This window comes from Salmo salar, chromosome 15 (genome assembly GCF_965601325.2).
Source record: "Salmo salar chromosome 15, fSalSal1, whole genome shotgun sequence".
NCBI classification, from domain to species: domain Eukaryota; kingdom Metazoa; phylum Chordata; class Actinopteri; order Salmoniformes; family Salmonidae; genus Salmo; species Salmo salar.
Genome location: NC_138305.1, coordinates 92015341 through 92159519, shown reverse-complemented (window position 1 = coordinate 92159519; position 144179 = coordinate 92015341). Strand labels below are relative to the sequence as shown.

Here is a 144179-nt window from a genome sequence, read left to right as displayed (position 1 = left end):
TTTAGCTGGTGTGCTGTTACAGTTACAAAGTGGCGGTGGGTTTGGCAGTTTTGATGTGCTGCGAATTTTACAATGGCTTTTCTCCAGTTCCTAAATCCTGCACTAATAAAGGCAGCATCCGCCCTTTGGCCAAAAGATGGCTTGCTTGAAAACCCTTGGCTACAGTGAGCCATGTAGCCAGGGGAAATCGCGAAAACATTTCTCTTAAAACATCAACACACTGTTGGCAAGCGTTTGCGGTACTATAAATTGTGGGTGTGGCTGATATGGTTTTGTGCTGTCACTGAGGTAACTGGACAATGCTGTGCCACTGTCCCATATAGTGGTGCTGCTGGCAACAAGGTTGATACCTGGTCCTGACGTGGCTGTGACACTGTCATCTGAAGTCTCTCACTGGCTCTTTTCCTTTCACCACCCTCACTTACTTAGTCTGTCTCCTGGAAAATAAATAAGGTCTTTGCCATACTCCTAACTACCGGTACCCAAAACTACACAATTAATCACAACATCAATACCATTGCCTTAAACAAATATTGGTTCAGTCACCAGTTTAAGTTGAGAGTGGGGGTATCTATGGCATTTTCCACTTATGTCCCTATTTTACAAGTTTAAAAAAAGAGAGAACCTTTCATAATGTTGCCAAACAAAGACTCAACAAACTTCCCTGAGACTCCCTGTCTCTGCCAGTCTGTCCCTCACTGTCTGTCCCCAGCTCTGCTGTGTGTGCCATCTGTTGCCTGCTCTGCCTACTGACATCATTATGAAACATTTCCATTAGGATTTCACCTCTTTCTTATTAACATTTTATCAACTAGTCTTAGGCTACTAGGGTTCTTACTTTGCGTTTTGGTGTACTGAAAAATGCTCTGATATCCGTCTTTTTTCTACCTGGCTGGCCACACGCGCACACACACAGTGTGCAGTTATTTACAGTAGAAGATGGGCTTCGATCTACCAGGTTGCTAGCTAGTCAGCTAGCAAATGTGAAACTGATTGCAGTGTCAATGGTTGACAGCTGTATGATTCACCATTTAAACAATGTAAGCCGCAACCTTTTGTAATTTTATATAGTTTGTTTTATATTGGCTGGCTTCCCACAATAGCTGAATTTGCAAAGTTTCTGTGGTGTTTTCTATAATCTTTGCTATCGTCAGTTTACTCCAAGATAGCCACACAGGTGCGTCAAAGTCCCCTAGCGACAATTTAGCTTTTGCAACGAGAGCATTAAATATATTTAAGACAATGGTAGAAGAGAATGTAGTTATGTTCAGTTTGGAGTTCAGTTTATCGCTAACATTATCACAGGGACTTCGAAGCACTACAGCTGCATGCTGATCTTGGAATAAACTGACGATAGCAAAGATTCCATCTTTGACGACGCCACATAAATGGAATAGGTGCTAGCTAGCTTATGTTTGCTGCATCGGTTTGCTCGCTAACTCTGCAAATTCAGCTATTGTGTGTATGAACCCTGCCAACATAAAACAAAATCGCTATGGTGCGATTGACTGGATTAACCTCACGTGCATTAAGTGCCTTTCAGACGGTAGACACGAACACCCTTGTCACCTTGCCAGCTAAGGAACACTACATTGCATTGCTAGTTTCTCTCTGACTCGAATTCAAACAGCTGCAAACACTGGTTGATGTTACTGTAGCTAGCTAGCAAAAGTCAGCTAACCGCTAGCTAACAAAGAGTTACCTGTAATTCAATGCAAGACTGGTGACGGCAAAGGCAAAGGGTGGGGGTCGCTATCTTTTGAAACTTAAAAACGCGCGATTAAGTGTCTATAAAATCAGCACAAGTGCTTTCATTGAATATTATTAATAATTGTGAAATTACATAGTTATGGTTACAGTGATATATTGGGGGGGACCAATCATATTTTTCTCTATATGGGGGCGGAGGGGGGATCCCCCTGGGATTTCCGCATATGCCCCTACCTACATTGACTAAACTGTAACCTGCACATTGATTCGGTACCGGTACCCCTGTATAGCCTCATTATTGTTATTTTATGGTGTTACTTTTTACATGCTTTACTTTTGTTTATTTAGTAAATATTTTCTTAAAACTGCATTGTTGGTTAAGGGCTTATAAGTGAACATTTCACGATAAGGTTAGGGTTAAGGTTGTATTCGGAGCATGTAACAAATAAAATTTGATTTGATATCGGTCTCATTGTTCCATCTGTGGCAGAGTGCTTATGGTCATGGCTAGAAGTGATCCAGCATGTCAAATTAACGTCAACAATATATTGTTTTAGCTAACCATAACCTAATTATCCTAACGTGTTACGAAAAGTCAAATCTGACGTTAATTTGACAAAAGTTGGATCCCGTCTAGCCATGACCAGTGCTTATGAATAATGAGGCTGGCCGCGGGTTTCCACTAGTTACCACAGACCAGCCCACAGTCAACATTGGCAAGATCGTAAAAATTCATGAAAACCAACATTTACTTTTTGGTCTTCATTTAATGTTAGCAGTGTGGTTATATTATATCTATAAAGCATGTTTAACGGTAATGTTTTGAAGTAAAACTATATATTTATTTGATTGTGTATACTTAGCCTTAAGCGCTATGGCAGCCTGCTAAGCTTTTTTTAGCTATATTTACTTAACGTTACCTAGCTAGTTTTGCAAACGTCAACTTAGTTAGCGTCTAGCCAGTGTATGCGATAGAAAAATGGCCGTAACAACGAAGACTGACGATTACATTTTGTTTTACCGGAGAATTACTTTTGATGCAACCGTAACAAATGTGTTTTTCTAGCTAGCTCCTTGTTCTATCTTTGCCCATAATGTACAGCAACTGCCATTACTGCAGTAGCGGGAAACAGTAATTTTCAGAAGGTCCTGCTGTTTGACCCCGCGCAAGAGAAAGAAAAGCCCATTGGACAAATTCAGGTAGGTCCCTCCCCGTTTTGTTCAGTTTCCTTCCGTTTAGTTCTTAAACAGTACGTGTGTTCCGTTGTGAGACTTGAATACACCGATGGTTCAGCCACTTGGTAGGTCGCTATCGTTAATCAAATGAAGCAAAATTATGTAGTGCAGTCTGTAAAGTATAAACTCACCATAGTCATGTCGGTGAAGAAGTTTGAATGAGGTCCCAGGCGAGGATTCTCGGGTGAACGTGTACGCGTATCGGACGGTCAACTTTGACGTATAGCACCACCCACCTAGTGAATGTGGGCTGAATCATTTTGCATGGCCTGGTGCCCCGGATGAGCAGAGTCTGGTATTTAGAACATTCCATTGGTCCTTAAGCGAAATCTCCGAACACCTCGGGCACTGGGCCATGTGGCTCAGTTGGTAGAGCATGGTGTTTGCAACGCCAGGGTTGTAGGTTCGATTCCCACGGGGGACCAGTACGGGGGAAAATGTATGCATCACTCACTACTGTAAGTCGCTATGGATAAGAGCGTCTGCTAAATGACTAAAATTGTAAAATGAAATGTACAAAATGCAAAACGAACTATCAGTAAGGATGACGTCACTTCCTGTCATTCCTGCCAACGGAAGTAATTAATTGAGGAAAATGGCAACCCCGTATGTTGAAGATCAATCTGGTAAGGCTGGTTCAAGTCAGACATCCAGTTAAATAGTGGTGAAGTTTGAGAATGAACACACAGTTTAGCATGAATAACCCCCCAGAAAATAACCCCACGACGTTCGTTTTGTGGAGTAAACTAATTGTTCCAGCGCGACGTATTCTGCGCTGGCTAACCAGTTACTAGCTAAAACACGGCACACTACACTAGCGCTAGTTATCTAGCTTATTAGCTAATGTACTAGCTAATATTTCTACTAGTTCGATGTGACACCTGATTATTTTGGCTAGCCAAGCTAGGGGCAAAATGTGTTTGTTAAATAACTAATTAGTAGTACCAGCAGCAAGTGGCTAATTTAAAATACATTAGCTAGCAAAGACGCTAGGTAGCTAGTTTACGCTTATAAATTATGGGTAATTCCATGGTAACAGAGTGATGCCGAAACTCATATTTTTCTTTAAAATGTATGTCAAACAAACCAATGGTTGCCAATTTAATGAAATCACATCTATGCACAAGGACTACTTTGAAAAATGTCCCCTTTTTTACAAAAACACCTTTAACGTTACTTGAAGAACCGTGCAGATGCTAAGTTTGTTAACAGTATGAAGGCACAAACCGTACAAACCGTTATTCTTATCAAACTTTTGATATGCACTGTTCAAGTAAATGTGTTTTGGTAAAATCTATGGTGGAAATGTTTAAAAGTAGGCCTTGTGCATAGAGTTGTATGGTTTGTTTAACTTTGGTTTTTGATAGAAGTATTCCTTGTGCATAGACCTCTTAAATCGGCCCCTTTTTTATTTATTTTTTGCCTAAAATTACATACCCAAATCAAACTGCCTGTAGCTCAGGCCCTGAAGCAAGGGTATGCATATTCTTGGTACCATTTGAAAGGAAACACTGACGTTTTTAAAATGTGAAAGGAATGTAGGAGAATATAACACATTAGATCTGGTAAAAGATAATACAAAGAAAAAAACAACTTTTTTTGTATTTTTTTGTACCATTTTTGAAATGCAAGAGAAAGGAAATATTGTATTATTCCAGTCCAGGTGCAATTTAGATTTTGGTCACTAGATGGCAGCAGTGTATGTGCAAAGTTTCGGACTGTTTCAATGAACCATTGCATTTCTGTTCAAAATTCTGTATCAAGACTGCCCAAATGTGCCTAATTTGTTTATTTATAACTTTAAATGTTCAAAATGGTGTACTCTCCTCAAACAATGGCATGGTATTATTTCACTGTAATAGCTACTGTAAATTGGACAGTGCCGTTAGATTAACAAGAATTTAAGCTTTCTGCCAATATCAGACATGTCTATGTCCTGGGAAATGTTCCTGTTACTTACAACTTCATGCTAATTGCATTAGCCTACGTTAGCTCAACCGTTCCGCAGTGGACCCACCAATCCTGAAGACGTTTTAAACAAACCATACAACATTGCAGTCATTGTATTATTGTTTGGGTGAAAAGATCTGTCTCAGCATCACTCTGTTACTGTGGAATTGCCCCCTATTAACATACAGTAGCTAGATAGCTTGACAAATGTACACCGGCTAGCTAGCTAACGTTAGCTATTTAATAACGACTATAAAACATACATTTCTATTAAATTGTTCTCGGTACTGTTCATGCTACTGCCGATGCAAATCGAGAGCTTTGGACTATAAGGTTCTATCTGCAAAAAGATAATTGAGATAATTGGCTTCAAAGTTCTGGACCCTCATTGGTTTGAATGGTGTCAGTTATCAGTGAACTTAACAACGTGAATTGGGGTATTTAGACTACTATATAGGTAGAGAACATTGAACAGAACAAGGCTATGTCATTAACAAAATTTTGACAAATGCAGAATGAACCTTATAGTCTCTAACTCTCAAAATGCACTGTAGTATAGTGAGCAGTGTATTGTTGTAACAAACACACAGAGCAATGTTTTAGCGGAACAAAACATTGGTTCAAGATAAATGCATTGTTTTCAGTGAATTTATAATATTTGCTCATGTTTGCTCCTCCTGTTATAGGGAAATACATTGCTGCTACACAGCGACCTGATGGAACCTGGAGGAAGCCTCGTAGAGTGAAGGATGGTTATACCCCTCAGGAAGAGGTCCCTGTGTAAGTAATGCTTCCTAACAAAGTTAAAGTACCAGTCAAAAGTCTGGACACGCCTACTCATTCAAGGTTTCTTCTTTATTTTTACTATTTTCTACATTGTAGAATAATAGTGAAGACATAAAAACTATGAAATAACACATGGAATCATATAGTAACCAAAAAAGTGTTAAAACAAAACAAAAAAAATGTATATTTGAAATTCTTCAAAGTAGCCACCCTTTGCCTTGATGACAACTGTCGTGACGTGACTTTCAGTAATGTGATAACTGTTATTTATCGAATAAACTAACTGTGTTTAATTGTCACCCGATTTAAATGAATTATGTAACAATTAACTCATTAGGAATTTGGGGCACCACAGGAAAAGTTGTTTAACGAGTTACCATCTCCCGGATTAAACTCTAAAGATATATACAGTTGAAGTCGGAAGTTTACATACACTTAGGTTGGAGGCATTAAAACTCGTATTTCAACCACTGCACAAATTTCTTGTTAACAAACTATAGTTTTGGCAAGTCGGTTAGGACATCTACTTTGTGCATGACGCAAGTAATTTTTCAACAATTGTTTACAGACAGATTATTTCACTTATTATTCACTGTATCACAATTCCAGTGGGTCAGACGTTTACATACACTAAGTTGACTGTGCCTTTAAACAGCTTGGAAAATTCCAGAAAATGATGTCATGGCTTTAGAAGCTTCTGATTGACTAAAATGATGTCAATTAGCCTATTGGGGGTGTACCTGTGGATGTATTTCAAGGCCTACCTTCAAACTCAGTGCCTCTTTGCTTGACATCATGGGAAAATCTAAAGAAATCAGCCAAGACCTCTGAAAAAAATTGTAGACCTCCACAAGTCTGGTTCATCCTTGGGAGCAATTTCCAAATGCCTGAAGGTATCACGTTCATCTGTACAAACAATCGTACGCAAGTATAAACACCATGGGACCACGTAGCCATCATACCACTCAGGAAGGAGACGCGTTCTGTCTCCTAGAGATGAACGTACTTTGGTGTGAAAAGTGCAAATCAATCCCAGATCAACAGCAAAGGACCATGTGAAGATGCTGGAGGAAATGGGTACAAAAGTATCTATACTTTTTGGAGAAATTTCCTCTGTTCTGATGAAACAAAAATAGAACTGTTTGGCCATAATGTAAAGAACACCATCCCAACCGTGAAGCACGGGGGTGGCAGCATCATGTTGTGGGGGTGCTTTGCTGCAGGAGGGACTGGTGCTCTTCACAAAATAAATGGCATCATGATGTTGGAAAATTATGTGGATATATTGAAGCAACATCTCAAGACATCAGTCAAGAAGTTAAAGCTTGGTCGCAAATGGGTCTTCCAAATGGACAATGACCCCAAGCATAGTTCCAAAGTTGTGGCAAAATGGCTTAAGGACAACAAAGTCAAGGTATTGGAGTGGCCATCACAACGCCCTGACCTCAATCCTATAGAACATTTGTGGGCAGAACTGAAAAAGCATGTGCAAGCAAGGAGGTCTACAAACTTGACTCAGTTACACCAGCTCTGTCAGGAGGAATGGGCCAAATTTCACCCAACTTATTGTGGGAAGCTTGTGGAAGGCTACCCGAAACGTTTGACCCAAGTGAAACAATTTAAAAAGGCAGTGCTACCAAATACTAATTGAGTGCATGTAAACTTCTGACCCACTGGGAATGTGATGAAAGAAATAAAAGCTGAAATAAATCATTCTCTCTACTATTATACTGACATTTCACATTCTTAAAATAAAGTGGTGATCCTAACTGACCTAAGACAGGGAATTTTTACTAGGATTAAATGTCAGGAATTGTGAAAAACTGAGTTTAAATGTATTTGGCAAAGGTGTATGTAAACGTCCGACTTCAACTGTAGATAACTATTACATCAATAAGTCACTTATTAATCATTATCTCATATCAGTCTCGTTCTGAACGTCGCAGACCTCTTGAATCCAAGCCTTTCTCATTTTTCAGTTCTACACAAATTGATGTAATTATTTATTTACTAACTAACTAAATAATAACATTTTAGTCATTTAGCAGACGCTCTTATCCAGAGCGACTTACAGTAGTGAATGCATACATTTCATACATTTTTTCCCCCCCGTACTGGTCCCCCGTGGGAATCGAACCCACAACCCTGGCGTTGCAAACACCATGCTCTACCAACTGAGCCACACGGGACCACATAGACTGAATACACAACACCGAATACACATAGACTTACATCAGACAAATGTCCCTAGTGGACTGACAAGATATGACGGCTTGTTACACATATGGAGAGGGAGGGGTAGATAAAGAGAGGGAGAGTCAAACTTATCGTACATTTAGGAACTACCCTCAAAGTAATGATTATGCTTTGCTCATGAACTGCCGCCCGTTTGGGTAATAAATGCAATGTAATTACGTGTCTTTGTTCGTCTCTCTGTTGGAACCAACCAATCCTTCTATGAGGAAGGGGCTGGATGGGTGTAAGGCTCTGGTTGTCCACCAGAGGTCACAATCTGCTTAGTAGTTCTGGCTTGTAGTGGTTGTTTTAGATGCACCAATGATTGCCTGAGATGGGGTGTAATCCTTCCTTTCTCGGGTAGATAGTCAAGTTCTAGATCCCTTTACATGTACAGCTGCAGACTGTCAAATGTTCTGGTCTAGTCTTTATCTTCACTTGTTTCAGAGTTTCTAACCATTTCAACGTGTGGCCAACTCTCCACGCTTTTCTGGTCTTCCTTCTTAAGTTACAGTATTTGTTTCATACTGTTTTTAATAACATCACAAAATAATAAGCAATATGACAGGATTAATATTCTTTAGATCCCCACGGACCATTCTTAACATTACTATCTAATAAATATTGTTCCAAAGTTCACACTTTGGGTGTTATATTTTTGGGTGGCAAAATGTCTCTGTAACAAAGGAATTCCTTTCCCAATACTGAGGAGCAAAGGGAGAGATTCCCCTCCTGCCTAATTTACGACCGAGTGATAAGATGTCAAAACCGGCACCCCCTCTTCTGTGGGTAAGAGGGTCTGGTTGTGGTCAGCTATTTACCAAGCTGATCTGAGGCCTTTGATCCTCGACCAGGAGAGTCATGACACAGCTTTGCACACTCTTGGGATTCTCTCAACCAGCTTCACCTGGAATGCTTTTCCAACAGTCTTGAAGGAGTTCCCACATATGCTGAGCACTTGTTGGCTACTTTTCCTTTACTCTGCAGTCCAACTCATCCCAAACCATCTCAATTGGGTTGAGGTCAGGTGATTGTGGAGGCCAGGTCATCTGATGCAGCAAACCAGATGGGATGGCATATCGCTGCAGAATGCTGTGGTAGCCATGCTGGTTAAGTGTGCCTTGAATTCTAAATAAATCACTGATAATGTCACCAGCAAAGCACCATCACACCACCTCCTCACTTAACGGAGGGAACCACACATCCGTTCATCTACTCTGCGTCTCACAAAGCCACAGCAGTTGGAACCAAAAATCTCAAATTAGGTCTCATCATACCAAAGGACAGATTTCCACCAGTCTAATGTCCATTGCTCGTGTTTTTTGGCCCAAGCAAGTATCTTCTTCTTATTGGTGTTCTTTAGTAGTGGTTTCTTTGCAGCAATTCAACCATGAAGGCCTGATTCACGCAGTCTCTCCTGAACAGTTGATGTGGAGATGTCTGTTGCTTGAACTTTGTGAAGCATTTACATGGGCTGCAATTTCTGAGGCTGGTAACTCTAATGAACTTATTCTCTGCAGCAGCAAAGGGAAGCACAGCCGTGAGCTGCCTAGTGACACGAGCCTACCAAACGAGCTACATCACTTCTATGCTCGCTTCAAGGCAAGCAACACTGAGGCATGCATGAGAGTATCAGCTCTTCCGGACGACTGTGTGATCGCGCTCTCCGTAGCCGACGTGAGTAAGACCTTTTAAACAGGTCAACATTCACAAGGCTGCGGGGCCATGAATGGCTTTGAAAGGCTGGTAATGGCTCACATCAACACCATTGTCCCAGAAACCCTAGACCCACTCCAATTTGCATAACGCCCAAACAGATCCACAGATTATGCAATCTCTATTGCACTCCACACTGCCCTTTCCCACCTGGACAAAAAGAACACCTACGTGAGAATGCTATTCATTGACTACAGTTCAGCGTTCAACACCATAGTACCCTCAAAGCTCATCACTAAGCTAAAGATCCTGGTACTAAACACCTCCCTCTACAACTGGATCCTGGACTTCCTGACGGGCCGCCCCCAGGTGGTGAGGGTAGGTAGCAACACGTCTGCCACGCTGATCCTCAACACAGGGGCCCCTCATGGGTGCGTGCTCAGTCCACTCCTGTACTCCCTGTTCACCCACGACTGCATGGCCAGGCACGACTCCAACACCATCATTAAGTTTGCAGACAACACAACCGTGGTAAGCCTGATCACCGACAACGACGAGATAGCCTATAGGGAGAAGTTCAGAGACCTGGCTGGGTGGTGCCAGAATAACAACCTCTCCCTCAAAGTAACCAAGACTAAGGAGATGATTGTGGACTACAGGAAAAGGAGGACCGAGCACGCCCCCATTCTCATCGACGGGGCTGTAGTGGAGCAGGTTGAGAGCTTCAAGTTCCTTGGTGTCCACATCACCAACAAACTAAAATGGTCCAAACACACCAAGACAGTCGTGAAGAGGGCACGACAAAGCCTATTCCCCCTCAGGAAACTAAAAAGATTTGGCATGTGTCCTCAGATCCTCAAAAGGTTCTGTTCTCTCTACTACCGCATGGCAAGCGGTACCAGAGTGCCAAGTCTAGGACTAATAGGCTTCTAAATAGTTTTTACCCCCAAGCCATAAGACTCCTGAGCAGGTAATCAAATGGCTACCCGGACTATTTGCATTGGGTGCCCCCCAACCCCTCTTTTACACTGCTGCTACTCTCTGTTTATCATATATGCATAGTCACTTTAACCATATCTACATGTACGTACTACCTCAATCAGCCCGACTAACCAGTGCCTGTATATAGCCTCGCTACTGTTATTTTTCACTGTCTTTTTTTACTGTTGTTTTTATTTCTTTACTTACCTATTGTTCACCTAATACCTTTTTTGCACTGTTGGTTAGGTAAGTAAGCATTTCACTGAACAACACCTGTTGTATTCGGCCCATGTGACAAATAAGCTTTGATTTGAAATTCCACAAATTAACTTTTAGCAAGGCACACCTGTTAATTGCAATGCATTCCAGGTGACTACCTCATGAAGCTGGTTGAGAGAATGCCAAGAGTGTGCAAAGCTGTCATCAAGGCAATGGGTGGCTACTTTGAAGAATCTCAAATGTAAAATATATTTTGATTTGTTTAACACTTTTTTGGTTACTACATGATTCCGTATGTGTTATTTCATAGTTTTGATGTCTTCACTGTTATTCTGCAATGTAGAAAATAGTACAAATAAAGAAAAACCCTTGAATGAGTAGGTGTGTCCAAACTTTTGACTGGTTCTGTACCTCTGTCAAGTCAACCTTTTAATATGGATTTTGTTAGAAGTCTCTGCTGTAGATTGGTTATTTCCTCTTTGCTTTCAGCTACGAGAATAAATTTGTGAAGTTCTTCAAGGGCAAGCCCGATCTTCCACCAGGTATGAGCCCCGGCAATGCGGCCCAGGCAAGGCAGCAGCAGGGGATCCCCGGCATTGCAGAGAATGAGATAGCTGGGCTCTCCAAGACAGCCAAGCGAAACATGAAACGCAAGGAAAAGCGCAAGCAGCAAGGCCCAGATAGCAATGTGGAATTACTAACAAATGCTGTTGAGACTATGACGTTTGCAGAGGACGGTGACAATGTGACGCCTGCATCTAACCCAGCTGGAGCTACTTATGACCCTTCATCTGCAATAGCAGAAAAGGCCAAGAAGATCAAGAACATAAAAAAGAAGCTGAGGCAGGTTGAGGAGCTGCAGCAGAAACTGGACTCTGGGGAAATCAAGCAAGCTACAAAAGAGCAGCAGGAGAAGCTTGGAAGGGCCAAGGCCTTACAGGGCGAGTTACTGCAGCTTGAGGAGGATTCATGAGATTGAAAATGTTGTAAAAAGGGCAGCAGACCATTTGTGGAAGTTAGACTGTTCAAAAATACAAACACCCAGTTCTAAAAGAAATTGACATTTACAGCTGTGTTGATGAGCTTCCCTTGAACATTTTCTGGATATTTGTTGTTATCAGACAGCCAATGAACATGAACTTTGGCTTTTGGAATGCCAAGTGTACATAAACCCAACACTTCACGTGTTATGCTGTTGACAATAAGTGATCATGCTTTTCCCACAATTTGTCTAAAACCAATTACCGAACAACAATGAGCCAGCCAGGTTTTTTGTCTTCATAAAACAGTTGAACTGATTCGCTATGCTTGGCTATGAACTTTTTGGCCATTCAATTATAGTTGTAATAGCATTTATTTGTGTACTTAGTATGTTTGTGCATTTCGTATCTTCGTTTTTTTTTTATCTTTATCTGTCAAGAACAGCATAACATTTTATATATTAGTTAGTTGCATTAAAGATGCAAAAATCCCCTATTGAAAAGAATACCTGTTTGTTGACCCATCTCTGTGTACTGAAATGATACAAATTTTCCCAATGATTGGATGACTTCAAATACAGTTTGAATTTGTTTACATAATGAAGAGGTTCATGGTTTACAACATTGTAAACAACTAATAATGTAAATCCCCGTGATTGCAGGGGATAGAGAGGATTGTGCTGTTTTTTAATCTGATTTCGGCAATCAGATAGGATTAAATGTTAGAATGTGATTCTGGTCCTCCATGTAGGGTTTTGGTTATCCAATCTGACCTTTTAATCAAGATTAAATGTCGTTTTTCAAAGGCGATTAGGATAGTTTTGATGTAAAAAATCTGGATTATCTTGACCTCACTGGAAGGGTGGTTTTAGAAAGGTGAATGGCACTACAACCAAGCCATTTTAATGTAAACTGAACAAAAAATATAAATGCAACATGTAAAGTGCTGGTCCCATGTTTCTTGAGCTGAAATAAAACATCTCAGAAGTTTTCCATATGCACAAAAAGCTAATTTCGCTCTAATTTTGTGTACACATTTGTTTACATCCCTGTTAGTGAGCGTTTTGTCTTCTGTCAAGATAATCCATCCACCTGACAGATGTGGCATATCAAGAAGCTGATTAAACAGCATGACCATTACGCAGGTCCACCTTGTGCTGGGGACAATGACAGGCCACTAAAATGTGCAGTTTTGTCACACAACACAATGCCGGAGATGTCTGAAGTTTTGAGGGAGCGTGCAATTGGCATGGTGACTGCATGGAATGTCCACCAGAGCTGTTGCCTGAGAATTGAATGTTGATTTCTCGACCAATGTTGTTTTAGAGAATTTGGCAGTATGTCCAACCAGCCTCACAACCGCAGAACACGTGTAACCACGTCAGCCCAGGACCTCCACATCCGGCTTCTTCACCTGCGGGATCATCAGAGGGGGTGCTGAGGAGTATTTCTGTCGGTAATAAAGCCCTTTTCTGGGGAAAAACTCATTCTGATTGGCTGGGCCTTGCTCCCCAGTGGGTGGGCCTGGCTCCCAAGCTGATGGGCCTATGCCCACCCATAGATGTGCCCCTGCCCAGTCATGTGAAATCCATAGATTAGGGCCTAATTAAATTATTTAAATTGACTGATTTCCTTATATGAACTGTAACTCAACAAAATCTTTGAAATTGTTGCGTTTATATTTTTGTTCAATATAACTAAAGTGACAAGGTTTAAAAAGCTATTTTGCATCTGAAAACCAAAGGTAATGTTAAATTGGTTGCAGTAAAGTTATGTGGTCAGTTGTTATATTGAGAAGTGTCAAATAAATGCATGTACTTATGTGATATGCAGACAATTTTTAATCTAGGTACCTTTTATTAATGTAGTTTACTCCGGTTGGGATAAATGTGGAAGACACATTTCAGTTGAATGCATTCAGTAGCTGACTAGCTATCCCACTTTCCCTTACTCATATCTGTTTCAGTATGACAGTGTTGAAGTAGTACCATAGCCTGTCCAGTATATGGCAAGGTGTAGGCCTGAAATGCCGGATTCTGTGATCTTGATATTGTGTTATCTGAATCAGAATGATCCTATCTGGTTATTTGCTGAAAAGCCGTCTCAAAAACAACTAGATCAATCTGATCATTAATTGCAAAAAAGAGGATTACAGAATCCAGATAATTCTGAACCAGATTAAACGATTTGAAAAACTGGGCCCTGGTGACATCAAGAGGCAAAAATGTGACATTGACGTGTTAAATTCATGGATCTTATATATAAGCATACTAATTAACGGTTGTCTCAGAACGGAAATGTGGTTAGTTGTTTTTCTCTCATAGGACAGTTGTAAAACTTCACTGGAGGATGAGGTTTTTATCTCACAGACTACATTATATTTATCTAGAGAAATGTAGAAAGAAACACAAATCTTGATTGAGCAACTTCAGTGATACATTTAGTAAATCCTTCACTGTCTTTCCCTAGTAGTGAATCACTGTTTCATTGTTCATTAATTATGCGATATAAGATGCATTGAATACACCATCTGTATTGTAACCCTGCCTGTCATTTAAACTGACCAAAAATAGACCTTTAAAAGTTATTGTTAGTTATATTGACTTAATTATTTTGTGTTCCTCTGACGTGATCTAGGGTATTTAGAGGCAATTTAATTATTTGAAAGGGGATAGCTTTTGGGATAGTTGTAAGTGGGCTGTGTACTTTATGAGTTGCTGTCGGTGTCTAGAGTATTTATTTGCTCTAAACTAATCCCAGAATGCATTCCTCTAATGATTTATTATGTGGTTGGAAACAGGTCCCAGTGGGCAGACAATGGTATAAAACTATGTGAAACCATAAACTACAGAGTTCCATAGAACATTATGAGACTGGGACCAACAGAATGAAAATTATAAACTAGGCTTGGAAGACTCCTCTAAATGGATAAAATGTACCTGAAATATTGGATCTTATTTTATTGGATATAGTTCTTAGTTTATTTTCATCACACGGTATCTCGCTGAAGAAATAAGAAATAGAAAAATAGATACAGTACTTGAAAACATCAATATCTTAAAACAGATTATTAGATGGAGTACAGTCGTGGCCAAAAGTTTTGAGAATGACACAAATATTAATTTTCACAAAGTTTGCTGCTTCAGTGTCTTTAGATATTTTTGTCAGATGTTACTATGGAATACTGAAGTATAATTACAAGCATTTCATAAGTGTCAAAGGCTTTTATTGACAATTACATGAAGTTGATGCAACGAGTCAATATTTGCAGTGTTGACCCTTCTTTTTCATGACCTCTGCAATCCATCCTGGCATGCTGTCAATTAACTTCTGGGCCACATCCTGACTGATGGCAGCCCATTCTTGCATACTCAATGCTTGGAGTTTGTCAGAATTTGTGGGTTTTTGTTTGTCCACCCACCTCTTGAGGACTGTCCACAAGTTCTCAATGGGATTAAGGTCTGGGGAGTTTCCTGGCCATGGACCCAAAATATCGATGTTTTGTTCCCCGAGCCACTTAGTTATCACGTTTGCCTTATGGCAAGGTGCTCCATCATGCTGGAAAAGGCATTGTTTGTCACCAAACTGTTCCTGGATGGTTGGGAGAAGTTGCTCTCGGAGGATGTGTTGGTACCATTCTTTATTCATGGCTGTGTTCTTAGCCAAAATTGTGAGTGAGCCCACTCCCTTGGCTGAGAAGCAACCCTACACATGAATGGTCTCAGGATGCTTTACTGTTGGCATGACACAGGACTGATGGTAGCGCTCACCGTGTCTTCTCCGGACAAGCTTTTTTCCGGATGCCCCAAACAATCGGAAAGGGGATTCATCAGAGAAAATGACTTTACCCCAGTCCTCAGCAGTCCAATCCCTGTACCTTTTGCAGAATATCAGTCTGTCCCTGATGTTTTTCCTGGAGAGAAGTGGCTTCTTTGCTGCCCTTCTTGACACCAGGCCATCCTCCAAAAGTCTTCGCCTCACTGTGCGTGCAGATGCACACACACCTGCCTGCTGCCATTCCTGAGCAAGCTCTGTACTGGTGGTGCCCCGATCCTGCAGCTGAATCAACTTTAGGAGACGGTCCTGGCGCTTGCTGGACTTTCTTGGGCGCCCTGAAGCCTTCTTCACAACAATTTAACCGCTCTCCTTGAAGTTCTTGATGATCCGATAAATGGTTGATTTAGGTGCAATCTTACTGGCATCAATATCCTTGCCTGTGAAGCCCTTTTTGTGCAAAGCAATGATGACGGCACGTGTTTCCTTGCAGGTAACCATGGTTGACAGAGGAAGAACCATGATTCCAAGCACCACCCTCCTTTTGAAGCTTCCAGTGTGTTATTCGAACTCAATCAGCATGACAGAGTGATCTCCAGCCTTGTCCTCGTTAACACTCACACCTGTGTTAACGAGAGAATCACTGACATGATGTCAGCTGGTCCTTTTGTGGCAGGGCTGAAATGCAGTGGAAATGTTTTTGGGGGATTCAGTTCATTTGCATGGCAAAGAGGGACTTTGCAATTAATTGCAATTCATCTGATCACTCTTCATAACATTCTGGAGTATATGCAAATTGCCATCATACAAACTGAGGCAGCAGACTTTGTGAAAATTCATATTTGTGTCATTCTCAAAACATTTGGCCATGACTGTACATGCTGTTTCTTGTCTTGCTGACAATAGTGTCATCCATTGCCTTGAACAGGGAGGAACTCATGGAAGCCATGGTAAGAATATCCCATATAATAGATTATCAAGGAGAACTGCTGCAATTCATTATTTACTAAACAGCCTGGTCTGAGCTTTAGCCAACTCCTCTCTGTTCGTTTGTTGTCATGCCAAACATGTACCTACTAATACTGTTAATGTTAGTATGTCTGCCAGTGCCATATCTCCTTAGGTCTATTTAAGGATCTATGGCTACCTGCACATCCCACTGAACAATAGTATGAGCCAAGTTGATCAGACTTAGGAAATGACATTGGCACTGAGGTAACCACCAAAAACCACACTTCGTAGCATGTTCTCTCTTCTCTTGTGCTTTAGGCTGTCCTTCAGCTTGGCAGTCTTTGGACCCTTCCAGAAGGCAACTAACTTAGCCATCTCAGCAACACTTAATAAGGCCACATTGGCATTGATGAAACAACCTTTGAGGACTCCTTCAATGACAAATCCCTCAAATATCAAGTCATGGGTGGGTCACTTTATTTATTCTCTTCCGGATTCATTGTTAGATAATCTTGACTTGGTGTGAGGCAAAAATATGCCCACACAATCAGCTAAGGGTAAAAACAAAGCCTTGCCATAAATGTTTTAGATTTACAACTATTTTTGACTGCTATATTTAACTAATGCCCATTTCCACAGGTTCTACTTTGTGTACGATAATGCTGACCTACTGCATCTGTAGCTACACCCCAGATTTGGGCCTGGCAAAAACATGTGCGGCTGTCACGTCCTGACCAGTAAAGGGGTTATTTGTTATATTAGTTTGGTCAGGACGTGGCAGGGGGTATTTGTTTAGAGTGTTTCGGGGTTTGTTGGGCTATGTGTTTTGTAGAGGGGTGTTTGATTAGAGTGTTCCGGGGTTTTGGTTTATGTTCTATGTTAGTATATATTCTATGTTCTAGTCTTTCTAGTTCTATGTTTAGTTTATTGATTTGGCCTTCAATTGGAGGTAGCTGTTCCTCGTTGCCTCTGATTGAAGGTCCTATGTATAGGGGTGTTTTGGTAATGGGAATTGTGGGTAGTTATTTCCTGTTTAGTGTATGTAGCACCTGACGGGACTGTTTAGTGGCATTCGTTCGTTTTTGTATACCTGTTTCTTTAGTTTTTTTCTTCTTTTATAATAAATAAGAAGATGAGTATACATTTTCCCGCTGCACCTTGGTCTACTTCATACGACGGCCGTTACAGAACTACCCACCACAAACGGACCAAGCAGCGGGGTAAGGAGCTGGAGAGGAATTATGACGCAGCGAGAGTCGCTCTACAGTCCGGAGTCGACGCAGCGAGAGTCGCTCTACAGTCCGGAGTCGACGCAGCGAGAGTCGCTCTACAGTCCGGAGTCGACGCAGCGAGAGTCGCTCTACAGTCCGGAGTCGACGCAGCGAGAGTCGCTCTACAGTCCGGAGTCGACGCAGCGAGAGTCGCTCTACAGTCCGGAGTCGACGCAGCGAGAGTCGCTCTACAGTCCGGAGTCGACGCAGCGAGAGTCGCTCTACAGTCCGGAGTCGACGCAGCGAGAGTCGCTCTACAGTCCGGAGTCGACGCAGCGAGAGTCGCTCTACAGTCCGGAGTCGACGCAGCGAGAGTCGCTCTACAGTCCGGAGTCGACGCAGCGAGAGTTACCCTTCAGCCTGAGGTCTCCAGCGACGCGCATCAGCCTGAGATCTCCAGCGACGCGCATCAGCCTGAGGTCTCCAGCGACGCGCTGTAGCCCAGAGACTTTGGGAAGGGTAACAATTAACAAATATTTAGCGGGGGTGGACAGGTTAGGTTGGGGAGTAAGGCCGGAGCCTGAGCCACCTCCATAGTAGGTGGGTTGGGGGGGGGGGGGGGGGTGTAGCACAAGAACCGTCGGTGACCACCCTCCCTTCCCTCCCTTTAGTTGGGATTATTTTTTTGGGGGGGGGTTATTTTTGTGTGAGGTGCATCCGGGGTCTGCACCTTTGGGGGGGGGGTACTGTCCTGACCAGTAAAGGGGTTATTTTTTATATTACTTTGGTCAGGACGTGGCAGGGGGTATTTGTTTAGAGTGTTTCGGGGTTTGTTGGGCTATGTGTTTTGTTGAGGGGTGTTTGATTAGAGTGTTCCAGGTTTAAGTTCTATGTTAGCATATTTCTATGTTCTAGTCTATGTTTAGTTTATTGATTTGGCCTTCAATTGGAGGTAGCTGTTCCTCGTTGCCTCTGATTGAAGGTCCTATGTATAGGGGTGTTTTGGTAATGGGAATTGTGGGTAGTTATTTCCTCTTTAGTGTATGTAGCAACCCGATGGGACTGTTTAGTGTCATTTGTTTTTGTATACGTGTTTCTTTTGGTTTTTCCTTCTTTTATAATAAATAACAAGATGAGTATACATTTTCCCGCTGCACCTTGGTCTACTTCATACAACGGCCGCTACAGTGGCCCTGCGGTCTGCGTTTAGGTACTGAAGTAAGATGTCACACCTGAATTTCTGGGAGGTGTTGTTTCTGTGAAGAGCAGACATCAAAATCGTGTTTCATAACAATGATCTTGTCCAGTGCCCTTCGACAGACCAGGTGAGAGTCAGAGTGCTCCATAGGCGTACAACTGTCACTGCAGTTTGGATGTGTGAAAGAAGGCTTTTCAGATCTCAACTGAAGTGACATGACATGAGTCTGATGTAGACGATCTGCTGTATATGCATCTGAACGTGATATCACCTGTATTTTCACCTGTCTGAAACAATCCTCTGTCATTAGGGGGAGTCAGGCATTGTGCATTTTGACAAAGACAAGTAGTCGACAGAGGGGAAGTCTTCTGGCCGTGAACTGATTGTAGCAGCCCATGAGATTGGTCATGTCCTTGGCCTGGGTCACTCTCAGCACCACAAGGCTCTAATGGGACCCGTTTACCCTGGTTACCGTGCCAACATCAAACTATATCCTGATGGCATCTCAGCTCTCTGTGTTTAGGGCTGGTTGATTATTTATTTTATTTGGTTAATACAGATTATATGATCAATATCTGATAAGACATCAAATAATTCCGTAGTAAGACTTTGATTTCCTGTGGATGTTGTATGTACAGTTGAAGTCAGAAGTTTACGTACCTTAGCCAAATACATTTAAACTCAGTTTTTCACAATTCCTGACATTCAATCCTAGTAAAAATTCTCTGTCTTCGGTCAGTTAGGATCACCACTTTATTTTAAGAATGTGAAATGTCAGTATAATAGTAGAGTGATTTTATTTCAGCTTTTAATTCTTTCATCACATTCCCAGTGGGTCAGAAGTTTACATACACTCAATTAGTATTTGGTAGCATTGCCTTTAAATTGTTTAACTTGGGTCAAATGTTTTGGGTAGCCTTCCACAAGCTTCCCACAATAAATTGGGTGAATTTTGGCCCATTCCTCCTGACAAAGCTGGTGTAACTGAGTCAGGTTTGTAGGCCTCCTTGCTCGCACACAATTTTTCAGTTCTGCCCACAAATTTTCTATAGGATTGAGGTCAGGCATTCTGATGGCCACTCCAATACCTTGACTTTGTTGTCCTTAAGCCATTTTGCCACAACTTTGGAACTATGCTTGGGGTCCTTGTCCAGTTGGAAGACCCATTTGCGACCAAGCTTTCACTTCCTGACTGATGTCTTGAGATGTTGCTTCAATATATCCACATAATTTTCCATCCTCATGATGCCATCTATTTTGTGAAGTGCACCAGTCCCTCCTGCAGCAAAGCACCCCTACAACATGATGCTGCCACCCCCGTGCTTCACGGTTGGGATGGTGTTCTTTGGCTTGCAAGCCTACCCTTTTTCCTCCAAACATAATGATGGTCATTATGGCCAAACAGGTCTATTTCTGTTTCATCAGACCAGAAGACATTTCTCTGAAAAGTACGATCTTTGTCCCCATGTGCAGTTGCAAACCGTAGTCTGGCTTTTTTATGGCGGTTTTGGAGCAGTGGCTTCTTCCTTGCTGAACGGCCTTTCAGGTTATGTCGATATGGGACTGATTTTACTGTGGATATAGATACTTTTGTACCTGTTTCCTCCAGCATCTTCACATGGTCCTTTTCTGTTCTGGGATTGATTTGCACTTTTCGCACCAAAGTACGTTCATCTCTAGGAGACAGAACACATCTCCTTCCTGAGCGGTATGACGGCTGCGTGGTCCCATGGTGTTTATACTTGCGTACCATTGTTTGTAGAGATGAACATGGTGCCTTAAGGCGTTTGGAAATTGCTCCCAAGGATGAACCAGATTTGTGGGGGTCTACAATTGTTTTTCTGAGGTCTTGGCTGATTTCTTTTGATTTTCCCATGATGTCAAGCAAAGATGCACTGAGTTTGAAGGTAGGCATTGAAATACATCCACAGGTACACCTCCAATTGACTCAAATTATGTCAATTAGCCTATCAGAAGCTTCTAAAGCCATGACATACTTTTCTGGAATTTTCCAAGCTGTTTAAAGGCACAGTCAACTTAGTGTATGTAAACTTCTGACCCACTGAAATTGTGATACAGTGAAATAAACTGTCTGTAAACAATTGTTCGAAAAATTACTTGTCATGCACAAAGTAGATGTCCTAACCGACTAGCCAAAACTATTGTTTGTTAACAAGAAATTTGTGGAGTGGTTGAAAAACAAGTGTTAATGACTCCAACGTAAGTATGTAAACTTCCGACTTAAACTGTAGATGATAAAAACCGTTTCAAGACGTTATGCGTTTGAACCTTTTCCTTTTCTGTTCTCCTTTAGGGAAGCCAGCCAATCGTCCCACAGTATCCAGAAAGCCAAATCATCCAATTCTAGAGGCAGGTCCTCCACATTCTTACAAGGGTACCATGGAGGCAATTATGTTAGGTCGGTACCGTAAAGATTTTATCACCAATGTCTGTCCTACAAAACACAATGTAAACTCTATGTGAAACTGCAAAATAGCACAGCGCTTTCCTTTGGATATACAGTATTTACAGGTGTTTGTCTGATATTTATCCACCTCCCAGGTCTTTTTTGCAAGACAGATCTTCAGCGGTTAGTATGTGTGGACAGTGTCTGACACTACTGGGTACAACACACCCATCCTGATCTCTGTGCTGTGGAAGGATCTACCAGGGAGCCTCAATGCAGCTGTTTACTCTTAGAGGACCAACAAGTCCTACTTCCTTAAAGGTATACCTTTTTGCCCTGACTCACACTATTTCTAGCCTAGTCCCAAATCAGTTTGTGCTGTCTTGCCAACTTCGTTGTCATTACCAAACATTGTTCTACCTATACATAGGAGTCGGCAAAACATACAGATCTTGGACCAGGCTACACTGTCCCTGTTTAATTTCTGGAATTTCTCTCAGAATTGTAGTTTTCATGTGTCACTGTCATGTTCTTTACTCAGGAGACAAAGTGTGGTGATATACAAGATTGAAACTCGACATTGGCTTTCCCAAACACTTGGCCAGCATTCCTTCTAATGTCAATTCAGCCTTGTACTTTAACTGGAATAACAAAGTGATATTATTCAAGGTAAGGAGCAAATAAACAAACAAACAATGTTTTGGGGATAATATGTGAACATGTAATATACCCACTAATCGAAACCATTTAAGAATGAGTGGGATGTAGCGACCAGATAATAGTTAACTTTTATTCTATTCCTTAGAGTTCTCAGTATTGGCAGTGGGCTGAAGCTGGGGAAACGGACTCCAGCACGCATCCCAAAACGATCTCACATCTCTTCTCTGGGGTATCCTACAACCCGAATGCTGCCTTCACATGGACAAAGAGCCATCTATAAGTTTTCAAAGGTAACTAGTACTGGCGCATCAACAATAACCAAGTTGTGGATAACGGCTACCCTCTCAGAACTTGTGAAAAATGGTTACAATGTGATCTATAGGCTGTTAGAGGTCAGTGGTGTTTCATTTGTACAGTAAGACATCAACCTCCAGAACCAGACTGTCACTGTAATGACGCTATAGCCTAGCCAGTATATCACCTAACCCTATGAGGTGAAATCTACAGTGAGGGAAAAAAGTATTTGATCCCCTGCTGATTTTGTACGTTTGCCCACTGACAAAGAAATGATCAGCCTATAATTTTAATGGTAGGTTTATTTGAACAGTGAGAGACAGAATAACAATTAGAAAATCCAGAAAAACGCATGTCAAAAATGTTATAAATTGATTTGCATTTTAATGAGGGAAATAAGTATTTGACCCCCTCTCAATCAGAAAGATTTCTGGCTCCCAGGTGTCTTTTATACAGGTAACGAGCTGAGATTAGGAGCACACTCTTAAAGGGAGTACTCCTAATCTCAGTTTGTTACCTGTATAAAAAAACACCTGTCCACAGAAGCAATCAATCAATCAGATTCCAAACTCTCCACCATGGCCAAGACCAAAGAGCTCTCCAAGGATGTCAGGGACAAGATTGTAGACCTACACAAGGCTGGAATGGACTACAAGACCATTGCCAAGCAGCTTTCGGCCTGGGGCTCCATGCAAGATCTCACCTCGTGGAGTTGCAATGATCATGAGAACGGTGAGGCATCAGCCCAAAACTACACAGGAGGATCTTGTCAATGATCTCAAGGCAGCTGGGACCATAATCACCAAGAAAACAATTGGTAACACACTACGCCGTGAAGGACTGAAATCCTGCAGTGCCCGCAAGGTCCCCCTGTACAAGAAAGCACATATACATGCCCGTCTGAAGTTTGCCAATGAACGTCTGAATGATTCAAAGGACAACTGGTGAAAGTGTTGTGGTCAGATGAGACCAAAATGGAGCTCTTTGGCATCAACTCAACTCACTGTGTTTGGAGGAGGAGGAATGCTGCCTATGACCCCAAGAACACCATCCCCACCGTCAAACATGGAGGTGGAAACATTTTGCTTTGGGGGTGTTTTTCTGCTAAGGGGACAGGACAACTTCACCGCATCAAAGGGACGATGGACAGGTCCCGTGTGGCTCAGTTGGTAGAGCGTGGTGTTTGCAATGCCAGGGTTGTGGGTTCGATTCCCACGGGGGACCAGTACAGAGAAAACATTTATGAAATGTATGCATTCACTACTGTAAGTCGCTCTGGATAAGAGCGTCTGCTAAATGACTAAAATGTCATGTACCGTCAAATCTTGGGTGAGAACCTCCTTTCCTCAGCCAGGGCATTGAAAATGGGTCGTGGATGGGTATTCCAGCATGACAATGACCCAAAACACACGGCCAAGGCAACAAAAGTAGTGGCTCAAGAAGAAGAACATTAAGGTCCTGGAGTGGCCTAGCCAGTCTCCAGACCTTAATCCCATAGAAAATCTGTGGAGGGAGCTGAAGGTTCGAGTTGCCAAACGTCAGCCTCGAAACCATAATGACTTGGAGAAGATCTGCAAAGAGGAGTGGGACAAAATCCCTCCTGAGATGTGTGCAAACCTGGTGGCCAACTACACGAAACGTCTGACCTCTGTGATTGCCAACAAGGGTTTTGCCACCAAGTACTAAGTCATGTTTTGCAGAGGGGTCAAATACTTATTTCCCTCATTAAAATTTAAATGCAAATCAATTTATAACATTTTTGACATGCGTTTTTCTGGATTTTTTTGTTGTTATTCTGTCTTTCACTGTTCAAATGAACCTACCATTAAAATTATAGACTGATCATTTCTTTGTCAGTTGGCAAACGTACAAAATCAGCAGGGGATCAAATACTTTTTCCCCTCACTGTAGTAACATTTAAGGATGTTTATTTATTTTGACAATAGAACGACAAAAATGTTTTATATAGTATATCTCTTGTGCATGGCATATACAATGTACCTAAATCCCCCACATTATATTTCACCCTCTTGTACACTGTGCATAAAACTGTGTTGGATTCTGGGTAAACTTTGAGCATTGCTATACTAGATACATGATAGATCAGAAGTATGGTATCTGAGGGATGGTAGAGAATGGTTTTTACATCAGAAGTTAATGGTTATCTGTAGGAGTTAGATGGCTTGGGGAATGTTTTTAGGGGAGCCGGGTGGAGATCTTAGAACCTAACAATTAACAATGTCACTGAGGGAGAGAGGGTGATGTAAACTCTGCAAAAAAAGAAACTTCCTCTCACTGTCAACTGCATTTATTTTCAGCAAACTTAACATGTGTAAATATTTGTTGAACATAACAAGATTCAACAACTGAGACATAAACTGAACAAGTTCCACAGACATGTGACTAACAGAAATGGAATAATGTGTCCCTGAACAAAGGGGGGGTCAAAATCAAAAGTAACAGTCAGTATCTGGTGTGGCCACCAGCTGCATTAAGTAAAGCGGTGCATCTCCTCCTCATGGACTGCGCCAGATTTGCCAGTTATTTCTGTGAAATGTTACCCCACTCTTCCACCAAGGCCCCTGCAAGTTCCCGGACATTTCTGGGGGGAATGGCCCTAGCCCTCACCCTCTGATCCAACAGGTCCCAGACGTGCTCAATGGGATTGAGATCCGGGCTCTTTGCTGGCCATGGCAAAACACTGACATTCCTGTCTTGCAGGAAATCATGCACAGAACGAGCAGTATGGCTGTTGGCATTGTCAGGGTCATGTCAGGATGAGCCTGGAGGGTCATGTCAGGATGAGCCTGCAGGAAGGGTACCACATGAGGGAGGAGGATCTCTTCCCTGTAACGCACAGATTGCCTGCAATGACAACAAGCTCAGTCTGATGATGCTGTGACACACTTCCCCAGACCATGACGGACCCTCCACCTCCGAATTGATCCCGCTCCAGAGTACAGGCCTCGGTGTAATGCTCATTCCTTCAATGATTAACACGAATCCGACCATCACCCCTGATGAGACAAAACCGTGACTCGTCAGTGAAGAGCCCTTTTTGCCAGTCCTGTCTGGTCCAGCGACGGTGGGTTTGTGCCCATAGGCAACGTTGTTGCCGGTGATGTCTGGTGAGGACCTGCCTTACAACAGGCCTACAAGCCCTCAGTCCAGCCTCTCTCAGCCTATTGCGGACAGTCTGAGCACTGATGGAGGGATTGTGCGTTCCTGGTGTAACTCGGGCAGTTGTTGTTGCCATCCTGTACCTGTCCCGCAAGTGTGATGTTCGGATGTACCAATCCTGTGTAGGTGTTGTTACACGTGTTCTGCCACTGTGAGGACGATCAGCTGTCCGTCCTGTCTCCCTGTAGCACTGTCTTAGGCGTGTCACAGTATGGACATTGCAATTTATTGCCCATGCCACATCTGCAGTCCTCATGCCTCCTTGCAGCATGCCTAAGGCACATTCACGCAGATGAGCAGGGACCCTGGGCATCTTTCTTTTGGGGTTTTTCAGAGTCAGTAGAAATGCCTCTTTAGTGTCCTAAGTTTTCATGACATTGACCTTAATTGCCTACCGTCTGTAAGCTGTTAGTGTCTTAACGACCGTTCCACAGGTGGTTCTTCATTAATTAATTATGGTTCAATGAACAAGCATGGGAAACAGTGTTTAAACCCTTTACAATGACGATCTGTGAAGTTATTTAGATTTCTACGAATTATCTTTGAAAGACAGGGTCCTGAAAAAGGGACGTTTCTTTTTTTGATGAGTTTATAACGTTTACATTGTCAGGATATGTTATTGTTAGGCATCAGGGATCCTCTGGGAGGAGAAGAGACACAGTCTGGTATCAATAACCATGACGGCCTTGAGTTGGGAAGTGAGAGCTTTGGGGTAGAGGTGAGGTTAGATGAAATGAAGAAGAATAGATATCACTAAGCTTCTGTCTAGCAACAGAGATGCGTTGGCTGTTCAGTTGTGGAGTAGGAGACTCAGCCTAGGAGACAGGTTTAAATATTAGTACTTGTGTGAAATGTTTTTTTGTCTGAATTACAGCTGTAACGACCCTTTGGGATGAATTAAACTTGGTTAAGCTTCTCTAGTGTCCGTCAGTTATTTACTCAAAATTGGAACCTAACAACTGTAACAATGGTGATCTTCACAAAAATGATCAATGGTTATATTACTGTCTGATACCTTAGAAAGACATAGAATAATAAACAAAACAACAAGGTGAATTAGTTGACTGAATCTCTTGTCTCAGGAATCAGTGTGTTGTAAAAAGAAAAACAGTCTATGAATTGTCTGCTGGAGAGAGGTGTTGGGCACCTTAGTGGAACTGGGAGGTGATGCCTACTATTTGGTGTTCGTCCCTCAGACCCTGTAGACTAGGGACGAGGCATTCAGGGGAACCATGAAGCCTGTCTCAAAGTCAAAGTCTATCATGGTGTGGTTGACTGTGCTGTTGCTGATGATGCTGCTGCTAGAGGAGCCTGTACCCATCTGGCGGTCACGAAGGCTCTGGATGTAACTCTGTAAGGTAAAGTGGTAAAGAAAAAACATTGTTGCATTGATCCTCTATGTCTAGGATGATAGAAAAAATGCAATGTTTTAAAACATGACATGCAACTAATTGTCTATTAGCTACGTGCATAACATTTTTCAAAAGTGTTTGAATCAAGCTCATTCATGCCCATTAGTAACTGAAGTAACTCACTGGGGCCAGGACGTCTCCAGCATAACGCTTTAGAATTAGAGGCTTGCGATGGCGGTAAGTGCCCAGCTGGGGTCGTCTCTGGGCATCTCTCTGTCTGATTCGCATCAGTTGGACCTGTCTTTGTCGTCCACTGACAGGTACTGGAGGGCATTCAGTGTAAATTAGCATGGGACAGAAAAACAGAATTGTGTTGTAACCAGTCAGTTTAAACTAAGTATTGAATGAAGTGGTAATGACATTGAGGAATAAGCGTTCCATATTTTTTGTGAAACTGTGCCACTCACCTTCTGTGTGGGACACTCCTTTGGCAGTGAGCATCCATTGCACCGTTACCCCCATCAGACTAAATAGAGGAAACACGCCTGTTATAACCCAGCTGTACCAGCAGAGGGGCCGAGGGGGAACCTGAGACAGGATGTCGTACGCATGGCCAGCCAGCAGAGACGTCTCTACAAAGTAGTCCACGCACGCCATCACCACAGCGGCTCCGACTGCAGCCGTGGAGAGCACAGTGAATAGTTTCTGCCACTGCAGTGTGAGAGTGGCACAAAAGGTGCTTGTGGCCAGGAGTGCACCGAGAGGCGCCCATAGTGGGCTAAGGCTGTAAAACTGTCTGACAACCAGTAGGTTGGCAAGGGTGAGCAGACACCCCAGCTCTAGGCCAGTAATGATGAGCCCCACAGTCTGTACCAGCACAGTCACCAGGCCACAGAGTACAGACACTCCCAGGAGGATGCCTGCTTTGGTCTCCATAGTCAACTGGGTATCCAGCACAGGCTCCTTATGGTACAACAGGCAGACTAGTGCAGATCCAAACATGAAGCCTGACAGGAACATGACCATCTTAAAGCAGCGGTATCCTAAAGAAAGAGAGACAAGTGGAGGGATGATAAGTAACAAGATGGAGAAGGAAACAAAATGTACTAAAGTGAACAAGGTTTGACTGAGTAGGGATTGTTTTTTATTAAAATAAATGTTTAGATGGTATACTGTACAGTTTACAGAATATTAGAGAGAAAGTTTACATCACATGATGCATAGTCTGCTTAAGAAAAACTAAGCGTTTCATATCAGACATCAACATTTAATGGATTTGGACCAGGCCAGGAAGCTGCCTGCATCATCCCAGGTGGCTGTTTTCTGACTCTCTCTCAGAGGAATGCAACAGAACCAGGTGACCCATCTACCGCTCTCCTAGCTTGGAGCTTATCCATTATAACCCTGGCTAGCCTAGGTCAGACATCTGGCCCTCCTGTTTTTACTATAAGGCTTAGAGTGAGCTGAGGAAATCATTTCAGTAAGTATGATGAGGTTAAATGTAAACTGGGAATTAAATAATGATGTATCTACAGTGGAGCATTAGTGTTGTGGAAATACTGTAATTGAATTGCAGATATGCCTATCGTGTCTTTAATGTGTAAGTCTTGAGAGTACACATGTGGAAGTTCCAACTGTCCTCTATTACAGGTCAGGAACTTACCAAAAAAGCAGTAGATTAGGCCTAACAAAAGGCATACTGAGCAGACGATGGATGGGATGAGGTCATACTTCCTAGTGAACCCCAACTCACATGCATCCACTTCAGCCAAGCCAGAGAGGATATATTGATCCACTTCAGCCTGGCTCAGCACTGCCCCATCAGTGACCAAGAGTGAGCTGGGGTCTGCCATCTTGGAGCAGCCGTTCAACAAGTCTGGATAATGACTGTGCTTTTATTTAGCAATTAAGGCCATCCGTGTAACCGTGTTGTTTTCCTGGTTTAATCTCATTTGGGAGCATACGTCAACAGTCAACACCAAGCCAGTATATTGTCAGTATTCCATTGGGACAGGACTTTGCTTCATTAATTCAATGAAAGAATGTGACGAATGCTTCATGTTGTTAGAATGTAAGTGCTGAGGAAACAGGAAGGTCCTGTGAGAAGTGTGTGATTCAGACCATTTCCTGCCCTGCACCTGCAACAAGAGGAGAGGAGAATCAAATACAGACAGATAAAATTATATGACATCTGTAATAGGCAGACTATAAATGATCAAACTGGACTCTCATATCTAGACTTCACATTTACATCTAAGGTAGATAATAGATTGAATACGATGTATTTCAAGAAAAATCCCTCTGTACTCCACAACCCTATCCCCAGGAACCAGAAAAGGAAACTGAGATTTTATCTGGGTCTCACACTTTTTTTCTTGACCCTTTGTTAAAATAGAGGATGCAGATGAGGAAACGAGGGGTGGCTTGATGCCGACTGAGTCATTGGCCCTCTTTGTTTTGAACATATGGTAAAGTTTTCCAGTCACAGAACAATGCTAAGAAAACAAACACCCCAACAGTAGGACATACCGTTCCAAAACCCCAAAAAGGCATTGTATATTTTTGAATACACAATGTCGCTTGCAGGTGGGCAAAAGCTGGAAAAAATATTGAAAACTGTGTAACACAATTAAACAAAACAAAGAAATCTGGACAAAAAAGCAATACCTTCAGCATTCAAACCATTACTTTCAATGTGCACATGTACCTTGTTGATCGCATACTTACCTCTGCACACAAGGATAAATTGGGTTGCCTTAATCTGTCTAGCAACAGAGTATACTCTATGTTAAAGGACCTTATAAGCTTTCAGGCAGATCCCCAGATAATTGAATTAGAGGCCTATTAGTGGATTCTAGTGAGGCTCATGTCCTTCTGTCCTGACATCTGCTTGTAAGTCACACAGAAAACACTATCACTTTCTATGGCACCAATCAAGTGATTTCCGCTATTAGAATATAATTAAGATGTCAGGATGATAAACTTTACATTTTTGATAACAAATTAAAACTGGACACTGAGCCATTTGCCAAAAAGAGACTCCCTGTGAAAATATATATTTATATAGTCAGACACATGAACACCTCATTGTCAGTTAATTACTAAATAGTCATACACAACAGGCATTACATGAGTTATATAGCAACTTCCACTTTGATAATTAATAGCTGGAATCACGTATTTTGATCAGACATAACAGACATATGCCTACCAGAGAGTATTTGTGATCATGAGTTTACAAATACTGTTTGCATGAATTGTTTTAAGAGTCTGAAAATAAGTAATCTTACCAAACATGAGGCATATCCTTGTCAGAATTACAATCTGTGATGAGAAGGAATAAAACTGCTACTCATTTGTCACTTTGTGTGGTATTCTAGGTGGAGGAGCTATATCTGTTCCCTCTGTCTTTGCTGTGTTGCGGACATCCTACTCATGCGTGCGTTCGTCTCATCTGTGGACACTGGACGGCTGACAGCATCAGTGCAAGAAGTGACCATCTGTCCCAAGCTTGTTGTGCAGATCAGAGGTGAGGGAATACTGTTGTTGTCCACATGATGTCTCTCTAGTCATACAGATTTACAACAAAGGAAAATGTGAGATTGTTTGAACCCATTGCCAGACATGTTTCGTCATGAGTCAAGCATGATGTAAGTTAACATGTCAGGGATGGAATATGGAAGTTTAAGTTCTAGGAAAAGTGAGTGGTCCAGAAAAGAGGTGAGATTCTGGATGTGATGAGCCAACAGTTCATCCATTAAATACACATTAAATAAACTTATGTAGTCTCATATCTCAGTGAATATGCAAATTACCAATCAATGTTTAGTAAGAACAGAGAAAAATCAACTCACAAGATTGATAAATTAAATGTTGTTTCATGATGACATTATCAACCACTGATGTTTATTTTTAGATCATACACATACTGTACCATATGTATATATTAGACTGACAGTTTATAGTTTCATAAATAAACTATCTCACATAATGTACAGATAGAGATTTACTGACACACGATTTACATTACCCACTGGAATATTTTGATGTACTGTTCACTGAGCCATTATCATTTCCAGATGATTACCAGATTGAATAAACATATCTGGCGAGATTGAATAAACAACATAATATATAAAAAATCTGACAAAGGAGCCTTGGGATTTATACTGTAGGTTCAAGATTGTTTATGGAATATGCATATACAGTCACATCCGAAATTATTGCCACCCTTGAAAAAGATGAGCATAAAAGACTGTATAGAATAAATAATAAAAAATACTGAGCTAGGTTGTATGCTCAAATAATTATAATATTTTATGGGAATACACATGCTCAGAGAAAAATATTTTGTTTTACAAGTTTAAAAAGGTATATATATTGGCACCCCTTTTTTTAGTACTTAGTGCACCCTCCCATTGTGAGGATAACGGAACTTAGCCTTTTTTTCTATAATGTTTAATGAGTTTGAAGAACACATTGGGAGGGATCTTAGACCATTCCTCCATACAGAATCTTTCCAGATCCTTGATATCCTTCAGTCTGTGCTGATGGACTGCCCTCTTCAATTCAAACCACAGGTTTTAAATGGGGTTCAAGTCCGGAGACTGAATGTTGATTTTGTGGTTAATTAACCATTTCTTTGTGGATTTTGGTGTTTGCTTGGGGTCATTGTCTTGCTGGAAGATCCACTTGCGGCCAAGTTTCAACCTCCTGGCAGAGGCAACCAGGTTATTGGCTAAATTGTCCTGCATGATACTTGGTAGAGTTCATGATGCTGTTGACCTTAACAAGGGCCCCAGAACCAGTGGAAACAAAACAGCTTCATAACATCGAAGAGCCGCCTCCATATTTTGCAGTAGGTATGACGTTATTTTCTGCATATGCATCCTTCTTTCAAGGCCAAACCCATCACTCATGTCCGTGGCCAAAGAGCTCTATTTTCGTCTCATCTAACCATAGCACCTGGTTCCAATCCAAGAGCCAATGCTGTTTAGCAAACTCCAGGCGTTTACTTTTGTTGGTTGCTCTCAATAAAGCTTTTTTTATGGCAACTTTTCCAAATAGCCCATTGGTTTGGTGGCGTCTAATTGTAGATTTGGAGACTTGGTGACCCCAAGATGCGACCAAGTTTTGGAATTCTCCAACTGTGGCCCTTGGAATTTTCTTTGCCCCCTGAACCACCTTCCTTACTGTGCATGGGGACAAGACACACTTGGGCCCTCTACCAGGCAAGTTTACCGCTGTTCCAGTGTACCCATTGCCTGATTTATGAAAGTCAACAACGATTTGTCTCTTTTCATTTGTGAGCTCTTTGCCTTTCCCCATGGTGATGGATGACAAATGGATTTTACATGTCTGTTACCTAATTATTATACCCCAGTGAAACAGGAAGCCATTAAAGGCTACAATGCCATTTGTTAAACTGAGATAAACCAAAAAAAGTTGAATGTTAATGCAGATTAAAATAATCGTTAGGTATCAAAATTATTGGCACCCCTATCTTTTTGAGTAATAATAAAAAAGTATTCAATTAAATATTTCTCTCTGAGCAACTGAATGAGTAAAAAATAATATAATTTACAAAAAATGTAGCACACAATATAGCTCGGTATTTGTATTAATTATTTTATACTATATTTTTTGCTCATCTTTATCAAGGGTGTCAATAATTTTGGATGTGACCGTACCAGAGGCAACCCCTCCCATTTGAACGATAGATAAAGTTATGATTCTAGACACTTCTTAAAGAGACGGAATCTTGATGCTCCTTAAAGAGAACTGAAGAATTTCAATTAAATGTTGGTCTTTTTTCGCTATCTAATCATGGCAGATATACATTTGTTAAAAATGTATCACTTGATGGTTTCATTTCAGAGAGACAAATAATCATGTTTTTTGCTAAATTTTATACACTGAGTGTACAAAACATTAGGAACACCTGCTCTTTCCATGTCATAGACTGACCAGGTGAATCCAACTGAGAGCTTTGATCCCTTATTGATGTCACTTAAATCCACTTCAATCAGTGTAGATGAGTAGGAGGGGACAGGTTAAAGAAGGATTTTAAGCATTGAAACAATTGAGACATGAATTGTGTTTGTGTGCCATTCAGAGGGTGAATGGCCAAGACAAAATATGTGCCTTTGAATGGGGTATGGTAGTAGGTGCTAGGCGCACCGGTTTGAGTGTGTCAAGAACTGCAACACTGCTGGGTTTTTCACGCTCAACAGTTTCCCGTGTGTATCAACAATGGTCCACCACCCAAAGGACATCCAGCCAACTTGACACAATTGTGGGAAGCATTGCAGTTAACATGGGCCAGCGTCCCTGTGGAACGCTTTCGACACCTTGTAGAGTCCATGCCCTGACGAATTGAGGCTGTTCCGAGGGAAAAAGGGGGGTGCAACTCAATATTAGGAACGTGTTCCAGATGTTTTGTACAACTCAGTGTATATCTGCCTTACTCTTAGATAAATAATTAGTACATTTACATTTACATTTAAGTCATTTAGCAGATGCTCTTATCCAGAGCGACTTACAAATTGGTGCATTCACCTTATGATATCCAGTGGAACAACCACTTTACAATAGTGCATCTAAATCTTTTAGGGGGGGGGGGGGGGTTAGAAGGATTACTTTATCCTATCCTAGGTATTCCTTAAAGAGGTGGGGTTTCAGGTGTCTCCGGAAGGTGGTGATTGACTCCGCTGTCCTGGCGTCGTGAGGGAGTTTGTTCCACCATTGGGGTGCCAGAGCAGCGAACAGTTTTGACTGGGCTGAGCGGGAACTGTACTTCCTCAGAGGTAGGGAGGCGAGCAGGCCAGAGGTGGATGAACGCAGTGCCCTTGTTTGGGTGTAGGGCCTGATCAGAGCCTGAAGGTACGGAGGTGCCGTTCCCCTCACAGCTCCGTAGGCAAGCACCATGGTCTTGTAGCGGATGCGAGCTTCAACTGGAAGCCAGTGGAGAGAGCGGAGGAGCGGGGTGACGTGAGAGAACTTGGGAAGGTTGAACACCAGGCGGGCTGCGGCGTTCTGGATGAGTTGTAGGGGTTTAATGGCACAGGCAGGGAGCCCAGCCAACAGCGAGTTGCAGTAATCCAGACGGGAGATGACAAGTGCCTGGATTAGGACCTGCGCCGCTTCCTGTGTGAGGCAGGGTCGTACTCTGCGAATGTTGTAGAGCATGAACCTACAGGAACGGGTCACCGCCTTGATGTTAGTTGAGAACGACAGGGTGTTGTCCAGGATCACGCCAAGGTTCTTAGCACTCTGGGAGGAGGACACAATGGAGTTGTCAACCGTGATGGCGAGATCATGGAACGGGCAGTCCTTCCCCGGGAGGAAGAGCAGCTCCGTCTTGCCGAGGTTCAGCTTGAGGTGGTGATCCGTCATCCACACTGATATGTCTGCCAGACATGCAGAGATGCGATTCGCCACCTGGTTATGAGAAGGGGGAAAGGAGAAGATTAATTGTGTGTCGTCTGCATAGCAATGATAGGAGAGACCATGTGAGGATATGACAGAGCCAAGTATAGCGAGAATAGGAGAGGGCCTAGAACAGAGCCCTGGGGGACACCAGTGGTGAGAGCACGTGGTGCAGAGACAGATTCTCGCCACGCCACCTGGTAGGAGCGACCTGTCAGGTAGGACGCAATCCAAGCGTGGGCCGCGCCGGAGATGCCCAACTCGGAGAGGGTGGAGAGGAGGATCTGATGGTTCACAGTATCAAAGGCAGCCGATAGGTCTAGAAGGATGAGAGCAGAGGAGAGAGAGTTAGATTTAGCAGTGCGGAGCGCCTCCGTGACACAGAGAAGAGCAGTCTCAGTTGAATGACTAGTCTTGAAACCTGACTAATTTGGATCAAGAAGGTCATTCTGAGAGAGATAGCAGGAGAGCTGGCCAAGGACGGCATACTCAAGAGTACTGCTAGGTTTTACACAGTCAAATGTAACAAATAACAAATAAATGTATAAAGAAATGTACAAATGATTCATTTGTGATATCAATATTTAAATAAATAATAATAATTCAATACAGTAATATGAGATCTGTATGTAAAACTTTCACATTTTACATTTTAGTCGTTTAGCTGATGCTCTTATCCAGAGCGACTTATAGTAAGGGCATTCATCTTAAGATAGCTAGGTGAGACAACGACATATCAGTCAGATATACAGGATACGAAGAATCCATTCCAGCTAAACAATGGATATATAGCATTTAGCAAAATATATGAATATATTTAATATATAGAACAATCATATTTTACACACCATGAAGGTACCCATAAGCAATCATTTCTGATGGACAAAAAGCAAGTATGAAATTGGTAGATATAGCGTTTTGGAAATAAACTCTTTAACTGTTTAAGGCCACCATGACATTTATAAGACTCATATATATCCCTCAAAAGTAATGCCAGGATAAGAATATTGGGTTTAAAAGACAACAAAGGGAAGTCTCCTCAGAGGGTTGACACTGTAGAGATTAATCTGACTGGATAACTCAGACCTGCTCTCAAAAGGGAAATCTCTTACTGTCCTTTTTGCACCCCTTGATGTATAGTGGGTATATTTCACTACTCATTACAAATCACATATAGTGAGACCCCATAATGGAGTTATGTGAGGGTTATGGACTATACAGAAAACTAAGGTTGACACCACATTTTGTTACGTTACAGCCTTATTCTAAAATGGATTAAATGAATACAAATCCTCAGCAATCTACACACAATACCCCATAATGACAAAGTGAAAACAGGTTTTTAGACATGTTTGCAAATTTATAAAAAATAAAAAACAGAATTACCTTATTTACATAAGTATTCAGACCCTTTGTTATGAGACTCGAAATTGAGCTCAGGTGCATCCTGTTTCCATTGATCATCCTTGACATGTTTCTACAACTTGATTGGAGTCCACCTGTGGTAAATTTAATTGATTGGACATGATTTGGAAAGGCACACACCTGTCTATATAAGGTCCCACAGTTCACAGCATGTCAGAGCAAAAACCAAGCCATGAAATCGAAGGAATTGTTCGTGGAGCACCGAGACAGGATTGTGTCGAGGAACAGATCTGGGGAAGGGTAGCAAAACAGCATTGAAGGTCGCTAAGAACACAGTGGCCTCCATCATTCTTAAATGGAAGAAGTTTGAAACCACCAAGACTCTTCCTAGAGCTGGCCGCCCGGCTAAACTGAGCAATCGGGGGAGAAGGGCCTTGGTCAGGGAGGTGACCAAGAACCTGATGGTCACTCTGACAGAGCTTTAGAGTTATTCTGTGGAGATGGGAGAACCTTCCAAAGGGACAACCATCTTTACAGCACTCCACCAATCAGGCATTTATGGTATAGGGGCCAGGTGGAAGCCACTCCTCAATAAAAGGCATATGACAGCCCCCTTGGAGTTTGCCAAAAGGCACCTAAAGACTCTCAGACCATGAAAAACAAGATTCTCTGGTCTGATTAAACCAAGATTGAACTCTTTGGCCTGAATGCCAAACGTCAAGTTTGTAGGAAACCTAGCACCATTCCTACAGTGAAGCATGTTGGTGGCAGCGTCATGATGTGGGGATGTTTTTCAGCGGCAGGGACTGGAAGACTAGTCAGGATTGAGGGAAAGATGAATGGAGCAAAGTACAGAGAGATCCTTGATGAAAACCTGCTCCAGAGTGTTCAGGAACACAGACTGGGGCGAAGGTTTACCTTCCAACAGGACAACGACCCCAAGCACACAACCAAGACAATGCAGGAGTGGTTTCGGGACAAGTCTCTGAATGTCCTTGAGTGGCCTAGCCAGTGCCCGTACTTGAACCCGATCGAACATCTTTGGAGAAACCTGAAAAAACTGTGCAGCAAAGCTCCCCATCCAACCTGACAGAGCTTGAGAGGATCTTCAGAGAAGAATGGGAGAAACTCCCCAAATACAGGTGTGCCAACTTAGCGTCATACCCAAGAAGACTCGATGCTGTAACTGCTGCCAAAGGTGCTTCAACAAAGTACAGATTAAATGGTCTGAATACTTATGTAAATGTGATATTTCATTTTTTATTTTTTTATTTTATACATTTGCAAAAAAATCTAAAAACCTGTTTTTGCTTTGGCATTATGGGGTGTTGTGTGTAGATTGATGAGGGGAAAAAACTATTTAATACATTTTAGAGTAAGGCTATAACCTAACAAAATGTGGAAAAAGTCAAGGTGTCTAAATACTTTCCGAAGGCACTGTATGTGCTGACGAGGTCCATTTGTCTGTTGTACTGTTTAAAAAAGCTATGCTCAAATCTCCAAGAAATTTCTAACTGAATGCAGTTTAATGAAGTCACCAGACTCACCACAGCTGAAGATGATCATTTAAAAAAAATTGAACTGCCTTAATCCGTATTTCACAGGGCAGGGGTGTCATAACCTCAGTAGAGAGTTATGAACAGGTGTCAAACTGCAGGATTGTATTTATGATAAAGATAGATTTTGGTACATTATGCATTCTCTTTTATTGCTCAGTATTATAACTGAGTGCACAGTTTCTGCTTGTGTGGAATTACTCAGATAGGAGATCATGCCTATTTAACAAGGTGTAAAAATACTTTTTTTGCATGTTGAGATGACATAGACAGAGCTTATATTCTGCTTCTGCTGTCTCCTCCTGTTGTGATACCATCACCCTCTTGGCCTCAAGCAGCTATACATAAACAGATGTCCAAAATATTGAAATACATTTAAATAAACATTTGGTATTCTTTAAAACACTTTTGGACTATGGATTTTATTAGTTGTCCCAATTGACTTTTTCTGCCACCTAGCCATGTCAAATATGACCACCTCACGTGTAGCAAAAGATTTTCCTCACCAGGGAAAAATATGCAGAATATATTTTATACCTACGGGCACTGTTGCTCACTGACGTATCAAACTGCAAGTTTAATCAATTCTCAAGACCTTTCTACGTGGGATTCTTTATTGCACTGCTGATTGGATAGAAGAGAGTGTATTGATTGAGTGATCATTTCACCTCCATAAATGGAAGGTATTTTTCACTTCAATGGTCCAGTGGTACACCGTCCAGCCGAGGAACAGTGGCATTGACTCCATGAATTTAAAATGGCTGTAGCATGGGCAAAGTCAACAGAGAATAAATTCAGTCTGATGTTTCAGATGACTCATCTAGCCAAAGTTTGGGAAACAGACATAGAAATAGATTTAGTTGTACACACTCAAGGAGCAGAATTTGCACTATTTTAAGACAGAACCTGTGAAATCCCCAGAAGTACAGTACGCAGAAGATTTGAGGTGACAATTTTTATGGACCGAGCAGTTTTCATATACAGTATGTAATAAAGAACAGATTGTACTGTTTTCTTGTGAATATACTGCATGTCAAAGAGAGTATCTTAACTTGTTGACTATACTCTACCCTTGGGAAATCTATGAGAAAATCTATTGAGTTCCACTTGTTGCATCACTCGCAGTTTCAATAATGGCAAAGAAACAATAGGTGCTTTTCAATCATGGCATTGTGTTTTTCATGAGAATGAATTGAAGACGATAGAATGTTCAGTTCATAGGCCTGATCTAGAAAATAAATCAAATAAAATCTTATTGGTCACATACACATATTTAGCAGATGTTATTGTGGGTGTAGCGAAATGCTTGTATACCTAAATCCAACAGTACAGTAGTATCTAACAATTCACAACAATACACAAATCTAAAAGTAAAAGAATGGAATTAAGAAACACATAAATATTAGGCTAAACAATGTCAGAGTGGCATTGACTAAAATACAGTAGAATAGAATACAGTACATACATATAAGATGAGTAAAGCAGAATGTAAACAATATTAAAGTGACCAGTGTCCCATTATTAAAGTGACCAGTGATTCCATGTCTATGTATATAAGGCAGGTGCAGGTTTGAGTAAGCGGGTGATAGCCAGCTAGTGATGGCTATTTAACAGTCTGATAGCCTTGAGATTGAAGCTGTTTTTCAGTCTCTCGGTCCCAGCTTTGATGCACCTGTAGTGACCTTGTCTTCTGGATGATCTTTTTGGACTTCCTGTGACATCGGGTGCTGTAGGTATCCTGGAGGGCAGACAGTGTGCCCCCAGTGATGCGCTGGGCAGACTGCACCGCCCCGGTCTCTGGATAGCCCTGCGGTTGTGGGCAGTGCAGTTGCCGTACCAGACGGTGATATAGCCCGACAGGATGCTCTTAATTGTGCATCTGTAAAAGTTTGTGAGGTTCTTAAGGGCCAAGCCAAATTTCTTCAGCCTCCTGAGGTTGAATAGGCACTGTTGCACCTTCTTCACCACACTGACTGTGTGGTGGACCATTTCAGAGTGTCCGTGATGTGTACGCTGAGGAACTTGAAGGTTTCTACCATCTCCAATGCGGTCCTGCCGATGTGGATATGGGCGTGCTCCCTTTGCTGTTTCCTGAAGTCCACGATCAGCTCTTTTCTTTTGTTGACATTGAGGGAGAGGTTATTTTCCTGGCACCACTCTACCAGGGCTCTCACCTTCTCCCTGTAGGCTGTCTCGTCATTGTTGGTAATCAGGCCTACTACTGTTGTGTCGTCTACAAACTTGATGATTGAGTTGGAGGCTTGTGTTGCCACGCAGTCATGGGTGAACAGGGAGTGAGCTTGGAGGGTACTGTGGTGTTGAAGGCTGAGCTATAGTCAATGAAAAGCATTCTTACGTAGGTATCCCTCTGGTCCAGATGGGATAGGGCAGTGTGCAGTGTGATGGCGATTGCATCGTCTGTGGATCTATTGGGGCAGTAAGCAAATTGAAGTGGGTCGAGGGTGTCAGGTAAGGTAGATGTGATATGATCCTTAACTAGCCTCTCAAAGCACTTCATGTTGACAGAACTGAGTGCTACGGGGCGATAGTCATTTAGTTCAGTTACCTTTGCTTTCTTGGGTACAGGAACAATGGTGGACATCTTGAAGCAAGTGGGGACAGCAGACTGGGATAGGGAGAGATTGAATATGTCCGTAAACACTCCAATCAATCTTGTGACACTGTATATCAAATACATTTCCATAACATCTACTAGGCCTACACCATACTACAGCCATTAGATGCCTGTAGAACAAAAATGTTATCATATCGCTGAACGGTTTAATGAAGTTTGAGATGTATATAGTTTGTTATGAAGCAGCAACCCAACAATAACCTTGGGATCTCTGTATGCTCTACTTGTATTGTCAAGAAATGGCCACAGAAATTACTAGTAAAATGGAAGTGTACTGATGTATTTCTTATGTGTACAGCCTTTGCAGTCTCAGATGTACTGTTCATTTCATAACATTGTCTGTCTTCTTTTGAAAGTCTTTCATTCCTCCATCTGTCAAATATTTCCCTCATTAAAATGCAAATAATTTTATAACATTTTTGACATGCGTTTTTCTGGATATTTTTGTTGTTATTCTGTCTCTCACTGTTCAAATAAACCTACCATTAAAATTATAGACTGATCATTTCTTTGTCAGTGGGCAAACGTACAAAATCAGCAGGGGATCAAAATACTTTTTTCCCTCGCTGTATGTTGGATTTGCCCCAAACATAATGCTTTGTATTCAGGATAAAAAGTGAATTTCTTTGCCATATGTTTTTGCAGTTTTACTTTAGTGCCTCATTGCAAAAAGGATGCATGTTTATATTCATATATTTATATATATATTATTCTGTACAAGCTTCCTTCTTTTCATTCTGTCATTTAGGTTAGTATTGTGGAGTAACTATAATGTTGTTGATCCATCCTTAGATTTCTCCTATCACAGCAATTTAACTCTGTAACTGGTTTAAAATCACCATTGGCCAATCCCTGAGCGGTTTTCTTCCTCTAAGTTAGGAAGGATGCCTGTATCTTTGTAGTGACTGGGTGTATTGATACACCATCCAAAGTGTAATTAATGACTTCCCTATTCTCAAAGGGATAATCAATATCTGCTTTTTGTTGTTTTTCCCATCTACCAATAGGTGCCCTTCTTTGCGTGGCATTGGAAATCCTCCCTGGTCTTTGTCATTTAATCTGTGTATCTAATTGTCACGTCCTGACCATAATATGTTGTTATTTTCTATAGTAGAGTGGTCAGGGCGTGACGGGGTGTTTTGGGTGGTTGTGCTATGTTTTCTATTTCTATGTTTAAGTTCTAGTTTTTCTATTTCTATGTTGGGATTGTTTGGGTTGATATCTAATTGGAGGCAGCTGATCCTCGTTGCCTCTGATTAGAGATCATATTTAAGTAGGGTTTTTTTCTCTTCTGTTTTGTGGGTTATTATTTTTTGAGTAGTGTGTTTTCCTCTCTGCGTCACGGTTTGTTGTTTTTGTATATTCAAGTATTTAAGTGTATTGCATTCAGTTTCACGTTTAATAAATATGTGGAACTACGAACACGCTGCATTTTGGTCCGCTCCTTCGAACAGCCGTGACAGAATAACCCAACACCAAAGGACCAAGCAGCGTGGAATGGAGCAGCAGGAGAAATGGATTTGGGAGGACATTTTGGACGGGGAAGGACCCTGGAGTCAGGCTGGGGAGTATCGACGCCCGAAGGAGGAAATCGAAGCAGCAAAAAGGGAGTGACGATACTACGAGGCTCGATATGCACCGAGAGACAAGGCTGAGAGGCAGCCCCAAAATCATTTTGTTGGGGGGCACACGGCAAGTTTGGCAGAGTCAGTGTGGAGACCTGAGCCAACTCCCCGTGCTTATCGTGGGGAACGAGTGACAGGGCAAGCACCGTATTATGCGGTGATGCGCACTGTGTCGTCAGGGCGCATTCACAGGCCGGTGCGATCTGTGCCCGCGCCCTGCATTAGTCGAGCTAGGTTGAGCATCCAGCCAGAACGGGTTGTGCCAGCTCTACGCTCGAGATCTCCAGTGCGCCTCCATGGCCCAGTATATCCTGTTCCTGCTTCCCACACTCGCCCTGAGGTGCATGTTACCAGTCTGGCGCCCCCTAGGCCAGTCCCACGCATCAGACCTCCAGTGCGCATGCCCAGTCCGGAGTGTCCTGTTCCTGCTCCCCGCACTCGCCCTGAGGTGCGTGTTACCAGTCTGGCGCCACCCATGCCAGTACCACGCATCAGGATTCCGGCGACAGTCCCCAGTCCAGAGCTTCAGGCGACAGTCCCCAGTCCAGAGCTTCCGGTGACAGTTCCCCGTCCAGAGCTTCCGGCAACAGTTCCCCGTCCAGAGCTTCCTGCGACAGTTCCCAGTCCAGAGCTTCCGGCGACGTTTTTCAGTCCGGAACCTACAGAGACGGCCTACAGTCCGGAACCTACTGAGACGGCCTACAGTCCGGAACCTACTGAGACGGCCTACAGTCCGGAACCTACTGAGACGGCCTACAGTCCGGAACCTACTGAGACGGCCTACAGTCCGGAACCTACTGAGACGGCCTACAGTCCGGAACCTACTGAGACGGCCTACAGTCCGGAACCTACTGAGACGGCCTACAGTCCGGAACCTACTGAGACGGCCTACAGTCCGGAACCTACTGAGACGGCCTACAGTCCGGAACCTATTGAGAAGAATCCGAGTCCGGAGCCTCCAGCGGCGGTCCGCAGCCCGGAGCCTCCAGCGGCGGTCCGCAGCCCGGAGCCTCCAGCGGCGGCCCGCAGCCCGGAGCCTACAGCCCAGAACCTCTAGCAATGATCTACAGTCCGGTTCTTTCGACGACGATCCACAGTCAGGTGGTAAAGAAGCAGAGGGATCAGTGGGTGGAGTAGGGGTTATGCCCCGAACCCGAGCCGCCTACATGGGGGGAGGCGCTAGATAAGAAGGTTCTGGGTACTGCATATGAGCCGCCATAGACATTAGTCGCCCACCCTACCCTCCTTTTGTGTTTTGTTGTTGGGGGAGGGGTATGTTGTGTGGGGGGGTTTGTTGTTGGGGGGGTTTGTTGTTTTTTTTGTTTTTTAGGTATAGTCGGAGTCCGCACCTTTGGGGGGGTACTGTCACGTCCTGACCATAGTATGTTGTTATTTTCTATAGTAGAGTGGTCAGGGCGTGACAGGGGGTGTTTTGGGTGGTTGTTTTCTATTTCTATGTTTAAGTTCTAGTTTTTCTATTTCTATGTTGGGATTGTTTGGGTTGATCTCTAATTGGAGGCAGCTGATCCTTGTTGCCTCTGATTAGAGATCATATTTAAGTAGGGATTTTTTCTCTTCTTGTTTTGTGAGTTATTATCTTTTGAGGAGTGTGTTTTCCTCTCTGCGTCACAGTTTGTTGTTTTTGTATATTCAAGTATTTAAGTGTATTGCATTCAGTTTCACGTTTAATAAATATGTGAACTACGAACACGCTGCATTTTGGTCCGCTCCTTCGAACAGCCGTGACAGGAATTCACTGCTAGAGTGAGAGACCTTACAGATAATTGGATGTGTGGGGTACAGAGATGGGGTAATTTATCATGTTTAACACCATTATTGCACACAGAGTTAGTCCATGAAACTTATCTGACTTGTTCAGCAAACTTTTACCCCGGAAGTTATTTAGGCTTGCCATAACAAAGGGGTTGAATAATTATTTACTCAAGACATTTCAGCTTTTCTAAATACATAATTCCACTTTGACAGGATGGGGTATTGTGTGTAGATCAGTGACACAAAATCAACATTTCATCCATTTTAAATTCAGGCTGTAACACAAAAAAATGTGGAAAAAGTCAATCTGGCGCCCTCTCTGGTGCTCAAGGGTGCCAGGGAGACAAATCTGTGAGGACAGACGCTGGGAGACGAGAAGCAAGTACAGGGAGTGAAGATTTAATGGATAAATGGACATGAAACAAAACAAGAACAGCGTCTGGACAGGGGGAACAAAATGACATTAATGCAGACACGGGGATGAAACTGAGGAAGTGACAAACTGAGGGAGGCAATCAATAAGGTAATAGAGTCCAGGTGAGTCCCATGAAGCGCTGATGCGCGTAATGATGGTGACAGATGTGAGTAATGATGGGTCGCCTGGCGCCCTCGAGCGCCAGAGAGGGGGAGCGGGAGCAGACGTGACAGGTGTGAAAACTGTACGAAGGCACTATATATTAATTTTGTCATCTGGACAGTGTTGCTATGAATTGTATTGGTTCCATTATTTTGCTTCTAATGTCTTGAATATTTTGTAGTCTTAAGCCATTCAAATTCTCTGTTAATAAGTATCCAAGAAAAGGTAGATGAATGCATCTGTATTTATGAGATCTCATTTCACAGTTTACCCATACATCCAGAACATTCATTTGTAGCCAGTGATGTTTTAATAAGACTTTAATGTGGAAAGAATCACAAAATGTAAATCACCAGTCAGACTTTTCTCCCAGGTAAATGCATATATTTATTGTATAGCACCGATGTGTGGTCAGGTTTCTAATCAGGAAGGGAAAGAGAATACATGACCACTTTGGACAGAAATGTGGGCATGACTGATTTAGCTGTATTGCAAATGACTTTGTTGTACCCACTTACACATTCCTTTGCCTTCAGGCTCTTTGGCTGTAATAAGTGTTAGTGCTAGAATAAAGAATAGTGTAACATTGTATTTAGGACATTTTGTCATAACAGATTTATATAACAGTGTATAACTTTTATATCACCTATGCATATCACTGTGGTTGATCACTAACAATATATATCGATGCAATGGGACAATGTGCAATCCATTAAAATAGTCACCTCAGATGTCTTCAGACTGTATCTTCATTTTATCCCTGAGGATTTCAAAATATAAGTGCAGATTCCAGGCATACAGTACAACTTTTAAGCTATTTTTGTAAGCCTTGGCTGACAAGGCTTCAGAGCGTCAGAGGAGTGTCTGATTTCCAGAGGTAGAAAGTTAGAAATATCAGTCTGGAAATTGCTTGAAATCCATTGAAATCCACAGAACTGATGGAATTGATGAATTATTTTGTGAAATCGACAGATTGAAGGATAGATCATTATAGGAGATGAATCATAGAAATAGACAGAGCATCTACCGCTCGAAAGAACATGACTAACATCACTAACAACAAAACCAAACATGTAACCCTATGGAAAGGTCAGGGTACAGTGTGATGGCCACAAATCGATCGTCAATATTTGCTATAGGTTTATGACTTTGAGTAGAAGCATCAGACAGCTGTTATGGCATTTGCTCTTGTGCAAATGGACGTATTAAAGGATGACTCATGTTTTTATTCCATCTCCACATTGTGACTGACGGTGTCTATAATTGTCTTAACTGGGGTTTATGTAATGTGAATGCTGACAAGGGAAAACATAGTCATCCACCTCTAAAAACAACCATAGCCACTGATTGATTAACAAATCAATAATTGTGTTAACTCCAAAATGATAATTGTTTATTGTTTTTGCTTCCTCTTACAGACGTCACACCATCCCCTCAGTCACAATTAAAGGTAACAAAGCATCTACTTGACTGACACTTCATCAATTATTTAAATAATATTCCAATATGGCTAAGACATCTGCTTAAAACAAGAACTGTGCAGCAAAAGGCTAGTCTGTGTACTAGTATGTGTACTGTAGCTTACAAGGCAGTCATACAAAAATAGAAGTCCACAGGAAATTGTTTTTTGCAGGAGACTTTCTTTGAGGCTCCAATCCCAGATGCTGTAGTTCAACAGCACTTCACTGCAATATTCCTGGTGCTGGTGGTCTTTTACAAGACACTTGAAGTTGAATCTGTGAATACATTTAAGTTTGCAGTCCGCAGGCACCAAACATGCCTTGGTTAGATTACACATTGTATGTTTACTTGTAATAACTATATTATACATTGTAATTACAAAGGAAAAACATACAAATATCACACAACATACTTTACACTAACCCCAACATTTTATGAATTCTTCCTGTTTGATGTGCTGTTAGGAAAGGTGTTTTAGATGACATCTTGATCCATTGTTGATTGAGTAGGCCTTCTTTCCTAGAAAAAGGCTTGCCACTTTCTGAGATCAAGAGGAAGTATCTGGATCTGGAAAAGGCATTCCAGCTTGGAGCGCGTTATGCTTCTGAAATCTTTACAACTTCCAAAAGGCTGAGCACAGCCTGAAACTTGTGGTCCAGATTAATATGGTCAAACTTCCATCCCGACACTGGCAGTGACAAAATGTGACTGGTGTTCAATAAATCTGGGTGGCAATGATAACACAGGACTGAAATATTAATAAGATGGATGACAACCATTTTCGTCCAGAATTGGTGTAAGATTTTCTCTGTTGATTGATAGAAAGAGGCAACCTCTGAGCCACATGCTTAGGGAGAACGGGTGGAACGGTAGACAGATCACCCAAGCCACACGCACCGTTACTTTACTGGGTGACGGGATAAAAGCAGAGGCCCAGCACTATGTCAACCTCAGGCTGTCTCATGACAACCACTCGTTTTACTCCCACATCAAAAAGCACTGTAATGCTAATAAACCCTAGAAAATAAATGTCCTGGTAATAGAAATATATCAATCTTGAGACACTAGAGAAGTAAAACATTGGTAATTGTTTCTAAAGAGCTTAATTATACATGCTACAGCTTGTTACACTCACAACATTGGCCATGATATCATACCAAAGCATACTATACTGTGTGTCTACCTCTTCAACTTGATCGTGCTTGTTGACGCTTTCAAATAACTCCGGTTGCTGTTGCATGGCAATATGCATATGGCATTTATTGTTAAATGTATTCTATTCATGATCCAATGATTTGTCATCTCTGGGCTTGAATAGGTTACCTGTCCTGGTCTGTGAGCCAGCCTTGTTTGAAAACCCATTCCATTATTCGATATGGAACGGAAAGGAACAATTTGGCCAACTTGGTCAATACCTATTGACTTAGGCAAGTAATCACTGTTTATTTCTCCTCAATGGCATTGGGGAGTACACCACATCTGTCATTGGCTTCATCAATAAGTGCATCGATGACGTCGTCCCCACAGTGACCGTACGTACATACCCCAACCAGAAGCCATGGATTACAGTCAGCATCCGCACTGAGCTAAAGGCTAGAGCTGCCGCTTTCAAGGAGTGGGACTCTAACCCGGAAGCTTATAAGAAATCCTGCAATGCCCTCCAACAAACCATCAAACAGGCAAAGCGTCAATACAGGCCTAAGATCGAGTTGTACTACACCGCCTCTGGCGCTCGTCGGATGTGGCAGGGCCTGCAAACCATTACAGCCTACAAAGGGAAGCACAGCCGAGAGCTGCCCAGTGACACAAGCCTACCGGACGAGCTAAACTACTTCTATGCTCGCTTCGAGGCAAATAACACTGAAACATGCATGAGAGCACCAGCTGTACCGGAAGACTGTGTGATCACGCTCTCCGCAGCCGATGTGAGTAAGACCTTTAGACAGGTCAACATTCACAAGGCCGCAGGGCCAGACGGATTCCCAGGATGTGTCCTGCGAGCATGCGCTTACCAACTAGCAAGTGTCTTCACTGACATTTTCAACCTCTCCCTGTCCAAGTCTGTAATACAAACATGTTTTAAGCAGACCACCATAGTGCTTATGCCCAAGAACACTAAGGTAACCTGCCTAAATGACTACCGACCTGTAGCACTCACGTCTGTAGCCATGAAGTGCTTTGAAAGGCTGGTCATGGCTCATATCAAGACCATCATCCCAGAAACCCTAGACCCCCTCCAATTTGCCTGCCACCCCAACAGATCCACAGATGATGCAGTCTCTATTGCACTCCTCACTGCCCTTTCTCACCTGGACAAATGGAACACCTATGTGAGAATGCTATTCATTGACTACAGCTCAGCGTTCAACACCATAGTGCCCTCAATGCTCATCAATAAGCTAAGGACCCTGGGACTAAACACCCTCCCTCCCTCTGCAACTGGATCCTGGACTTCCTGACGGGCTGTCCCTAGGTGGCAAGGGTAGGTAACAACACATCTGCAAAGCTGATCCTCAACACGGGGGCCCCTCAGGGGTGTGTGCTCTGTCCCCTCCTGTACTCCCTGTTCACTCATGACTGCACGGCCAGGCACAACTCCAACACCATCATTAAATTTGCCGATGACACAACAGTGGTAGGCCTGATCACGAAAACAACGAGACAGCCTATAAGGTGGAGGTCATAGACCTGGCCGTGTGGTGCCAGGACAACAACCTCTCCCTCAACGGGATCAAGACAAAGGAGATGATTGTGGACTACAGAAAAAAGAGGACCGAACACGCCCCCATTCTCATCGACGGGGCTGCAGTGGAGCAGATTGAGAGCTTCAAGTTCCTTGGTGTCCACATCACCAACAAACTAACATGGTGCAAGCACACCATGACAGTTGTGAAGCGGGCATGACAAAACTTAGTCCCCGTCAGGAGGCTGAAAAGATTTGGCATGGGTCTTCAGATCCTCAAAAGGTTCTACAACTGCACCATCGAGAGCATCCTGACTGGTTGCATTACTGCCTGGTATGGCAACAGCTCGGCCTTCCTACCGCAAGGTACTACAGAGGGTAGTACCAGTACATCACTGGGGCCAAGCTTCCTGCCATCCAGGACCTCTATACCAAGCGGTGTCAGAGGAAGGCCCTAAAAATTGTCAAAGACTCCAGCCACCATAGTCATAGACTGTTCTCTCTGCTACCACATGGCAAGCGGTACCTGAGCACCAAGTCTAGGTCCAAGAGGCTTCTAAACAGCTTCTACCCCCAAGCCATAAGACTCCTGAACATCGAGTCAAATGGCTACCCAGACTATTTGCATTACCCCCCCTCTCCACTCCACTACCACTCTCTGTTGTCATCTATGCATAGTCACTTTAATGAACTCTTCCTACATGTACATACTACCTCAACTAACCAGTGCCCCCACACGTTGACTCTGTCCCACACCCCCTGTATATATTGTTATTTTTTACTGCTCCTCTTTAATTACTTGTTACTTTTTTCTCTTATTCTTATCCATATTTTTTTAGACTGCACTGTTGGTTAGGGGCTCGTAAGTAAGCATTTAACTGTAAGGTGTTGTATTCGGTGCATGTGACTAATAAAATTGTATTTGATTTGATATACGCTTCAGTTGTCTCTAAGCCAATGACATTTGTGCCTCTTTTTTTGCCAGTCATCTGAAAGATACACATAGCCTATACCAATAATTAAATGTTCAGTTTAGTTGGGAGATGAGACCATTTAAAATATTTGGACTATTCCTTATTCATATGCACCCCAGAGCATACTGAACGGAGAGGTAAATAAATTCAATGTGATTAGATACTCTCTTTAATTAGGGGTAATCAGCAAAACTGTGAAACCTATTGTTATTCTGTGAAATTGTATTATTTACTTTTCCTTGGTCAAATAACTTAAGTATAGATAGTTATTTTTTTTTTTTTTTTGGCATACAGAAACTGTAAGCCATGAGTAACTTGTTAAAAAATAATGGCACCAATTGGCCTATAGAGGGCGCTGTTACAAGCAGTCTCACTTAAACCCTCATATCCATCGCTCCTTTTGACCTAGATACTTAAAGCTTGGTATGTAGGTGTATTTCCTCATGCAGAACAGATTTGCCTCAAGGATCAATAACGTCTGTCAGGGTAGATTTTCCTCCATCTTTTTTGAAAGCCATTTTTGATAACATTTGACGTCCAAAGAACACTACATTCGATTTTAAGTGTCCATTTAAACCACTGTAAATCCACCGTGTTCTGTCAATTTGAGTCGTTTCATCGCTATCATGGATGGGTCTAAGATGAACCACACTGAATTTGGTATTGATATTTCAAAAAACAAGGAAACGATTAACATTTAATTCTTTGCGTATATAACACTAATGCTCAAAATCATCTGCAATTATCCTGATGAACCATAAATCATATTCAATCCAGATTTTGCATATAGACTCATTACATCAGTCTTTAATGGTTTTGAGATAGAAAATAGTTGCTGCATTCAAATATGGCCGCACTGTACCTATGGATATACATTAGCACATATGCTACTGCTAAAATTACTTTAGAAATCTTCTTCTCATGAACCACAAGTCAGATTGACTCCAGATTTGGTATATAGACTCAATGAATTAGCATCTAATACATTTCAGAATGATTACTTGCTGCATTCAAAGTCGGCTATGCTACACCACTAGATGGCACCAATCAATCAAGCAATCAATTAATCAAATGTATTTATAAAGCCCTTTTTACATCAGCATATGTCACAAAGTGCTATACAGAAACCCAGCCTAAAATCCCAAACAGCAAGCAATACAGCTGTAGAAGCACAGTGGCTAGGGAAAAACTCCCAAGAAAGGCAGGAACCTAGGAAGAAACCTAGAGAGGAACCAGACTCTGAGGGGTGGCCAGTCATCTTCTGGCTGTGCTGGGTGGAGATTATAAGAGTACATGGCCATTAAGGCCAGAGTGTTCTTCAAGATGTTCAGATGTTCAAACCATATTACACCAGGTCTATAAGAATTTTACCGATGGACATGGGGCCATGACATTTGGTATATACAGTTGAAGTAGGAAGTTTACATACACCTTAGCCAAATACATTTAAACTCAGTTTTTCACAATTCCTGACATTTAATCTCAGTAAAAATTCCCTGTTTTAGGTCAGTTAGGATCACCACTTTACTTTAAGAATGTGAAATGTCAGAATAATAGTAGAGAGAATGATTTATTTCAGCTTTTATTTCTTTCATCACATTCCCAGTGGGTCATAAGTTTACATACACTCAATTAGTATTCGGTAGCATTGCCTTCAAATTGTTTAACTTGGGTCAAACATTTCGGGTAGCCTTCCACAAGCTTCCCACAATATTTTTTTTTTTTTTTTGGGCCCATTCCTCCTGACAGAGCTGGTGTAACTGAGTCAGGTTTGTAGGCCTCCTTGCTCCCACACTATTTTTCAGTTCTGCCCACAAATTTTCTATAGGATTGAGGTCAGGGCTTTGTGATGGCCACTCCAATACCTTGACTTTGTTGTAAACTTCCGACTTCAACTATAAAGCTTATGTATACAGTTGAAGTCGGAAATAAACATACACTTAGGTTAGAGTCATTAAAAGTCATTTTTCAACCACTCCACACATTTCTTGTTAACAAACTATAGTTTTGGTGAGTCGGTTAGGACATCTACTTTGTGCATGACACAAGTCATTTTTCCAACAATTGTTTACAGACAGATTATTTCACTTCTAATTCACTGTATCACAATTCCAGTGGGTCAGAAGTTGAGAAGAATATGCTGAGTTGACTGTGCCTTTAAACAGCTTGGAAAATTCCAGAAAATTATGTCATGGCTTTAGAAGTTTTTGATAGGCTAATTGACATAATTTGAGTCAATTGGAGGTGTACCTGTGTATGTATTTCAAGGCCTACCTTCAAACTCAGTCCCTCTTTGCTTGACATCTTGGGAAAATCAAAAGAAATCAGCCACGACCTCAGAAAACAAATTGTAGACCTCTGCAAGTTTGGTTAATCCTTGGGAGCAATTTCCAAAGGCCTGAAGGTACCACATTCGTCTGTACAAATAATAGTACGCAAGTATAAACACCATGGGACCAACCAGCCGTCATACCTCTGAGGAAGGAGACACGTTCTGTCTCCTAGAGATGAAGGTACTTTGGTGCGAAAAGTGCAAATCAATCCCAGAACAACAGCAAAGGACCTTGTGAAGATGCTGGAGGAAACAGGTACAAAAGTATATATATCCACAGTAAAACGAGTCCTATATCGAAATAACCTGAAAGGCCGCTCAACAAGGAAGAAGCCACTGCTCCAAAACCGCCATAAAAAAGCCAGACTACGGTTTGCAACTGCACATGGGGACAAAGATCGTACTTTTTGGAGAAATGTCCTCTGGTCTGATGAAACAAAAATAGAACTGCTACCAAATACTAATTGAGTGTATGTAAACTTATGACCCACTGGGAATGTGATGAAAGAAATAAAAGCTGAAATAAATAGTTCTCTCTACTATTATTCTGACATTTCACATTCTTAAAATGAAGTGGTGATCCTAACTGATCTAAGACAGGGAATCTTTACTCTGATTAAATGTCAGGAATTGTGAAAAACTAAGTTTAAATGTATTTGGCTAAGGTGTATATAAACTTCCAACTTCAACTGTATATACTAGGCGGTGTCAGAGGAATGCCCAAAAAATGTACTCCAGTCACCCAAGTCGTAGACTGTTCTCTCTGCTACTGCACGGCAAGTGGTACCGGAGCGCCAAGTCTAGATCCAAAAGGCTCCTTATCAGCTTCTACCCCCAAGCCATAAGACTGCTGAACAATTAATCAAATGGCCACCCAGACTTTTTACACCCCCTCCATCCCTGTCATAATGAGGCCATGTGAAAAGCATGATACATAGTTGCTAGAGCGGCTTTGTATAACTGCATTATACATGTTACACTACACCTGCAGTCTGAATGGTCTGATACTCAGATTATACATGACAATGGATGGGTATGAGTGTCTACCCTGCAATCTATATTTAAATAATATGATTCCTTTGGCCTAGACACCATCCACCAAAATAACATGTTCTTATCATTGTGGATCAATGATGCATTACTCACATTATATTGCATTATGTGAAGAAACGGTCTACATTAAAGTCGAAAGGTTTGCGACTCAAACCTCTTGCAGACAGAATGTCCTCCTTTTCATTTCTACCTCTCTATTTTAATCTCACCTGGTAATTTTCTGCAGGCATTTTAAGTGAAATTCATAAATGTGAGCTATGTAGCAAATCTCATCTGATGCAAATCTTTAGAAAGAATGTTTCAGCAGTACTCCCCAGTGTGAAACATACTAAACTTAATTGAGCAAATCTTTAAAGGTTCCACTTTAATAAACCAGTCACTTTAATAATGCCACTTTAATAATGTTTACATATCTTGCATTACTCATCTCATAAAACAGTTGAAGTCGGAAGTTTCCATACACTTAGGTTGGAGTCATTAAAACTCATTTTTCAACCACTCCACACATGTCTTGTTAACAAACTATAGTTTTGGGAAGTTGGTTAGGACATCTACTTTGTGCATGACACAAGTAATTGTTCCAACAATTGTTTAAAGACAGATTATTTCACTTATAATTCACTGTATCACAATTCCAGTGGGTCAGAAGTTTACATACACTAAGTTGACTGTGCCTTTAAACAGCTTGGAAAATTCCAGAAAATTATGTCATGGCTTTAGAAGCTTCTGATAGGCTAACTGACATCATTTGAGTCAATTGGAGGTGCACCTGTGGATGTATTTCAAGGCCTACCTTTAACCTCAGTGCCTTTTTGCTTGACATCATGGGAAAATCAAAATAAATCAGTCAAGACCTCAGAAATAAAATTGTAGACCTCCACAAGTCTGGTTCATCCTTGGGAGCAATTTCCAAACGCCTGAAGGTACCAAGTTCATCTGTACAAACAATAGTCCGCAAGTATAAACACCATGGGACCACGCAGCCTTCATACTGCTCAGGAAGGAGACAAACCGTACTGTCTCCTAGAGATTAAGGTACTTTGGTGCGAAAAGTTCAAATCAATCCCAGAACAACAGCAAAGGACCTTGTGAAGATGCTGGAGGAAACAGGTACAAAAGTATATATATCCACAGTAAAACGAGTCCTATATTGGCATAACCTGAAAGGCCGCTCAGCAAGGAAGAAGCCACTGCTCCAAAACCGCCATAAAAAAGCCAGACTACGGTTTGCAACTGCACATGGGGACAAAGATCGTACTTTTTGGAGAAATGTCCTCTGGTCTGATGAAACAAAAATAGAATTGTTTGGCCATATTGACCATCATTATGTTTGGAGGAAAAAGGGGGAGGCTTGCAAGCCAAAGAACACCATCCCAACCGTGAAGCACGGGGGTGGCAGCATCATGTTGTGGGGGTGCTTTGCTGCAGGAGGGTCTGGTGCACTTCACAAAATAGATGGCATCATGAGGATGGGAAATTATGTGGATATATTGAAGCAACATCTCAAGAAATCAGTCAGGAAGTTAAAGCTTGGTCACAAATGGGTCTTCCAAATGGACAATGACCCCATGCATACTTCCAAAGTTGTGGCAAAATGGCTTAAGGACAACAAAGTCAAGGTATTGGAGTGGCCATCAGAAAGCCCTGACCTCAATCCTATAGAAAATTTGTGGGCAGAACTGAAAAATAGTTGCGAGCAAGGAGGCCTACAAACCTGACTCAGTTACACCAGCTCTGTCAGGAGGAATGGGCCAAAATTCACCCAACTAATTGTGGGAAGCTTGTGGAAGGCTACCCGAAACATTTGACCCAAGTTAAACAATTTGAAGGCAATGCTACCAAATACTAATTGAGTGTATGTAAACTTCTGACCCACTGGGAATTTGATGAAAGAAATAAAAGCTGAAATAAATAATTCTCTCTACTATTATTCTGACATTTCACATTCTTAAAATAAAGTGGTGATCCTAACTGACCTAAGACAGGGAATTTTTACTAGGATTAAATGTCAGGAATTGTGAAAAATTTGTATTTGTCTAAGGTGTATGTAAACTTCCGACTTCAACTGTATATCTGTTTATACTGTATTCTATACTATCTATTGCATCTTAGCCTATGCCGCTCTGACATTGCTCATCCATATATTTATATTTAGATATTCTTATTCCATTCCTTTACTTCAATTTGTGTGTATTAGGTATTTGTTGTGGAATTGTTAGATATTACTTTTTAGATACTGCTGCACTGTCGGAACTAGAAGCACAGGCATGTCGCTATACTCACAAAAACATCTGATAACCATGTGTATGTGACCAATAAAATTGTATTTTATTTAAGACCTTGAGGTAGGCATCTTGGTTTCAAAGAAAGCAGCTCATAGCACAAGGGGGGATAAAAAGAGATAATGAACAGTAGAAATTAACGCTCTCTGGCTCTAAATGTAAAGCTTGATGAGAAAGAAGAAGGAAGATTGGAAGAAATCTCTTCAGCCCCTAATCCAGAATCCTGTGAAAAAATATCTAAAGGCAGATTTGTATTTTATTTTTAGAAAACAGGATAGGGTGGACATACTGTAACAATAAATATTCATTAGGTTCAGCAGAACACAATGTAAATGAATGTTTGTTGTAGTGTGGATACACCTCCATTGTTTATAAATGACTATGATCATCACTGACGCTGTGTGAGAAAACGGCGGTGCTTGTAGTTGGACCTGTCACCTCATTGGCTGGCAAGCATCTGGAGCACTGTTGGGAGCACAGCAGATCTGACAGTTCCACTATTTACCAAGCACAGCATTACTGTCAAACTAACAGACTCTGGTGAAGGGAAGGGGGGGCATCACGATGCAAACTAAAAGGGAATGTTTCTCTGATAAATGTATTATTTTCTAACACCATACCCAGCCATCACCAACTTCTTGTTGTTGTTTTTCCACAAGAAATATTGGACAAAATCATGTTGGTTGGTCACCTTTAATTCAGTTAATTACTATAATTAATCACAAAAATCAAGTCCCCAAAGAGCTATGATTGTTATGACATTGTTACACACAGTATGAGAAAATGCTGTATTTGAAAATGCTAAAAAGTTATATGGAGTATATTTACAATACATTGAATCATAAACACTTTCACATTTTACACATAAATTGACATGCTTCAACATATACAGACCAAAACAGATACTGTACAGTACAATAGTTTCAGTGGTGTCAAGTGGCCAACAAGCCAATATCAAACGGACCCACAATCTACATTGTTTTGTGACAATATAAGTCATGTGACATTCAAGCTGACATTCAAGTCTATTCTTTTCAGAAATGACTCCATAATAGCAATCCATAACACAGAGACCGCAGTCTCAAGTGTTTCTCCCTAGTTCTTAATTGATCAATTATTCTAGTCCATCCACCTGCTGTTCTTACACTGTAAAAAAAATCTAGTTGCTTCAACCAATTGATATTAAGTAACTGGTTCCATTTTTGGGGGGTTACTCAACTTACTCAACTATTCTAAGTGTTACCTGAACAAAAAACAGTAGTTGGCCCAAACTAGTAGTTGGCCCAAGCTTAACATGTCACATAATAAGTTGCATGGACTAACTCTGTGTAAAATAATAGTGTTTAACATGCTTGTTTTATGACTACCTCTTCTCTGTACCCCACACATACAATTATCTGTAAGGTCTCTCAGTCAAGCAGTGAATTTCAAGCACAGATTCAATCACAAAGATTAGGGAGGTTTTCCAATGCCTCGCAAAGATGGGCACCTATTGGTAGATGGGTAATGAGCATGGTGAAGTTATTAATTACACTTTGGATGGTGTATCAATACACACAGTCACTACTAAGATACAGGCATCCTTCCTAACACAGTTGCCAGGGAGGAAGGAAAACGCTCAGGGATTTCACCATGAGGCCAATGGTGACTTTAAAACAGTTACAGATTTTAATGGCTGTGATAGGAGAAAACTGAGGATGGATCAACAAAATTGTAGTTACTCCACAATACTAACCTAAATGGCAGAATGAAAAGAAGGAAGCCTGTACAGAAACAAATATTCCCAAACATGCATCCTGTTTGCAATAAGGCACAAAAGTAATACTGCAAAAAATGTAGCAAAGAAATAAACTTTTTGTCCTGAATACAAAGCATTATGTTTTGGGAAAATCCAACACAGCACATCACTGAGTACCACTCATCATATTTTCAAGCATGGTGGTGGCTGCATCATGTTATGGGCATGCTTGTCATCGACAAGGACTAGGGAGTTTATTAGGATAAAAATACACGGAATAGAGCTACAGTAAGCACAGGTAAAATCCTAGAGGAAAACCTGGTTCAGCCTGCTTTCTAACAGACACTGGTAGACAAATTCACCTTTCAGCAGGACAATAAGAGTTGCTTACCAAGACGACATGAGTGGCCTAGTTACAGTTTTGACTTAAATCGGATTGAAAATCTATTGCAAGACTTGTAAATGGCTGTCTAGCAATGATCAACAACCACCTTGACAGAGCTTGAAAAATTATTTTAAGAATAATGTGCAAATATTGTCCAATCCAGGTGTGCAAAGCTCTTAGAGACTTATCCAAAAAGACTCACAGCTGTAATCACGGCATAAGGTGATTCTAACATGTATTGACTCAGGGGTGTGAATGCTTATGGAAATGAGATATTTCTGTATTTCATTTACAAGAAATGTGCAACAATCTCTAAAAACATGTTTTCACTTTGTAATTATGGGGTATTTATGTATATGGGTGAGAGAAGAAAAATCAACAATTTAATACATTTTGAATTTAGGCTGTATGTAACGCAACAACATGTGGAATAAATCAGGGGGTATTCATACTTTCTGATGACACTGTAGAATCCCTATTAATTCAATAGGCTCTGTGTGGGCCTAGAAATAAAGATGTATCATTTAACTTTTAAAATATATTACCTTTTATTGTGGCATTAACTCAACCAGTCATAATGTTTTCCTCTGATTCTCAAACAGTCACTGCAAAGGGCTCCTTTACTAGGCTACCCGTGCACGTTCATCCACTCGCAACATATTTCTAGCCTCCAAACAGTGGTGAATGGAAAGAGACCTCTGTTACACCAAACACCAAAAAGTGTAATGACATTTGGCGATTGTCATTAGGCCAGAATTGATGTGTCCACTGCTGTCTGCACGGGTGTCAGTTTCGGCCAGTCTACTCAACGCAATTTGGAGTGCAGGCTTCTTCTATACCACCAGTTATCAAGTCCATTCGCTCATTATTCACATCACATTTTGGAGTGCAGGCTGATATACCACCAGTTTTCAAGTCCATTCGCTAATTTTTCATGCCTTTGACATGTGGTAATGAAAAATAATGGTGTAATAGCTTACAGTTTTTTTGTCATTTTGTTTTAGTTATGGTGATAGGCACATATTTTACCAGTAAGGTGTGCCCCCACTATTTATTTAGCGGAGACGCCGGACCGTATAGCCTTACCTAAAAATGACTGTGGAACTAGTTACACACACACACACACACACACACACACACACACACACACACACACACACACACACACACACTGCATTTAACATACAATGTTTTCAACTTACATATTTGACACACTTTGACATACATGATGTCATTGTGCATGTTCATTGATACAGTAATTCTTATTCAACATGTCCTCACCTGGGATTTGAACTCACAAGTAAACTCTTGGTTCAGTGCATTCCGATCTTCCTCTTATACCACCAAGTCTGTGCAAATGATCAGTTTATCTGACTATTCTCTCATCATTGGTTTGATTTACTTATTTCAGCAATTTTTGTTTTTTCTGTATAGTTGTCTTATGCTGGTGAGGCATATTACTCTGTTTTAATGCTACTCCTTAATCATTATGATAAGTACAATAGTTTTCCTTGAGTGTACTTAAAAGTACACAGAACTGAGATTTACTTTGAATTGCAAAGTGTAGTAATAGAGGTGAAGTCAGTCATTGACACAGACATGGTTGTGACTACATAGCAGGAAGATAGGAATGCTGTGAAGCAAGATGTTATGAGTTCAAATCCCATGTTGAATATAAATTACAGCATAAATGAACATGCGCAATGTAATCATGTATATCAAAATGTAAAATATGTAAGTTGAAAACATTGTATGTTAAAAGCTCTGTTTGTTTGTCACAACTAATTCCACAGCGTTTTTTTAGGTAAGATGACCAAACAATCATTTCTAGTTGACAGAATTTTTGCCTACGTTTTCTCAAGTTGGAGCTAAGTTTGGGCCAACACATTTTTAAATAGTAGTTCAGGTAACACTTGGACCGAAAAGTTGAGTAAACAAATTTTTTTTTTTTGCGGAAGCAGTTACTGAATAAGAATGAGTTGAAACAATGTAGTCTTAAAGTGTTTCTGATACATGCGAAGATTAAACCCAGGATAGTCTCCAAGGAACCCTCAAGGAGTTCTACAGCCAATCTTTTAGATTGTTAGGGTGACTTATTGTCTTTTAAGAAGCAGGTAATGGGTTTTTAATTAGAAATTCTGAGGTTTGGGCTGTGCTATAAGATTACACAATATAGTAGATGGTCAATAAATTCCAGCAGTAAATACAAGTAAATTACAAAAAAGTCTAGTAGCCTACTGACTTTTGACACAGGCAAAAATAATTACATCACATTCACTTTATAAAACCTCACTTTACACAAATAACGTATTTCTATTTTGTCCGTCTATCAGGCAACGCTGAACATAGTGCCGGTGTTCCCACACTTATCTGTGAAGTTGACCCTCTTACCACCAGTGTCCCCATAACTGCTGACATCCTCCTGTTCTGTCTGCTCAGGGCTCTCATGGGAAGAGTCCTTCATGACACTGTAATACACTGGCACATTGTACTTGGTAACCTTCTCTGGGTCTTGTCCGTTGCCCTTGCAAAGCTTTTTGAAGGAGGCCCGGAACTTCTGAGACATCAGGTTGTAGATGATAGGGTTGATGGCACTGTTGGTGTAGATGCAGAAGCGGCAGAAGAGCAGGAACCATGTGTTTAGGTAGGGTGGGTCCATGAAAGAGTTTACCACCACCAGTGTCCGGTATGGCATCCAGAGCAGGGCGAAAATAATCACCACCACTGCAAGCATCTTAGTAACCTAAATTATGGGGCACAGGGCAAACAAAACCAAAAATGCACGGTGCGATAATTGACTCAAATGTTACTGGTAGTTTTTTTATTATTATTATATATTTTCTTTGGACTGATGAAAGGCACTTTATGCCTGCAAATCAAATTGCAAAACAGTGTTTTTCTGGTGTAGTGTAGAACAGTCTAATGATGGTAAACAGAGGTGATAATAACAGAATTCCATGGACTTTGAAACCATTACTATGAGCCTGCTGGGATGTATCCTCCCTCTCTTGAATTACAATCCAAGTAGTACGCCCACATGATGTGTCCAGTTAGGATTGTTGTAAGGATTGTTGTAATCCTATACTACATTGATAAACTGCCAAATGCTGTAGCCTAAATTATTACTGTGAACACATTTTGTACACTATTGTCAATTTAGAAGCCTTTATGAAGCATTTATGACTATCCTCCTGATCTGATGAGCCTACCTGTTTTCTTGACGTCACTGCACCCTTGTTTGATTTGCCCAACACCTTGACTGTGCTGCTGGAGCATCCCTGGTGTATAGAACCTTCACTATTGCTGTTGAGATTGGTTGACAAGGGGCTCATGGATAAAATCCTTGCGATGAGACCGTACAGCACAACAGCCACAATCAGAGGGAGGACATAAAACAAAGATAAGTCTAGAAAGTAAATTGGCATGTAGAGGTTTCTGGAGACACGGTAGCCACAGCTGACCAACACCCCATTGGCGTAGACAGTTTTGTTCGTGTCCACTAAAAATAACCACATCATGCAGTAAAGCGAGGTGAAAATCCACACAAAAGAAATGATCCTCTTCGCCCGAGACACAGTGCAAATAAATTGCGCCTTGATGGAGTGGCAGATAGCAATGTAGCGCTCAATGGTGAAGGCTGTGATGGAGCAGGATGATACATTGATACCCAGGTATTGCAGGTATGTGATGCAAAGGCACCCAGCATAGCCGTATATCCAAGAGTCGACTACTTCAGAAATATTAGGTAAACCTGCCGCTAAAAGGACAATAAGGTCCGCAATAGCCAGACTGACAAGATAACAGTTAGTAGGGGTCATCATGTGCTTGGTGCGCAGCACAACCAACACCACCATTATATTACCTGCTATCCCAACTCCGCATATTAGAAGTGCGAGAACAATTGTTATAACTTGTACTTCCATAGAGTTCTGTGGCATATTAATCAGAACTTCATTCTGTGTGAAATTGATGACATCTTGAGAGGTGTCATTAGTATTCTCCATGGTGTTTTACTTGTGTTGGCACATTTCTTCTGCTTTAATTTGCCTTGAGGTGGAACAGAATTAAGACACAAATGATTCCAAGATTGCCCTAGAATATATCAAAAGTTATAGTGAACCAATTATTTTGTTTCACAATAAGATACACATATCAGTCAATCATCATGTGAGATGACAAAGACATTTGAAATGAATGAAAGAGCTACTATATAACAATTACAATAATTGAAAATAGGCAGTTTAGCGACCATGGTTAGGAATGGTCTAAGCTTCATAACTCACCAAATCCAGCTGATATCCACAGAGACAGTAGTAAAAGGACTACTTGGTCTCTCAGTGATGTACTACTCTGTACTACTCCCTCATCTCTGAACACACACTCTCTCTCTCTCCTCTCTCTCTCTCTCTCTCTCTCTCTCTCTCTCGCAGTAGTAAAAGGACTACTATGTCTCTCAGTGATGCTGCACTACTCCATCTCTGAACACTCAATTTCTCTCTCTCGCTCTCTCTCTCTTTCTCTCTCTCTTTCTCTCTCTCTCTATCTCTCTTTCCATCTCCATATTCAGCCACACATCAAATGGTGCAGTGTCCTTACTGCTGCTTTGGGCCATCTGATTAGGTTTGTTCGTATGGGACGTTATCAACGTCTATGACTATGACTGTGACTGTCCGACGTGATGATAACCCAGCAGTTAACCACAGCAAAATTATAGACTACAACTCAGCCCTGTCTATCACTAGCAATGACAATATAATATGAATTAACCAACTATGAAGTGTGTACACAATGGTTGCGTAAATGCTGGAAATACATCCCTTGTTTATTCATGAAGATAAGCAGGGATCTTTTTATGTATTTTTTTGGGCAATTGAGACCAGCTAATTTTGATGATGTATAGTGCCCCCCCCCCCCCCCCCCCTTTAACCTAACTCCTAACCCTAACCGTAACCTTAACCCTAACCTTAACCCCTAACCCTAGCTCAGCTTATGGTAGCCATTTGTAACATATCATACGTTTTGAAAATTCCTAACACATCATACGAATTGTAATTCATAACAAATGAAATGGATGATGGACATCCACAAATTAATACCATTTGAAACACAACATATCTTACTAATTGAAGCCCCTCAGCACTCAGCCAACCTCATCATCTAGCAAACCTCGCCTGGTTTTCTCTCAAACAAAGACAACACATGTCATGAGAGTCTTGGAGCGCATCAGAGAGTAGGCTGCTCCAGCCCTACTCTGTCAGCGGGTGGACAGAGCTATCCATGCTAGAGCTAATTCTGAGTGGTTGCTTTCCTTCAGTCAAAGGATGTAATGTACAAATACACTGCTCAGGCAGATCACTTTTGACCATGGGTCTCTCATAATCACCCCATTTGACAAAGCTCGTTTTACATTTCCCTGATTCTTAATTAGTGACATTTTTCTTGTATGCTAGCTTGGATTAGAATCAATAGATAAAGTTACAGGCAAGATATTATACAATTGATTCACTTTATTTTTATTTTGGTACAGAACCAAAGATTTATGACAAGAGAAATGATAGGAATTATACATTTTTTCCAGGCCTCACAGCAACAAAGCATATTATCTTGACAAAGTCTTGAAGTATGGGGTAAACATGACACAAAATGAAAAGGGACAAAATGGCTGGATTAAAAATAGATGAACAGGCATTATATTAATACACTGGCTAAAATAGCCTTCTGATGCCTTCTGGGAGTTGAACGTAATGTGCTGATAAAAATGCAGTAGCCTTTTTAATATATGACAAATTAAAACCGTTTTTGTATTCCAACATAAGTCCAAGAGGTACAGAAACAGTTTTTGCTCTCAGATAGGCTTTAAATTAGTTTTGTGTCATATGAAAATAAGTTTTACACAATCTAAACCATCATTGACCAGAAAGAATAAACAGTAATACCAAAACACTAAAACAATAATCATGCTTGTTATATGTGGATTTTAAAACATTATTTTATTAATTCATTTGTGCACATGAAATGTCATACTGTAAGACTGTGCCAAAATATTTCCCCTCTGAACATGAATCTAATCAATTTAATTTTAAAAATGGTTTATTGACACAGATTTTCAATGAGTTTTATGATCATGTAAAGAGTATAATTACTGTTTTTCATAGCCTACTTGTGCCATAAAAGCATCTCAAATGCACTTAGTGACACCTAGTGAGGCTATGTAGGCATCAAACCAACTGTCGTCTGTGGATTGTGGAGTTCTTCCTTGCAGTAAGAAATAAAGTCATAAATGGTCCTGTTCCTCAAGCGGAATAAAATGTGTTTTATCAACATCTTTTAAAGCGTCAACCTTTTACAATATAAAAGATTGAGTGAAAACACTTGGGATTGTATGTTATATGGTATTTATTTAGTCTAGAAACATGGTCACATGAGTGTATTGTTGAGAGGAGGCCGTCTGGGCGTAAAGTGGTGCTCCACAACCAGGAGAAAGGTCATTTTACTGTGACTCAATAACAGGATGCCCTGTCCTGTCCTCAACAGGCCCTTTGAATCAAGGAGGGCAGGATGTTGGCACTGGATTCATCGATTGTATTTTAACACAGGGATAAGCCTGCTTGTGTCACTTTGGAGTTCATGTTTTTTCCAATCTATTTTGTATATTACAGAATCAGTTGAATTTGGAAATATTGAAAAATGTAATCGACAAATTCTCTCAGCTGACAGTTGTAGAGACTGAGTAGTTTTTTTTCAGATTCTAAAATAATTCACAACTATTATAATGGCAAGAAATGAAAACAGGAGCAGGGAAAAGCATTAAAAACAGTTCTTTAGTTCTACAGCAGAGGTCTCCCTAAACTACAAATAATAACAGCAAGTCAAGCTTCAAATCAAATCAATCGCATTTTATTTCTCACATGCTTCGTAAACAATAGGTGTAGACTAACAGTGAAATGCTTACTTACGGGCCCTTGCCAACAATGTAGAGAGAAAAATAATAGAAACAATATAATAACACAAGGAATAAATACACAATGAGTAACAATAACTTGGCTATATACACGGGTACCACTAACGAGTCGATGTGCAGGGGTACGAGGTAATTGAGGTAGATATGTACATATAGGTAGGGGTAAAGTGACTAGGCAACAGGATAGATAATAAACAGTAGCATACGTGATGAGTCAAAAGAGTACGTCCAAAAAGGTTCAATGCAGATTGTACGGATAGCTATTTGGTTAGCTGTTTAGCAGTCTTATGGCTCGGGGGTAGAAGCTCTAAAGGGTCCTGTTGGTTCCAGACTTGGTGCATCGGTACCGCTTGCTGTGCAGTAGCAGAGAGAACAGTCTATGACTTGGGTGGCTGGAGTCTTTGTCAATTTTTAGGGCCTTCCTCTGACACCGTCTGGTATAGAGGTCCTGGATGGCAGGGAGCTCCGCCCCAGTGATGTACTAGGCCGTACGCACTTCCCTCTAGTCGGATGCCAATCAGTTACCATACAAAGAGGTGATGCAGCCAGTCAAGATGCTCTCAATAGTGCAGCTGTATAACTTTTTGAAGATCTGAGGGCCCATGCTAAATCTTTTCAGCCTTCTGAGGGGGAAGGGGCATTGTCGTGCCTTCTTCATGACTGTGTTGATGTGTGTGGACCATGTTAATTCCTTAGGGATCTGGACACCGAGGAACTTGAAGCTCTCTACCCGTTCCACATCACCCCCGCCGATGTGGATGGGGTGTGCTCGGCCTTCCGTTTCCTGAAGTCCACAATCAGCTCCTTTGTCTTGCTGACGTTGAAGGAGAGGTTGTTGTCCTGGCAACGCTGCCAGGCAATTAACCTACTCCCTATAGGCTGTCTCATCGTCGTTGGTGATCAGGCCTGCCACTGTTGTGTTGTCAGCAAACTTAATAATGTTGGAGTCATATGCAGTCGTGGGTAAACAGGGAGTACAGGAGTCAAACTTAACTGAAATGACATGTGACTTCAGGTATCAGGCTGATTCAGCTATCAGATATATTGCAAAGTTAGCCGTCAGAATTCTGTTTGACAGAGGTGTATACTCCTCTAGCAGTTTCTTTTACATTTAAAAAGTCACTCTCAATCTGCTTGCTCACCTCTTTTTGATCTCTGACAAGTCAATGTGAGTAAATTGATCACATTTTCTCTGTCTGGTAACAATATTCAGTTCTTCCTGTTTTACTTTGATAGCTTATCTAACGAGATCTCGCTTTGCTTCTTGAAAAAGCTCAGATGATTTTAAAAAAGAGCGGGCAAAACCTTCAGTTGCACTTTCCCAGTGCATGTGAAGTTACAGAGTTGCATCATGGGGGTAACTTTTGAAAAAGGAGCTTATCAATCACAGTCACTGTCATATAGATATGTGTAAGATGGTCCTCAAAGGTGACAGAAGGGCTCTTGCTCATGCTCACAAGCTGACGCACTCACTCACATGAATCAAGTTATTGGGGAAAAGTGTGAGCTGAAAATTATGAAAGTTGTTCAAATGCAATACTTGGTGACTAATAATTTAGGGAAGTATTGGAGATTTGAAAGGTGCTACGGGATATGAGCAGTGTGGTACAGATGTAAGATCCTAATTGGATCACTCTTTTGTTGCTGAGAATTTTCCTGCTAAGCAGAAAATGCAAACTTGTAGTGTATTTGAGTTTTTAAAAGGCTTCTAAAGTTTGTAATTTCCACTTTGAAATGTCAGACTTGATTTGCCCTAACAAAAAATGTATCAACCCCTACTAAAACATTCCATTAATTATAATCCACATAATAATTCACATTTCCTGTTGCTGCAAGATCATTTTCCTGCTATAGCAAACTGGCTTAAATGAAGATCCTACATCTGTGTCCTATTTATAGATCTAAACATAACCCTGTGGGAAGTCATATATACTTCTACTGACTAATAGGAGGAAGTATTTTTATTATCTGGGAATCAATGAGCATGTAGAGAACCTTCGACAAGTTGAAAAAGGAAATGATCTAATCAACCCCTAATCAATTGTATGTGTCAGAGTCTTCCAAAACTAAATGTTCAGCTAGGTGAAATCATTTACTGTATATTTGATTGGTTGAGCATCAAGGTCTAGCAATTTCATGAATGGTACGACTTGTCAAACTTCCTTTTCCAACATTTCGTAGTAAGTTCTTCTATTTAATGTGTGTTCTGTGCTGCTGTGTTTCTTGTGTTCTGTTGTAGTTTGTCTTGTTTACTGGGGCCTCCCCCAATGACCCCTCTCTCACACTGAGTAACTAACTACCTTTGGGTTCTGCAGAGTTAACCATGTGCCAAACCTTGAGATTGCAGACACTTTACAACACCAAACAGACATTATAAGGAGTTTACAGCCCTGCCCCACTCTCTAGAGAAATAGGGGGCAAAATAGTGTATGTCTGCTTGGTTTAAGACGCATATGTAAAAATTGTGTTCAAACCACATTTTAATGCAACCTTCTTTCAAATGTTGTTCGCCTCATTTGGCTTGTTGGGTGTCTTGTTTGGTGCTGTCAGACACACGGCTGATAAATAACACTTGATTGCACTGTCTAAGCTGTGTCACTTGGGTCAATGATTAAAAATGACTATAGAGGCTTGGCCCCCTTCTGAATATTAACCCATGGTTTTAAGTTGTTCTGTTATATATATTACTGTGTTACATGTCTGTTGGTGCCTGCTCACTGACATTAGCTAAATAATATAAATAACTCATTTGCCATTCAGTTTTATTTGGTAATGAGAAATATTAAGAAAATAACAAATCTACAAAATGTGCATTGATAAAGCTAAACGTATTACACTAAATAAAAGCTATGGAGAAAATAGTTATTTCGATTTCCACACACCACATTTCTAATGATTATTTCAAATAAAATAAGATCAGAAAATCATGATTTATGGTTTTAAAAGACACGATGAAAAGTAAAAATGACCTTCTGTGTGTAACTGACAAAAATATGTTGAAACACATGCAGCCAGTGACCCTCATGGGCTAGGTAAGTATGTTTTATGAATAATTCACCAACTCCTGTTGTGTCAAGACAGTCACAGCTTATACAGCTAAAGATCAATGGAGGGTTGAGTTCAAGTGTCATTTACCAGTAGGTGGAGGACTTGGAGGATGAGAGTTCATTGTCATCAAATGGATTGGGTTTATAATCATTAAGCAGACTGTTAACACCCTAATCAATAAGAATTACCATCACAAACACTATCCAGGGAATGTTACAGTGAGGTACAGTATGAGACGCACACAGTGAACAGTGCAATGTGGCACAATGACCAGCAGAGGTCACTAAGATGCAATTCATTTCAGCAAGCATAGCGAGAGATGAGACAAGACATCACCGGTGTCTGGACAAAAACTATGCCCAACATGACTTGTTGTATAACTGTGGAAGAGAATGCAACAACAGACAGACCAACCACTGTCTATTCTGTCACCCCCCGCCCTGCCCAAACAAATGATCTTCCAATGGAAACATGTCATAGGGACCTAAAACTAATCAAGGCAAAACACAGGACACATCTGGGGAGAGCAGGGGTTTGTGACAAACAAGAAAATGAGCTGATAGAACTAGGTATAATCTACATGACAGAGTAAGTAGATCACAATGAGAGCCTGAACAAAATATAAACAGTTAAAAAATCAAATCTCATATACAGTAGAATGATCGAAAAAGGACAGTACCTTAGCAACATGGTATAGGCTAAATTACTTAAAGTAACAGCTAATTCTCCCCAAGTCTATAGTTATTGACTTTGTACATATTCAGAAATTATGATCCATTATTTACTATATAATACAGTATAATAATTATACTGGATAAGCTTCAGATCTACGGTAAACTAGTCAGGTTGAAAGGTGAGTCGGAGGGGAACTGTATATCTGTGACAGTACTGGACATGTTGACTGGACGAGCCCAGTCTGGATAAGTCTCCAAACTGAACATGGCACGACCCCAAGTGTTCATGGCCAGAGAAACCGATAAAATGCCCAAAATGTTCATCACAAAGCCTGTTTTCACCTGTAAATAGAGAAACCAAACAGATGTATATGCTAGAATACAGTACCTTTAAGTTTAGGAACAGTCTGACATATGGTCATACAGTATATCGGCGTAAGGATCTTACCATGTCCTTTACCAAAAGATGGCCAGATGCAAAGGCAATGGAGTTGGGAGGGGTGGAGACTGGCAACATGAAGGCAAACGAACATCCTGTTGTCGCAGGTATCATAAAGTAAAGAGGGTTCACCTTGACAAACATAGCCTGTCAAGAGGAGACAAACACATTTGTTGCTATTCTTTTGACAAAATTGTATTAATGCAAAAATAATAACACTTTTAAACACTTTTCTTCAGACAAACACAAGGAGCGCACACGTTAGTAAAGAGTGAGTGAGTGAATCCATCTCTCATTCAGTAACTGGCAACGATATTCCAAATTGTTAGTAGTAATTCATTTGGCTTAGGAATTTCACTGAAGATAAGTAAGTATGGTGTACTTGTCATGGTGATACTGGATGATATTGGGAGGGTGATACTATTGCTTAGATTGAACGATACTGCAGGACATTGTCACTCCCAGCCAAAGACAACTGGTTACTGATAACTGTAGTTAATGTCCAACAGACATACAAATAGACCCAACAGCCATGGTGCTACACTGACAGATCTGTTAACCCCATGACAAACACTAAAAAGGTAAATTGCTGTGGGAGATTAGAGTAGAGAGCACCTATTTCCCCATCATCTCATACTAATCCATGAATTAGTAATCCAATGTAGTTCAAGGCTTTATGGTAGATAACACAGGATATTCAAATACTACACACAAAATACATGTCTTCCTTCAAAATGATTGCCTACTACAGTAGGCCTGTCCTTTTCATACCCACAGGGCTCGTCAATCTCAATAATGGAAACATCGAACTAAACGTTGAATGTTGTGGTCATAGATGACAGCTCACCAGTTCAGCGATGACGGGCAGGAATATGATAATGGTGGCGGTGTTGCTGGCAAACTCTGTGAAACAGGCCAGGAAAGCTGTGATGAACATGACGGCCACAGCAGGGGGGACCTGGGCAATAGGCTGGAGGTAGGCTCCTATCCACGCCGCCAGTCCTGACTCCTATATTATACAACAGGGACAGAGCATCAACAGACAGCCCCCCATCTCAGTAGCAGCAGAAATAGGTAAAAAGTATATAAATCACCACACAATAGATATTTGAATGTGTTAAAGGGATGTGCATCATTGTGTGCATCATTAAACATCAACAGGTTTTACCCATAGGGCATATTGATTCTATATGTAAATTCTATGGTTTTACCTCACATCCCTTGGCCATGGCAAAGCCTCCACCCAGCAACAGAATGATATTCCATGGGACACATTCCTGTGCTTTCTTCCATGATAGGAGAGGAACATATGGAGTATTTGATGCTGTGGAAAACATGACAACATGACAATCAACCTCTGCCCACCAGCCAAATCCAGGTCAACCACTGAAATATCAGAATATCTAACCTGCAAGGGGCCTTGAAAAGGGGTAAGAAAGAAAAGGCTGAAGGTAGGGGTTAGGGGTTAAAATAAGGGTTAAGGGTCAAAATATGGCCATGGCTGGTGTTTTGTTTTTCTCTCGGGTACCGCTGGGCCAGACATTTTTCCATCCCATAGAAAGTTTGTGGGCAGAACTGAAAAAGCGTGTGCGAGCATGGAGGCCTACAAACCTGACTCAGTTACACCAGCTTTGTCAGGAGGAATGGGCCAACTTATTGTGGGAAGCTTGTGGAAGGCTACCTGAAACGTTTGACCCAAGTTAAACAATTTAAAGGCAATGCTACCAAATACTAATTGAGTGTATGTAAACATCTGACCCACTGGGAATGTGATGAAAGAAATAAAAGCTGAAATAAATCATTCTCTCTACTATTATTCTGACATTTCACATTCTTAAAATAAAGTGGTGACCTAAGACAGGGAATTTTTACGAGGATTAAATGTCAGGAATTGTGAAAAACTGAGTTTAAATGTATTTGGCTAAGGTGTATGTAAACTTCTGACTTCAACTGTAGAGCAGAGTAAACAGAGCAAACCAAAGTGTGGCGACACACTCTTGAGAGATTAATAATAATCACACAAACATAGGGGCTACAGTCTTACCTCACAACAGAATGCTGCTCAGACTAATCTACGTCATTAACATTCCTCAGGTGATTTACAGTACCTAACAACAGAGCCAATACAAGTTCTGCACTTCAGAAATGGACTAATGAAAGAAAGAATATTCTACTTTGATAGTAGTCAATGATATAGATGTAGGATCTTAATTGGAGCCAGTTTGCTACAGCAGGAGAATAATCCTGCAGCAACAGGAAATGTGAGTTATTATATGGATTATAATGAATTGTCATTTTTTGTAGAGGTTGATACATTTTTCATTAGGGCAAATCAAGTCTGAAATTTTAAAGTAGAAATTACAAACTTTAAAAGCCTTTTTAAACCTTGAATACACTACAAGTTAGAATTTCCTGCGGTGCAGGAAAATTCCTGTAACAACAGCGTGATCAAATTAAGATACGACATCTGTACTGTAATTTATTTCTGGTGAGGCATGATGTAAGGGATAATCAACAAAGGCCTCTGCATTCTATGGAAAATAATGAAAGATGCAGAAGGTGTGTTCAACAACGTGCTAGCAGAGTGGAACTGACCTTCCAAGGAGTTTCATTATTTTCCAGAGAATGCATAGAGCCCTAAGTTGATTATCCCTTTTATACCATGGCTATAATTTAAAGAAATATGTTCATTTGCTGGTAGAAATGTGTTCAACATCCATTGAAGTAGCTAGCAAGTGCATTAGTAGTTGCCGTGGTAACCAAACAGGCTCACTAGTTTGGCTAACCAAACCATGAGTTCCAGCTTGCCATTATGAAAATCGAATTCAACAATGCCAATAATGTTTTCAATTCGACTTTTGTTTTCAAAAGCAGCTCAAATATAGAACATGGAAGAATGAACTATAGCCATTGAATTCTACCGTGCAAATTTTCCATGCGTTATAAGGAAATAATGCACGCTCTAGAATGCCCTTCAAGCCAATCAGGAACAAGTTTTCAACAATGCCATGGTATAATGAATATTATAAACTGGGTGGTTCAAGCCCTGAATGCTGATTGGCTGACAGCCGTGGTAAATCAGACCGTATACCACGGGTATGACAAAATATTGATTTTTACTGCTCTAATTACATTGGTAACCAGTTTATAATAGCAATAAGGCACCGCGGGTTTTTGTGGTATATGGTCAATATACCACGGCTAAGGCCTGTATCCAGGCACTCTGAGTTGCGTCGTGCACAGCCCTTAGCTGTGGAAAATTGGCTATATACCACAATCTTCAGGCATTATTGCTTAAATAATGTGAGTTTAAAACCTTTGATCTACAGTATATGCATACAGCTGCTTCACTCCATCTAATCTTTTGATTAGAAAACATCCAATGTGTCCTCTATATCAGTACAGAAAGGCGATATGACAAGAGGCAGTGGTATTTTCCATCTACATATTCCCGAAAACATATTTCTTATTATTTGGGACATGTCCTTTCAAGTACTGACCTCTAGAATCAAACCACCAGCTAAGAGAGGGCTTCTGGGAAGGGAAGAAAAATAGGATTGACACAATGATCACTCCAGTGGTCGCATCTGACACATACCTACAGTAGGAAGAGAATCAGAGAAGAGGAAGTCATGATGCGGCTGGTTTCCTCATGCCTCCAGTGAATTATACAGACATTTCTGAGGTAACGGGCAGTGCCTTGTTAGCTTGTAGCAAGCTTATCTGTCTTACCCTTTGTTGAAAAATGTGGACCATCCCGTTACAAATTTGGGATCTCTTGTGAACAGGAGAACGGCAAACAAAATGAAAAAGAATGCGATGGATCCTTCTGCAAAACTAAAATGGAAGATGGAAATTGTTGTCATTGAGGAATTCTACATTACTCCTGACTAAGTACAGAGGGTCTAGAACAGGGGTCATCCTTAGTCTTGGAGGGTTGTAGCAGGATTTTGTTCCATCCAACTGATTAAAATAAACAATCTAAAGCATGCGAACAATGTGGCCCTCCTGAACCAGAATTGGCCAACCCTGGTATAGGGCATGATTTAAGATTAGAGCATGTTGCCTGTGATTTAGTCTAGAGATAAGGCTAGAGTCCCTTACTTTATGGGGCCTAGTTTTCTGTAGTCTTCATCAATAACAGCCTCTGCTTTTTTCTCTGCTTGTGCTCTTTCGTCCTGTTTCTTCACACATAACCTGAACACAACAAATAGCATTAAAATAGTGTGAATGTATCTGACAGGTAGAAGAATGTATTACTTCAGTTTATTTTAAAAAGTGTACAGGCAAAAATCCTAGAACTCTAGCACAGACTGCCTATGTGATCATCTATGGTCACGTTTTTATATTACACACTTCTGAGGAACTTAGATTTGATTTGACCACCATACCGCGTATTCAAGCCCCCGTAGAGGAAAGAAATCCACAGCCATGCCAAGATGAGGAAGAGCACCATGAGAGGAAAGGCGAATGCAAACCAAGAGCCAAAATTTATCAAGTCGCACTCTGGGAAGTAACTAGGACACAAATAAGCAACTGTCAAAAACGGTACAGCAAACATGAAAAAAGTAGTATTTTATGGTCTAAAATGTAACATGTTCTTCAAACACAGCTATTTGCCAGTAAAATCCTAACTCAGGTTGTCAGGTTGGTGTCATATGCCTTTAAAGGTCCTCAATATCATATCATTTCTGGGTAACAATTAAGTACCTTACTGTAATTTGTTTTCAATTAAAATGGTAATAAAAGAAACAAAAATAGCCTCTTAGCAAGAGCAATTTCTCAAGAAAGAATTTAGCTAGGACTGTCTGAGTAGGGTGTGGAAAACTAAAAACTAGCTGTTATTGGCAGAGAGGTTTAGAACTCTCTTTCTTATTGGTCTATTGATTAATTTACCGCCTGGTGATGTCACCAGGCAGGCCCAAACTCCATCCCACCAAAACCGTCTGAAATTTCCAGCGGTCTTTTCAAACAGCTCTTACACTAAAACTGCAATGCTGCTGAGTTTTTCACACTCAACAGTTTCCCGCATGTATCAAGAATGGTCCTCAACCCAAACGACATCCAGCCAACTTGACACAACCGTGGGAAGCATTAGAGTCAACATGGGCCAGCATCCCTGTGGAACGCTTTTAACACCTTGTAGTCTACGCCCGACAAATTGAGGCTGTTCTGAGGTGAAAAGGTGGGGGCTGCAACTCAATATTAGGAAGGTGTTCCTAATGTTTGGTATACTCAGTGTATATATAAAGCATATGAAAATCACGTTTTTGACTGCACTGGGGCTTTCAGAGGGACTTCTGAAGTCTGGAACAGAACAGTACTCATCTTTTTTCATAATGGTTAAAACCCTTTCATAGACCTTCTCAGGGATACCTTTTCTCCTTTACATACCTTTATTGTTCTATCTGATGGGCCTGTGAGGTCTATGAGAGGGTATGTACAGATGCAGTAGGAGAAAGAGAGATCAGTCAAGTCCTCAACTCGGGTACCTCTTAAGTTGTCCAATGAGGATGAGGTTTGGCGCCGTGCCTGTCAGGGTGGCAGTCCCTCCGATACTGGCAGCGTATGGGATACAGATCAGGAAGCCTTTCCACACCTTCATCTGGTACTCTGACTCTGTCCTGATCTCCTGTGCTGTCCTCCCATTTGACCGCACCATCCCATCAGTTCTTAAGATATAATATAGGGAAATGTAACCAAACAGATTGTAACAATGCTAGTAAACAGCTACATGATAACCATGAATCCAACATGAGAGCTAAAATGGTCCTTTCTTACCCATCTATAGACAAGATCTGTTTTTCAGAGGGCAGTGAATGCAGCTTTACTTGTGATTGACCTGATGGATGTTGAAGTTAACAGGTTGTTAGAGTTATTCTCTCCATTGTTCACTCTGCAGTGACAAATGACTAAATATTTTTAAGGACAGGCTGAGACATAATAATCCCATATCGAATACCAATTTGAAGGAGATTTAGGGGGTTATCTAAGTGTAACTGCCTCTACGGAGAATCAATACGTTTCCCATAAACCAACTAGTTTGATGCTACAATATACATAGCTATAGTATGAATGAGACAACCTATAACAGAGATATTAACAATTTATATGTAATCAAAGCCTGTGAGTTCCAGTTTTCTAACTAGGTTGTCTGTAGACCTCTGTCATATTTAACAAATGACTTGAAAGGCGGCTACTATAATCAATAAATTACCATTTGAATATTGAATAACTTGACATGTCGTGCTCTGAAGGCAATATGATAGAAAAGGTACAGTAGTTGTACGAAGTTCACACCCTGAGTTACTTATTACAGTTTTAATGTGGGAACATCACTCTTAGCTATAGAAAATGTAAGTATAGTCTGTTCGTCTGTGTAAGGCACGTGTCAAACTCATTCCACAGAGGCCCCAGTGTCTGCGGGTTTTCACTCCTCCCTCTTATTTGATTGATGAATTAAGGTCACTGATCAGTTAGGAACTCCTCTCACTTGTTTGTATAGGTCTTAACTGGACACAAATTGAAAGGAAAAAACTCAAATCAGCAGACACTTGGCCCTCCATGGATTGAGTTTGACACCCTTGGGTAAGCACTACAAACAATTAGCATTAAATCTACCCTTCAGTGTTGATAGACTAAATTTGTCCTGACTTAGCTATTGTATAGGTCTTCATCTTTTCGCTAGATGTGTGTGGGACAGTTGGAGAAACCCTACACAGCAACTCACCCTCTGTCTCCTCTTTCACCTTGCAGTTCTCCTTCAGAGTGGCCAGGTCCCCAAAGAGGCTCTCCAGGATGGCGTTAGCAATGGGAAGCATCATGGCCGTTGTTGCTGTGTTGCTGAGCCACATGGACAGGAAGGCAGAGGTGATCATCATTCCCAAAATCAACCTGTATGGGGAGAGAGATGGGCACATGGGTCAGGTGTAAGTGGAGTGACAAATCAATACTATGATTTTCAATAACATTTCTGATAACAACTGGCCTATGTAAAATGGTAGAGAATCAGCTCGAAGACGCTTAGACCTTCTTTTTTAAAATGTTCAGTGGAATTGTTAACAAACACGCCCCCATAAAGAAAATGAGAATTAAAAAGAGATTGGTTCGACCGTGATCTTGCCGAGTTACTCCACCTTAAGAATTGCATTTGGCGAAAGGCTCGGCACACGCATACTCAGGCTGACTGGCTATCATTCAGGCAAATGAGAATTAAGTGCACTCAGGCTATCAGGCCAAAGTTAGTTACTTTAAGGAGCAGTTCTCTCTCTGTGGGTCTAACCCCAAGAAGTTCTGGAAAACGGTTAATGACCTGGAGAATAAACCCTCCTCCTCACAGCTGCCCATGTCCCTTAATGTTGATGATGTGGTTGTTACTGACAAGAAGCACATGGCTGAGCTCTTTAATCACCACTTCATTAAGTCAGGATTCCTATTTGACTCAGCCATGCCTCCTTGCCCATCCAACATTTCCTCATCTCCCACCCCTTCAATAATCAACTGACTGGCTTTCTTGATGTCTATAGTATTCTCTCGGGAATGCAATCTGGTTTCCGCTCAGGTTATGGATGTGTCACTGCAACCTTAAAGGTCTTCAATGATGTCACCATTGCCCTTGATTCTAAGAAATATTGCGCTGCTATTTTTATTGACTTGGCCAAAGCTTTTGATACGGTAGACCATTCCATTATTGTGGGCCGGCTAAGGAGTATTGGTGTCTCTGAGGGGTCTTTGGCCTGGTTTGTTAACTACATCTCTCAAAGAGTACAGTGCATAAAGTCAGAAAATCTGCTGTCTCAGCCACTGCCTGTCACCAAGGGAGTACCCCAAGGCTCGATCCTAGGCCCCACGCTCTTCTCAATTTACATCAACAGCATAGCTCAGGCAGTAGGAAGCTCTCTCATCCATTTAAATGCAGATGATACAGTCTTACACTCAGCTGGCCCCTCCCCGGATTTTGTGTTAAATGCTCTCCAACAAAGCTTTCTTAGTATCCAACAAGCTATCTCTACCCTTAACCTTGTTCTGAACACCTCCAAAACAAAGGTCATGTTGTTTTGTAAGAAGAATGCCCCTCTTCCCACAGGTGTGATTACTACCTCTGAGGGTTTAGAGCTTGAGGTAGTCACCTCATGCAAGTACTTGGGAGTATGGCTAGACGGTGCACTATCCTTCTCTCAGCACATATCAAAGTTGCAGGCTAAAGTTAAATCTAGACATGGTTTCCTCTATCGTAATCACTCCTCTTTCAGCCCAGCTGCCAAACTAAACCTGATTCAGATGACCATCCTACCCATGCTAGATTACGGAGACATAATTTATAGATTGGCAGGTAAGGGTGCTCTCGAGCGGCTAGATGTTCTTTACTATTCGGCCATCAGATTTGCCACCAATGCTCCTTTAGGACACATCACTGCACTCTATACTCCTCTGTAAACTGGTCATCTCTGTATACCCTTTGCGATGCTTATTTATAAAACCCTCTTAGGCCTCACTCCCCCCTATTTGAGATACCTACTGCAGCCCTCATCCTCCACATACACCACCCGTTCTGCCAGTCACATTCTGTTAAAGGTCCCCAAAGCACACACATCCCTGGGTCTCTCCTCTTTTCAGTTCTCTGCAGCTAGCGACTGGAACGAGCTGCAACAAACACTCAAACTGGACAGTTTTATCTCAATAACTTCATTCAAAGACTCAATCATGGACACTCTTACTGACAGTTGTGGCTGCTTTGTGTCATATATTGTTGTCTCTACCTTCTTGCCCTTTGTGCTGTTGTCTGTGCCCAATAATGTTTGTACCATGTTTTGTGCTGCTACAATGCTGTGTTGCTACCATGTTGTTGTTATGTTGTGTTTCTACCATGCTGTGTTGTCATGTGTTGCTGCCTTGCTATGTTGTTGTCTTAGGTCTCGCATTATGTAGTGTTGTGTTGTCTCTCTTGTTGTGACGTGTGTTTTGTCCTATATTTATATTGTATTTATTTTGTTATTTTTAATCCCAGGCCCCCGTCCCCGCAGGACACCTTTTGCCTTTTGGTAGGCCGTCATTGTAAATAAGTATTTGTTCTTAACTGACTTGCCTAGTTAAATAAAGGTTCAATAAAAAAATAAAAAAATAAAAAACATGATTACCGTAATTTCCGGACTATTGAGCGCACCTGAATATAAGCCACACCCACTGAATTAAAAAAATTATATTTTGAACATAAATAAGCTGCACATGTCTATAAGCCGCAGGTGCCTACCGGTACATTGAAACAAATTAACTTTACACAGGCTTTAACGAAACACGGCTTGTAACAAAAAATAAAAAATTTGCAGTAAGCTTTAGTTGTCTTTTTGCACTGATTCAATTCCTCATGCTGCTGTTTCCAACGTCTTATCATCGACTCATTAAGACCAAGCTCCCGTGCAGCAGCTCTATTTCCTTTTCCAACAGCCAGATCAATCGCCTTCAACTTGAAAGCTGCGTCATATGCATTTCTCCGTGTCTTTGCCATGATGAGGGTGACAAAATGACCACCGTAATCAGAATGATGGGAAGTTTGAGAGCGCTCGATTTAATCTAAACAGTAAACAAAAAAGTTGTTTGACCTTAACCCGTTCAGCAATTTCATTGGTCTAATGAAAGCTTCATGCCGCCAAAAAACTGAGCACGTCACAGAATGTGTTTTTTTGTAGAAAAAAAAATTGAAAGTGGGAAAAATCCATATATTAGCCGCGTCATTGTTTAAGCCACGAGGTTCAAAGTGTGTTAAAAAAGTTGCGGTTTATAGTCCGGAAATTACGGTATGTATATTTTGCCATATGCAGTGGATTCATATTAGATCATGGAAAATAATCCGAAAAAATAAATTATGATAAATGTATTACTGTTGTATATATGGCGATATTGACTTCTCACCAGGCTGGTTTGACTCCAACAATCTTAAGAACTTTCAGAGCTATTCTGCGATGCAGACCCCATTCCTCGATAGCTGATGCCATCACAAGACCACTGAGAAAGAGAAAATTTGTATCGAGGAAGTACTGAGGGCAGACTTTTTTGGATGGAAGAATTCCCATTGTTGGAAAGAGGCAAACAGGTAGCATGGCAGTGACAGCTAAGGGGAGAGCCTCTGTGCACCAGAACACAGCCATTAACAGCACCACATACAGACATTTCCCCTCCTGAAAAACAGAACAGAAACATGTTGGTGAACATTAAGAGTAAATGCCAAAGGTGATCTATTTCATTAATGTTTATATCACGCTGTGGAAAGACAAAAGTACAAGGAATGTACTTTTTTTCTGTGGCTGGAATTGCAAAATTAGGGGAGAATTGTAAATAAATAAGCCCATGAAGTTATTAATAGCTGGGTTATGTCTCAGATTGGTTGGTTAGGTCTCCAATTGGGTTATGGCTATGATTAAGAGGGGTGAATGGAGTGAGGGTCGAGTTATTCATGTGAGGATTGATGCTTTAGCTATATGATGAAGCGGGACCATGTCCTGTTTTTAAATCTAATGGCACGTTTTATGATCCTGATTCTAATTTCAGTGAAGTCTTATTCCAACAGATGTTGGTTTAATGGGTGTTCAGATTTAAAGGCAGGTGTGGATATTATTAATCATATCAGTTATAGGCTATGTGGCAATACTGTATTTAACCATTGCCTGACTTTCAGTCGTAGGTCATGACAATTTGATGTGGTTCAGCAATTTGGCTTAGTTATATACAGTTATAAAACTACTTTTTCTTGTGAGTTAGAGAAATAAATGGTTAGAGTAGAAAGATTTGTGTTTCTTCCAATAACCACTTACCTTTTCCGGTAGACCAAAAAGTAACGGGAGGAGAATGAGCGGAGTGAGGACGAGAATAAGTTGTTTTTTGACGCACCAAAGCTTCTTAGCGAACGTTGATATTGTTTCCATTTCCATGACGAATATTATTTTATTGAAGTGCACCAACGCTTGTTATGTGATGCCGGAGTGCAGAATTTTGAAGCCTCAGTTTTATCACTTTGACTCCGTTGTTTTTGCACTCTTGGAGAAGATTAACTATTGGTTTACAGGTTAACTCACAACGCATTGTTCAAGTTATTAGGGATGCGCGCGCAAGTTGAGCTTGCTCTGTGGTTGCACAATTGGTATGTGATTTCTTGTGTTTTACTGATAATAACCAACATTTTAACAATTCCAGTAGTCTTGTCTTTCTGGTTCCTCCCTGCAAAATGGATGCCAGCCATCAAAAACTGCTTCCATCATCATCCATGGTTGATCACACAAGGGAAGGGGCCACATAGGTAAACCATATAAACTTAATTTTAAGAGGATAGGGACTTGAACCACAGACATGTGCCATAAAGGTCCGAATTTAGCAGAAATCCTATGTTTGGAAACAAATGGAGAACAAATACATGGAGATTACAATGGTAATCTGTAACACATGACTATACACAGTTTAAATAGGCTGCATTTACACCTGGAAGCCCAGTTCTGTTATTTTTCTCAATAATTGGTCTTTTGACCAATCACATCAGATCTTTTCACATCAGCTCTTTTTCAGAGCTGATTTGATTGGTCAAAAGACCAATAAGTGCAAAAAATATAAGAATTGGACTGCCTGTGTAAATGCAGCCTTTAGTTGTTTTTGGTAGATAATTGATAGATACATTCTATTGTTTTAGTGGCTGGTTTAATAAAAAGGTGACTTCAGTTCATTGGTGATTTCAATGGTGGCTCCCGCCATTGCAGATGTTCCTTTAAGCGATAGGCCTAATCGTAAATTCTCCATCTACAAATGTGAAGTGAAGACATAGGCTACTTTAAAAGACATCGGTGTTCAAAGCAGGATAAAAACTTGGTAGCCAACTGTCTGATCTGGCAATGCTCAATAGAAGGCAATGGCAGGCTTGTTTCTCTCCCACAGGAGTAGCTGCCTCTCTATTCAGCTTTCTAAAGCCATTTATAACTACCCTGGCCTGAAACGGTCTCTTCACTGCTGGCACAACTCTGGTGGCCTCTTAGAGGTCAGAGCCAACCCTCCATTGCTCTTGGTCACAGGAATAAGCAGTACTTTCCACAGTTGAACTATTATCTGTGATGCAGAGGTGCCCTCTAGTGTCATAACATGTGTCATACATACAAACTGGTTTGGGGTGAGTATGTGTGAAAAATACAGTATGTGTGGAAACCTATTCATATTAAAGTTTCTTAAAGGAAGAAAGACTCCTCAGCAACGGTAATAACGAGTTTGTGATCGGCACAAGTGAAGTTTTACTCATATAAATATATTATTAGGTATTCTTCCTGCTAAATAACATAATCAGAATAACAGGGTGCATGCAGATTAGGTGAGGAGAAGGTTAGAGACAGACAGTCAGCCATATCTACAGGCAATGGACTAACCATAACTGTTGTGTATTGGGGTTTTGCCGCAGAGCTTCATGGGAGTTGTGTATGTTGAGATGCCAATAGCTTAACTGATTCCCGTCTCCCATCTGTGGTTATGAAAGCCATGAGTCATAACAATAACCTCATCCCCAGGCTAACTGTGTCTGTTGAACCAGATTAGACCATGACATTGTGGTTTATGCTTAGCAGACAGTACAACTAAGCAACTATGCTCTTAGATGAAAAAAATGTCCCCCTGTTTACTTTTTACCTGCTATGACCCTGAATATTGGCATTTCCAGCTTGACTGCACATCAACTGTCTTCCCACCTCATTTGTAAAGATCACAACAACAACAAAAAGTCTTAATCCATGCCAGTTGTGTAATGCTATCTTGGATGAAATGCAAACAGACAGAAAAGGTCTCATAGAGAGAATAAGGACATATGTCTCAGATTCTAGCTAGTAGCTACTATAAGAACGAAATGCTAAAATCCTATTTTTTGTGTGCACAACCAAATCTCTTTGTTTTAAATAATTTTGTGCAAAAGAGCTACTTTTGAAACAATGATTCTTCTCTATTTAGATTTTACATGCACCATCGGTCTTGTCTGTTGAATGAACTGTAAGTTTCTCAATTAGCTAGGTTATTTTTACTTTCAAGAAGGCAGTCAAATAGAATTAACCTTTTACTGCAGTGGGCTAGTTTCTTGGTAGTTTTAAACAAATCTACTTTGAAACAAAAGTATACACCTCACACACATGGTTATTGGCCTACAAAAAAGAAGACACTTGGACCATGTCAGATATTGAGTTGAAATGTATTCAATTTTGAGTTTGCATCCCAATATTACACTTTATATACATCACAGAAGACTGAAATATAACAAAATTGAAATAATGTTTATTAATTATGACATTTAGAAAATATTGCTAACACTTTACTTGACAGCCATTGTCATAACACTTTATGACACAGTCATAACCATGACATAACTTGTCATAACCTGTCATAATAATTTGTAACACTGTCATGACCCATATTGTGACATATATTGCATTATTTTATGACTGGTTATGACATGTACATAAGAAAATATGAATAACATTCCACCCATGAGGCCACGAGGTCATTTGACTGCAGGAAAGGGCTACTGTCATCGATTAAGTATTATCAGGTCAAGTGAAAATTGCGTAACGTGAAACAACTTAGTCTATGTCAAACTACTGAATGTGTGTGTGTGTGTGTGTGTAACCGATGTGAAATGGCTAGTGAGTTAGCGGTGGTGCGCGCTAATAGCATTTCAATCAGTGACGTCACTCGCTCTGAGACTTGAAGTAGGGTTTCCCCTTGCGTTGCAAGGGCCGCGGCTTTTGTGGCGCGATGGGTAACGATGCTTCGTGGGGTGTCAGTTGTTGATGTGTGCAAGGGTCCCTGGTTCGAGCCCGGGTTGGGGCGAAGAGAGGGACGGAACCTACACTGTTACATTGATGCTGTTGACCCGGATCATTGGTTGCTGCGGAAAAGGAGGAGGTCAAAGGGGGGGGGGTGAGTGTAACCGATGTGAAATGGCTAGTTAGTTAGTGGTAGTGCGCGCTAATAGCATTTCAATCAGCGACGTCACTCGCTCTGAGACTTGAAGTAGGGTTGCCCCTTGCGTTGCAAGGGCCGCGGCTTTTGTGGCGCGATGGGTAACGATGCTTCGTAGGTGTCAGTTGTTGATGTGTGCAAGGATCCCTGGTTTGAGCCCGGGTTGGGGCGAAGAGAGGGACGGAACCTACACTGTTACATGCGCACGCACAAGTGTGCTTACGTGTATGTGTGTGTATACACAAATACCCATGTTCAGGCTGTCTGTGTGTTCATTGAATTGGACCAGGGGGCTTACAGTGCTCTCAGAGCTCAGGAGCAAAACAGGTAACCACAGTTCTCTGTAGCTCTGATCTAAGAGGAGGAGTAAAAACATTCAGCAGCAGGGCTCCAGAAGAGGCTCTTAAGGGGCAGGTGTCTCTCTCACTACCTTGTATCCCTGCATTCCTGCATCTCCCTCAGTGAACTGTTGTCCAAATTCCCACCTGATGAACAACACTTATAGACATCTGCTGCCGCTGGACCTTCGGCTCAATAAAACCACCAGGGAGTCTCTGGCCGGGGAGGACGAACAGGGGAACCTGACCGGCACCGGGACCGGCATCGAGCCTGGTCTGTGTGAGGCAGTCCACATCCAAGCTGAGGTGTTCCTGACACTGGGGATCGTCAGCCTTCTGGAGAATATCTTGTGGTGAAAAACAAGAACCTCCACTCACCCATGTACGCACTCCTGTGTAGTCTTGCTGCTGCTGACATGCTTGTGAGTGTCTCCAACTCACTAGAGACGGTGGTTATCGCTGCGCTGAACAGTCGGTTGATTGTGGCAGATGACCACTTTATTCAACTCATGGACAACTTCTTTGACTCCATCATCTGCATCTCCCTGGTGGCCTCAATCTGTAACCTTCTAGCTATCGCCATTGACCGTTACGTGACCATCTTCGCGACGATGCGGCGGGCTGTCCTGGCCATCGGTGGCATCTGGCTGACATGTGTGGTCTGTGGGATAGTCTTCGTCTACGCAGAGAGCAAGGCAGTCGTTGTGTGTCTGATCATCGTGTTCTTCTCCATGCTGGTGCTCATGGCCACTCTGTACGTTCACATGTTCCTGCTGGCGAGGCTTCACATCAAGCGCATCGCTGTTCTGCCCACGGAGGGTGTGGTGCCCCAGAGGCCCTACATGAAGGGAGCCATCACCATCACCATCCTCCTAGGGGTGTTTGTCTGCTGCTGGGCACCTGTCTTCCTCCACCTCATCCTCCTCATCACCTGTCCCAAGAACCAGCTCTGTGTCTGCTACATGTCCCACTTTACTACCTAACTGGTGCTCATCATGTGTAACTCTGCAATAGACCCCGTTATCTATGCCTTCCCCAGTCTCGAGATGCGCAAAACCTTCAAGGAGATCCTCTGTTGTTTCAGTGCCACTTGTAGTATTTTCCACTGTAAATACTAAAGTGTTGTAGTTGTTGGTCATTTTCAAAAAGGCACAGAAAAGGCTTTCAATGTGGTTGTTCAATGCACTGTGTATATGGATACTGTGTATATGGACATTGTTATATGGATACTATGTATATGGAAACTGTGTATATGGATACTGTGTATATGGACATTGTTATATGGACACTATGTATATGGACACTGTGTATATGGATACTGTGTATATGGACATTGTTATATGGACACTATGTATATGGACATTGTTTTATGGACACTGTGTATATGGGCATTGTTTTATGGACACTGTGTATATGGATACTGTGTATATGGACATTGTTATATGGACACTGTGTATATGGACATTGTTATATGAATACTGTGTATATGGACATTGTTGTGACATGCAGGTTTGGCTTAGTGGCCTTGTTATTGGGATGATGGTTTTATTTGTACTGTCACGTCCTGACCAGTAAAAGGAGTTGTTTGTTATTGTAGTTTGGTCAGGGCGTGGCAGGGGGTGTTTGTTTAGTGTGTTTCTGGGTTTTTGGTTGATGTTCTATGTTTTCTATTTCTATGTGGGTTTTCTAGTTTTTCTATGTCTATGTTAGTTTTGTCAATGACCTCCAATCAGAGGCAGCTGTTTGTTGTTGTCTCTGATTGGAGGCCATATTTGAGTGTGTTGGTTTTCACTTGTGTTTGTGGGTGGTTGTTTCCTTGTATAGTCTGAGCACCCTACGGGACTGTTTTTCGTTGTTTGTTTTGTATAAGTATTTTTTCCCTTCTAATAAAAAGAAGATGAGCAATATAACCGCTGCATTTTGGTCTACCTACAACGACGCGTGTGACATGTACGTAGTGTTTGTGAAAATGTGAGAAGCAAATAAATAAATAAAAAATATATAAATATAAAATACAAACAGTAAAAATGTTAGGATTAAAATCCATGAGTGACTCATTTTATGAATTAGAAATATTCATATTCTTAATTTCACTGTAAGGAAGACACATTAGCAGAACGTGAATATAGATAGATTAATAAAAAACAACAATAAACAAACAATAGGGTGATTTACAGTGCCTTGCAAAGGTATTAATTCCCCTTGGATTTCTTCACATTTTGTTGTGTTACAAAGTGGGATTAAAATTGATTTAATTGTTAACATTTTTTTACAATCTACACAAAATGCTCTTGTAATGTCAAAGTCTGTCACGTCCTGACCCTAGTAAGATGTCATTTTCTATAGTAGAGTAGGGCAGGGCGTGACAGGGGGTGTTTTGGGTTGTTCTATGTTTTCTATTTCTATGTTTAAGTTCTAGTTTTTCTATTTCTATGTTGGGATTGTTTGGGGGTTGATCTCTAATTGGAGGCAGCTGATCCTCATTGCCTCTGATTAGAGATCATATTTAAGTAGGGGTTTTTCTCTTCCTGTTTGTGGGTTATTATCTTTTGAGTAGTGTGTTTTCCTCTCTGCGTCACGGGTTGTTGTTTTTTGTATATTCAAGTATTTAAGTGTATTGCATTTAGTTTCATGTTTAATAAATATGTGGACCTACGAACACGCTGCATTTTGGTCCGCTCCTTCGAACAGCTGTGACAGAATAACCCAACACCAAAGGACCAAGCAGCGTGGAATGGAGCAGCAGGAAAAATGGACTTTGGAGGACATATTAGACGGGAAAGGACCATGGAGGCAGGCTGGGGAGTATCGCCGTCCGAAGGAGGAGATCGAGGCAGCGAGAGCGGAGCGGTGATACTATGAGGCGCTATATCCACCCAGAGGCAAGTGCGAGAGGCAGCCCCAGTAAGTCCTGTGCCTGCTCCTTACACTCTCCCTCCAGTGCGCCTCCATAGTCCAGTACGTCCTGTGCCTGCTCCTCGCACTCTCCTTTCAGTGCGCATCCATAACCCGGTACAGCCAGTGCCTGCTGTGAGCACTCGGCCCTTAGTGCGTCTCCCCAGTCCGGTGAGACCGATTCCTGCTCCCTCGCACTCTCCCCTCCAGTGCGCCCTCCATAGCCCAGTATGTCCTGTTCCTGCTCCCCGCACTCGACCTGAGGTGCGTGTTACCAGTCTGGCGCCACCTATGCCAGTCCCACGCATCGGACCTCCAGTGCGCATCCCTCAGCATCCCTTAATATTGAGTTGGTCCCCCCTTTACTGCTATAAAAGCCTCCACTCTTCTGGGAAGGCTTTCCACCAGAACATTGCTGCGGGGACTTGCTTCCATTCAGCTACAAGAACATTAGTGAGGTTGGGCACTGATGTTGGGCGGTTAGGCCTGCCACGCAGTCGGCGTTCCAATTCATCCCAAAGGTGTTCAATGGGGTTGAGGTCAGGGCTTTGTGCAGGCCAGTCAAGTTCTTCCACACTGATCTCAACAAACCGTTTCTGTATGGACCTTAATTTGTGCACAGGGGCATTGTCATGCTGAAACAGGAAAGAGACTTCCCCAAACTGTTGCCACAAAGTTGGAAGCACAGAATCATCTAGAATCTCATTGTATGCTATAGCGTTAAGATTTCCCTTCACTGGAACTAAGGAGCCTAGCCAGAACAATGAAAAACAGCCCCAGACTATTATTCCTCCCCCACAAAACTTTACAATTGGCATTATGCATTCGGGCAGGTAGCATTCTCCTGGCATCCGCCAAACCCAGATTCGTCCGTAAGACTGGCAGATGGTGAAGCGTGATTCATAACTCCAGAGAATGCATTTCTACTGCTGCAGAGTCCAATGAGAGCTTTACACCACTCCAGCCAACGCTTTGCATTGCGCATGGTGATTTCAGGATTGTGTGCGGTGGCTCGGCCATGGAAACCCATTTCTTGAAGCTCCCGAAGAACATTTATTGTGCTGACATTGCTTCCAGAGGCAGTTTGGAATACGGTAATTAGTGTTACAACCGAGGACAGATGATTTTTACGCAGTACTCGCTTCAGCACTCAGCGGTCCCGTTCTGTGAGCTTGTGTGGCCTACCACTTCATGGGTGAGCTTTTGTAGCTCCAAGACCTTTCCACTTCACAGTAACAACACTTACAGTTGGCCGGGGAAACTCTAGCAGGGCAGAAATTAGACAAACTGACTTGTTGGAAAGGTGGCATCCTATAACGGTGGCACGTTGAATGTCACTGAGCTCTTCAGTAAGGCCATTCTACTGCCAATGTTTGTCTAGGAAGATTGCATGGCTGTGTGCTCGATTTTATACACCTGTCAGCAACGGTGTGGCTGAAGTAACTAAATCCACTAATTTGAAGGGGTGTCCACATACTTTTGTGTATATAGTGTATATTATAATATCTTCTTTGTATCTCAAAATCATTGAAATGTGCTTAACCTTAAAAATCTAAATCAAAATTATTCAATTCTAACGATGAAATTCAGCCAGGGTGTGCCCTTAGACCATGGGAAAAGGCCGCACTTGAATCATTCCCACGGTGAATGGCTAGGCCCACTTCGCTATGAAACCACACACATAGCAGAGACTTTGATATTACCGGCCGCAATTGATATGGTGGAAACAATGTGTGGGGAGGCAGAGGCACAGAAACTCACATCAATACCTTTGTCAGATAAAACTGTTAAATGAAGAAGTTATGCTATTGCTAGCAATCAAGAGGAAACTCTGACTGAACTACTCAAACACCCCAGCTTATGCTCTCCAAATGGATGTTAGCTGTGAGGGCTGAGTTACCCACGCATTGACTTTTGTTTGCTATACATTTCGGGGGATGCTATTCACGAGGACATATTGTTCTTTCTCACGATTCCTGAGCATGAAACAGCATAGAGGATGTTCAGTGTGCTGCATGGCTATATTGATGAAAACAGATTCCATATGGGATTGAATGGTGGGCTTTTGCACAGTTGGGGCTCCATCTATGGCGGGATGGCATGCAGGCCTCTGCACTCTAGTTATGAATGGGTCTCCCTCTGCCATATGGACCATTGTATGATACACCGAGAGCAACTGGCGGCAAAAGAGCTGAGCACAGAATTTACTGCAGCAGGTAACTTTGATTGTAAACTACATCAAACCACATCCACTACTTGTACGCCTGTTCGCAAAACTACATGGAGATATTGGATCAGAGCATGACAATGTTTTATTTCACACCGAGGCTTGGTGGTTATTGAGGGGGAATGTTGGAAAGATTTTTCACATTAAGAGATGGACTGTCATTCACAACGGATCTAAAGAATACAGACTTGGTTGACTTTCTGTGTAATTAAAAGAAAATAACAGAAAACAGCATCAGTAAGGGTCCCACACGAGTGATGACTGCTTACCTCCAATGCTTCGAAGAGCACTTTGGGACCTACTGTACTTCCCAATTCGTTTGACTGTGACCCTGGCTCAGTTGACATGCTGGTAAGTGAAATTGAACAGCTGACGAGCTGTCATATGACCGAATGCTGAAGACAATGCATTCAAGTTCACTACAGAGGAGTTTTGGTTCATGACTCAAAGGGAATACCCTGCCGTCTCCCTCTGAGCATTAATGGTCGCGTTCAAAACAACTGGGAACTCGGAACTGGGAAGTCGGAACTGGGAACTCGGAAATGTCCGACTTCCAACTTCAGTGCGTTGAAGACAACTAGGAACTAAGAGGAGACAACTAGGAACTAAGAAAAGTGCTCCAACTGGGAATTCCAATTTTCTAGAGCTCCAACTTTCCAACCTAACAATCACTGACGTCATGATTTGACCACGTACTTTTCTGAGTTCCCAGTTGTCTTGAAAGCACCATAAAACTCATGGTAGGCTACTCTTCGCCTCCTCATATGTGTGTGAAGCTGGTTTCAGTGCTCTCGTCTGCATTAAAACCAAATATTGATCCAGGTTGGATGTGACAGCAGAGATGAGGTGTGCACTGTTGACCACGCCCCCTGACTTTGAGAAGCTCCGACTCGACATGCATCAAGCACATCCATCTCATTAGTGGTGGTGAGATAAGATACATTATGTCAGAATAACTTGCAATTGACTGTCAGAGCCCCACATTAAAAGTATGTGATGGTGAGTTGGGAAGACAATCAGAAATACTGTTAGAATGTTATTCAATTGACTGCCAGAGCCCCAAGTAAAAAAGTTAACATTGGCTGTTGATTACATCATTTTACATAATTTTTCACATGGTTGGGGTTGCAAGAATTTTCAGATATCAAAATTAGGTTGTGGGCCCAAAAAGTTTGAGAACCCCTGCCCTAAGTTGTCCTCGCAGCATCCTGCTGTTTGAACAGCGTTGAGTTTACTCAATAAGGCATTATCAGCAGGGGCTACTGGCTATTCTGGACATGAATCATACCTCATCAGCGTCAAAGTTTGTGGTTGGAAGGAAAATCAAAACAATGCATCTTCACTCATCAACTCCAGTATTGGAAGAATAAAATCGATAAGGTAGTCTGTGTAACGTTCGTCGTAAGGAGTGGACCAAAATGCAGCGGGTATATTGATCATCTTCTTTATTATTGAAGGAAAAACACTTAAACAAAACAAACGACGAAAACAGTCCAATAAGGTGCACAGACTATATTGGAAACAACCACCCACAAACACAAGTGAAAACAAACACAACTAAATATGGCCTCCAATTAGAGACAACAACAACCAGCTGCCTCTAATTGGAGGTCATTGACAAAACTAACATAGAAATAGAAAAGCTAGATAACCTAGAACATAAACCAAAAACCCCGAAACACACAAAACAAACACCCCCTGCCACGCCCTAACCAAACTACAATAACAAATAACCCCTTTTACTGGTCAGGACGTGACAGTCTGTGATAAGTAGGGTCAACAATTAGTATACAGAACTGCATTTGCTGGATAACTGCTCAGGGTATTATTGCAAGATTTTAGCAAAACAAAGCAGAACTATATTTGAAGCAGATATTTACACCTTTCATTACATTGTAAGGATTTACTTTAAGTGATTGCATCTGTCACAAATGTAAACTTTTATCCAGGTGTCCTAGTGAACTCTCTAGGGCTGCGTTTACACAGGTTGCCGATTTCTGATATTTTTGACCAATTCAATCAGTGCTGAAAAATATCTGATGTGAAAAGATCTGATGTGATCTGAAAAAAAATCTGAATTGGTCTGCATGTGTTAACGCAGCTTAACAAATGTTTCCAGAGACCTAACATCCAGCAGTTCTTGAAACCGCTGCGTTCAGAAAGTGGGTTTTTGACTAAGATTTTCTTTACCACTGCTGTTGTTTTTTTCTCATGCTATGACTCCTCTTGATGTTTCGAACAACCTGTTGAGAAAAAAAAAAATTGAATATAATGTTCGCACTTTGGAGAGAAAACAAGAGGATGTGGTGGCAGCTGCTGAGAGGTTCCGCTTTGAGAGTAAATGTCACCTCACAGAGTGGATCTCCTGTCTATTGAATCATCTCACCTACAATATTAAAGACCCAATGCAGAAGTTTTTATATCAATATCAAATTATTTATGGGTAGCAATTAAGTACCTTACTTTCCATTAAAATAGGAAAAAATATGTTTGTTTTTTTGCAAAAAAACTATTTCTTAAGCAACAATTTTCCTAGTGCTGTCTGGAAGTGGTCTGAGTGGGGAGGGGAACATTTAAAACGAGCTGTTATTGGCAGAGAGGTTTGGAACTCTCTTTGTTATTGGTCTATTAACCAATTTACAGAATGATGATATCACTATGGAAAGCCAAAACTCCCATCCATGCAAACCTGCTGATTAGAAGGTCCTGTGTAGATTGTATTTTAAACCAGCAACTATCAGGAAATAACACTGGTCAAAGGTTTTCATAGTTTTACAGTGTTAGCTTCATCAGCTGTTGTACAATATGATATAAAATACAGAAAAAAATGAATTTTGACTGCACTGGGCCTTTAAAACCCATGCCTTTGTGGAGTTTTGATAGTTGTCTGTCATGACAACCACTCGCATTATTAAAGTAAGATGCCTCAACACTCAGTAGTTTATGTCATTGTACCTATAGTACATTTGAGGAGGTAATATTTGAGAATATCCAGTAATGTAGCCTAACAGCTATATATTCTACTACCATGAAACCAAATAGGGCTAATAAAGACTGTACAGAAAATATATTTGGATGTGAAGAATATTGATTTACCCCCATAGAGATGAGACACAGAGTGATTTTGACAAGGCCCAGTATCAAGAATCCACATGAAGTCCATATGACAGAGACCTCAACCAATTGTATGGGACACATTGGGGTAGTGTGAGTCACGTTCTGCCATGCTGTCACTGGCACTGTAGTATGGATCACACAATCTGTGGATATATGATGAGTTAATAAGACCAGGAAAGAGACAGTATGCTCACTTCCATGAGTTATTCTCTGGCCTGTACTGTCCCATGCAACCTGGATTTTTTCCCTGGCCCAGTGGCTTTTATGGTGATTAAAGCAATGTATCCAAACAATCAATGAATCAACCCTCATTGTAACCTAGGTTATAGTACTATCAATTTCCATATCCTACTCTAAGTCAAACCAGAATAGCGAGTAACAGTTTACCTGTAGATATATTGAGGGTGACCTTTGAATCTCTGTTGGTCTGTCCTATGTTGGCCCTGAGGAGACACTGGTATGTCCCTGCATCCTCAGGCCTGACTCTGGGAAGAACTAGACTGTCCATTGGTCCAAACCAAGCAGGTCGGTGAAATCTAAAGGGATATGGCTTCTCACCGTTACTTCTTCTGATAATACCAGTCTGGTTGTTCAGCTAAACATAGAGAAAAAAATTATGTATTTATATTGATCTATTCTGTTATTTTATCAGAGGAATGGATTAAAATTACACACTGGGCAAAAACTGGTTCAATCAACAGGAGGGAGTTGTTTAAGCCTTCTCTCAGTGAAAATAAATGCTCTAACTTAATAACAGTACTGTATTTAATGTGTAATATGTGACACTAGTTAAAACGTATCCAAAAATAATATTTGCCATTACAGTACAAAATTATATACATGTTTTTATTTAAAAGATGAACTACTAACCTGCTCACATCATCAACGAATACCCAAATTAATGTTTTTGAAATAGAGATATTCACTGATGATAAGCTGATAATACAGTACCTATCATGGCATACTGTAGCCTACCTTATACCATGTAACAGATCGATAGCTCTTATCCTGGACAGCTTCACACTTCATAGAGATATCTTCATTGCAGTCTGCTTGGATTATTAGTAGACTATCAGATAGGGCTAAACTGGCCATCACATACACTGCTGTAACAAACAAATAAAAAATAAACACATAGAAGACAACTTTTAAATCCTAGTGTGAAACAAGTGAGTTTGTTTTGAACTGTAACATTTTTATTTCACAATTATGTCCCACGTGAAAATTTTATTTAATTGTACATTCTGACGCAAATAACCTTCCAACCTTCTAGTCCTGAGTTTAATGAGGGCATTGTCAAAACCATCGATATGATAATAATGTAGCAAATTCACACTTACCCCAACCCAAATCAGCATAGTGATATCTCTTATGCATCTTCAGCAGAAGTTATGACTTGAAGACCTGCTCTACAGTAGCAGGTAACCATACGATTGTAAAAAGATAGCGGGAAGTTGTGAGAGGTAGGCTAAGGCTAGGTTATAGCCTATATTTTTTGTTTTTATTTCCAAAGAGCGGTTTAAATCGAAGAAGAGCTTCCTCTTCACTAAAATGTCACAGATGACTATACACACACACACACACACACACACACAAACACATTCACAAAGACAGAGCCAGAGAGAAAAGTGGCTATATAATGCCATCATGTGGCAGTTATGTGTAAATGGTGTTTGATTCAATTTAATGCTTTTTACAATACTTAAAATACAGACTATGGATGTATTACTTGCTTTGATATACCAGCAAGAAAGCAAGCTAAGCAACCCAACTCCCTCCACCCAGGAGTCATCATGATACAGAGCAGTCAACAGGTTCACTTCAAACACATACAGTAAGAGGCTGTCTCATCCTGTTGTTTTCATCCAGAGGACCTCCCCATTGTCTCTCCTTTTTGGTATGTGTCACTCTTGTTGATGAAAGAGGTAGTGAGATATATGAGTTATTATTAGGAGACTGACTTTATGGAAAAGGGAAGAGTGAGGTCTTCGGATTCCAACCATCTGGATTAAACAATGCCTTCTTCAGGAGATGCTGACACAATGAGCAACAGGGAGGGAGGGAGGTGTAGTAAGCTGCTGCTGAGGACCAAATAAGATCAACGGAAGCTTGGCCGCTTCCTATTGAAAGCTGGTCATGGCAGCTGTGAGTGTTTACACATTTGTAAGAAGTGGTGATCTTGGAGATGATGGCTAAATGCTGGATAGGTTCATTTGGATTTTTAGGCTGATTCCTACTAGAGTTAAGCATGTGTAAAAGGAATGTAATTTCCTTTTTATGCACGTTTTTCTTTATGCGTATTCTGACCTTGAATTTAAGCATGAGAATAGCATGCTATTCACCCACTATACGTTTTAGGTGGAGATGGAATAAATGAAGGTGTGGCGGAGGTGTGTCTACTGATACGCCGTATTCTGACCATTAATTAGTTCCCTAATAATTCCACCACCTTTACATGCAAGGAAACCATAAATAAGGTGTAGCGAACCTTCCGGTTCCTAGTGGAAAAAGCATGTACTTCATTTTTTTCTATATACATCACACCATTCTCCATGCACGGTCATTTACAACTTGATAAGAGCTATTGATAAGAAGTAGGTAAATGAGTAATCTGTAACAGTTTGAACCCGACTCATGGCGCAATACTTGGTTGTGTCATCACACAGTTCTATGGTTAGTTCAGGCAATAGACAAGGGTATAGCCTACTATTGTACACTATTCTCCCTATTATAAATGTATATACACTAATCTTCCAACATTACCATTGGTTAAAGAACTGAATGTGGCAATTTTCAGAATGAACCAAACCACTGTTTTCTTTATTTCGTGCATAAAGGCTGTCCAAACCATTTTTTTATGATTCATGAATACCATCCTAACCCTAATCAGAGATCAGAGTATTTTTTAACACATAGATCCCCTGAATGCAGCTCACTTTCCAGCCCACTTTCCAGCTCACACTCTCAAACACATAGATCCCCTGAACGCAGCTCACTCTCCAGATCCCAACCAACTGAATACTGATCACCTGTTCACACACCTGTATGTCATTTACAGACAGTATTTAGTTCAGTTCTTTGCACCCCCTCATTGTGAGGTATTGTTTGTTTTGATACTCATTCTATTCTGAGCTCTGTTTATTTCCATATTAATCCTCCTGTGTATCATAGTTTTTGGCTGTCCTCACTGACAATGTTTTTTGCCTATTCCCTGACTGTACTTTTGCCTATCAGATTTCCTGTCATCAACCCCTTGCCTGATCTCCCGGACTACGTTATTATCCTTTTTCCCTGCCTGTACTGTTACCTTTTTAGATTCCCTGTGTATGACCTTCTGCCTGCCCCTGTGGTCCTTTACTAAATAAACACCTGCTGCACCCTGCGCTTGAAACCAGCACTCTGTCTCCCCTCATGTTCATTACATTAACCTACCAATTGGTGCTTAAACAGAGACAATATGCATATATTTAGATGGATTTCTTTCATTGATACCTAATATTCTGAACCCGTTCTCGCGATAAATTCTATTGAGTCTGTCAACAAAATTCTAAACCTAAAAGGTACAACGTATTGGCTTAAGATAAATGTCTTGAAAATCCTGAATGAAAACTTTATGAGAAAATCTGTTGGCCAGGAAGTGGGAGGGATTTCAGAGGGTGAATTACATATTAAGCGCGCACAAGGGAACCGTACCTGCGAAGCCCTTTACGCACCTTCATAAGGTAAGTCAATACCAACTACCGAAAAGTGCATAGGAAAGGCATCATTTCCTGAGTCAGAATTGGGCTCTTTGTAATTTAAGTCATTTAAAAGTTATGTCATGTTATGATTGCTTTCATACTGCTCAATGCGTTTAGAAAATGTACTGCTATAAAGTGGAATGGAATATTCTAATCCACTTGGTCTAACAAATATGTTCCCAATTATTTTGATGATGAGGCTAGTAACACTGTCAAAATAATCTTTCCCTCGTTGGACCATGCCAACGTCCAGGTGTTCTGATGTTGTGGTCAGTAGGACTCATCTTATTCAAGTGCTGTGGAATGTGCTGCAACTGATACAATATTTCAGTGTGTGCAAACAAAGGACATCCTCTCAACTGCTGCGAAGGAGAATTCCCAAATATTTTACAAATATCGACATAGTATGTTGCATATAGTCTAAAAACAGTCATTGCTAAATTTCCAGAAGGAGTGACTGTGTTTTTGAGGGGGTGGAAAGTTTTAACCTGAACCTCCATATTCTGTACTGTAGTACTTCCAGTGTGTTGCAAACTACAGTAAATCCCCAAGGTTGTTAGGGTGCCCAGCTGCAAGTGTAGGGCTCCATGTTTCTGTCAACGAGGTTGTTCATTGCTCACTCTCTGGCCCCTGATTGAGGATATCCTCTGAGTGTTTGCCTTTGTGCTGAAATGAAATAAGCCAATGGTTCCTCTCTAGGTCTCCAGCAGGCCTAGCACCTAACACAGCTGGGACACTTTCCCATGTGACACACACACACACCATCCTGATCTCACAAGACATGTAAACATTGTCTGACACACATTTCTTGCAGCTCATGCAAAACCTTTACTACATTTTCACATTAGAAGATACAAATTGTTTCATGAAATACTCCAGCCATGTTACTTGTGTGGCAGACAGTATGACATCATCTTGGTCTAAGCCAAGTTCTACTCCCAACTCACCCACTCATCCTTTCGCTGACATGGAAAAGAAACAACCCCTTTCATAATAGTTCATCATTTGATGATGATTAAATTGCTTAATATTTTGAACAGGTCAGTGTGAGCACACACTAGCCTGTCTCACATTGTGCGATTGTTTTTACAAAAAAGCATTGTCTTGGAGTGGCTGTTGCCAACTTCTCACCTCTGCCTCTGGGCCTGGATACTGAGGGTGGGTCACAGCAACCCGTGCCAGAGTAAAGCAACACTAGGATAGCCTGTATTGTTCCGCAATAACCTTCTCTGGGAATTCCTCTGCTTTTCGACCGCCCCTCCGCCCCCTAAACACACACACACACACACACACACACACACACACACACACACACACACACACACACACACACACACACACACACACACACACACACACCACACACACACACACACACACACACACACACACACACACTACAACCCCACCTGCCAAGCTCAGCAGCAAATGAAAACAATGATTCCTGTGTGCATGTGCTCATGGGAGGGTACTGCTACAGACATTACCTGTTATTCAGGCAGCCCATCTCCTGCAAAACCTCATCTGCATGGTCAGACAGAATTCCTCCTTCTCCTCCTTCTTCTCCGGAAAAGTTAGTCGTAAAAGATTAGAAGGGAAGGGGGTACATCCAAATCTCTGAATGGGAGAGCCAAAACGCGTGTCCGACAGCCATTAATATCTCTGACATGCAGGTTGAGCAAAGGGACATCTCCCCTGTCAATGGGTATTTGAAATATTGTGAAATAGTGTTTATTTCACGCTGCGGGCCTGCTTGGAGAGGATGTGATTAAAATATTAGCCCTGCACACTGTTTTTTCAGCTAGAGCTCTTTAGCAAGGCCCTCTGGACTACACATGTCTGGAGGTAAGCACATGGCAGGGAATTGGGGCAGAGCTCCCTTATGGTGTTGAAATAACCCTGCACTTCCTACCCTTTTCTGGATCAAATGTTTTAGTTTTTCTTGTGGGGGAGAGATGATTATATATCAGAGTGGTTCATACACAAAAAGTTATTTTTGTTTTTAATATACTGGACTCCTACAGATCTTAATTTGATCACTCTGTTGTTGCTGAGAATTTTCCTACGCAGCAGGAAATGCAAATGTTTGTGTATTCAAGGATTAAAAAGGCTTTTAATTTTTAGAAGCCTTTAAAAAGCCTTCTAAACTTCATAATTTCCATGTCAGACTTGATTTGCACTAACATAAAATGTATCAACCCTTACAAAAAAATGACCATTAATTATAATCCACATAATAATTCACATTTCCTGTTGTTGCAGGATTATTTTACTGCTGTAGCAAACTGGCTCAAATTAAGATCCTACACCTGGATAATGGTATTCACCAGAACTGATAACACGTCATTGTTTGGGGGGTTACTCTCTTTATCCACCTGATTGTGCATCCTTATGATAATAGTATCTGATTGCATGCTCTGTATTCCGATGTCCTCCTCAGTTCTCCTTCAGTCCTTCAGTCCTAGTTCATAAGTATGATCAAAATTGCTCTCTTCATGAGTGTTAGGTAAAAGCTCTCCATTCCAGCCCTATGATGTGTGCCACCCATGCAATTCTGGTCCTTTTCACTAAACTGCTGCCATATCGGCTTTCATAGAAAGGTTGATTAACTGACGATCATATGACATGCTTGAACCCAAGCTCCACCAATAGGAGAAAGCTGTGTCTGGTTTTAGTCAAGTTTTCTGTGCCCCTTGCTTTTGTGGAGATCCCACTGTAGTTATGCATGATGAGTAAAGTGTTTGAGTTGACATAAGTTATATCTATACAAATCAACTGCAAAAATAATCACTTCTTACAGTAAAATCACTGAAAAAGATGTTGCTGAAAGTGACTGAGTTTGCTTTTCTACAGTTTTTCCCCCTCTCCTTCACAAACAATAGAACACATATGCAGGCCATTTTTCATCTCAGTTGTCAAAGCGAGAGGAGGTGGAAGTGCTGTCTAGCTCCATTTCACCCCTGCTGAAAGTCTTCCTGTAGGAAATTTTGGGGGGGGCAGTGGGGAGATACAAGCTTCCGAGGCAGAAAACCCCCCCAACACAAAATAAAATATAAGACTTCCCCTGTAGGTCCCCAAGGCAGGTACATCCTTGCCTGTTTTTCATACAAATTAAACCACATCCACAGTGGACTTTCTTATTCTGCTGCCTATGCTTTTCTCCTGATCCCTCTTATGGGTTAACATCAATTTCTCCCTGTCATCCCTGGAAAAGCCTGCTGAATTTGTTGGTTTGAAAACACACTTTTTCGTTCATTCAGGCATTACTGCAGGGAGCCGTACATCTGGGTCCCACCGCCGGATGATGTCAAGACTGCTGCTGACCCAAGGCCTGCCGCACAGAGAGTAGTTCCAAGAGGTCAGCTGTGCGTGTTTTTCCTTCCTGTGCCTCTGTGACATCTTCCTGCCGGAGGAAGCCTCAGGGGAGCCATTTGGGGAGGCCTGGGCCCAGAGCACGAGGGGCTGAGCACAGCAAATTCTAATTAGTCACTGACAGGGCAGGTGGGGGGAGGAGGAGAGGAGATGGACTTGGACCCGGACCCCTGCCTGGACCGTTTACTGGCTAGAAATGTACTTTCCATGTACACTGTCTAACACCAGGGATCCTTCCTTAACCATAGGAGGATCTGCTGCACTCTGATCCATCTGCAATCTCATTCAAAGTGATCCTAGATAGGAGAAAGTGTGAGCACTGAGTTTGTGTGTCTATGTGTCTAGTCTCTGCCTGCTGAAACCAACACATGGAACAGTCCTTGGAAATGTCTCTCTTGATAGCCTAAAGTTTAGAGCTCATGGAAAGATAGAGAGATGCGGAACAGATTCAAACAGGGCACGGCATTAGGGTAGAATATCCAAATACCACGTGAAGACTATTCCTATATTTCAACAGCATGGCCCGAACTGTGACTTCAAATCAACAAGGTCTCCTTCCACTTCTTTATCCTCTTGCTCCACAAAGACCTCCAACCTCTCAACCTCCCTCTTCCTCCATTGGGTTCACTGCAGTGATTTATACCTCTGACATCCCAACAGCTGTGTCAGTGTCTCGGAGCAGAGTGCAGGCTACTATTTGTTGTGACTAATTGATAGCAGACTTCAAATAAAGCAACCGTGAGGTTTGCAAGAACACACCAGTCAATGACACAAGAAACCCTGATCCTTAGCCAAGGCTCTGCAGAATTCACGAACAACTTCTTGGAAAACCTATTGCAAACAATGGAATGAGAATCATGAGAGAGAGAGAGAGAGAGAGAGAGAGAGAGAGAGAGAGAGAGAGAGAGGAGAGAGAGAGAGAGAGAGAGAGAGAAAGAGTGAGAGTGAAAGAAATAATTTTTTGATTGAGTGCCTGATTTTTAAGCTCTCTTTATACTTGCCGCTAACATGCGTCCTTAATCCTGATCTTGTCCTGATCTTGTCTGTTTACACTTAAAAGATCTGATCAAAATCAGTTCACAATATGTCTTTTAATCGTCTACACCTGTCTGAAAATGTGGGCACAATCAGAAAGTTGACAAGATCAGGACACAAGACGCGTGTCACCCAGGTCATAGACTATTCTCTCTGCTACCGCACGGCAAGCTTTACCCGGGTGTCAAGTCGAGGACCAAAAGTCTCCTTAACAGCTTCTACCCTCAAGCCATAAGACTGCTGAACAATTAATCGTATGCCCACCCGGACCCCCCCCCCCCCCCCCCGCGCTACTCACTGTTTATTATCGCTTTACCCCTACCTACATGTACAAAATAACTTGACTAACCTGATCCCCGCACATTGACTCGGTACCAAGGTCTACATCTGTTGTATTCGGAGCATGTGACAAATAACATTTCAGTTGATGTTAGTACAAGGTATAAGCAAGACTGAAATACAACTTGGATTAAAATCTTATTAAGGATATCCAGATAAAAGTTTACTGTATGTCTGTATGTTATGACACTTTCATATACCATAGGTACTTTAGAGTAAATACATTTTGAGAGGTTTATCCATGATCTTGTATTTTAAGATGTAGATGGCTCCTTTCTCCTCCTCTTTCTTGTTTAACTGTCAAGACAAAATAAACCTGCCTCTTGGACATGCCATCCAGCTTGAAAATCATGGCTCCCAGCTTCATCCTCTTGAGGATATTTAAATGTATTTTGCACTCTCAAACTTTTGGACAGCTTTTCCCATTGTTTTGAATGCAGCAAATGTTCTTAGACCATACAGTACACACACATACATGCATTTTCCTTATATGGTTACTTTTACTCTTACTACATTTGCACACACTGTATATAGATTGTTCTATTGTGTTATTGACTGTACGTTTGTTTATCCCATGTGTAACTCTGTGTTGTTTGTGCTATTGCTTTATCTTGGCCAAGTCACAGTTGTAAATGAGAACTTGTTCTCAACTGGCCTACCTGGTTAAATAAAGGTGAAATAAAAATTAATAAAAATACAGATGTAGGATCTTAATTTGATCACCCTGTTGCAGGAGAACTTTCCTGCAATGCAGCAAATGTAAGACTTGTAGTGTAGTTGAGGTTTAACAAGGCTTCTGAAGTTGATTTTCCCTTACAAAAAATGTGTCAACCCCTACAAAAATGTAAATTAATTGTAATCCACATAATATTTCAAATTTCCTGTTGCTGCAGGATTATTGTCCTGCTGTAGCAAACTGGCTCAAATGAAGATGTTGCATCTATACCACCTCAAAAGGTTTTATATTGTAGTTTAACATATATATATATATTTTTTTTTTGCAATCAATACGCTACCCTAATGCTTTAATTGTAAATGTTGTTTTAGTCAAGTAACATTTTCTTCTAACATTTTAGCATTGTGTCCTGACTGACTGCCTGTTCTCTGCTCTGGCACAGAGGTTGCCATGAGAAAATTCTTAGCAACAGAAATAAGAAACACTGAAAAATCCTCCAATCTGTCTCTAATCTCTAATCCTTTCTTTCTGTGGCTGGGCATGAACTAGACAAGGAATCAACTGATTTGGTATGCCATATGATTGAGTGTCTTTTAATGAACTTTTGATTGAAAATATACAAAACTGCAACGATAGAGAAGAAATCGACATATATGAAGTTCAAAGGAAAGAAAACTAACCCTTAGTAGGGGAAATTTAATTTAGATAAAAAATATATTTTATTTCAAAATGTAATACATGAACAACACAAATATCACACAGATCTAAAAATCTATAAATTCTCTATCAATAAATGCACTGCATTTTTTAAAGGCTTCACATATTGGGCCCTGATTAGTTCCATGGCCTTTCCCTCAAGTATAAATAGTCTCTGATAACATATTCTCCAGGATGATGAATATGGTTCTGTTATGACCGGCTTTAAGTGTTCCCTGAGTTGTGGATGGGGAGTTGTGGTTCTGGTTGCTGTGGTTTATTGTCTGGTCTTCTATCTGCGGCTCATCCTCACTGAACCAATACCTCGCATCTCTTTGCCATCATTAATCTGGAAAAAATAAAGAACATTTTAGGGGACAATGGATAAGTGAACAATTTCCACTTGGCACTGTATATCAGTACAACTCCAAGCAGCAGCAGTAACAACAACAACCGCAACAACAATATTATAATGTATAAAGTATATGACAATAATAATAATAATGATATAGTACAAGCTACAATAACTTTGTTTATAACTAGTACATTACATAAATGTAATAATAATCTGTAATAAAGGTGTATTGAATATTGCATTAGACATACATTTACATCCACTTAAAAACATGCAAACAATGAAGGTTTTCTTTTTTTTTAAATAATAGACCATCCTATATTCTAAATATTTTGTTCTTCAAAAATTATATTACTTGAAACATTAGCAGTGGAAGAAACAGGCGTCATCTTAGAACACTGAATAACACATGTAATTAAAATACATTGTAAAAAAGAAAGGACTATAACTCGTGGCCTCTCAATTTGAAATTCATCAATGCGCCCCTGAGAAAATGCGCATAAAAGTTTCCTTTTATCAGCGCGCTACGAGCACATCTCGAGACAGAATATATTGCACATTATATTTATTCCTTTGACTTCTGAATGTCATTCAAAACAAATAATTGCAAAATAACAACGCGATAGCCGTGTACCTAGAGTCACTAATTGATCGCGTATTTGGCTCACTTTTGGTCATGTTTTCAAACTATTATTTTCTACGCTGACCTAAACTTTTTTCGCTTGTGCAGAATTGGATTTAAGAAACGCATAAAATTACCCGCTTTCTTTGGTTGCTCAAACAGAAGGTACAGATTGTGCGAGGCTGCTTTCGACCGCTCTCTCCTTGCGCGTAAACCGCGCCAAGACAAGGTTGTCCATTTCCATTCCCGTCTCCGAGCTGCAGGGTGTTGGCGAGGTGGGAGATATAGCTGGATGCCAAGTGAAGGGTCTCAATCTTAGAGAGCTTTCTGTCCACCGGCTCAGTGGGTATAAGAGTCCGGAGTGCAGTAAATGCCGTGTTGACGCTTTGTGTACGGTCGCGCTCCCTGGCATTGGCTGCGTTCCGCTGTTTCACTATTACAACACCGCTGCCTCCCGATTTTCTGGAAATCCTCCGACGTTTGTCAGTGGAGACGCAGCATTCATAGCTCTGATCCGAGCTACCGTCGCTCTCACTGCGGTTATCCTCGGCCTCGGACATCATACCCAGGTGTGGGTAGCTGATCATATGAGTCGCCATTGGCCGCAGCATGGCAAAGGTCATCATCGAAATGTTTTGGTTCTGGGCCTCTAAAACGATGGCCCAAGAAGAAATAAGAGGAGAAACACCAAACGAGGGACTGTTCTATGCATGCATTTTGGTGACCTAATGTAGACGAGGCCTATGTCTCTAATATGTAGGCCTAATTATAGTTTCAAGGAGTTGTTGATTTTGAAATGTCTCGTTTTCGTCAGGCCACGTGTTTGTTCAATGTCTTGAGCATCTCTCCATAGTGTACTGGCCCACCGAGCTCTTATAGCTGGATGGGAGGAGTTGTTCAAGCCATACAATGTTCAGCCTCCAATCGAGAGGCTGCAGCCTAGGCTATACAGTAAAAGCGAATATTTCATAATACATTTTTCAATTGCCTGTACTTTTTCTGAGTATTTAATTGTATTTAAAGTATTTTAGTTGTATATTAAAATAAAAAATAACAGGCCTAGCAATGGTAATAACGAGAGGCTATTATTATTTATGAAAAATAAAGTATGAATATTATTATATCATAAGACCGTCATGTTAATTATTATTAAGCTATTACATGTTATTATTGCATATGCATATCACATTTTAAAGTTAGTGATTTTTTAATTTTTTTAACTTTACATGATCACTAATGGGGCTTGAGAAGGGTTTACAAGTAGTTTAGACAGTTCATCTCTGAAACCAAGAACTAAAAACTCCCTTAATTATGTTACGTGTGTCTGTCCACGAAAGATTAATAGACAGTAATGTATATGCTAAATGTGTGATCATGTTGTTGCTTGCCAAATAGTGAATGTATAACATGATAAATCATTGTTTATTTATATTTATTGATTCATTGCTTATCTCCAGAATTTATTACAAACAGAATTTTGGAGGCTTAGAATTTTGAGAGAGTAGGCCTACTGTTTCTCTCAGTGCCACAAACAGCTTCTGTTAGCCCATTGGATACTGGAGCTGTAGTCCATAAGGTGGAGAGGTTTTACTAACACTGCATCGCCTAAATGCCAATGTGCACCCACAGAAACACTTCAAATTTGAGTAAAACAATTAGCTAACATTGCTGACACACAATAGGCATATAATTTCATAAAATAATATAGGCTTAACAATAATATAATATATAATTAACAATTCATCCATTTATTAATGAATAATAATTAACATAAATATGTACTGTGTAAGCTGTCAGATGAGCTATGCCCTAGTATATCAAGGACAGAAATAACATTTTTACGCTTTTTTGGTAAAATGAAAATTCTCAATGTGACTGGGCCTCCACCTATTCATAAACAACATCACCCTCAGTAGCTAACCTACTCTCGCCCCATGCTGAGAGGGTTTTCTTGGGGGGTGGGAGAAAGTGAAGTGTTGAGTAAATAAACGTTGAGCAGATGTCCGTGGGTGAACCAGGGACACTCGTCCACTTTCTGGGTCCAGCTTTGACAGTCACCTAAGGGCAGCTTTCACAAACATGTGTCCACCACCCCCTGCCTGCCAACCAACACATCAAACCAGCACTATATTCCTCAGCTGCATCAACAATGCTAACCCACCAGACCAGACATCCAAGCCCACTTTATAAACTCTTAGAAAAAAATGTACTATCTAGAACCTAAAATGGTTCTTCGGCTGTCCCCATAGAACCTTTTGAATAACCCTTTTGGGTTCCATGAAGTACCCTTTCCACAGAGTTTCTATATTGAACCCAAAAGGGTTTTACCTAAAACGAAAATAAGTTCTACCTGGAACCAAAAATGGTTCTCTTATGGGGAAAGCCGAAGAACCGTTTTGGAACCTTTTTTTCTGAGAGCGTAATGAAGTACTGACTGAGGCCCTTTGAAGAGTTATTAGGAGGACAGGGCATGACAAGGACAATGACCCAAAATACTTTCTTTAGTAAGGCCTTATCGCGCCAAGTGGTGCCCTGTTGACCCACAATAAGTACATTTTATGTTTAAAGTTGATGTAAATTACTCCAGAAATGTCATAATATGCTGTATACAAGTATGTAAATACAGACTCTTCTCCCTACGGACATTTGAAGCAGGGAACTGTACAGGGAGAACTAATTAATGGAGTCATTTCATCTCTGCGGAAAAAATCTGTGGGAATAAATAAATATATTTTAAATATGCCGTAATTGTCAGTATGTGCAATCCAAACTAGTGTGTCACTAGCGTTACAATCTTACAGAGCCATATGGTGAAAAACCACTTGATGGTTTCATTTCAGAGAGATAAAAACAAAGAGAGTTGGACACTCCATATGTATAACCTCCCAGTAATTTATTGGATAAAAAAACACCAACGTTTCAGCATCACTGTGCCTTCTTCAGGGTCATTTCAAAGACAAAATGCTATATATCTGCCTCACTCTCAGAGAGATAAGAAGTACTGCTAGGATTTACACAGTCAAATGTAAAAAAATAACTTCATTTTTAATAAAGAAAAGTACAAATGATACATTTGTGACATTAATATTAAAAATAATAATAATGCAATTCAGTAAAATGAGATCTGAATATAAAATATTTTTATTTTACATTTTTGTCATTCAGCTGATGCTCTTATCTAGAGTGACTTACATTCATCTTAAGATAGCTAGGTGAGACAAATATACAGACAAATATAGTATAATGTATGCAAACATCCCTTTCCAGCTATGAAATGGATATATAGTGTTGCAAAAAAATATAAAAATTCATACACATCTAAAATCTATTAATAAAAAATATGAGAACAGTAATATTTTACACACAAATGAAGGTACCCATAAGCAATCATTTTTGATGAAATGTTAAGCCATGCTTATGAACAACACTAATTTTTCACAGGATTTCTCAAGGCTCTTAATGTCCATCCGGAGGAAGTGTTGCCATTTATCCATGGTGGTGAGCTCATTGGTTTCACCCCCTGCAGAGGCCCCTGTTATTCAGCCTGCGGATAACATGGGAACTGAAAATAAGCATAGTGTCAGAGAAGAGAGAACTTCAAACTGTCTTTATCCATGTTGACCAACATACATATTTTAGAGAGCATCCCTCACTGAGTCTCACTGAACCCTATAGAAAGGGTCAGGCGTAGGAACATACTAAAGATGGACAAAAAGCACATTAATGTGTAGTGTGGATGTTTTCCCATGACTATGTTGTTGTTGTTGCAGATAAGGCAAGATTATTTGACACATATGTCTTGCTCAAAATAACATGGCATGGGCATAGCAATTTAAGTATTTAACTACAGTAGACACCAACTACTTAGTATACGTTTTAAGCCGACTAGATGAAAAATCTGTAGATGTGCCCTTGAGCAAGTGACTTAACCCTAATTGCTCCTGTAAAAATCTCTGGATTAGACTGTCTGCTAATTGACTAACACTTTGAAATGCAAGACAGAGAAGTGACTTATCTTGCACAGTTTGCACATTTTGCTGGTTTAAAATTAAATAAAAAAAGGTTGGTTAGGAATGATTGATGGACAGATTCTAAATAAGATTCTACTCTTAGGGCAAGAACTCTTAGGGCAACATACTGTAGATCCATTGTGTTTGTCAAAATTGCTCAAGCTCAGTAAATTTGGTTGGGAATCATTGATGGACAGCAATATTCAAATCTGGGCTATGATTTTCAAGCAAATTTAAGTCAAGACAGACTGGACCATTCAGGAACACTCAACACCTATTGGAAAACCATTCTGGTGAGCCTTTGGCATACATTTGTGTAATTGTCCTGCTGAAAATGTTAACTATATCCCAGGGTTAGGTATTCAGAAGACTGAGGCAGGCTTTCCTCTAACTTTTCATCTGGGCTTTGATACTTTCATATTTATTTTGATCCTGACAAACTCCCCAGTCCCTTCCAGTAACAAGCATACCCATAACATGATGCTGCCATCACAATACTTGAAAATACAGAGGATCAACAACTTTGCATTCACTCCACATGACTGGCCTGTATAACAAAGTGAAAAGAAGGAAGCTTGTGTTAAAGTAACTGTCAATTGTTTCCAGATTTGTATGAAACATGATCTGTAATAATTACAATATGAATTAAATATTTTTTCTTATTAAGTACAGTGCCAGTCAAAAGTTTGGACACGCCTACTCATTCAAGGGTTTTTCTTTATGTTTACTATTTTCAACATTGTAGAATAATAGTGAAGACATCAAAACTATGAAATAACACATATGGAATAATGTAGTAACCAAAAAGTGTTAAACAAATCAAAATCTATTTTATATTTGAGATTCTTCACCCTTTGCCTTGATGACAGCTTCGAATACTCTTGGCATTCTCTCAGCCAGCTTCATGAGGAATGCTTTTCCAACAGTCTTGAAGGAGTTCCCATATAAGCTGAGCTCTTGTTGGCTGCTTTTCCTTCACTCTGTGGTCCAACTCATCCCAAACCATCTCAATTGGCTTGAGGTCAGGTGATTGAGGAGGCCAGGTCATCTGATGCAGCACTCCATCACTCTCCTTCTTGGTCAAATAGCCCTTACACAGTCTGGAGGTGTGATTTGGGTCATTGTCCTGTTGAAAAACTAATGACAGTCCCACTAAGCCAAACCAGATGGGATGGCGTATCGCTGCAGAATGCTGTGGTAGCCATGCTGGTTAAGTGTGCCTTAAATTCTAAATAAATCAGACTGTCAACAGCAAAGCACCTCCACACCATCACACCTCCTCCTCTATGATTCACGGTGGGAACCACACATGCGGAGATCATCCGTTCATCTACTCTGTGTCTCACAAAGACACAGCGGTTGGAACCAAAAATCTAAAATTTGGACTCATCAGACCAAAGGACAGATTTCCACTGGTCTAATGTCCATTGATTGTGTTTCTTGGCCCAAGCAAGTCTCTTCTTCGTATTGGAGTCCTTTAGTAGGGGTTTCTTTGCAGCAATTCGACCATGAAGGCCTGATTTATGCAATCTCCTCTGAACAGTTGATGTTGAGATGTGTCTGTTACTTGAACTCTGTGAAGTATTTATTTGGGCTGCAATCTGAGGTGCAGTTAACTCTAACTTAACTCTGGGTGTTCCTTTCCTGTGGCGGTCCTCATGAGAGCCAGTTTCATCATAATGCTTGATGGTTTTTGCAACTACACTTGAAAAAACGTTCAAAGTTCTTCACATTTTCCGAATTGACTTACCTTCATGTATTAAAGTAATGATAGACTGTCATCTCTCTGCTTATTTGATCTGTTCTTGCCATAATATGGACTTAGTCTTTTACCAAATAGGGCTATCTTCTGTATACCACCCCTACCTTGTCAAAACACCACTGATTGGCTCAAACGCATTAAGGAAAGAAATTCCACAAACTAACTTTTAACAAGGCACACCTGTTAATTGAAATGCATTCCAGGTGACTATCTCATGAAGCTGGTTGAGAGAATGCCAAGCGTGTGCAAAGCTGTCATCAGGGACTGGGGAGTTTGTCAGCATCAAAAGAAATACCAAAGGAGCAAAGCCCAGGTAAAAAGTGAGAGGAAACCCTGCCTCAGTCTTCCGAATACCTAACCCTGGGATAGAGTTGTATTTTCCAGCGGGACACTACCACTATGTTGCTGTTACTACCACTATGCTGCTGTTCATTGATTGCCATTACCATTAGTATCTAACTATTCATCCTGCTACTGGTCACTATTACTCCTGTTTACATGTCTATAATGACTTTGTGATTTTGCAATTGCAAATGTTTGTAGGCTTATATAGCCAAATTGTATTTATTATCGTACGCTATCCATTTGTATTTTTTGTATGCTATTTTAATATGAGTATTAACCCATGATATCAAGCCATACCCGACCATGATTACAGACACCTGTGTGTCTTTTGACACTGTATAAATGAGTCATCCTGCAGTGTTTGTCATTATTCCCTGAAGAAGACAGCTTGTCTGTCGAAACATTGGACATAAATATTTTTTTTATCTGAGCTCCTAGAGTGTGCGGATCTCCTTTATTTTTTTTTTTACATGTATATATTATCATTAGTATTTTACCATAAATATTTAAATATTCCTGATACCAGTTACTTTTCAGCCCTGTTTACATGTATATCCACCTATCACTTCTAAACTAACACTCTAGCACACACACACACCCACCACTTATTCTGTTGTCATACTGTTAAATATATTACTATTATTTATCCTGTTACCAGTCACTTTCTCCTAAATCCCTGCCTACATGTACATCTCTACCTCAAATACTCCAGTATAACTACACATTGTAGATTTGGTACTGGCACTAACAATGTATATAGCTTCCTCTTATTTCTCGTGTTTAAAAAAAAAAGTATTAGTTATACTATTTTGATATTGAATTCTGCACTGTTGGGTAGGGCTTGCATGTTAAGAATTTCACTGTACTTGTGCATGTGACAAGTTAAACTTGAATTACACAAATTGTAATGCCAAAGACACACCAGAATGGCTTTCCAAGAGGTGTTGTGTTCCTGACTGGTCCATTTGCTTGAAAATCAGAGACAAGGTTTGAATATTGCTGTCCATCAATGATTCCCAACCAAATTTACTCAGCTTGAGCAATTTTGACAAACACAATGGATCTACTGTATGTTGCCCTAAGAGTAGAATCTTATTCAAAATGATTCACAGCTGTAACAGCTGCCAAAGGTGCTTCCACCAAGTATTAACTCTGGGGTGTGAAGACATACACAATCAATAGATCTTTGTTTATAAAATTTGTATTAATTAGGATTTTAAAAATAATTTCTCTTTCACTTGAAAGATCAGTAGAAAAAAATTAAAGACTCCTGTTTGGAGTTGGGTACTGGGAGGAATATATAAATGATATAGGGTTCTTAGGTTGCGTTTTTACATGGAGCCCAAATCTGATATTTTGCCCCAAACTGGTCTGACCAATCAGATCAAATCTTTTGGGCAAAAGGTCATATTTTTATTTCACAACTGGACTGAATCATGTTGCAGACTCACCAGTGATGAAGAGCCAGCCATAAACATAGAACACATTTCTTTGGGTCTCTCTCTGCATACTATGTTTCCATTCAAAATGAACTGTTAGCTACTCAGTAGCAGCAACAGACAGAGCAAGAATGTGATCACTATGCAACTTTGTCTCCAAATAAAACACGTCCACGTTCTTTGAATGGTGGGAAAGTAACCGAACAAAAAAGGTTGTAAAGCAAAAAGAGGCAGTCGAGTGGACACAACGGTACTGCTAAACTTGGAAGAGAAATTGCCAACCAGAATACAGCTAGGAATGCTAAGCTATCATGTTAGAGAATGTGCGATCTCCAGTTCTGTGATTTAAGTGCCCAATGACGGGGCATGTTGCTAATTTGTTCAAAGGTAAAATTAGATGTGCAAGGTGTGGTGGGGATCATGAATATGGAAAATGTGGATATAATACTGAAGTTAAATGTTGCAACTGTGATGGTTAGCATAGTGCAGCATACGTTTAAAAAAAATGGAAGCGCAGAGGTACAAACAAATAATGTATCATATGCAGAGGCTGTTTGGGCAATGAACAAGCCTTTTGATCTAAACGCGCTAAGATTTACATATTGGCCTCAGCCTAGTGTCAATGTGACATGAGCGTAAATGCTTGGTTACAGAGAAATCCATAGTTGTAAATCGTACAGACTTCATAGCCTTCTTGTATAGAGCAATCAATATGGGCCATATGAAAAAAAGGACTACACAAATAATGGAAGTAGTGAATGCAGCCCAAGAAATACACAACATTACTGAAGTGTTAGTACCCTTGATACATTGGATGTAGAATCATAATCCAAATGATCATCAGGAACAGAAGTACACTAAAACTTCTCCCTGTAAATTTATAGCATTATACAGGCACCACAGTTGCCAATTTAATGCTGTAATATTGTTTACAGTACTATTTTCCTTATGGTAAAAAATAATACAGCATTCCTGCTGTAAATTTACAGCAAGGATGCTGTAATACAGTATGTAACATATTACAGCAAGGAAAAATCATACTGTATAACTATATTACAGCATCACTGCTGTAAAGCAAAATTACAGTATTTAACTGGCAACTGTGGTGCCAGTATAATGCTGTAAATTTACAGGGAAATACCTACAGTAATATACAATTATTTTACAGTACTAAGCAGCATTGCAGGTTGTTTTAAGACAGCTCCCTGAAATGTAATATTGTAAGAAAAACAATACGTGTACAAATAAATATATTTATTCAAATTCATAACATGAATTGCACTTTAACCACAAAGAACAACATTTGAAAAGAGCAACATTTACAACTCCAGATAGTAGGGGAGAGAAAGAGACAGCGATACAGTGATAAGAACATTGACAAATACTGGCCAATAATGTACTTCACCATACACAAACCAAGACATCAGAATAGGTCACTCTTGAAAATACAGGATTAAGTAAAAAAAAAATATATATATATTCTAAACAGATCAATGAAAAATAGTAAAACAGTTTAAAAAGGGAGACATTTTCACAAAAAACTATAACAATAACTGCTTGCCTGCCTGTCTTTGAGAGAGAAAAATGAGAGAGAGAAAGGGGCTGAGAGAGAAGGATGATAGAGAGGAGCGAGCATGGCTAGACTGGAGCCAGAGAAGCACACTACCGCAAGCCAACACAGGCTCTGGGATGGCGCAAGCAGATCATTTGCTGACCCAAACCACATGGCAGGATTTCTGAGAGAATGAGAGATGCTAACAAGTCTTGAATAAATCTCGGTGGCGGGCAGATTGTCACCCCATCCTTTGAAACTCCGATCCTCCTTAGCTCTGATAAATCAACTAGGACAAACATCAACTAGGACAAACATGGAAATTGAAAGAATAGAAAGAGAGATTGCTATCACTACTATTACTCACTGGGTAAAAAGGCAGATGACAACTGACAAATAAAATTTGTGTTCATCAGGTGTGCGTGTGTGTACTTACCATGTTGGAGTTTTTCCACTCAAACTCCTTTAGGTCTGCGAGAAAGCGCCTAACATGTGGGTCAATTGGCAATGGCTTCCTCTGAATAACCTTTCCGGTTTTGCGGCTCACTCCTGCTTTCGCTGTGCATTTGGTTCCTTAACATAGAATATATATTAAAATCAGTTGAGGCATTGAAAAAAATAACAGTAAGAAATATAATTGCAATGTAACTAACAGATGCTAAATGTAACATCCATGAATGTTCAATGCTTACCTCTATCAGCTCCAAGGTTGCAGAGGCCGACTCCTGGTATTCTATGTTAAATACATAGAAAGTGCTGAGGAGCACAGAGGGCAGCAGCAAAGTTGGACTCACGGTCCATAAAACAGACAGACCACTCTCCCCTCGATCGACACCATCCATTTTGAGGAACCCAATAGAGTATTTCCTGAAATACAAAGTAAGGGTGTTAGTGTATACTTACTAGACATATCTAGATAGCTACCACAATATATATATATATATATATATATGTTCCACCTTAAATCAAATAAATGTATTACCAAGCATGATCAGCCTTGGTGTGTCTGGCAATGGACATCAACCCGAGTTGAAGTGACCTAAAATCACAAAACATATAAAAAATATTAAAATCATGTGTAAAAATAGTACAGTATAAACAATTAATCATATAAACTTTATAAGTATAAAAACACTATTCCTTACATCTGCCAAGAGGAACAGAGACTCGTTCATCAACAAACGAATGGCAGCAGTGGCTGTTAGATTGTCACTGCCTTTGACGTAACCGTCGATTTCATTCAGCAGGCACTGGATCCCTCTCCTCAACTTGCTCTTTTGACCTTTAAAAAAGTTGACAATTCTCTTACCCTTGTTCAGGAGAGCTTAAGTCAGGTGACTGTCTATCACGATGCCAGTGAGGGTATTGAAGTGGTCGCATAGTCATAACTTGGTGAAAAGGAAAGGCGACTGTTCCTGGAGGTCACTGATGCTTGGAGGAGGACAAGTGTACTATCCATTCTTCATTTTCTTAAAAAAAATAAAAATAAAATACAATAGAAAAAAAACTGTTAGGCACTGCACTCCATACCAGCACAAGAGGACAAACAAACAATTTACAGAAACATTTGTATATTTTTGTACTTGTCATTTCCGTCCCTTTTATTGCATATGACTAGCTCCATCATAGCATAAACCATTTATTTTGAGGGCAAACAAACTATTTTCAGAACCTTTTTAACCTTGTGTGTGTGTGTGTGTGTGTATTTGCACTCTTAGAAAAAAGGGTTTCGAAAGGGTTCTTTAGCTGTCCCCCATAGTAGAACCGTTTTGGTTCCAGGTAGAACCGTTTTGAGTTCCATGTAGAACCCTCTGTGGAAAGGGTTCTACATAGAACCAATGGGTTATACATGTACCTGGAATCAAAAAGGGATCGTCAAAGGGTTTTCTTATGGGGACAGCCAAATAACCATTTTAGGTTCTAGATAGCACCTTTTTTCATAACAATCACATAAATATGTTACATTTATCAATCATGATCTCACCTCTTTGGTTGAAGGACTGAAGCAATTCCAGGCACTATATTGGCATCAAACGGTATTTTATGTCCTCCGGGTGAACATATTCAAGGTTGTTAATATTCTCCACTCCAACATTTGCCCTCAGATGCTCCGACAAAGATCTCACCATCTCGGTCTCCAACTCGGGCAATTGGTGTTTAATTGCATCTTGAAGACCCTCCATGCCTACACTGGTTTAAGGAGAACACACAGGGAAACAGAGAAACCTGACACTTTATAAATTGGTAGTGGGGCAGTATTTACACCGCCGGATAAAAAACGTACCCGATTTAATCTGGTTACCACTCCTACCCAGTAACTAGAATATGCATATACTTATTACATATGGATAGAAAACACCCTAAAGTTTCTAAAACTGTTTGAATGGTGTCTGTGAGTATAACAGAACTCATTTGGCAGGCAAAAATGTGAGAAGGTTTCATTCAGGAAGTGGCCTGTCTGACAAGGTGTCGTTCTTCTTGTCTCTGTTTATTGAAGAGTGAGGATCTTAGCTGTCCCGTGACACTTCCTACGGCTGCCATAGGGTCTCAGAAGGCGGTAAAAAGCTGAATCATGGCTTTGCAGGCTCTGGCTGAAAAAAAGTAGCGCGTTTGGGTAGTGGCTGGTTACAGTACTGTGAGACTCAGGCTCGTGCCCGCGTCGACCGAAAGCTTTGTTTACTTTCCTCTGTTTAGCTAAATGGACATTCCCGGTCGGAATATTATCGCTTTTTTTACGAGAAAAATGGCATAAAAATGGATTTTAAACAGCGGTTGACATGCTTCGAAGTACGGTAATGGAATATTTAGATTTTTTTTGTCATGAATTGCGCCATGCGCGCGACCCTGATTTACCATTTCAGATAGTGTCTGGGACGCACGAACAAAACGCCGCTATTCGGATATAACGATGGATTATTTTGGACCAAACCAACATTTGTTATTGAAGTAGCAGTCCTGGGAGTGCATTCTGACGAAGACAACAAAAGGTAATCAAACTTTTATAATAGTAAATATGATTATGGTGAGTGCTAAACTTGCCGGGTGTCTAAATAGCTAGCCCGTGATGCCTGGGCTATGTACTTAGAATATTGCAAAATGTGCTTTCACCAAAAAGCTATTTTAAAATCGGACATATCGAGTGCATAGAGGAGGTCTGTATCTATAATTCTTAAAATAATTGTTATGCTTTTTGTGAACGTTTATCGTGAGTAATTTAGTAAAATGTTAGCGAATTCCCCGGAAGTTTGCGGGGGGGTATGCTAGTTCTGAACGTCACATGCTAATGTAAAAAGCAGTTTTTTGATATAAATATGAACTTGATTGAACAAAACATGCATGTATTGTATAACATAATGTCCTAGGGTTGTCATCTGATGAAGATCATCAAAGGTTAGTGCTGCATTTAGCTGTCTTCTGGGTTTTTGTGACATTATATGCTAGCTTGAAAAATGGGTGTCTGATTATTTCTGGCTTGGTACTCAGCTGACATAATCTAATGTTTTGCTTTCGTTGTAAAGCCTTTTTGAAATCGGACAGTGTGGTTAGATTAACGAGAGTCTTGTCTTTAAATAGCTGTAAAATAGTCATATGTTTGAGAAATTGAAGTAATAGGATTTTTAAGGTTTTGAAAATCGCGCCACAGGCTTCAACTGGCTGTTACGTAGGTGGGACGAATTCGTCCCGCCTAGCCCAGAGAGGTTCATTAACACACATAATTAATCTGAGAATCTGGTATAAAATGAACCAGAGATCAACCACTGACACGGACTGATACACCTCAACAATTAAACGGACCTGTGACCTGAATCAGTGAGATCTTTCCAAATGTGTATCGTCATCATTTTCCAGCATTACAATAAGGCCTTTAGTGTATGTTGTTACTTGTATACAATTTTAGACACCTCTGCAGTGCTTTGCGAACCCTTTTGACTGTCCAGCTCCCTGAATGGCGTTGTTATATAACTGCTCCTCAAATTAATTCATGACACCAACAATGTCAATGCTATGTGGAAACAATTGGCCGCTGCATAAGTAAGATTGGAGTAACTGGTGGCTCTCAGACAAGTTTTCTGGCACACTCCTTGAAGTAGGAGTGCTTGCTCTCAAACCTCAGTGTCCACAAACGAATGAGTCGCCCAAATTGCTGGATGAGGTCGGGGTAGGATAACAAGTAGTGATGCTTTGGTGCAAGGGCACTCTATCCCACAAGCAAAACTGTAGTTCGCAACATTTTTTTTTTTTTACGAGCAATGAATGCTTTAATATTTAGGAAACAGAAAATGCAGGACTTACACCCGTACATTCCCAATAGTGTTACTTCCAGCCAGCCTGCAATATGAAAATTAACTACCCCAGCCACCAAATTGCATGCACACACCAAAAGAGCTATATGTTACTATGCAACTCATGCCAACCACACAATCTAAACAAAATAATTATAGACTACAAGGCAAAATAAAAAATCAGTCTGTGCCTGATGTTTCAGATATAATTATTTTATTTAACTTTGCCTAATTAAAGGTTGGATAAGAATTATTTCTGAAAGATTAGCAAAAGCACGAGGAAAATTAAACTCACGCGGGAAAATGTTACGACCATCTCCCTGGATAATGGCTGCCAGCAAGCTAACCACACAATCTGAAGAAAATTAAAATAAAATATAACTTTAATATCCTGCAGGGTAAAATATCAGTCTGTGCCTGTTGTTGCTGAATTTATTCATTTAATGGACTAATAAGGATAACAAAAACCATAGGGGGAATATTTCACTACACTTTTGCTAAATCACACGCACCCGGAGACTGAATAGAGCGAAAGTTGACCAGAGATATTTAGAGAAAGGTGTCCAATGGAGTTCGCCATCTCTGAGCTATAGCTAACGTTAGCAAGCACCTTTCATCTGAGAGCTTCCATTCCCCTCATTCCAACTACAGAATCACCCAAAAAGTATACATCCCAAGACAAAACGTCAGTCCGTGCCTGCTGACAAACTAAAGGTGTATTCGACATAGTTAAACTCTGTATTTTTGTCCGGTGAAGCCTACGACCAATTTGCCACTAATAGCGTTAGCACCATGTCACCCATGTCATGCATCCACCGGTTAAGTAGCCTATCCAAAGAAACACACATATGGATTTCTGCACGTTGTTAATACTGACATGACTCGCTCTATAGCTACAGTATCACTGATTATTTTACCCACAAGAAAGATCAACGCAACAGACCGACATGTCAATTTGGCTATAGTAACGTTATACGGTTAGTTAACCCAATCCAAAACGAATTAACGTTAGTAGCTTAGTTAAGAAAACCTGCAGTAGGTATATGGAATTAGTACATACCTAGCAGCAGCTCAAAAATATTTAGGCGACTTTTCCACGAAAATACAAAATAAAATAGCTCGAGTAGAACAGAAAGCACATTTCCTCATGAGTCTTCCCTCACAGACCGTTTGTACCGGAGCATCGCATTAGTGGAAATCAAGTCTGTTCTCATGGTTGTACATAGATTCGAGTCGCGTCGGGGACATTGTTAGCTTTTTACCTTTACCTAATTATCCTAACCTGCTGCGTTAATTATCGTAGCCTTCTAAGAAAAGTAACTTCTGCTCGTCAAAACTGGCAGACCTGCCAAGAGAACAGTCTTGGTTTCAACTATGAAATACAACTCACTTTTCTCTCACACTCACACGCCACAGACCGTTTGGCACCGCCCACTACAGCACTGTTCGGGTACTACTGTAAAGAAATACAGTAAGTTAGAGTACTTTTTACAGGAGACTTACAATTACAGTTAATAACAGTATTTTTCAGCATTTTACCCATAATGCAGTGCAATCTACAGCATTAATGCTGTAAAACACATTTAAGGTATTTACTGTGCATTCCACAGTGTTTTACTGTTGAAATTACAGAAAAGTCTTACAGTGTAGTTGTATTATGGTTTTTATCATCCTTCAATGGAGTGCTAGAAGCCTTATTGTCAATGGTCAAGAGTTTAAGAAATGTTTAATTGATTTAGAGATGAAACCTGATGTGATATGTGTTCAAGAAACGTGGCTTAAATCACATATTGATTATACTATTCCTGGTTATTGTTCATACAGGTCTGATAGAACAACTGGTTAGGGTGGAGGATGCGCTACGTTCATAAAATAAGGTTTTTCATATCATAAAATATCTGTTCCACCTGAATATGAATGTGTGATTGTTGAAATCTACCGTACAGGTGGTAATATTAAGCTGTTAAATTTCTACAATCCTTGTTGACAACCATCTGTGGCGATGTTTGATGAAATATCAGGATCCTTGGGGACTTTGCCTCCGGAAATTCTACTTAATTTCCAAAGGAAGAGAGCTTTGGTGTGTAGGGTCGTTTAGTCTGCCAAGAGAAATGCATGGAGACAGTTCTGTTCTACAATAGGCAGGGGTACTGGGCTGGGAGACGTTTGGTCAAAGTGGAAGAAGCAGGACTCTATTTCCGGTTTTGGTTGATGGTATGAACTGTAGCTCAGTAAAATCTATCAAATTGTTACATGTTGCGTTTATATTTTTGTTCAGTATACATAGTGGGGTTACATTGAACGAAGTGTACAAGAAATGCAAGCGTGAGATTTTAAATGCTCGTACTAACGTGCATAAGAAAATTAATATTGTTGACTCTTCCTTGGATGCTGATTTTACATTGCCTGAGATGCAATTAGCTCTAATAGGCTGTGGATATACAGCCCTGGGTCATGATAAATTGTCTTATCTAATGTTAAGCATCGTCCTGATGAGGTCATAAATATTCACCTGGGATTATTTAATAAAATCTGGAGTGCAAGGGTTATTTATACATTCTGGATGGAAACGTGCAGTTCTATTATATTTTGTAACACCTGGGAAGTATCCTTCATGTGCTGGTAGTTCTAGACCAATGGCACTGACCTCTAACCCACATAAACTGATGGAAAAGATGATTGTCAACAGACTGTCCTATTTCCTGGAACAAGGGGGTTTATTGAGTCAACGTCAAAGTGGATTCCTTAAAGGTAGATCAATCTTGGTTCATGCATTAGTAAAGGTGAAGAATGAAGTGGAATAAACTCTGGTCATGAAAGAAGTAATTGTCACACACTGATCTGTGTCACCTGTCTTTGTGATTGTCTCCACCCCCCAGGTGTCGCCCATCTTCCCCATTATCCTGTGTATTTATACCTGTGTTCTCTGTTTGTCTGTTGCCAGTTTGTTTTGTTTCGTGAAGCCAGTGATTTTCCCTCTGGTCCTGTCTTGCAATTGTTCCTGGTTTCCCAGTTTTGACCTTTTCCGCCTGCCTGCCGTCCTGTACCTTTGCCCCACCTATCTGGATTACTGACCTCTGCCTACCCTGATCCTGCCTGCCTGCCGTCCTGTACCTTTGCCCCACCTATCTGGATTACTGACCCCTGCCTGCTCTTGACCTGTCTTTTCCCTGCCCCTGTTGGATTAATAAACTGTTGTTAATTTGACGTTGTCTGCATCTGGGTCTTACCTTGAAACACGATAGTAATGGCTACTGTCTTTTTTTTACATAAAAAAAACCTATGACACTATGTGGAGAGAAGGCCTACTGATTAAGATGGCAAGACTGGGTATTGGTGGGTATTTATCTGATGATTATGGAGTTGATAATGGTATTCCTTAAGGCAGTGCTATCAGTCCTATTCTGTTCAACCTTATGATTAACAATGTGTTTAGCCATGTGGGTGGGGCATTGGGGTTTCCTTATATGGATGATGGAGCTTTTTGGAAGAGGGGAAGGTTTGTCTTTCATGAGATCAAATCAATTCAACAAGCTACTGTAGATTGGCTGTTGAAAGACGGTCGATTGACTGCAGATTAAGATTATCAGTGTTGAAAGAAGAAAGTTGTTGATAATAAACAGTTGTTTTTGTATCAGGGTTCGTACAGACAGTGGCAAGTCAAATTCAAGGACTTTCAAGTACTTTTTCAAGCACTAATATTTATTTTCAAGAACCATCAATTTGTAACAGTTCATATTATGCAATTGTTTCTAGTCGCCACGAGATGGCAGTACATCGCCACAACCTCATGTGGCTCTTCAGGGCCGATTCATGCTGGCAATGTCAAAGTTTGACACATTTCTTGGCACGTTACACAATGCCGGTTGGTTAGGTACAGTTATGTAGTGGTAAACTATACTGAACAAAAATATAAAACACAACATGCAACATCTTGGTCCCATGTTTTATGAGCTGAAATAAAATATCTCTGAAATATTCCATAAGCACAAAAGGCAGACTTGAATCTACATTTCCCGTCATTTTAGCTATCAATGTGACGTTAGGCGGTGCCTAATCAGTCAGTTCTGTACCTGATTGGCTAAGTGGCAGTGTTGGTGGAATGAGCGAGCTCGCCTGGAAACCACAGCGCGAAGCGTGAGGAAATAAAACTCGGTACTCTGCCTGGAAATTAATTTGCAAGACCAATACGTTTTATAATATTTTTCATAAAAATATTTGATCATTATCTATTCTCCTCTCATTTTATTTCAAGTACTTTTCAAGTACCAACTTGAGAAAATCTCAGATTTTCAAGGTATTCACGTACGTGAATATTAGAGTGCGAAATGTAAGTACTTTAAGCACATCAAGCACCTTGTACGAACCCTGTTGTACAGACAGCCTATGTCTAGGGTTTTACATTCAAATATTTGGGTCTATGGTTCAACAAGAGATATACATGGAAAGAGCATGTAATAAATGTTGAAACAAAGTGTAAGAAGTTGTTAAATCTTCTGTGCTCGGTCTTTGGTTGTGAATGGGGTGCTGATAGATACTGTACATTAAGCCATGTAGTGTATATATAGAGCTCTGGTCAGAATGGCAATTGATTATGGATACATAGTTTATCGAACAGTGGTGAAGACTTGGCTTCAGAGGCTGGACAGGATCCAATATAGATCTTTAAGGATATGTATTGGTGCATTTAAATCAACACCTGAAAGTGCATTATTAGTAGAGGCAGGGAGATGCCTTAGGACATACCCCATAAAAAATTGTCGTTAGCACTTTAGAGTAGGCATTCCCTTACGGAAATATGCAAATACATGCTAGAACAAGCAAATAGGATCTCACTAGCTCGTGCTTGGCTCTGCCCACCTCCTTGCTTGTTCTGCCCACTATGAGTAATTTGCTCCCATTGGAGATGACAGGCTCTGGTCTAACTTTTTTATTTATTATTTAACAAAACGTTTGACAGCCATGAGTTCACATTTCTTAATGTTAAGATATAGACCAGACGCTTTGGAAAAGGATTGTATCACATTGATCGATATGGGAATTTGGTTAGCATCTTTCAGAATAAGTGTAGTATTGTCAGCCAGCTGGCTTATAATATTTTCTTTACCAGCTATGGAAATACCTTGTACAGGACTATTATTTAAAGAATTTGTAAGAAGTTGGGTGATTAATAAAAACAAGTACGGAGAGATAGGAAAACCTTGCCTAATTCCTCTCTTTAACTCAAATCTAGGTGAGGTGCCATATTTCAATTTGATAGAGCTGTTACCATTTGCATAGAGAGTCTTAATAGCCTTACAGAAAAAATCCTCAAAGCCAAGTCTCTCAAGGGGGTGGAAGAGGAACTGATGCTCTACTGTGTCAAAAGCTTTATAAAAAAAATAAATAATATGAAGCTATCCTTAGTTATTCGGTCTGAGTAGTCAAGTATGTCTAATACTAGTCTGACATTGTTAGACATATGTCTGTTCCTCATAAAGCCAGACTGTGTTTCATCAATGATCAGGCTCTGGTCTAACTGTTATAAAGATCTTTGACGTAGGGCCGTATTCTGACTTTAGATCCGTGTGGTTAACTCAAGTTTGTGTGCAAATCTGACGTCAATAAATTACTTTTGACTTTTACAATGTCTTTCGTTGTAGCATAATCATTTAACTTATAACTATTAGAGCTTCTAATTATGTTAATAAAAAATGTAGACCTCTTAAAGATGCACTATGCAGAAATCGCTCTGCCATTTCCTGGTTGCTAAAATTCAAATATTCAGTTTATGTGACAAAACAAGCAAGTATAGCGTAGATAATCATTGTACCATCTAAATCGCTGTGAAATATATTTACCTTAACCAAAAATATTGTATTTTAAGCTTTTTGAAGCTGGTGTACAAAACTGAAAGTAAAAGCGAAAACAAAACTTAAGAACAGGAAGCATAGAAATAACGCACATCTACTGCTTCTTAGACTTGCTTTCAATGAAAATGACAGATCTTTAACACACATTTCTATATGCATTTTGTCAGGTTGCACAAAAAAGTTACTTATTGCAGCTTTAAGGAATCTTACTTCTTTATTTCTATTTTGTCTTACATCTCCACCTACTTGTCAGTACTTGCACTGCACATATACAGTTGCAAACACTGATTCACATGGAGTATAACATGGCTCTACAGTCCTCAATTAATCAAATTTCACTGTAGGTCTGGGGTTGAGGCGCCCAAGTAAGTGTGCAGGTCTGCAACATTTGATTTGAAGATCTTTGCTGGAATGGTTTTCATTTTCAACCATTTGTATGCCTCAAACCGGTGACAGCCTCCAAAGTAGTAGTAATTTCCTCCTTCACTTCCCTTGATCCAGAGTATATCAATGAGAGGAAGAGTGCTGATGCCTGTAGATTCCTATGAGGAAAAATACTGTATTTGTTAAGTTTTTCTATTCTATTTCAGAGGTCATTTATCACACAGAACAGGGAAATACACGTTTGATACATTCAATAAACATGGAAAAAATGTGTCATTCACACTATGGTTTATCAGTCTAATATAGTAGCCTAGTTTCTCAATTAAGAAGATAATCTTCACTATTTTCTTGCCGCGGGTCTGTATTTATACCACCACCACTTAACAATCAACTCTCTTATGGTTTGATCTATGCAGAACTAGGCCACATTTTTACCGGTATTGTACCCATAAGGCTCTGAACTTTGCTCTCGTCTAGTACAGGAGGGATTGGTCGTATGATAACTTCAATTGGCACGTTATTAACTTCGACGTTGTCCGTTGTTTTTATTAATGTCCATTACATTAGGCTATGAGAGATGCTCAATTGTTAGGTAAAAATGTGTGGTTTCCATTGCTCCCATTCTTCAAGATCGAAACGTTTAGTTAGTGCAGAGATATTAGAAAAATGAGGAGATAGGAATCCCATCGTGCAGGGACGTATAACGCCTCACCCAGCAGACTGCCGAAAAATCGCATTCACGTTGTCATGCTGCGTCATGCGGTTGCTAAGCTAATCATCACGCAGTCCCTTCTCAAAGTCGGGGTATGAGTCAAATCAAATGTATTTATATAGCCCTGCTTACATCAGCTGATATCACAAAGTGCTGTACAGAAACCCAGTCTAAAACCCCAAACAGCAAGCAATGCAGGTGTAGAAGCACGGTGGCTAGGAAAAATTCCCTAGAAAGGCCAAAACCTAGGAAGAAACCTAGAGAGGAACCAGGTTATGAGGGGTGGCCAGTCAAGAAACCTGCCTATTTTCCTCGAAAGTACGTAATGTCACGATTCCAAAGCTATACTATATTACAGAGAACAAGTGAATTATCTCACATCTCGGAAACTATTCGTAATGTTGTACTTCTTGTTGACTAAATCCATGCTAATGTTGGGTTTTTCAGCTAATGCTCCTTGAAAGAGTGCGCGCCTTGTCCCAAAATTACCCAGAATACACTGCGCGGCCCATTGACGACGCATGGGCAACGTAAACAATGGGCGCTAACACGAGTCCAATGGAACTTCCCATCTACTCGAAAGTAACTCTGATAGGAGTCGTACTGGCTTTAAGCACGGAAGTATGATATATCATTTTCTTCTTCTATGGTGTTTATGGCGATCTGCAAACGACGTTAATGGTGCATGCCGCCAACGACTGAATGGGGTGAAAACAAACTTCAACGCAAAATAATTGTCATAAGGGAAGGGTGAAAAATAAATACTTATAATATTCAAAAGTAAACAAAAAATGTAAACTGTACTCCTTTAGTCGGATTCAAATATCTATTCAGATCAAATCAAATTTTATTGGTGGCATACACATACAGTATTAGCAGGTGCTATTGCGGGTAGCGAAATGCTTGTGTTCCTAGCTCTAACAGTACAGTAATATCTAACAATACACACAAATATAAAAAGTAAAAGAATGGAATTAAGAAATACAGAAATAATAGGATGAGCAATGTCGGAGTACGGAGTATAAACATATTTAAGTAATAAGGCCTGAGGAGGTGCGGTGTATATATATATATATATAGTTTTTTAATTTAACCTTTGTTTAATTAGGCAAGTCAGTTAAGAACAAATGTTTATTTACAATGACGGCCTACCAGGGAACAGTGGGTTAACTGCCTTGTTCAGGGGCAGAACAACAGATGTTTACCTTGTCAGCTCGGGGATTCGTATATGGCTAACAGCTAAGGGCTGTTTTTTACGCACAATGCAACGCAGAGTGCCTGGATACAGCCCTTAGCTGTGGTATATCGGCCATATACCACAAACCCCCAAGGAGCCTTATTGCTATTATAAACTGGTGACCAACGTAAGTCGAGCAATAAAAAATAAATGTTTTGTCATACCCGTGGTATACAGTCTGATATACTACGATTGTCAGCCAATCAGCATTCAGGGCTCGAACCACCCAGTTCAGGGCTCGAACCACCCTTCACTTTTTCCACATGTTGTTTTACGTTACAGCCTTATTTTAAAATGGATGAAATAGTTTTTTCCCTCGTCAATCTACACATGATACCCCATAATGACAAAGCAAAAACTGGTTTTTAGATTTTTTTGCAAATTTATTTAAAAATAAAACCCTGAAATATCACATTTACATAAGTATTCAGACACTTTACTCAGTACTTTGTTGAAGCACCTTTGGCAGCGATTACAGCCTCATGTCTTCTTGGGTATGGCACTACAAGTTTGGCACACCTGTATTGGGGAGTTTCTCCCATTCTTCTCTGTAGGTCCTCTAAAGCTCTGTCAGATTGGATAAGGAGCGTCGCTGAGCAGCTATTTTTAGGTCTCTCCAGAGATGTTTGATTGGGTTCAAGTCCGGGCTCTGGCTGGGCCACTCAAGAACATTCAGAGACTTGTCCCGAAGCCACTCCTGCATTGTCTTGGCTGTGTGCTTAGGGTCATTCTTCTGTTGGAAAGTGAACCTGAGCACTCTGGAGCAGGTTTTCATCAAGGATCTCGCTGTACTTTGCTCCGTTCATCTTTCCATCGATCCTGACTAGTCTCCCAGTCCCTGCCGCTGAAAAATATCCCCACAGCATGATGCTGCCACCACCATGCTTCACCAGAGGGATTGTGCCAGGTTTCCACCAGACGTGACGCTTGGCATTCATGCCAAAGAGTTCAATCTTCATTTCATCAGACCAGAGAATCTTGTTTCTCATGGTCTGAGAGTCCTTTAGGTGCCTTTTGGCAAACTCCAAGCGGGCTGTCGTGCCTTTTACTGAGGAGTGGCTTCCGTCTGGCCACTCTACCATAAAGGCCTGATTGGTGAAGTGCTGCAGAGATGGTTGTCCTTCTGGAAGGTTCTCCCATCTCCATAGAGGAACTCTGGAGCTCTGTCAGAGTGACCATGTGCTCTTGGTCACCTCCCTGACCAAGGCCCTTCTCCCTGATTGCTCAGTTTGGCTGGGCGGCCAAACTTCTTTCATTTTAGAATGATGGAGGCCACTGTGCTCTTGGGGACCTTCAATGCTGCAGAGATTTTTTGGTACCCTTCCCCCAGATCTGTGCCTTGACACAATCATGTTTCCAAGCTCTACGAACAATTCCTTCGACTTCATTGCTTGGTTTTTGCTCTGACATGCACTGTCAACTGTGGGACCTTGTATAGACAGGTGTGTTCCTTTCCAAATCATGTCAAATTAATTGAATTTACCACAGGTGGACTCCAATCAAGTTGTAGAAACATCTCAAGGATGATCAATGGAAAGGATGCACCTGAGCTCAATTTCGCATCCCATAGCAAAGGGTTTGAGTACTTTTATACTTTTTAAAGAATTTGTAATAAATTTGCCAAAAATGCTAAAAACCTGTTTTCACTTTGTCATTATGGGGTATTGTGTGTAGATTGACAAGGACATTTTTTTTTATTTAATCCATTTTTTAATAAGGCTGTCAGGTAACAAAATGTGGAAAAAGGGAAGAGGTCTGAATACTTTCCGATTGTACTGTATATATATATATATATATATATATATATATATATATATATATATATAAAATGTGATGTATAGACATTTTGGACAGTATATGGATAGAATATGTAGTATATCTGAAGAATACGTAGGATTGAATAGAATATGTACAGCAATAGCCAAAAAGGACAGGCCTTGACTAGAATATCCCCAGTCACCTTGGTCACTCAACTGAGACTGCTCTTCTCTGTGTCACAGAGGCTCTCCGCAATGCCAAATCAGACTCTCTCTCCTCTGTATCCGCTGCCTTTGACACCGTGAACCATCAGATCCTCCTCTCCACCCTTTCAGGGCTGGGCATCTCAGGCTATGCACACTATTGGATTGCATCCTATCCGGCAGGCCACTCCTACCTGGTGCCGTGGAGAGGATCTGTGTCTGCACCATGTACTCTTACTACCCCCAGGGCTCGGTTCTAGGTCTTCTCTTCTGTCTGTACACCAAGTCACTCGGCTCCGTCATATCCTCACATGGTCTCTTCTATCATTGCTATGCGGATAACACTCAACTACTTTTCTCCTTCCCCCCTCCTGACACCCAGGTGGCGACACGCATCTCTGCGTGCCTGGCTTGTATGTCACCCCCCCAGAGTGCAAAGAACCTTGATGTAACCTTGGACAACACCCTTTTGTTCTCTGCAAACATCAAAGCAGTGACCTGCTCCTGCAGGTTCATGCTCTACAACATCCGTAGAGTACGACCCTACCTCACACAGGAAGCAGTGCAGGTTCTAATCCAGGCACTTGTCCTCTCCCATCTGGACTACTGCAACTCGCTGTTGGCTGGGCTTCCCTCCCCCCTGCAACTTATCCAGAACGCAGCAGCCCACCTGGTTTTCAACCTTCCCATATCCTCTCATGTCACCCTGCTCCTCCGCACACTCCACTGGCTTCCAGTTGAATCTCCAATACAAGACTAAGGTGCTTCCCTACTGAACAGCAAGAAGAACTGCCCCTCCCTACCTTCAGGCTATGCTCAAACCCTACACCTTAACCCGAGCACGCCATTCTGCCACCTCAGGTCTCTTGGCCCTCCCACCCCTACGGGAGTGCAGCTCCTGCTCAGCCCAGTCCAAGCTCTTCTCTGTCCTGGCACCCCAATGGTGGAACCAGCTTCCCCCTGAAGCTAGGACAGCAGAGTCCCTGTCCATCTTCCGAAAACTGAAACCCTACCTCTTCAAACAGTATCTTAAATAATCTTGCTAAATGTATTATTGTTAATTTAAGCAGATCTCCCCCACTTCTAGCTCTGACTCTACTGACAGCTACACTACCGGTCAAAAGTTTTAGAACACATACTTAATATAGGGATTTTCTTTATTTTTACTATTTTCTACATTGTAGAATAATAGTCAAGACATCAAAACTATGAAATAACACATATGGTGTCATGTAGTAACCAAAAAAGTGTTAAACAAATCCAAACATTTATTTATATTTGAGATTCTTCCAATAGCCATTCTTTGCCTAGATGACAGCTTTGCACACTCTTAATTAATCAGTTAATCAAATGTCTACACAGACCATTTACATTGACCTCTTTTTTTTGCACTGACATTCTTGCACCGGCTCTATGCACAGTCACTGAACTCTACCTAGACACTCACATACGCTACTACTACTGACAATCCAACACACACACACACACACACACACACACACACACACACACACACACACACACACACACACACCCACACACACACACACACACACACACACACACACACACACACACACACACCACACACACACACACACACACATACTCACACACTGCATACGCTCTCACACACACAAAACACACACACATGCATATTGACGCCAGACACACACACACACACTCACACTACCTCGTACCCCTGCACATTAATTCTGTACCGGTATTGTTATTTTATTGTGTTACTATTTCCTTTTTTTCGTATTTTTGCTATTTATTAAACATTTTCTTACTTTGGAACTGCATTGTTGGGAAAGGGCTCGTAAATAAGCATTTTACGATAAAGTCTACACCTGTTGTATTCGGCGCATATGACAAATAACATTTTACTTTTAGGTTCTAGATAGCACCTTGGATTCACTAGATTCCACGACCACTTTACAACTTATTTCCTTTTTTGTTCGCCACTGTAATCCATTCCTTCTCACTCTCATTTCCACTCGACGTTCCATCAGTTTCAAACAAAACATACGCTTCTGCCATCTTCCTGACCATGCAGCCGGATTCCACCCTATCAGTGCATTGCCCACCTCGTTTGATGGAGTACCAAATCAAATAAAATCAAAGTTGATTTGTTTCGTAAACAGATTAGTAGATGTTAAAGCAGGTGCAGCGAAATGCTTGTGTTTTTAGCTCCTGCATTGAATACCCATTGTAGCCTGCTGATCATGCCGATGTTTTGTGCCATAAGTCTACCCTATTTATCTGATTTGTTAAATGGGAAAGCCAAAACTATAGGGTTGGATTATTATACATTAATGTATTATTATTATACAATCATAAAACAAGAAGTTGATGTGAATCAAAATAATACCTTATTTCCCCAAAGTTGTGTTGCATCCTATCATGATGGAGAGAAATTGCAAAGGAATATTTAAAAGCGGTTCTATATCTCCCTATGTATCCTAGGGAGTGTAGTTCAGCAAACGATTAAAGTTCACAGTAACTTTTGTAATATTCTGCTCCTGATGATAAGACATTTTAATCAGAACCTGCAGTCTTCTCTAGTGTATGTGAGACAAAATACTATTTACTAACATCCCAGCCAAACTGAATCTCATAAACATGTATCCTAGCAATTAGTCATGCAGTTGAAAATAATACATAAACAGAATAAATAAGCAAACAGATTCTTTAGGTAACAAACTTTTTATAATGAGGTTCGCACTTCGTTTTGAAGTGTTAGAACATGATATTATGCCTTTTCCTTCAAAGAACACATGGATGATTATGTGCAGATAAAAATGCTATTTTTGTAGGGATTTCAAAGTGAGCCAGGTTGCTGTGGTAACTAAAAGGACGTCTGGGCTCGGTGCTTTGCCCAGGTATTACTGGAAAGCTTCAAAGTAAGGAAGAACAATTGATGGTTTCTCCAAACCACAGTCAGGCTCTCCCACTAATGAGACAATTAAAAATGAATTATTGGACAGGAGAAGCAGGTTACTGCATTAAATCATAACAAATACTTTGAACTTCAATATGATTGAATATTATTAATTCGTCACAAGGGTTATTAGCTGCAATCTAAAGCCCATTGTTAAAGAGGGTAAAAAACACCTGTCCTAAAAGTCAACAATGGAATAGAATAAAAAGTTTGGCAATGTAGGGTGTACAATCTCAGACAAACCAAATGGCATATAATATACAGGATATGCTCTGTGCTCAAAGCATTAGCCTTCTATACTGAGGAATTTAATGTATCAGATGTATAAGTTATTGAATTAAAACAACACTGTACTCTCCCTAACATGGGCCGTAGATGTTGCCATCCTCACTTATCAACGGACAGTGCAGTTATTTTATATAAATATTTGCATGTGTGTTGGTTTTCAATATCTGAGCTTCAAATATAAATATTATCTGAGGTTACAAATCTAAGTAACACATCTCTCCACTGTCAGCACATCAGTTTTTTTATATATGCAATGCCACATCCAAGTCACTACTGCTTTGCTGTCAATCGCACAAACTGTGAGAATCACACATCAGATCATCTGATTTACTATCAATCACACATCAGATCATTACAGGAGAGGAAGAAGTCTTGTCACTCACATCCAACAGACATGTAAATTACCCCTACAGTATGTACTGTATTTCCAGAAGTCCCACTGCACTTTCTATAGCCCATAACTGTCAAAGCAACACTACTTCCCAGTACAGTAGCTAAGATATCTAAATAACCTAGATTGAGTTAGTCATACAGGTACAGCGTCAGGTCACGGAAGAGCAGTTCTCACATAATGATTTGCAGTTAATATTAGATTTCATCCCCCATGGGATTGTTGCACTGGAGCTCCTCAAGAAAATTACCTGCCAACTCTCCGACAGCAGAGCTATGAGCTATTTTTATTTATTACACAGTGACATGCTTTTAAATTCATAATTATTCTTACAGTGATGTTCAGTTTGTGTTTATACACTCTGTTGAACATGCATAAATGTAAAAACAAACACATATGTGGACCATTCAGCCAAAACAGGAAATAAAGGCGAGGAGTTGGGCTGTGCCTAATTCAAGCAGTGCTTTTTTTTTTTTTTTTGCCTGAACATTGATTAAAAAAAGTGAAACTCAGATGATTTAAATGCACAAAAATCTTATTTTGACATTACTTCAAAAGAGAAGCATAAGGAAGAGGTGGCCACTCTGCCAAGAGAGAGAGGAGCAAACAGATGGGTTTTACATAAACAGCACAAACATCAAGAACACTGAGCTAAAGAGCTTGGCAGTCTCAGCTGAAGAAACAGACCAGGGAGGAATTGAGAGGCTTTAATGAGCTGCTCTGTCCTGTGATGAACATACTGAATGTGCAAAGACAAACTATTAGCTCTTAAAGAGACATTTATGGTGGCCTTGACTGCCCAAGAACCAACTGGTGATGCAAACATATTTGTTGACAGTATATACCAATTAATACCATTTTGGGTTTAAATTAGAATGAAGTTGTTAGTTATTTGGACAAAACTCTTTTCTGTTTGTTGCTTTTAAAGGATTGTACAGATTTACCGAGTATTTATTTGTCAAGATAGGGACCTTTACATGTGAGTCAATAATCCAACAAATGGAGCCAGTTGCAGACAGACGCTAAGAAACAGTACATGACAGCAGAACAAAACCACACTGGTTAGAGTAACACTGTCTGTAAGATACCCACTGTTCTTTGGGGTCTAATAAAATAATGAATAAAAAGTTCATCACATCATAATCGCTCCTAATGGCCGGGTGGCTGGATCAGTTGGTGGAGGAAGGAGATGGCAGTAGCCTGTCAGGCATCAGAGAGACATGAGGATGTGTCCCAAATGGCATCCTGTTCCTATAGTTCTGTTCCCCTGCTTTTGACCAGGGTCCATTTCAGACGGCGCCATGGCGTGAGGAGGACGTCCACAGAGACTGTCATCTCAATCATCTCTCTCACCATTCAAAGTCTGATCATTTACAGCCCATCTTATTACACCCAGGCTCAGCGCTGGCCCTAGGCGCTGGCCAAAGTTTTGTTCACAATACGACAAACATAGGCTCATTTGGTTCAGGACAACCCAGGGTATAAAGCATGTCATCCTTGTAACTGTGGCTCAAACATAGTGATCATAAACGTTGATACTGTAAATAACATGAGTTTTCAAATATGGAAATGTGGAGTGCACATTTGAACTCATCGGCCTCCCGAGAAGCGCAGCGGTCTAAGGCACTGCATCGCAGTGCTAAAGGCATCACTACAGATCTGTGTTCGATCCCGGGCTGTGTCGCAGCCAGCCGCGACCGGGAAACCCATGAGGCGCTGCACAATTGGCCCAGCGTCGTCTGGGATAGGGGAGGGTTTGGCCAGATGGGATGTCCTTGTCCCATCGCACTCTAGCGACTCCTTGTGGAGGCCGGGCGCATGAAAGCTGACTTCGGTCGCCAGCTGTACAGCTGTTTCCTCAGAACACATTGGTGTGGCTGGCTTCCGGGTTAAGCGGGCACTGTGTCAAGAAGCAGTGCGGCTTGGCGGGTCGTGTTTCGGAAGACGCATCTCTCTCGACCTTCGCCTCTCCCGAGCCCGTATGAGAGTTGCAGCGATGGGACAAGACTAACTAACGTACGCTAACCCCATTCCGTACAAATGTGCGCAACATTCAAACGAGGCTGCAAAGAAAACTAATGGGACTGTAGCGACTGTGTTGACATCAGAATCTGGGGTGTGAACTGCGTTTCTATTCAAGCGTTGATTGACATGGTAATGGCTCTATAGTATTGGAAAAAACTTGAAAAAACGGACCCCTTCAACATTTACATTTACATTTACATTTAAGTCATTTAGCAGACGCTCTTATCCAGAGCGACTTACAAATTGGTGCATTCACCTTATGATATCCAGTGGAACAACCACTTTACAATAGTGCATCTAAATCTTTTAAGGGGGGGGGGTTAGAAGGATTACTTTATCCTATCCTAGGTATTCCTTAAAGAGGTGGGGTTTCAGGTGTCTCCGGAAGGTGGTGATTGACTCCGCTGTCCTGGCGTCATGAGGGAGCTTGTTCCACCATTGGGGTGCCAGAGCAGCGAACAGTTTTGACTGGGCTGAGCGGGAACTGTGCTTCCTCAGAGGTAGGGGGGCCAGCAGGCCAGAGGTGGATGAACGCAGTGCCCTTGTTTGGGTGTAGGGCCTGATCAGAGCCTGAAGGTATGGAGGTGCCGTTCCCTTCACAGCTCTGTAGGCAATCACCATGGTCTTGTAGCGGATGCGAGCTTCAACTGGAAGCCAGTGGAGAGAGCGGAGGAGCGGGGTGACGTGAGAGAACTTGGGAAGGTTGAACACCAGACGGGCTGCGGCGTTCTGGATGAGTTGTAGGGGTTTAATGGCACAGGCAGGGAGCCCAGCCAACAGCGAGTTGCAGTAATCCAGACGGGAGATGACAAGTGCTTGGATTAGGACCTGCGCCGCTTCCTGTGTGAGGCAGGGTCGTACTCTGCTAATGTTGTAGAGCATGAACCTACAGGATCGGGTCACCGCCTTGATGTTAGTGGAGAACGACAGGGTGTTGTCCAGGATCACGCCAAGGTTCTTAGCACTCTGGGAGGAGGACACAAGGGAGTTGTCAACCGTGATGGCGAGATCATGGAACGGGCAGTCCTTCCCCGGGAGGAAGAGCAGCTCCGTCTTGCCGAGGTTCAGCTTGAGGTGGTGATCCGTCATCCACACTGATATGTCTGACAGACATGCAGAGATGCGATTCGCCGCCTGGTTATCAGAAGGGGGAAAGGAGAAGATTAATTGTGTGTCAACGCTGTATGTTACATCGTGACGTGTCATGGCATAACGTACAGCACGCATAAAGCAACTAATTCTGTCTTACAATCTCTCTCCACCAGGTGTAGCACTTCTTTCACTGTTGAAAAACAAGAAAGGGACAGGGACAGTGTAAGGGGGGATACCTAGTCATTTTTTGAGTCATCACTGCAAGCTATCATGACTCTCAAAAGCCTCTGTTTACTTCTGAAGATCACTTTAGCACCGCCCTAAAAACCCAATTCAAATTCGACACAAACCTTGAAATAGGTATGTAATGACACATTATATAAACTCTTTAAAGTGTTTTATTTACATTTTATTTACATAAGGTGATAAGTTGGACAGATCGAGTGAAAAAAGCCGTTTCCCCACACGACATCATTCCTCACAATCACGCAGTAGGTTTCGCTTCCCTACCCGCCATTTTTAAAAAGACCCGACGGAGCTCATTGCCTTCTTGAATCATGCAGAGATGGGCATCATGAGGGTCTCGTCATTGATTTTGTTGGAAAGGGATCAATTGTGCTTTACAATGGTATTGATATTACAGTTGATCTGGAAGTATTCCGTGTTTTGGGCGCTAAAATAAGGTCAATTGTACGGACCAGCGCGATGTACAAAAGTGAGTTAGTTTACGTTACCAATTTTATATCACGAAATTGGGGAGAAAAAGGAGTAATTGGACTCATGGGTGTGTGGTTGGCTTGTATGACATCAGTGGTATTTATCATCCTCAATGTCTCATCTTTCATTACACATCGACTTCTCTCGATTTACAGCATTTCCCTCACTCGGACAACAAATGTGCAAAAGTACCCCAATTAGTGAGAAGGATGGGGGCATGTTACTGTACGGCCACGGGGTTCCAATTTAGGTGCTTATCAATGACAAAATCTGCCATTTTCAACCTATATACGGGAGAACAAATGAGGCATTTTTGCAGTTTTAAAGCTAATTTCCTGCAATTCTTCACATTTTTTCCATGACTTATGAGTGAGTGTGACAAAATCTATGGGGGGACCCCTGGAGGTCAGGGCCCCTGGGCACTTGCCCTGTAATTTGACCATGATTACTACAAATTTAGATAGCTGGCTAGATTAACTTACCAGTCTAAAACATTTTAGCTGACATGGGTTAATTGAGACTGTCAGTGACTGACATAAGAGAGACAATGGTGATGGACAACCCAATTTCAAAATTAGACCCTGTGTAATTCTACTATCCTAATGCTCAACAGTAAGCCCTAAGTGACCGTTTATGTCGCTTCTTCCCAGGGCTGGCCCTGTCCACGCTGCACATCCAGGGGGAACTTATGGTGATATAATTGGATTCCATGTTTATTGTCATTGTTAAATCTGGCCTGGGACAGCATCTTGTCACGCTGAGCGGAACAGGTGAACCCAAGAGCAGACTCAGACGAGGAGACTGGGATGAGGTAACCAAGGTATTTATTGAAACACGGGGGGAAGATTGAGTGCAGGCCAGGGGAAGCTCGGGCGGGTTGCCGGAAACCGGGTGCGGAGGCTGAGGCTGGAGCGAGAGCTGTTGAGATAGGGTAAGCAGGTCCGGAGGGGAATCCAAGGGAGCGTAGAGTGGGGAATCCAGGACAGAGTAGCAGGACTGACGAGAATTCGGACCAGAGTCAGAGCGGGCAGAACTGTAGCAGAGAGGAAAACAGGTTCAGGCAAGGGAAAACAGGCACAACAGGAAGAAATGGCTAGAAACATGGACTGACTGAGCATAGATTACGATCTGGCAGTGTGGGAGTGGCAGGACTCACTATTTGTAGAGGTGTTGATTAAGGAACAGGTTGCAGCTGGTGGGGATCTGCTCTGACTCCAGCACACCTGTCTCTACACACAGAGCACTGGGGGAGTGGTGGCAGGTCAAGGAGACACAGGATGAGCACTAGAGGACTGACGAGAGGTCCTCAGTAGACCGGATGCTGGAGTGAGTAGTCGTGCTGTACTTCGCTCCGCGGGTAATATTACATTTCATTACATTACAACAGAATGATTTGATTTGATTAGCTAGCTAGCTAGCTACATAGTTGTCTTTGCTGTCTTTATATCAAGGATAAGGGTGTAGCTTTGAGAAACTGACAAGGTTAGCTAGCCAGCTGTATTCGTTCGCAGTGTTTTCCAAACGGCGTCAACACCACAGCCACTGCTAGCTAGCCAACTTTACCAACTAGCAGTACTGTAGAAACTAAATACATTACAACGGAACGTTTTGATTAGTGTAATGTTAGCTAGCTACATAGTTGTATTTGTATCAAAGATAAAGGTAAGATAAAGGTAAACGCAGCCATTGCTACCTAGCCAACTCTACCACTGTATCATTTTTAGTCAATAAGATTTTTGCACCGCGTAGCCGCTGCCACTCTAACGTGGTGGTCCCAGCGAGCACGACCCACGTGGAGTTCCAGGTCTCCGGCAGCCTCTGGAACTGCCGGTCTGCAGCCAACAAGGCAGAGTTCATCTCAGCCTATGCTACCCTCCAGTCCCTCGACTTCTTGGCGCTGACGGAAACATGGATTACCACAGAAAACACTGCTACTCCTACTGCTCTCTCCTCGTCTGACCACATGTTCTCGCATACCCCGAGAGCATCTGGTCAGCGGGGTGGTGGCACTGGAATCCTCATCTCTCCCAAGTGGACATTCTCTCTTTCTCCCCTGACCCATCTGTCTATCTCCTCCTTTGAATTCCATGCTGTCACAGTCACTTGCCCATTCAAGCTTAACATCCTTATCATTTATCGCCCTCCAGGTTCCCTTGGAGAGTTCATCAATGTGCTTGACGCCTTGATAAGTTCCTTTCCTGAGGATGGCTCACCCCTCACAGTTCTGGGTGACTTTAACCTCCCTACGTCTACTTTTGACTCATTTCTCTCTGCCTCCTTCTTTCCACTCCTCCCCTCTTTTGACCTCACCCTCTCACCATCCCCCCCCCCCCTACTCACAAGGCAGGCAATACGCTTGACCTCATCTTTACTAGATGCTGTTCTTCTACTAATCTCACTGCAACTCCCCTCCAAGTCTCCGACCACTACCTTGTATCCTTTTCCCTCTCGCTCTCCTCCAACACTACTCACTCTGCCCCTACTCAGATGGTATTGCGCCGTCGCAACCTTCGCTCTCTCTCTCCTGCTACTCTCTCCTCTTCCATCCTATCATCTCTTCCCTCTGCTCAATCATTCTCCAACAAACCTCCTGATTAGGCTTCATCAACCCTCCTCTCCTCCCTTTCTGCATCCTTTGACTTTCTATGTCCCCTATCCTCCCGGCCGGCACGGTCCTCCCCTCCTGCTCTGTGGCTTGACGACTCATTGAGAGCTCACAGAACAGGGCTCCGGGCAGCCGAGCGGACCTGGCATCTTTTCACTCCCTCCTCTCCACATTTTCTTCCTCTGTTTCTGCTGCTAAAGCCACTTTCTACCACTCTAAATTCCAAGCATCTGCCTCTAACCCTAGGAAGCTCTTTGCCACCTTCTCCTCCCTCCTGAATCCTCCTCCCCCCTCCTCCCTCTCTGCGGATGACTTTGTCAACCATTTTGAAAAGAAGGTTGACGACATTCGATCCTCGTTTGTTAAGTCAAACGACACCGCTGGTCCTGCTCACGTTGCCCTACCCTATGCTTTGACCTCTTTCTCCCCTCTCTCTCCAGATGAAATCTTGCGACTTGTGACGGCCGGCCGCCCAACAACCTGCCCGCTTGACCCTATCCCCTCCTCTCTTCTCCAGACCATTTCCGGAGAACTTCTCCCCTACCTCACCTCGCTCATCAACTCATCGCTGGCTACGTCCCTTCCGTCTTCAAGAGAGCGAGAGTTGCACCCCTTCTCAAAAAACCTACACTCGATCCCTCTGATGTCAACAACTACAGACCAGTATCCCTTCTTTATTTTCTCTCCAAAACTCTTGAGGGTGCCGTCCTTGGCCAGCTCTCTTGCTATCTCTCTCAGAATGACCTTCTTGATCCAAATCAGTCAGGTTTCAAGACTGGTCATTCAACTGAGACTGCTCTTCTCTGTGTCACGGAGGCTCTCCGCACTGCTAAAGCTAACTCTCTCTCCTCTGCTCTCATCCTTCTAGACCTATCTGCTGCCTTTGATACTGTGAACCATCAGATCCTCCTCTCCACCCTCTCCGAGTTGGGCATCTCCGGCGCTGCTCACTCTTGGATTGTGTCCTACCTGACAGGTCGCTCCTACCAGGTGGCGTGGCGAGAATCCATCTCCGCACCACGTGCTCTCACCACTGGTGTCCCCCAGGGCTCAGTTCTAGGCCCTCTCCTATTCTCGCTATACACCAAGTCACTTGGCTCTGTCATATCCTCACATGGTCTCTCCTATCATTGCTACGCAGACGACACACACTTAATCTTCTCCTTTCCCACTTCTGATAACCAGGTGGCGAATTGCATCTCTGCATGTCTGGCAGACATATCAGTGTGGATGACGGATCACCACCTCAAGCTGAACCTCGGCAAGATGGAGCTGCTCTTCCTCCCGGGGAAGGACTGCCCGTTCCATGATCTCGCCATCACGGTTGACAACTCCATTGTGTCCTCCTCCCAGAGTGCTAAGAGCCTTGGCGTGACCCTGGACAACACCCTGTTGTTCTCCGCTAACATCAAGGCGGTGACCCAATCCTGTAGGTTCATGCTCTACAACATTCGCAGAGTACGACCCTGCCTTACACAGGAAGCGGTGCAGGTCCTAATCCAGGCACTTGTCATCTCCCGTCTGGATTACTGCAACTCGCTGCTGGTGGGGCTCCCTTCCTGTGCCATTAAACCCCTACAATTATCCAGAACGCCGCAGCCCGTCTGGTGTTCAACCTTCCCAAGTTCTCTCACGTCACCCCGCTCCTCCGCACACTCCACTGGCTTCCAGTTGAAGCTCGCATCTGCTACAAGACCATGGTGCTTGCCTACGGAGTTGTGAGGGGAACGGCACCTCCGTACCTTCAGGCTCTGATCAGTCCCTACACCCAAAGAAGGGCACTGCGTTCATCCACCTCTGGCCTGCTCGCCTCCCTACCTCTGAAGAAGCACAGTTCACGCTCAGCCCAGTCAAAACTGTTTGCTGCTCTGGCACCCCAATGGTGGAACAAGCTCCCTCACGATGCCAGGACAGCGGAGTCAATCCCCACCTTCCGGAGACACCTGAAACCCCAACTCTTTAAGGAATACCTGGGATAGGATAAAGTAATCCTTCTAACCCCCCCCCCCCCCCCCAAAAAAATATATAGATGGACTATTGTAAAGTGGTTGTTCCACTGGATATCATAAGGTGAATGCACCAATTTGTAAGTCACTCTGGATAAGAGTGTCTGCTAAATGACGTAAATGTAAATGTAAATGTAGAGGGCGTGGCAGGAGCAGATGTGACAGTACCCCTCCCTCTACGGGCGCCACCTGGTGCCAGCGCACGGTATGGGCAGGATGGTCATCGATAAGCCGAGGGGGTGAAGGAGCTGCTGTAGGAGGAGACAGGGGACTGGAGCAGACAGGTTTAAATCAGGGACACATGGAAGGTTGGGTGGATCTTAACCTGTTATGGATAGGGGGCAGTATTTTCACGGCTGGATTAAAAACGTACCCGATTTAATCTGATTATTACTCCTGCCCAGAAACTAGAATATGCATATAATTATTGGCTTTGGATAGAAAACACTCCAAAGTTTCTAAAACTGTTTGAATGGTGTCTGTGAGTATAACAGAACTCATTTGGCAGGCCAAAATCTGAGAAGATTCTGTACAGGAAGTACCCTGTCTGACCATTTCTTGGCCTTCTTGATCATCTCTATCCAAAACAAGGGATCTCTGCTGTTACGTGACACTTCCTACGGCTCCCATAGGCTCTCAGAAGGCGGCAAAAAGCTGAATCGTGGCTTTGCAGGCCCTGGCTGAAAAACATTAGCGCATTTGGATAGTGGTCGGTCAGAGTACTATGAGACTGAGGCGCGTCCACGAGGCGACCCCATGTTTTTATTCTTTCATCTTTGAACGTAAACAACGACTCCCGGTCGGAATATTATCGCTTTTTTACGAGAAAAATAGCATAAAAATTGATTTTAAACAGCGGTTGACATGCTTCGAAGTACGGTAATGGAATATTTCAAAAAAAATTTGTCACGAAACGCGTCGGGCGCGTAACCCTTCGTCACCCTTGGATAGTGTCTTGAACGCACGAACAAAACGCCGCTATTTGGATATAACTATGGATTATTTTGAACCAAACCAACATTTGTTATTGAAGTAGAAGTCCTGGGAGTGCATTCTGACGAAGAACAGCAAAGGTAATAACATTTTTCTTATAGTAAATCTGACTTTGGTGAGGGCTAAACTTGGTGGGTGTCTAAATAGCTAGCCCTGTGATGCTGGGCTATCTACTCAGAATATTGCAAAATGTGCTTTCACCGAAAAGCTATTTTAAAATCGGACATAGCGAGTGCATAAAGGAGTTCTGTATCTATAATTCTTAAAATAATTGTTATGTTTTTTGTGAACATTTATTGTGAGTAATTTAGTAAATTCACCGGAAGTTTGCGATTGGAATGCTAGTTCTGAACGTCACATGCTAATGTAAAAAGCTGGTTTTTGATATAAATATGAACTTGATTGAACAAAACATGCATGTATTGTATAACATAATGTCCTAGGGTTGTCATCTGATGAAGATCATCAAAGGTTAGTGCTGCATTTAGCTGTGGTTTTGTTTTTTGTGACATTATATGCTAGCTTGAAAAATGGGTGTCTGATTATTTCTGGCTGGGTACTCTGCTGACATAATCTAATGTTTTGCTTTCGCTGTAAAGCCTTTTTGAAATCGGACAGTGTGGTTGGATAAAGGAGAGTCTTGTCTTTAAAATGGTGTAAAATAGTCATATGTTTGAAAAATTGAAGTTTTTGTATTTTTGAGGAATTTGTAATTCGCGCCACGCCTATCATTGGATATTGGAGCAGGTGTTCCGCTAGCGGAACGTCTAGATGTAAGAGGTTTTAAGGGAGTCTGGGAGTTTCAGGTGCACAGCAGAGGGGTTAATGACACGATCAATCTCAAAGGCACCAATGAATCGGGGGGCAAGTTTCCTGGAAACCACTTTCAAAGGCAAGTCCTTTGAAGAGAGCCATACCCTTTGGCCTGGAGTGTAGACTGGAACTGAGGCACGGTGACGGTTAGCTTGGGATTGGGTCCTGGCGGCGGCACGGTGAAGGGCAGGCCGGGCCCTCCTGCAGGTGCAATGACAACGGCACATGTGGTCATGTACTAAGGGCACCACTACCTCGACCTCTTGTGCAGGGAACAAGGGAGGTTGATAGCCCAGAGCACACTCGAAGGGTGACATACCTGACGAGGCATTGATGAGGGTGTTGTGGGTATATTCCACCCAGGGTAGCTGAGCACTCCAAGAGGAAGGGTTAGCTGAAATCACACAGAGTAGGGCAGTCTCCATCTACTGGTTGACCTGTTCGATCTGGCCGTTGGTCTGGGGATGATATCCAGATGAAAGACTAACATTAATACCAAGTGCTGAACAGAAGGTTTTCCATACCTGGGATGTAAACTGGGGTCCCCTGTCGGAAACAATGTCAGTGGGAATGCCATACAGTCGAAACACATGGGATACCAGCAGGTCCGAAGTCTCCTTGGATGATGGAAGCTTGGAGGGGAATGAAGTGAGCCGCTTTGGACAATCTGTCAATAATGGTGAGGATGACTGAGTTACCGTTAGATGGAGGAAGGTCAGTGATGAAGTCCAGAGCTATGTGTGACCAGGGGCGACTGGGTATAGGAAGAGGGCGAAGCAGACCAGAAGTGGGTTTGGTGGAGGTTTTGTTCTGGGCACAGACCGAGCAAGCTGAGACAAACTCCCGGACGTCTCTTTCCATGGTGGGCCACCAAAAGCGCTGACGCAGGAAGGTGACAGTCTGGTTCATGCCAGGGTGACAGGTGAGGTGAGTAGAACGGGCCCACTGAAGAATTTCAGAGCGAACTGAATCTGGAACAAACAGAGCCTTTCTAGGACCGTTACCTGAGTCAGGCTGGTTCTGTTGAGCCTGGCTAATGCGGGATTCGATCTCCCAGGAGACAGCGGCAAGGATGCAGGTGGATGGCATAATGGTCTCTGGCTCGGAACTTGCGTTGTCGGCGGTGAACTAATGGGAGAGGGTGTCAGGCTTGGTATTCTTAGATCCGGGGCGATAAGTGAGTGTGAAATTGAATCTTCCAAACAATGCCCACCTGGCCTGCCCTGAGTTCAGACGTTTGACGGTCTGGATGTAGGACAGGTATTTGTGATCCGTCCACACAATGAAGGGGAGAACCGAGACCTCCAACCAGTGAAACCACTCCTCAAGAGCCAGCTTCACAGCCAGAAGTTCTCGGGTACCTATGTGGAAATGTCTTTCTGCAGGTGAGAGCTTACGGGACAAGAAGGCACATGGGTGGACCTTCTGATCAAAGGGGGAACATTGAAACAGAACAGCACCAACACCAGTGTCGGAGGCATCCACCTCGACGACGAACTGGAGTTCTGGGTCTGTCTGGGTGAGGATCGGAGCGGAAGTGAAGCAGCACTTGAGTTCCCGGAACGCTGCCTCTGGGGACCAGTGGAACGGAGTGGAGGTGGTGACAGGGGCTGCCAAACGGCTATAGTTACGGATGAAATGTCTGTAAAAATGGTCAAACCCCAGGAAACTCTGCAGCTGCTTCAGATTCGAGGGCATAGACCACTGTGACTGCCCTGACCTTGGCAGGGTCCATCCGTAACTGTCCTTGTGCAATAATGTAACCCAGGAAGGACACAGAGAAAGCATGAAACTCACATTTTTCAGCCTTAACAAAAAGCTTATTCTCCAACAGCCATTGGAGAACTTGGTGAACGTGTTGCTGGTGAGCCTCAAGGTCCTTAGAAAAAATTGGAATGTCACGATACTATTCAGCCCACCGAAGTCTATGCACGGCCTTAGTGACCCATCTTTTTTCTTGACAAAGAAAAAACCAGCCCCTTCCCAGAGATGAAGAAGGCCTGACATGTCCTGCAGGCAGGGAATCCTGGATGTACCTCTCCATAGCCTCTTGCACAGGGCGAGAGAAGTTTTACAACCAGCTACAGGGGAGAGGAGCTCCAGGCTGGAGATCAATAGCGCAGTTGTACGGCCAATGAAGTAGCAGAGACAGGGTGTGGTGCTTGCTGAGCACAGGAGCTAGATCGTGATACTCTGGAGGAACTGATGACAGGTCCGGGTATTCTGGAATGGACTGGGGCACAGACAAGGCAGGGGGAAGGGCAGAATGTAGACAATTAGTGTGACAAAATGTACTCCAAGTGGTTACCCATCCAGCGGTCCAGTCGATCTGTGGGTTGTGCAGCTTTAACCAAATATGGCCAAGAATCAGGGGAGAGCGAGGGCAGTCGATTATGTGGAGACTGATCCTTTCCTGGGGATTCCCAGAGAGATGCAGGATGACTGGCATGGTTCTCTCACTGACACTGGCGAGAAGCTGTCCATTGAGAGCATTGGGAGAGGAAAACAGTGTCAGGCAAGGGAAAACAGGCACAACAGGAACAACCGGCTAGAAACATGGACTGATTGAGCAGAGATTACGATCTGGCAGTGTGGAAGTGGCAGGACTGAGTATTTGTAGAGGTCTTGATTATGGAACAGGTTGCAGCTGGTGGGGATCTGCTCTGACTCCAGCACACCTGTCTCCGCCCACACAATCACACACAGAGAGAGAGGGAGAGAGCACTGGGGGAGTGGCGGCAGGTCAAGGAGACACTGGATGAGCACTAGAGGGCATGGCAGGAGCAGATGTGACACATCTGCTACAACAATCTTTGTATATGTATGTCATTACTTTAGAAATCAGGGCTTCTGTCAGTTTTTTGGATGTGTCAATGTTTTCAATTAAATATAAGATCTAAGAACATGTCACTGTGGAATGAACTGAAATATTGAAGATATTTTTTTATTTAACTAGACAAGTCAGTTAAGAGCAAATTGTTATTTACAATGACGGCCTAGGAACAGTGGGATAACTGCCTTATTCAGGGGCAGAACGACAGATTTTTACCTTGTCAGCTCGGGGATTCGATCTAGCAACCTTTCGGTTACCAGCCCAAGGCTACCTGCCGCCCCTAGATAAATAAATGTTGAATTTAGAAACACTTAGAGCTTGGTTTTTTACTGAGAACAGCACGTAAACACACATAAATATGTAAACAAGTACATAATTTCCTTTCTGAAGTATTGCTAATGAGGGGCTACAGTTTACTGCTGTCGCAGCATACACCTTTACATATGATGCATCGTCCCAGTTGTCCCTTGAGTGGAGAAAGATTTCTCTGAATTAATGTACTACAAAGCATCTGTCCACCTCCCGTTCCCTACCCAGCCCACTGTTCTGTCTGTCTCATTATACTGTTTCATTGCTGTTGTAGGACACTGAAGGACACTACCACCACCACCAATTCAAGTGTGTATATTCCCTGGAAACCAATCAAGAAAAACCCAGAAAAATAATCCCCATTCTCTGCCATGATTCATTTTTATTTTGTTCCATATTTTTCTCTCTGGCTTTTGAGTCACTGGTGAAAGATGAGATCCGGCATAAAATCAATGTTCCATTAAAATGTTATGATCAAGAATGGCTTAATAGCTCTGGAACAGATGCTTTTGCTTTTAATATTACCGTATATTTCACTAACTCTTACACAGAAATGTATTGCTATCACCAGGGCTTCTATATTGGTCCTGTTTTGTCTGTCAGTTGATATGGGCACTAGAATAGAATAATGGTCATATTTCTCATTATAAAAATTAAACAGATTTTGACAGATACTGTATGTTTGTAGCATTGCAATCCTATTGGTCTCTAAATGAATTTCACTGAAATTCTGTTTAACACCATTGATTTGATGTGGACATGGTGGATCAGTCTGAAATAATTTATTGAAACAAATAATCTGTCATATCTGTTATTGATATTATAGCGTAATTCAAATTAGTCAGTATTAGAGAAGATGCAGCAATATACAGCTTGTTGAAAGAATGTATGAAATGAATAGGTTGTCTGATTGCTCACAGAGGAATAATCAAGGAAATAAAAAACGGAGCTATATATGACTTGTGCTATTGTTTTTATTATCTTTATCACCATTATTGTTATCATCATTATTAATTGTAGCAGAATAAAATCAACCAAAACACCCCTCAGAAACCATGGCTTAAATTTCTTCACACTTCGTTGAAAATAGTAAAGACAAAAAAAAGATAGAGTTTGAAATAAAGTGGTAAAACTGAATCATTGTTTTGAGGATCATATGGAAGGTTTCAAGCGACCCATCATATGTTGAAGGCTTTTGTTATGGAAATCATACTTTTTGGCACTTTTCATCGTTGCGCAGCCAAGCCGGGCACATCAATAAAATTGAAATAAATATAAAAGAATAAGAACATGGACAAATCTCCCAGTCAGAGTGCACAGAGCAGTGGAGTGTTGTTGGTAACCTATGACAGATAGCTTTTAATTAGGACTTTTCCTGATTCACATTCCAACTCACACTGCAGTTGGTACCTGTATTTGTCTTCTTTACAAAAGACAACATAAGCAAAGAGAGCAAACAAGTAAATGTCCACATGCATTGTCATATTATTGCTGTGATATACAGTATGTACAAATATATTTACAAAATTGTCAAAGAGGAACAATGTTTTCCCTTCTCAAACTCAGAACAACCGTTCAGAACAAATTTTCACTTACTTTTCTGCATTTAGTGTTTCTATTCATTTTGGGACAATATGACTGCATTTACACAGGCAGCCCAATTCTGATATTTCTTCCACTAATTGGTCTTTTGACCAATCACATCAGATATTTTCACATCAGATCTTTTTCAGAGCGAGTGAAAAAAAGATCAGAATTGGGCTGCCTGTTTAAACTCAGCCTATAAGTTTGATTTTGCAATCAAATCAATATCTGTATTGGACAGACAGTACAGTTTGGTTGTCATATTGCTCAGAACAAACATGGATCCCTCCATCAAGTAGGAGGATAAACTACAAAATAATTTTGGGAAAAAACACCCAGTTCCTTCTGAACTCAAAATACCTGTAGGCTACACAAATATTCCACACGTTGTTTTGGAGACAGGGATTTTTTTCACAATGAGTCCAGTATGTTCGCCAAGCCTATCATGAACCAAGACTACATCTTTAGAATGAAAGAGATTAATATAGAGGCTGGAGTCATTGTATAGGGGAGTGGAAGTGGTAAAAAAGAAGAGAAGGATGGAACGATAGAAGGAAGACTCAGTTTATTCTCTACAGGTTTTTAAAGGAGAACTCACCATTACTGTGATTGTGTCATCCATTTAGAATATGCAAATAGCTGACAGTGCATTTGTCTGCTGGTGCTCGACCTTCCCCTTGGAGGTCGCTCACCAACTCAATTACTCTCCCTATCTGCAGTCTGTCTGCAAACACCTGTTATCCTCCCACACGCTACAGCCTCTACCAATCCCAGTCGAACCATCTCACACACCACTAAACCACACATCTCATCAAAACCAGTTAGAGAGGGAGAGGGGTAAGGATGGTGTATTATTATTTTACAACAATAACATCAGTCTTTGTGTCATG

The 144179-nt window shown here is 41.4% G+C and overlaps 6 protein-coding genes, 2 long non-coding RNA genes, 1 other non-coding gene and 1 pseudogene across 14 annotated transcripts; 2 read left to right on the top strand and 8 right to left on the bottom strand.

Moving 5' to 3' along the window:
• Positions 1-3346: 3346 nt before the first annotated feature.
• pym1a (partner of Y14 and mago A-like) lies at positions 3347-13579 on the top strand. Its single transcript, XM_014146716.3, has 3 exons — positions 3347-3572; positions 5583-5676; positions 11263-13579. The coding sequence occupies exons 1-3, from the start codon at positions 3542-3544 to the stop codon at positions 11744-11746; spliced, it is 609 nt and encodes a 202-aa protein (XP_014002191.2). The 5' UTR covers positions 3347-3541; the 3' UTR covers positions 11747-13579.
• Positions 7798-7873, bottom strand: trnaa-ugc (transfer RNA alanine (anticodon UGC)). The gene has a single exon. It is a non-coding gene; the product is annotated as a tRNA-Ala (tRNA).
• Positions 13580-24540: 10961 nt separating the features above from the next.
• LOC106572486 (transmembrane protein 198) lies at positions 24541-30258 on the bottom strand. Its single transcript, XM_014146710.3, has 5 exons — positions 30071-30258; positions 28444-28918; positions 27248-27823; positions 26964-27103; positions 24541-26779 (listed from the first exon to the last, which is right to left on the bottom strand). Exons 2-5 carry the CDS (start codon positions 28631-28633, stop codon positions 26621-26623), a joined length of 1065 nt encoding a protein of 354 aa, XP_014002185.1. The 5' UTR covers positions 28634-28918; positions 30071-30258; the 3' UTR covers positions 24541-26620.
• A 28718-nt stretch (positions 30259-58976) lies between these two features.
• Positions 58977-60651, bottom strand: LOC106572506 (thyrotropin-releasing hormone receptor-like). Its single transcript, XM_014146736.3, has 2 exons — positions 59857-60651; positions 58977-59390 (listed from the first exon to the last, which is right to left on the bottom strand). Exons 1-2 carry the CDS (start codon positions 60649-60651, stop codon positions 58977-58979), a joined length of 1209 nt encoding a protein of 402 aa, XP_014002211.1.
• Positions 60652-66353: 5702 nt separating this feature from the next.
• On the bottom strand, positions 66354-78818 carry LOC106572485 (Na(+)/dicarboxylate cotransporter 3). Its single transcript, XM_014146708.3, has 13 exons — positions 78578-78818; positions 77679-77944; positions 74500-74663; positions 73551-73611; positions 73262-73441; positions 72161-72286; positions 71874-71966; positions 71502-71606; positions 71270-71367; positions 68981-69093; positions 68617-68778; positions 67779-67916; positions 66354-67672 (listed from the first exon to the last, which is right to left on the bottom strand). Exons 1-13 carry the CDS (start codon positions 78692-78694, stop codon positions 67484-67486), a joined length of 1812 nt encoding a protein of 603 aa, XP_014002183.1. The 5' UTR covers positions 78695-78818; the 3' UTR covers positions 66354-67483.
• A 3295-nt stretch (positions 78819-82113) lies between these two features.
• LOC106572497 (melanocortin receptor 3-like) lies at positions 82114-83294 on the top strand (annotated as a pseudogene).
• A 5334-nt stretch (positions 83295-88628) lies between these two features.
• Positions 88629-91885, bottom strand: LOC106572505 (uncharacterized). The gene is made up of 5 exons (XM_014146734.3): positions 91658-91885; positions 91293-91423; positions 90705-90912; positions 90297-90460; positions 88629-89443 (listed from the first exon to the last, which is right to left on the bottom strand). The coding sequence occupies exons 1-5, from the start codon at positions 91692-91694 to the stop codon at positions 89387-89389; spliced, it is 597 nt and encodes a 198-aa protein (XP_014002209.2). The 5' UTR covers positions 91695-91885; the 3' UTR covers positions 88629-89386.
• An 8159-nt stretch (positions 91886-100044) lies between these two features.
• On the bottom strand, positions 100045-101926 carry LOC106572504 (transcription factor 15). Its single transcript, XM_014146733.3, has 2 exons — positions 101290-101926; positions 100045-100524 (listed from the first exon to the last, which is right to left on the bottom strand). The coding sequence occupies exons 1-2, from the start codon at positions 101776-101778 to the stop codon at positions 100468-100470; spliced, it is 546 nt and encodes a 181-aa protein (XP_014002208.1). The 5' UTR covers positions 101779-101926; the 3' UTR covers positions 100045-100467.
• A 2098-nt stretch (positions 101927-104024) lies between these two features.
• On the bottom strand, positions 104025-115961 carry LOC106572484 (uncharacterized). Of its 6 annotated transcripts, none has more exons than XR_001321133.3 (7): positions 115604-115959; positions 112245-112450; positions 111406-111729; positions 111243-111299; positions 110953-111127; positions 110697-110833; positions 104025-104714 (listed from the first exon to the last, which is right to left on the bottom strand). It is a non-coding gene; the product is annotated as an uncharacterized LOC106572484 (long non-coding RNA). The 6 variants fall into 6 exon arrangements; XR_001321129.3 differs by lacking the exon at positions 104025-104714 and adding an exon at positions 114839-114898 and having other exon boundaries at positions 109948-110833; positions 115604-115961; XR_001321132.3 differs by lacking the exon at positions 104025-104714 and adding an exon at positions 109948-110565.
• Positions 115962-120590: 4629 nt separating this feature from the next.
• LOC106572503 (uncharacterized) lies at positions 120591-122093 on the bottom strand. Its single transcript, XR_001321137.3, has 2 exons — positions 121871-122093; positions 120591-120937 (listed from the first exon to the last, which is right to left on the bottom strand). It is a non-coding gene; the product is annotated as an uncharacterized LOC106572503 (long non-coding RNA).
• Positions 122094-144179: the final 22086 nt, after the last annotated feature.

Coding starts and splice junctions, on each gene's coding strand:
- LOC106572506 (XM_014146736.3), bottom strand. CDS start 60,651: ATGGAGAATACTAATGACACCTCTCAAGATGTCATCAATTTCACACAG. Junction 59,391..59,856: donor CAGTGACGTCAAGAAAACAG/GTAGGCTCATCA, acceptor CCCATAATTTAG/GTTACTAAGATGCTTGCAGT.
- LOC106572486 (XM_014146710.3), bottom strand. CDS start 28,633: ATGGCAGACCCCAGCTCACTCTTGGTCACTGATGGGGCAGTGCTGAGC. Junction 27,824..28,443: donor CCTAATCTACTGCTTTTTTG/GTAAGTTCCTGA, acceptor CTCTTTCTTTAG/GATACCGCTGCTTTAAGATG. Junction 26,780..26,963: donor CTGGAGACGTCCTGGCCCCA/GTGAGTTACTTC, acceptor TTTACCTTACAG/AGTTACATCCAGAGCCTTCG.
- pym1a (XM_014146716.3), top strand. CDS start 3,542: ATGGCAACCCCGTATGTTGAAGATCAATCTG. Junction 3,573..5,582: donor GTATGTTGAAGATCAATCTG/GTAAGGCTGGTT, acceptor CTCCTGTTATAG/GGAAATACATTGCTGCTACA. Junction 5,677..11,262: donor CCTCAGGAAGAGGTCCCTGT/GTAAGTAATGCT, acceptor CTTTGCTTTCAG/CTACGAGAATAAATTTGTGA.
- LOC106572504 (XM_014146733.3), bottom strand. CDS start 101,778: ATGATGACCTTTGCCATGCTGCGGCCAATGGCGACTCATATGATCAGC. Junction 100,525..101,289: donor TGAGCAACCAAAGAAAGCGG/GTAATTTTATGC, acceptor TATTTTTTCCAG/ATTAATGATGGCAAAGAGAT.
- LOC106572485 (XM_014146708.3), bottom strand. CDS start 78,694: ATGGAAATGGAAACAATATCAACGTTCGCTAAGAAGCTTTGGTGCGTC. Junction 73,612..74,499: donor GGTGAAAGAGGAGACAGAGG/GTGAGTTGCTGT, acceptor AACATCCATCAG/GTCAATCACAAGTAAAGCTG. Junction 72,287..73,261: donor CTCATTGGACAACTTAAGAG/GTACCCGAGTTG, acceptor TTTGTGTCCTAG/TTACTTCCCAGAGTGCGACT.
- LOC106572505 (XM_014146734.3), bottom strand. CDS start 91,694: ATGCATAAGAGATATCACTATGCTGATTTGGGTTGGG. Junction 91,424..91,657: donor CTATGCTGATTTGGGTTGGG/GTAAGTGTGAAT, acceptor TGTTTGTTACAG/CAGTGTATGTGATGGCCAGT. Junction 90,461..90,704: donor CACCCTCAATATATCTACAG/GTAAACTGTTAC, acceptor ATATATCCACAG/ATTGTGTGATCCATACTACA.